This window comes from Myiozetetes cayanensis, unplaced genomic scaffold (assembly GCF_022539395.1).
Source record: "Myiozetetes cayanensis isolate MyiCay16 unplaced genomic scaffold, myiCay2020 scf1, whole genome shotgun sequence".
In the NCBI taxonomy this organism is placed as follows: domain Eukaryota; kingdom Metazoa; phylum Chordata; class Aves; order Passeriformes; family Tyrannidae; genus Myiozetetes; species Myiozetetes cayanensis.
This window is the reverse complement of record NW_026086604.1, coordinates 81,911,975-82,014,629: the sequence shown is the minus strand read 5'-3', so window position 1 is coordinate 82,014,629 and position 102,655 is coordinate 81,911,975. Positions and strand designations below refer to the sequence as shown.

At 43.0% G+C, this 102,655-nt stretch overlaps 1 protein-coding gene across 1 annotated transcript; it reads left to right on the top strand.

Annotated features, from left to right (window-relative positions):
• Positions 1-5,105: 5,105 nt before the first annotated feature.
• BCL2 (BCL2 apoptosis regulator) lies at positions 5,106-102,084 on the top strand. Its single transcript, XM_050319636.1, has 2 exons — positions 5,106-6,940; positions 97,279-102,084. Exons 1-2 carry the CDS (start codon positions 6,350-6,352, stop codon positions 97,411-97,413), a joined length of 726 nt encoding a protein of 241 aa, XP_050175593.1. The 5' UTR covers positions 5,106-6,349; the 3' UTR covers positions 97,414-102,084.
• The last annotated feature ends 571 nt before the right edge of the window (positions 102,085-102,655 follow it).

Sequence of the window (102,655 nt, the reverse complement as noted above, 5' to 3'; positions counted from 1 at the left end):
CCGGCAGGATGAAAGACAATCTCCTATTTCAGGAATGCAGTCTGGAGAAGCGAAGTTTGTTCAGGTAAACCTGCCACCATCCTGGTTAAAAATGAGGAAAATACACATCCAGGCTTCACAGGTGCTACCTTTCCCTATACTTTTACGTGCAGGAAACTCTTTTTTTCAAGCATTCTATACAACAGATGCTAGCTGCTGCCTAAGCAGCAATGTTGAGCAAACCCAAGTGAGACAGTCTGAGCAATGAATCAGGTGGCATGCAGTTTGATGGTAGAGAATTATATGCATGCATGCAAGTCTACAAGAGAATTGCTTTCAAGGCATTTCATCCAGCTTGACAGAGATACCATAGATCCATGGGTATTGTGGTCTCCTGGACAGAAACAAACGTGAAAGACCATGTGGTTGGTGGTTAGTCTTAGTCAGGGTGAGTCTTGCAGACACAAAGGCACACAGAGCAAATCCATGGAAACGAGCAGTACTGAATGCCTGGAACAGAGGGAAGCACGGCCATCGGTGGCACAGACAAATGCCTCACTGGACACACCATCAAAAAGCCTTTGGAGAGCCACTGGCTGTGTGAGAAGTGGCTTGCTAATTTGCATATGTGCAAATTCCTCACCCATGGGCACAGTCTTAGTGAACTCTTTCAATAAAACACTTATTTAAGCTGTGCAAGAACATCAAAAGGCAATGGACCTCTTTAGTCATCATAACTGTATTTAACCTGTATTGCTCTAAATACTACTTTTCAGTTACTCAAACTTAGTTTACTGTTGTTGGGTTTTTTGGTTGGTGGTGGTGGTGGTTTTGATTTTTTCTAGAATAAAAAAATCTCTGCAGATTTAAAAAAAAAAAAAAAACAAACCTGGGAATGTTCTTGTTCATTGTGAATGCAAACATACACCCTGCTTGTTTCATGCCTGCTCAGGCAGGGCTTTAAACAATTGTTTGCTTCTCTCCAACTTGCCTGTGCATGAGCCAAGGAAATAAAAGGGTGGGCAGGTCACCAGGAACCAGGGTTGCTGCTGAAAGCCTGTTGATGTTAACACAAAAGTACAGGGAAAAGGTGTCCGCTTTCAGATTGTTGGGAAGTTCAGTGTTGCCAGGCATTACAAACTTTCTAGATCATTTGTTAATAATACATCTACTGTACAGTGCGCATCTGGGAAGCCACTGAAGAAACAGCAGGCTTTGTAGGATCCTGTCTGGTCAGTTGCCCGAGCATGGATAAGAAAGGCATCCCAGAAAATAATCTGTCCTTTGCACTGCCAGATCTGACTAATGCCTATTGTCAATGCTCCTGCCTCTCTAATTGTCAAGGGAGTTTTTTCAGGTGAGCTGCTGCTTGTATTCCTAATCAGGTTCCAATTCTTCATACAGTTAATTCTTCTTATTCATCTGATTAACTTTGGTGGGTCAGCTCACATAAGGGTAAATGTGTGTGCGGAAGGATTTGCAGCATCAGATCTTGAGTAGTCAGCATGTTATTTTGGTACCCAAAAGCATCGTAATGATTTCTTAGCTGACTCCATGCACTGATTTCATGCTCCTTGGTAAATCCTGAGCCTCTCTTGCCATTTCTTCCATCTGCCCCCAAAACCATATTGCCTTTATTTTGGATGTCTTTTTAACTGTTGTTTTATCCTGCTGAGCTCAAATTAACAAGCAAGATGAAAAGCAGTATTGTGATGCAAACTTGTGACACTGTAATAGATGCTCATCATCCACTCAGGTAGCATGATAATTGCTTTTAAGATGCCTCTCCTTTCAATCAGAGCCATACAGGTCAGACGCAATGCATTTGACACTTAAATGTTAAGAACAAGACTGTTTAAATGTACATAATTTTGTTTTGTTTTTTTACAGAGTCACAATTTGCCATTCTTCAAGGCACAGTTTTTGTTTCCCAGGACTCATCCCTAATACCCTTGCTTAAAGCAAATAGTTCCTAGGATTTTCCCTTGTGTTTTTCTTTTTTTTTTTTTTTGGACAGTCTCAGCTGCATTTGGTATTAGCAAGATTTCTGGTGAACCATGACCACTGTTTTCCTATTAAACTTTTTAAAAAGCAGGGATCTATCATTCCTATGGCAAAGTACTGAATTTAGAGCTGGTGGGGAAAAAGCACTGTTAGTAAGTCCCTTCCAAACAGAGTATCTCATAAATTTTTGCTGTTCCTGTTTCTGTCAAAAATCAGTTACGAATTCTGAAACTATTTTATTTTTCTGATTAAATGTCCTTGGTACATTTGGTTGGTCTTACTTCCATTTCTGCATACAAAAACCTTTGAATATCATAAGCAAAATCAGTGATATTTTCAATTCCTCCTTACAAAAGCCCATTAATTTTATATGCCTTTTTTTTTTTTTTTTTTGCATCAGTCCCACACTAATTTATCCTCTGAACTTTAAAACCAATCTTGCTAGACGTTGTTGTGCAGTGCTGTGTTATTTAACACCTGTGTCTGATGTATTTTCAGTTGCAGGACCAACTGCGTTAGATTCAGTCACCAGCACAGTGACAGACTGAATCAGCAGCCTTGGTTGATTATGGCCGTTCTGATTTTCTGTATCACTTGTTTTCCCTAGCACGATACATGGGAATGTCAGGTTACTTTCTGTTTTCAGAGGAGACCTTTTTCCTTCGTTCTCTTTTTGTGCGAGAATATAAAAGTGTTGATGTTACCTGACCGACAAATCCCTTGACTACATTTCTGCCATCAGAAGCCATCCCTCAGCTCATTGCAAGCACCTTACTTTCTGGAGTCTTTCATATGGATGGAGATGAGGCATCTTCACGTTCCAGCACTGCCGTAAGTTACACGCATGCCCTGGTGGAGTACAGCCCTTAGTCCATGATTGCACAGAGCATCATCAGTCTTCTCCTGATGGACTTGATGATCTCGGAGGTCTCTTCCAACCCAGTTAATTCTTTGATTCTGTGATTCTCCTGACCTCATTTCACTTGCTGTCCTGCAACCTCTGTCGCTCTCAAACCCCGAGAACTCAACCAGCCCGCTGCACACATCAGCAGGCGGGAGCGCACACAGGACAGTTTCCCGGGCAGCTCTGAGGCGAACGAGCCCTTCGCTCCCGCCACTGCAGGGACGGGCGGAGGGTCGCGGCTGTCGCGGCCGGAGCCCCGAGCCTGGGGCGAGCGGCGGCCGCTGGGTGGCAACAGCCGCCCGCTGGAGAGAAAAGTGGAGAGGGGAGACAGGGGACAAGAGCGAGGAGAGAGAAGAGAGGAGAATGGAGAGAGAGGAGAGAGAGGAAAAAGGAGAGAGAGAATGGGAAGAAGAGAGAGAGAGGAGAGGATGCGGGCACTAGATATGGTGCCGAGTGCCTTCCTGTGCTCCGCTAAATAAAAGATATCAGAACCATTAAGCACCCTGAACGCCTCTTCAGGTACCTGGAAAGGCGCTGTTTTGTACACGTTAGAAACAAATTCCTCGGTGCGTCCTCGAAACAAATCCCTGGATCACCGAGGGCACAGGTGAGTTCCGTTTAGCGCATGGGGAATCCTTCCCGTTTGGATGCCGGAACCTCCCCTTCTTCTGGAGGGAGGGAAAATTGACCCTTCCCACATCAGTGCCAGTTGCTCAAGCAGGGGAGCTGCCAGCCTGGGAAATACGCGTGACAGGTCCGTGGGTGAAGGAAGCGTGACACTGAAAACAAGAGACTTGAAGGGGAGGGTGCAGTCATTCCGAGTGTCCCCTGTCCGAACAAACTCACGGTCAACGCTTTATTTATGCATTTTATTCCTTTTAGGTTCGGGGTAGTGTATAGGTGAGATTATCATCAGTAACCCTCAAATCGGCAGAATTTATCCATAGTCTCATCCCGCTCTTGTGTTAAGCAGAGAAAGGTGCCGAGAATGTCCTGCTCCCGTTCGCCTTGGCATTTCCCCGGGATGGCTCCCCCTTTCACCTGGGGCAGTCCCAACATCATACCGATGTCGCTGCTCGGGGTGGCTGGGGAGCTGAACCATCGCTATTTCACAGATCTGTGGGTTTAACCTACTTTGAAGGTTAGCTCTGCTTCTTTGGTCAAGCTCCAGATTCCCCTCATCTCCAAAAAGTTCGATAGCCCCTCTTCAATATATTAAAAAAAAAAAAAAAATTCTTCAGGCCGGGCGTAGGGACGAATCTGAGCCCCGTTTCTACATACAGTCCTTAAACACTACTGCCTGCCCACGGGCACGCCTGAAAGCCGGGCGGCCTGCGTGGAGCAGGTGTGCGGGACTCCCCACGGCCGGGAGCCGGGGGGCACCGGCCGAGCCGGGACAGGGGCTGGGGCCAGCGCTCCCCGCCCCAACGCAGCTCGCTCGGAGCCCTGCCGGCCTGCACCGGGCCACTTTTCTTTTGCAGAAGGGGGATTCGGGCTTTTTTTTTGGGTTTCTCGCCTTCACACCATCCCCCGCTACCATTTTTTTTTAAGTATTATTAATTTATTTGAACGAATCCGCGCGGGGCGGCAGAGACGCGGACCGGGGCGCGCTCCCCCGCTGAGGGCCGTAAGCCCGCAGCCCCTCGCCCCCGCCGCCCGCTTCCTCCGCACGGGCGGGGGCGGCGGGGCGGGCCGGCAGCACCGCCCGCGGCCCCAGGGCCGCCCCTCCGCCCCGCTCTGCTCCGCTCCGCACGGCTCCGCTCCGCGCCCCCGCCGCCCCGCCGCCGGCCCCAGGCCCGCGCCGCGATGGAGGGCGGGCCCGGGCCGCGGGGGGCTGCTCGCCTCCCCCGCCGCCTGTTTCTTTTGAGCGCCCCCCCTCCTCCCCATTTCCCCTTTTCTTGAATGAAGCGTGAGGCGGAGCTCTAGGAAACCACCGCGCCCGGCTGCGCCGCGGGCCGGAGCCGGAGCCTCCCTCGGTCTCCGCTCCTCCCCGCCTCTCCTCGCCCCCGCCGCTCCGCTCCGCTCCGCTCCCCCGCCGCCGCCGCCGCCGCCGGGAGAGCTCCCCGCCCGCGCCCGCCGCCGCTCGGAGCCGCCGCCGCCGCCCGGAGCCGCCGCCGCCGCCGCCGGCAGCAGCAGCGCGGAGCGCCCGGAGGAGCCGCCCGGAGCCGGCGGGTGCGCGGGGCTGCGCGGGCGGGCGGGCGGGCAGCGGCGCCGCGGCCGCGGTCCCCATCGGCACCAATCACACCGCACACACGCCCGTCCGCGCCCCTCCTCGGCAGCGCCAGGGGCTCTTCGTCCGCCGATACAAAGCTGCTCGGGAAATGGCAGCAGTCAAAAGCAATTTTCCTTCTTTATTTTTATTTTCATTTTTTAATTAATTTTTTTTTCCGCGGTCTCTTGTGCAAAAGAATTAATTTCCTAAATACATACAGGGTTTTATTTTTTTTTTTTTTAATTTTTTTTTTTTATGTGTGCGTGCGTGTGTGTGGAAGCACCGGGCTCCTGCGATCGGTGTCTGAATGAAACTACGTAAATGCATATGTCTGTACGTTGCACTGGAGGGAAAAACAGAGCACTTCTGCGAGAGCTTGGATTCAAATGTGGTTCATCTGGTCTCCAGGATTTTCCGTCTCTTTGGGGTTGTTCGCCTTCCCAGGCTGCAAGGCGTTATTTTCTGAGCTTTGACACATTTTTGGAGATGTCTGTTAAACAGGAGTCTGGGAAAAAACATTTGAAATCATAGAAATATTTTTTTTTTGTCCCTTTCCCATCCCCTTGGTGACTTGAAGCATCAAAGCGGCCAGAACTTAACCTTTCTGAAGACTTGTGATGTTTGGATTTTATTGTTGCTATTTTTCTTTTAGAGGAAACTTGACAGAGGAACATATTTATAGTCCAAGTAAGTACTTTACAGAGGAAATTTAGTTTGTGTAACTTAACAAAAAAACCCAAAACCTAGTGTTGAGGTTTCTAGCATAAAGTGTGTTGGATTAACGTCCATCCAAGGCTGCTTTGCAAATTGTGTTGAATTGCAGTTTTTACAGTGTGTGTTCATCCACTCCTTCATGTCTATGGTAGTCCAGCACCTGGGGAAAATGCACCTGATTTTGAGTCGGTATAATATCTTTTAAGATGTATTTCAACACCGAGGAGGAAATGGTCCTAAAGTAAATTTATAATAAGTAATAAATGTGCACCTGGAAGTAAAGTCTTTACAACATTTAAATCCCTATTTATGACGTGCATCTCAAACCGAGGAGGAAACTCTGAGAAGACAAAAGTACCTCCAAGACCCCGAGAACTCCCCCACAACAGCGTGAATGAAACCGTATCCAATACAGTAACTGGATTATAATTTTTGGTGTTATTAATTTTATTATTATTGGCTGCTTTACTTTTTTGGGTTCATCCTGCTCCTCTTCTTCCTCTCTCCCTTCCTCTTGCTGCTTCCTCTTGGGAATTATGGCTCATCCGGGGAGAAGAGGCTACGATAACCGGGAGATAGTGCTGAAGTACATCCACTATAAACTCTCGCAGAGGGGATACGACTGGGCTGCCGGTGAGGACCCGGCACCCTTGCCTCCAGGTCTCTCTCCTCCTGCTGCTGCTGCGGTTGCTGCTGCTGCTGCTGCTGGGACTTCCTCTGATCACACTGGGCTGGTGTCTCCGCACCCCGAGCCCCCTGGCTCGGCTGCTGTTAGCCACACACCCCTGGCCGAGGGGCTGCGCCCCGCACCCCAGGTCGTCCACCTCGTCCTGCGCCAGGCAGGGGATGAGTTTTCCCGCCGCTACCAGAGGGACTTTGCCCAAATGTCTGGCCAGCTGCACCTGACGCCCTTCACGGCCAGGAGCCGCTTCGTGGCGGTGGTGGAGGAGCTCTTCCGAGATGGGGTTAACTGGGGCAGAATTGTGGCCTTCTTCGAGTTCGGCGGCGTGATGTGTGTGGAGAGCGTCAACCGGGAGATGTCTCCCCTTGTAGACAGCATCGCTGCCTGGATGACTGAGTACCTGAACCGGCACCTGCACAACTGGATCCAGGACAACGGAGGCTGGGTACGTTCCCCAATTGCTCCCTTCCCCTCCGGGCTCTAGCCCATGGCTGGTGGGACCCTGCATTTGGGCAGTGCCTGAGAGGTTGTACTCACGTTGTGGGGAGCAAAAGGTTTGCCTAGCGGGTGTCTGCACTGGTGTGTGCGTGGGCCTTTTGCCAGTTGTTGAGTTTCATCTTATTGCAGGGTACAGTGGAGTGGTTTGAGATGGGGGAACAGCTACAGTTCAGGAGCGAAAAGGATGAGTGAGGCAATGTCTTCATAGCAGTCTCTGCTTTCCTGTCCTTTCAGTGTCACGCTTCCTTCACCCATGGACTTGTCCAGCCTTGGCTATGGGCAGAACCAAGGCAGGTTCCTGGCCAAGGCAGAGTCCTTGCAGGGGGGCAGCAGAGATGCCCATCCAGCTGCCAGGGAGAGGCCCATCGTGGTAGTCCCAGTTGCAGGGCAGCAGGGATCACCTATGTGTGTGTGTGCATGTAGGCATGTGAAGGGTGATGTGTCAGACTGGTGTGCAACAAATACTGGTGAGCAGGTGGCCATCAGTGACACTGTCCACAGGCTGTGGTGGCAACTGGAGTGGGGTTCTATGGTATAGGATATGTCTAACATGAAAACTCTTTGTCTTGAGATGAAACAAAGGTACTGGGAGCTGTGTCTGTGGGATTGTTCTGGAAAATGAGTATTTGTTGTGATCTGATGGGTGACTGTGTTTCTGGGGTTGAGATCACCTGTGTCTGGGATGGGCTTCAGCATCATCTAGAAAGGAAAGATTTCCACTTGTGGAAAATGAACAGCTTTTATACTGATAGTCAGTCAAAAGCCTTTTCTTTTTCTCTTTCCCTCTCTTTCCAAAATTAAGAACTGCATTGAAATTGAAGGGGTATTTCTTTCCTTCTTTCCTGTATTAATTGATATACTGGAACAAAACACGGTCCCAGCCGCTCTCCCACAAACCAAACCTGTTGTACATGTAGAACTTATGATATTAATGCCTTGGAGGAAGAAATGGCAAAAGTTATGCTTCAGAAGAAACCTTGTGTCTGGGCTGAGAGCTGGTGTAAAGACACCTAGAAATTGAGGTCAGCTAGGTAGGACACGTGCAATTTCAGGTCCAGTGCCATGTGAAATACAGAGAGCTGACTCAGTGGCACAGCACACCTTTAAAAGATGTGTGTAAAAGAAGATAAAATACAGTATATGTTTCCCAGTTAACATGTTTTGCAAGTCTGGTGTTTGTGAAGCATTGTCGCATGAAACTTTTAGTCCTGGGTCTCTTGCTAAGTCAGTGTTATGCTAAATAATGTGTTGCCTACATTAACCATCTCTGTCAAAAAATGAAGATGCTGCCTTCCCACTGTTGAATCCATCTGACGAAAGGGGATCCATGTTCAGGGATCCAGAGGACATCTACCTGCTGATGACAGGAGGAAGATGAGGGCATCTTCCTCCATAATGGAAGGCGCAAAGCTTTGGGGTCCTTTTCTCAGCAGGAATCCACACTGCACACCTTCCAGAGGAGTGCTGCTGATCTCTGGCTACAAGTCACATTGGAGGCAGGATTGTTCTCCTGCTCTCCTCTGCTTCCACCAACAAAAAAAAAAAAAATTCAAGATTCATGGGGCCAGAAGAGGGAGCAAAAAATGTGTGTCCGTGCACATGTGTGTCTGTGCATTTATATAAATATATATGTATATACAAATATACACACATATACAGACACACCCATATGTATGTGCACACATACACATAAAATTACTCCAGCGCTTAATGGTTGGGACCACACTTGGGATAGGGAGGTCTATGCCCTCATCCCCTGTTTCATGGATCACTACAGGGGGTTTGTTGGTGTAGTGTGGGGCTTTTTTCACAAAACAGATAACTGTGGGAAGAAAAAATCTGCAGACGTTTCAGGCTTTTGGAGACCCTGTCTGGTTAAAAGGCAAGCAGCTAAAGGGTTAGGGATTTTGTGATTGCACTTCTGGGCTGGGATGCCTAACTTGTGCGTAAGTCCCTCCTCAGGCTGGAAGCCGGTTTGCAGAGCTGGGGCTGAGTTTGCTCCAGAGCCAGTGAAGTCATTCTGTTGACTCCAGTGAGCTTTGGATCAAATCGTAAGCGTGCTGGAGATGTATTGTGCTGTGGTGTATTGTGTAAAGAGAAACGTAAATAATGAATAAAACCGAGAATGTGAAAGTACAGGTGTTACCAGGCGTGATTGGCCAGAGGAGATGAGTGCTGGAGCTGTTTCTTGACAGTTAGAAATACAAGAAACTTGGGACTGTAAACAATGTCTGCCTTTAAAAGGAAAGGACACTTCTTATCGATAACCATTTAGTTCTTTATTCAGGTTTGCTATCAACAAAAGCTTCAGAATTTGGATGCATGTGATACCGTTTACTGTCGTGTGTTATTTGTAATGTACACATGGGAGAAGATGTGCAAAATACTACTTGAAGGTGCTTTTGCCTGTCTGTCTGGTACATGGTTGTTACCTTTGAGTCATATTAAACACAGGCAAAACCTTCTAGCTGATTACAAAGAGCAAAAGACTAACATGAAGTTGCTAACACAGCTTTTGATATCATCTCTTCACACAGAAATCAAGGACAGAGTAGGGCACTGGATTTTTCTTCTTTTTCTTTCTTAGCTTTCAGGATCTGTCAGCTTAAAAGGATGCTTTAATGTATGCACTCAGTCTTCAACTTGCCTCTTACCCCATGTAAGAACGTTATTAAAACCTCATAGATGGCTCTTCTGAAGTAGCCTTGTAGGTGGTGATGCTTGGTAGGACTTCAGCACGGCTGCCTGTAAGATCTCCCTGTCATGCAGGTTGCTGCAACAAGCAGGAGCTCCAGCAGCTGTAGCCTTCTTCCCCTTTATGTTGTGGCTCCCTGGTATGCTGTCGAGTGGTAAGTTTATTAGAGGGTGCATATACTTACTAGAGAAGAGAGCATCACAGTCACGGGCGTATGTTACTCAGCAAGTAAGTTGGACAGCACGTGCCTTGTGTCTGTTGTATGGGCCTGTGTCTTACACTCGGGTCTGATGTTTGGTTGGCATGTTTTTCTTATTTATCTGTTAGGTTTGAATCGGTTCTATGAGTTGGCAGTGTGTTTTCAGGATATGAATTCTTTAGGTTACAAGAGAAACAAAGAAGGGAGAAGCGTATCAAAGGGCAGGTTGGAAGGGAGATAGAGCTGGTGGAGCATAAATTTTAGGCATTAGACATCACTGATAATGGTGTCTGGGGATTGTTAATACCCTTACAATACATGGCATCGTGGGTTTGTTCAAAACTTAGAAAAAGCAACAGATGGGGACTGCACGGAATCTGTATTATTAGCTTGTGGTTCTGGTGGCAAATAAATACCGCTTTCAAAGATTTTCACTTAGACCAGGATACCGCACTATTGTAGCTTGACCTGATAACATCTTAATTGTATTACTAAAGAAATAAGAGGAGAACGAGCTCATCTCTGCAATTTCGTGGTACTTGGTATGATGTGTGCTTTCTGATTAAGAACTTAATGGCTTCATTTTGATTTTCAGAGCGGCAGGAGTGGCTGTCGCACTTGGCAGCTTTTGGCATTGACGTGGGGAACGCTGAAGTGATGCAGTCGGTGTGGGGGAAATAACTGTGTTTGTCTTGCAGTGATGGGTTCCCTCTTTGGGCATACAACCTAACAGGCGTGGGAGCCATGCTTAGCTCTGGGCACTTCTAGTCCAACATATGGCTTCCTCCCCAAGCTGTTCAAGAAAAACCAATTGTGAGAACTACAGAAGGAGACACAGGCATCGTCATATTTACATAGAAAAGTGCATTTTTGATGTAAGGAATAAAGAAGGCCAGGTGAGATAAGCAGTGTTGTGTTGAAAATTCAGCTGGGAACACATAATTTTAAATTATAATATTTACAAATATTTACATTTGAACCAGGAATGCAAGGGTCATGTGTTTTCATCTGATTCTCTTCTTTTGTTGCAATTCTTTGTTCTATTTGAGAGTTAAGGCCAGAATACAGGAAAGGATTTAGGTGCCTGAATTGGACATTGGGTGGAACATTAGTGCTGACATCGTCCAGGTGCCTGCCTAGCCAGAACAGTGAGAGAAGTCCCTGACTTCTCGCTGTTCCTCACCCAAGCTAGTCAGAAGAGGGAGCCACTCAGCATGCTGTGGGAGACACTGTTCCCTAGAACCTCTATGTCCCAAAGCTGGCAGGCACCCTCTGGCCCACCTGCTCTCACTCAGGTGCGTGCGATCCTTGCATGCAAACACATTTGAGGAGAAACTCCCACTTTTCCTGGTGGCTCCTTAGTTAAGGCCACTCCCAAGCTTTGCCAACAAGACTTTCTCCAGCCTGGCAGGGGGTTGTACATCCGCATCTCCACTATCAGGAGGTTTCACCTACCAGATGGCTTCTGATTGTGCTGAGGTGTCATCCCCTTTGGCAACAGGGCTCCTCCTCCTCTCAGGGGTGAGATTTCATTTGGTGGAGGAGGAAGAACTGGGTTGTCTAATTCCAGCAGTCCAGTGTGTTTTCTCAGATGGCTGTCTACAGCCAGATGAATGAATGCTTCTTGGACCAGCAAGTAGACCCCAGGTTTCCCTTCTCCTGAGTTGACTGTCCTCGTCACTGAGCTTCCTCTTTTTTTTTTTTTCTTCATACCTAGTGAATCACTAACCTTTTTTGCTTGGTGGCATGCCTTGGAAAGGAAGCTTGGAGGGTCTCTGTACCCTGCAGTGGTCCATGGCCCTCTCATGAAGGTGATGGATGGCAGATACATCTGCCTCTGGGACAGAGCTAGGGGTTGTGGATAGCGGTGTGACACAGGACCCTTTGCGAGCTCATGTGTGGGGCACTGACTGAAATCCCATCCCTTTCAGGATCTGGAGCTGCTTTCCCAACAGCTCTGCGAGGCACCCACCTGCACAGAACATTGCTTCTCGTGCAAGTCCAAAGCAAAAGCCTCTTGCTCATTCACCATGGGACTTCACCTTGCCTGGAGTGGGATGCCATGTGCTGGAGCAGAGGCACTTTGACTTTTTTACCAGCAACATTCAGTCTTGTAACTACTCAGTCCCCAGTGGGGCTAACCCCAAGTCACTGTTTGACTGGTAAAAGGAAACTATGTGAAATCCACTCAGTTAAATAAATGAATTGGTAGTTTCAAGTGTTGCACCTTCTAGGTCCTTTGCCAGTTTTTGTGGCTTTGTGGGTTTATAATCGAATTCTTAAAATATTATCAAAATGTTTTTCTGTTGCAGAAGAGCAAGAAATTCATTCTATGGGGGATCTGTACAGAAGCAAAGAGGAAAAGAGCTAGGACAGAAAGAGAAAATGATTGCGGTTCGCCAGTCCTTTTCATTTATAATAGCTTTCTCTGTAAATTGCAACACCATTAGGCTGCATATTTTCTCAGAAGTCTGGCCGTTTTTTCTAAAAAAATAAAAAAAATATATTGACTGTGACCTTTAAAATTTCAGAACCAGGGGTCTCACTTGTGGAGATGATGTCATTTGCCTTGATCTTGCAAAGAACTGTAAAGTTCAAACAGCAATCCTATTAAAAAGTTTTACTTTACTTTCAGTATTGAGAAAGAAATTTGTTCTGTGCCTGCACTAACACAGGCCTCTCTCAAGCTGCTGTGTTAGCTCTGCTGGACAGTAAGGAGCTTAGTTTTTTGAGTATGTAGCTTGAAATTCAGATTCGGTAATCCATGAAGAAAATCCAGCTGAATTTTTCTGCCAAGGCACAAGCGTTTCTCCGATGGCAAAGCATGGCTCTAGCAGGAGAATCACAAGACCTATGCAATGATGTGTGAAATTGCATGTGGAGCAGAAGCATTTTCCCAGCGGCCAGATCCGAAGGCCTGGGCTCCCTAAGGCAGCACGGGAACTTCGTACTGCATCGCCAGCAAACATTAAGCCCTTGTGCTCGATACAGGCGTCCTTGATGAGAGGGTCATCTTTCGGTGGGTTAGACCTGGCATGGTGGTGGGAAGTATGTGTAGAAACAGGAGCAGCTCTCAGGTGTCACTGTGAAACCTCTGCTGTGGTTTCGGTCTTGTGTGATGGTTTGTGCCTGGAGCATGGAAAGCCAGCCTTTGCTCTGCTGTTGCCACCAAAGGATGCTGGGCTGGGGACTTGAGGCAAGCATGGCTGAAGTGGTGGTTCTCTGCATTGCCAGCGCCAGCTGCCAACAGTCACGCTGTGTTCTTGTCTCCTGTCTTGCTCTGCAGCTGCCTCATGACCTAGCCCAAAGCCTTTTAGCACCGCGGTCCTACCCCAGGGCTGCTGGAAAGGCAGTGGCCTGGGGTCTGCGTAGCCCCAAACTGGGTCAGCAGCCTGGGCGCTTGAGGAGCCATAACTTAAAAACAGTGCAAAAGGTCTGGTTGAATAATGACTCTCCTGTAGCAAAGGGAACTTTTACTTTTCAGCTATTGCATTTCCACCCCTTTTGGAGATCAGAGTTATGATGAGTGGTTCTGGTTCTTTGCCTGTTTTCTCTTTCTGCTTCATGGTGGGCTGGTAGTCCCCAGCTTTCTGAGTGCCCCTTTCCATCACTGCTGCTGGTGCTGGGCACTGGGTGCGAGCCAGGATTCTGGGTGCTGCCACACAGCCATGGGGCACCATGCCTGCCAGGTCTGGCCCTTCCCCTCCTCCATCCCTGTTTTATTTTCCTTCACACCCTTGGGAGGGTGGAGCCCAGCCCTGTTTGGTTTGTTGGTTTTTTAAAAATAATTTATTTATGAGCACCTCATGGCTGCTCTCCTGCTGATTTAGTAACAATAATAGCAACATTTGTTACGCAGTGGCAGCAAAATACTGATTATTTCTAAGGGCAGTACCGGCCTGTTTTATTTTCCATTTCATATATAATAATAGGACGGATGAAGGTGTGCGGTGCCATAAATCTTCTCTTCCACAGCAGGGTAACATCCAGGCCTTCTTGGCAAACATGAATGCTGATGAAAGATTTGAGGGATTTTTATTTTACTCTGGCTTTCAGTCTCATTAACAATCTGATGGCTTTTTTACTTTTTTAAAATTTTTTTTGCCCTTTTTTTTTTTTTGGCTCCCAAAGGACTATAAAACCAGGTAACTTTTCCAAATGCGTCTAAAAACCTGGAATTTATTTTCTGTTTTTTATCTTAATGCTAGTTTGCTGTCATAATTATTGTATATTAATATACTTTACTAAATTCCCCCTTGCTCAGTTCCTTGTGGGCTTCTGGATTTTACAGTTAATGAGTAAGAAATTTGGTATTAGAAAGTGTTGCCATTGACTTCAATAGAAACAGGAAGAGGCACTTAATTGGACAATTGTAGTTATATTTACTTTGTATATGCAGCAAGAAAAGTAAGATCAAATGAAAAGGCACAGATTTCCAGCTAATAGAAAAAACAGCCTTTTCTGCAACACAGATTAACCTTTGGGAGTTGTTTTCTTGGGAGAGCTGTGAGTGGAAGTACTCAGGAAAGGTTTAGGTGTTCATAAGGGTAAGGAAAACATCTATGCTTATTGTTTGAATCAGATTGTTTGAAAGGGTAGTCATACACCTTGGGCTAACTTTAACATCAACTGCTGAAATTAGGTCACCAAATGCTGAGGGTAGACCTTTCTCCAGGTAATGCTATTTCGAAATGATCTATTCCACTGCTTCTCCACCAGAGCACCTGGTGCAGGTCGGTGTCTGGGGATGCTGGGGTGCATGTGCTGCCAGCCTCATCCATCCAGGGAAAACTCCTCAGTCCTGCATATTTTTTGTAAAGGTAATTGTAAATGCACTTGCTGTGTTTCCAAGAGTACCCACATCACTGAATTTACTCCTTTGCTGTCTGGAAATCTATTATGAATTACCACACGAGTATCTAACTTCGCATTTAAAGTTGCAAGCCCGTCATCCTTGTATTTTGTCATCAAAGTTCTGTAAAAAGGAGAGGTACTGGGCTAATGGTTGGACTCAATGATCTTAAAGGTCTTTTCCAACCTAAATGACTCTATGATTCTATTATTTTGAGTTAGTTGAGAAAAATAGTCAGCATTCTTCAGTGCATACATAATTTTCTTGCTTTTTTTATTTAGGAAGCACAAAAAGAATGATTCCATTTTGTTGATTGAAAAAGCAAGTCAGTGGGTTTCGGGGTACTTCAGTGAGTAATTTATGTATGTGGGCCAGGTACAATCAAAAAGAAAAGGCTTCATTTTTCCCCCATAGTGATTGAAAGAGACTGTCACGCAGTTGTTCGAGAAAGCAACTAAGAGTAAAAACTTAACTTCCTCTTCTTGGCTGTAGTACTGGGTGCACAATAGGATGTGGAGCAAATTAATATCTCACTTTTTCAGTTAACTCAGTTAAGAAATAGGTATTCTTGCTAACTACACAGCATACCAAGTCTGCGAAATTTATTATTGTCCGCTGTGCTATCATGAGTTGGGCTGATATTCTATAATTAAAAAAAAGGAGTGATACAAGGTACAATATTGAACAAAATGTCCATCACAGTAATTTGGGGCTTAGAATAAAGTTCAAATCTGTAGCATTACATTTTGTCATTGCTGGAGCTTGCTAGCCTGGGAAAGAGCAAAGTGAGTCAGATTGTGAAACTATCTTGGGGTGAGATTTGAGTGGAGAGAGGAGGTAGAAGAAAGAAAAAATAAAACTTAAATGGAAATTAGGCTTAAACTTTTCAGCTCCACTGTTTGGATGTGTTTAGCAATGCTTGTGATGGAAACAGATTAAAGAGATCAGTTTCAGGTGTTGATTTCTAGTTTTTATTTAGGGAAAGAGTGAGCAGTGTGAGAAACAGCAACTGACAGTATTAGTGTTTTCCTTTATATATCAGCACAGTTCACTGAGTGTTTCAAGAAGGAATTTGTCTTTTCTGTTCCCACCATATGTAAGGGTTCTCTATGGCGCTTCAGGAAAGAAGCAGTATAGGTGTATCACATGCACCTGTAGGAAGTATCTTCATACAATTGTATTCCTTTTTTTCCATTCACAAGCTTCATTAAGTGTTCAGATGCAGGCAGAAAAAGCAATTTTAAAACATTTTAAAAAAATTAGTGGTAATCAAACCTTTTACCTTAATCGTGAGCTTGAAATTGATGGAATAACTATTGCCGGCTTTGTCTCTAAAGGAAAGTACTTGTTTCTTAAAAATATTCTTCACATATTCAAACTGTGAATTATAAAAGATATTAGAGGGCCCTATTTCTCATCTCTTATTTTTTATAGAGAAAAAAGAATCAGAAATAAATCAAAGACAAATACAATAGTAAATGAGTTGGCATTTCCATTAGCAGAATAAGGTGGTCAGTGTTGTAGGTCAATAAAACCTGTTGAAATTCTCAAGAATGTACACACAGCTTAAGGAAAAAAAAAAGACATTAAAAAACCTGAAGTAATTACTCCTTGTTCATAAGAGAATCAAATTCTATGTTGTGCTCAAAGTTTCTGCAAATTTTTGTTCATGCTAGACTTATCCAAAGCCCCTCTCCTGTAGTCATCTGGCACATCACAGTAAATCACACTGTCTAAATATCTAATCCCCAGTCTGCTGCTGGATGCTAAAGGTCCTGAATATAGCTGAGAAAGAGGCCTAATGCCCATGTTATTTACAGGTTCCAGCTTGACTTATTCCTTTCTCCGTTTTCCAGATCTGCAATAATTAGCAGCGCTTCCGTGAAGCTGGACTGGAGGAAAGGCTTTGCTCCTCTTTGGGCCAGAGTGCTGCAGCAGGGTTTCTCCCAGCAAGAGAGAAAATAAACCGGTGTCTTGAAATGTCAGGTGGCAATCAAGGCTGAAAGTAAATGAGCCAGCCTGGAGGCTGTTCAGGCTTCTGCAGGAGATCATGGCTGTCTGCAAAAAATTCCTGCAGTAGAAAATTCATGCATTTGGCTCTGGACTGAATGTATGAAAGCCTTGCCTGGCTGGAGTCAATAGCTATTTTTTTCAGTGTGGATGCTAAAACCAGTGATGTCTAGCCTCAAACAGCAGTAAGCACGTGGACAGATCCAGAAAGGGATCTATAAAGTGTTGTTGAACAAAGCCTTGGTTGTGGTGGGCACATCTGGGCAGTGGTGGAAAACTGGAGCAAGGTTGCCTTGGGTTTTGCCATGAGAGTGCTTCTCAGCCTCCCCAAGCAGGAAGCTAAACATGTCCTTCTGATTGTGCCTGTGGAATTATAGACCAGGAATTATAGTGTCCCTCCAGGACCCCAGCAGCTTTCTAGAAATTGGTCCTGTCCAACTCCAGCCAGTAAAACTGTGCCTGAACCCCAGGAGTGAGCTGGTGAGTCTCCCTGGTGCTTTAGGACCTTGATGGGGGGAGCTTCCCACTCTGCTCTCCAGCCTGGGTGGCACAAGTGGTGGGGAAACCTGCCATGGAATCCCTTTATACCTTTTCTCATATTTATTGTAGTTGATTGTTTCACAAGGGAATAGAGTATTTATTTTGCAAGCAATTGGAATTTTCCTGCCTTAAAAAAAATTATTTTTCCCTAACACAGTGAGAAGGATGCTTGTGACATGTAGCACATCCTGTAGGCTGGGACTTCTCTGGGAGTTTAATGGCAGCACTGGCACACTGTTAGGCTCTGTAAACTGGCCTAGGGTTTGTTTTAGAAAACTTACTTTTTTCTTCCCCCCCCTTCTCTCTGCTCCCTTCTCTTCCCTCCCTGCAGACAGAAATACATCATTCTTGCAAACACAACTGTTTAATTTTAATAACTGGCCTGGAGCTAAAACTGACAGTGGGAGAGGAACTGTTTGGTTTGCAGTTGCTGACAGCTGGAATAAACTACCTGTTCTTTTGGAAGGGATGGACAGGCAGCTTGTTTGGTTTTGAGGACACTTTGATCCCTAAAGAAACTCCTCTCAACAAAAGAAATGATGACTGAAACTGTGGCAGCTCAGTGTTACTGACTGCTCTTTATAAGTAAGGCTCCAAGTGTGATGGGGAAATGCTGTGTGCAGACATCCCATGTCTCCCTAGTTCAGATCGTTCTGCTGAGACCAACTCCTTGTCCTGAAAGGTCACTGTCACCAGTGCCTTGGGAGAGACCCAGAGTCCTGCTAAAATCAGTTTCCTGTGATCAAGGTCCCTATCAAGTTCGTTTGACAAGAGCTCTTTGGAATAGCTACATGGCTTAGCTTCTCAAAACCCTGCCTGAAAGCAATGTAGGCTGGATGATTAAGTTGGATATTAAATAATTTTGCAATGAATGGTTTTACCTCTGGCTCCTTAAGAAGGAGCCTTCTTATTTTGCCAGTTCTCAGAAGAAAATGGCAGCAGTCCCATTTCCTCTTCTCCTCCCTCAGGGCCTGCCACCCTTTTTATTTTTATTTTTTTCCTCCTAGGGCCATTAGACAACATGCAAATTATTGTTAATAGGGCAAGAACAATACTGCATTCCCAGTGGGATTGTTAGGGTCAAAACCGTCGCATGCCAGCCCTCAGTGTGATACTAATTTTGGCCATGTCTGCCACGGGGTTTGGAGGTCAAGCAGAAGGGGGTTGTGAAGCACAGACCTGTCCCTGCAGCCCCCTGCCCACATCAGGCTCTGGCCAGACTGTGCCAGGGGGCTCTCCTGACACCCATGGCAAGGCTGGAGTGCTGCAAGGCACAGGCTCCTTGCTCCACCTTTCCTGCAACCTCATCGGAGGTCCTTCAGAGGAGACAAGTCCTCCATTGCCCAGGGACCTTACCAACCTCTTTCCTCCCTCCCTTTCCCTGCTTCTCCACAGAGGTATCTTTGTGCTTGAGAGATAAGAAAGCACCACATGGCTTGCTTTGATGTGGGCTTCCACTTGAAATATGGGGATGCCTGGCAGCAAAAGGGGCTGTGGGGCTGGACTCAACAAAGGGCAGCCTGCAGCCCACATCCACTGTGAGGTTTGGTGCAGTCTCCAAAGGACAGGGACAGGTTGGGGGAGCTGGAGAGAGGATGCTGTACCCTCACTTCCATCTTCTCTATCCCAGACCCTTCCTTCCAGGAACCCTGAGAGTCCTTCCATGGAGGGACATGCTGGCAGTGAATGTTTTAACATTAGCTTTATAAACTATGTGGACTGTGTGCCACAGTTCAGAGGCAATGGAAGGGCAGCTGCCTCCAGGCCTCAGCCTAGGGCTAGTTTCTGTCTTTCCCCTTTGCTTTAAAGTCATAGGACTTTGTCACTGGAACTGTTGGGTGGGGGATTAGAGCATCTACAAGGCTCCTTTTGTAACACGTTTTACAGGGAAGTGGTTGTAACTATATTTAAAAGTGACTGTAGGGGACAAAAGAGAAATGTACTTCTGGCATCACTGACTGAAGTAAAAGTAGAGTACATTGGATATCTCAGTCAAGCCTGGGATTGTGAGTTCCCTTTGTCCTACGAGATTTGCTGAAATCCCTGCCTCAGTAACACTTTTGGAAATGGCAAGTCCTTGACATCATGTCTTCACCCTAGGTTTTGGTGGATGAACAAAATGAAAAAAGAACACTTTAGGTTTTATAAAGTACTTCAAGGAAAGGTTTGTCTGGGTTTCCCTCTCCCCCCGCCCCCTTTGACCTGGCCAGGGACTCCATGCACTCCCCAGTGCCTGCAGACTCAGAAGTGCTTACCTTGAAGAGGTAGCAGTGGACTTGCTCAAGTCTCTGACTTCCAGGGAAGCAGGATGAAAGGGCTGAAGCAGAAAGTGAAACTCTTGAAAAACAAAAATGCAACAGAACAGCCTTCTTTCATTTTCCCAAGTGAGCATAATGCAAAAAGTAAACAGTTGGCACAAATGACTAATGCAGGTTTGCCAGGAGGCTGATCAAAAACATACCAAATTCAGCAGTATGTTTTGCACGAAGTTCAATAGGCTTTTGGCATCAGACTTGTTGCAAGGTAGGCAAGAATATTTTTTGAAAGAAAAATGCCATTTGAAAAAATGTGGAAAATTCTCCTGCTCTACCTCCTACATGTTGCTATTGTCAAACAGTCACTGATCTTATTTTAGACTTGACCTTCGTGTTCTTTCCACAGCACACAGGCTGAATGACATGTTATTCAAGTTCTCAGACAATATTATGATATATCTGCTTTTATATTTAGCTGAAACTTTTATTCTCCTTATAAACAGACCCACCTAATGCAACCACCACCTATCTAGGGAAAGTATTTCCATTCCCCTTGGCTTAATTTGGACAAATTTGGCATGAAAACATTCAATAGTTCCATAATAACCTTTGCAACAGGATGCCTGCTGTGCTGACATGCAGGTCTAGAGCAACTTGTACCATGTGCCAGGAAATTGCATTCTTAAGAAAAATCTAGACATAAATTCTGAACAATCAACACTTAAATTTTAAGAAGTCTGGCAGCAAGCTGTTATCTGCCTCATGGGCTTTTGCTTTAATGACTTTTTACTTTCTGAGCTCTACTTCTCTGTCCTTTATTCAGGCTGTATGCCCCTGGCCCAAGTAAGCTGAACTCTGGAGAGGGGAGAGAGGGTACAATTAGTTTCTTCTCTCTTGTTCTTGTGTGCCTGTGTGCTCCAGCACTGCACCTTGACACAGCAGGAGAGTGATTTCTTACCTTAAGAAAGCAGAGCTAAGCTGGAAGTTAGTTACACAAATGGTCATTTAGCTCTCAGTGGGCATTCACACAATGGGCCTGCAAAGCAGTTCAGCCTTGCCTTCCAGACTGGTGAGCTGGAAGGAGGATGGGGAGAGACAGAAGTACCACCAGACCCAGCTATCCTAGATCAGCTGGGGACATCCTTACCCTGGGACAGGCCAGGTTCCTGAAATATGAGGTGACTAAAGACTAGACTGATTCCAGGGGGAGACAAAGTTTTTCCTGCCTTGTGGTCTTTGAGCACTTCATTCTTTTTGCTCCTCTCACTGGAAGTGGAGCAAGCAAACAATATCATATGGACGCTCATCTTCCAGAACTACTGCCAACTTGGACAAAGGCTCCATGACTCTCAAACCTTCCCCAAACCTCCCTTTTTTCCACTTAATGGAACAACAGCATGGCTGGAAGACCTGTAAGTGACACTCTGACAAGACCTCCTAGATGTGCATCAAATGTTACATCAACAAGAAAAGGGTGGTCGCAGATGGAAGCAACTGCATCCCTGAGTTTTACCACTAGGAGATTGCAAGAAAAACGCACACAGCTCCTTAGGAAAGAAAAAAACCACTGTTTTTTGTGATGAGTTCTGTAAAGCAGCAGGACAATTTAATTGACAAAACATTAAATGGGATTCTAGGAGGAGGCAGGGATGGGGAAGGGTGTTCAATGGATATGAACTCGAGGCAAAATGAAGGGCTGCAAAACCGTGTGAACTGAACCCCATCAGGGAAGGCTTACTAAAACTTGAGCCAGGAAAAATTATAGAGCTCTATAAATAGCTAAATTGAAAATTGAATGCATTTGTGTGTGTGGATGCGCACATCTATCTATGAGGTCATGTGTGTAAAAGAAATACAGTAGTACTTCATATGTTGGGTTGTTTTTTTTTTAAGTAGTGGAAAATGTTTTAATGACTTTTTGGATTTTTTTTTATTTTTTCCTAGAGACAGTACATTATGTTCTGTCCTTAGGGCCAAAAACACAAAGTGCCTATTTTCATGAGGAATCCTACAGAAGGAGGAAGGGAAAGTATTATGCAGTGTAGCAAGGGTATAGTAGCCATTCCACAGTGATTACACATCCAAGCAAAGCCTGCACTAGAAAACTCAAAAATACATTAGAAGCGGAAAACAAGATGTGTGAAGTGTTTCCTATTCCCTTCCCACACTTAATGACAACCAAGCAAGTAGGGAGGTGGTCATGGAGTTTAAATTTAACCCTTTGTATTTGATAATAAGACACTATTTCAGTGGCAGGCAGCAAGCATGTTATGTACACACTAGATTGAGGACTTCCTCTGCTTATTAATTTTGCTCTCTCAGAACTTTAAGTTATTTTCAGTATGTTAAAATAATCCAGACACAAACCAGAAGTGACTGGAAGCTCTAAATAATGCAGAAGACGTTCAAGAATTAGGGTAGTTGAAATGAATCCCAGCCTGAACAGCTCCTTAATCAAAATACAAACTGTTTTTAGTTTTATACCAATAACTTGTGATTCAAAGTCTGACCCCCCCATTACCTTTTAATACCTTTCATTCATCCTGTGATGGTCAAATGATGAATGAAATCAGTCTTTGGGAAAAAAAAGGGCTCTTTTTTCACATGGAATTCAAGTGAATTAAAGAATCTGTGCAGTTGTTCAATTTGATTTAAGAGCAAGATGCAGTCTGAAGTATAATGCCCTCATACCACGAGTCTCCTTTGCCGGCTTGTTTAATCGTTTATGATAACATCAGTAGCTTGGTAAATGATGTAATGGGAGTTAAATCAGGATGACCAACATAAACATCTGTCAGTGCATGTGAACATTTGATGTATGACCCCAGGGCCCAGTGCAGCAGTCAGTATCTTGGCAAACAGTCCTTGGACGTCAGTGTCACTCGAGGTTGCAGGATTGCACGCTGGAGAGGATTCATGCCGTCTACTCCGTGCTGTTAGCTGCTAGCAGGGTATGTGATCTGGCTGCTCCGTATCGGGTGTATCACTTGGCAGCAGGTCCCCTCCTCACTGTGGGCAGAACTCACCCCAGTGCTGAGGGTCAGGGCAAGGCATCAGCATCATGCTGCTTCTCCCAGTGAGCCTCAGCTGTCATTAGGTGATGAGTAGGCTTGTGCTGTTCCTCTGAAATGCGGGAAAGTTCTACAGAGGTAAGCTATGTCATTCTGGCTAGCCATGTAGACTGGGACTCACAGTACAATTAGTAACCAAGAAATCAGCCTTAGTGTTTTGTGAACATAATTTCAGAGGAATAATTTACTAGGCTTGGATTATACTGGTGTTATTTTCATTCAAAATCATCCTGTCATCGTGTTCTTGCATGGATTTGTAATTTTCTGAAACTAAGCTGGCTGGTATGTTCATGTTCCTCATTAATCTTTTTTTTTTTTAATTTGTTTTTTTTTAATGAGAGTCATGTGGAAAGCTAATAGTATCTACTACAGAAAAACATGTCAGTTATTTGACATACCCTCTGCAGAAATGGACAGAAAGGATCTGAAAAAAAAAAAGATGTGTTATGGAGGAAGCACAGAGCTAAGGGAACTCTGCCTGTTATATTTTGGGTTAAATTGTTCTTTGAAGGCAACGCCTTTGTTGCAAAGGTAACACAGGTGAGAAATGCCACAATGATGGGTTCAGTGGGGTGGATGGTTGTGGCTCCTTAGTCATCAGTGGGAACCTCAGTATAAGCCGTGACTGGACACAAAGCTGTGGTTGGTCCTATTTGCCCACCCACTCTGATAGCAGCTTTGCTTTAGCATCTGGAGATACAGGAAAACTCTTCCCATTCATGATATGCCCTTGCTGTTGCACATGTGGTTACTTTCACAAAAAAGGTAGTCATATTTAACTATTTTACTCCTTTTTAATCCCTTCAAGGTACTGAACACATAATTGACTTCAAAAGGAGTCTTTTATCCGTCATGAGTAAGTACATGAAGTTGTAGAACCTAGACTTCTTATTGCCATGACTTTTCAAAAGAGAGCTGGCAGCATCCCATAGCTTTTATTATGGATATAATATAGAGTCTGTTTGCAACAAGAAGGAATAAGTTATATATTCCATAGTTACTATGATTTTTTTAAAAGATGAAATGCAAACCATTCAGGAATGCAACTTAAGCTACATTACTTCAAAATAAAGTTATAGAAATAAATATAAATGCAAGCTAAAATATTTTATCTCTTCCAAGACCCACTACCAGCTTTAAAAAAAGATCATAATTAGCTGGATATGTTGAAAGTACTGGAACAGCACACAGTTATTCTAAATGAGGAGGAGAACTGGAGAAAGAAAGCACCCCTCCTCACCAGCAGTTCTGCACACATGCACCACACATGCCCAATTTGGTTTTTGCAGAGTATGCTATCAAGTGAATACTGTCATGTTCCCTGTTTAATCAGTTTCCTCTTCTATTTGTGCACTGTTGTATATAAAAGGAAATCTGCTTGTAAAGTCAGGCTTTTTAATAATTCATTCAAAAATGATTAGAGTTCAAGGGGAAAGTTGTTCTTTTAAATGACTGAACCAAACAGGAAAAACACATGTAACAGAGGTTGAAATTCACTCCTGCCTGGATTATATATGGTATATTTAAATTCTATGTTCAGATCTAAAAATGTGGCTTAAAATAGAATGTCAGTAGTTATCATCTTTATTTGGGTCCTCCTTTATCCCCCATTTGGGGAAATTTTGTTTGTTCTGAATCTTCAAAGGTGCTTTCTTAGGCAGTAAGATAAGAAAGAGGATTTTTTTCTTTGGTCTTAACATATACTGTGTCTTCCCAAAACAGGCTGAAAAATCCCAGTTGGAATTGGGTTTGCCAGTGGTAATTCTCATCTTCTCTTCAGACTGTGCTCTACACAGTAACCCAGCAACATCCCTGAGGAATGATCCTTATTCCAGGTTGGGTGCTGAGCTGGCAGGGGATGTGTAGGAGTGGAGGGATAGTGTAAGGGATTTGGTGGGTGGGGTGGCAGGACACAGGACCAGTCAGGCTTCAGCCCTTTGAGTTATTGTGCCTGTGCCCTGGGAAAGTGCTTGCAGTGGGTTTTTTTGTTAATGTTTTCCCTCCTTTTTCTTGTGCAACAAAACAACTACCAAGGGCCTGAATTCATGAATGTGTTTAGACCAGAAATTTCCCCTTTGAAATCCCTGTCAGCACTTTCCCAACCTTAGCTAAAGCAGTGAAACAACAGAGCGTGGGGACACTGAAGCAGAAATGAGAGCCTGTGCATTGTACTGACTGGTTTCCAGAACTGTCCACGTGGCCCCAGAAAGCCTCTTTTTATTAATGAGAATATTTCCTTCAATTGCTTTGCTTTCCAGAAGCAGCATAACCAGCTGCAACCCGTATTTCCATTCTTTGCTGGGGGCTGGTTTTATGAGTGCTGCTCAGAGAATGGTGAGACACAAACACTTTTCCATTTCAGGGAGGCTCAGCTGGGGTGGTCTGCACTTCCCCTGTGCAAATCTAGTATGTTTGTGTGTGGTTAGCATGACTACCAACCTTTGGGATGCTGCCATGCCTTGCACATGGTCTCTTGTCCTCCGGAAGCCACTCTTGAGCGAGTGGAGTAGTGGCATGCAAGTCACTCAAGGGTGATGATGCCACTTAGATGCAACTGAAGTCCAAAAGGTGATAGAGGTGTGAAGAGGAAGAGAGATAGCACTTGTCAGATAGCACTCTAGTCAGCAGAGCCAAGGATATTTATAGGTCAGTGTTGTACATCTGGTCAGGAACGCCTTGGTCATGGGAATACATCATCTCATTTCTTGAGCTGCAACAGCCTTAATCCAGTCCCTGGTATCATATAAGATGGTTCAAGTCTAAGCTTTAGATGTCTCATCATGGGAAGGAGTTTGGTAAGTTCCAAGAGTGTCGCTGAAATGGATCCACCATGTGAGAAAGGCTGTTGTTATTGACAGAGAGACTCTGGACCAGGTAGGGTCCATCATTTTCTTGGAGGAATGGGGCAAGTGGCAGCTGGCAGTGGCCCGCAGGCAAATAACTAGTTTGATGCTAGGTATGGCACCAGCAGATGGTGCTGAAGAATGGATAGCGCAGTTCCCAGGTTTTGCGAGGACCCTGTAAGACTTCTTGTTTGGGGGCACTTTGCTAGCTTCTGGCACACCGGTCTTCGTGTGGAGGTGGCATTGTCAGCTGGGTGCCTGAGGCCCTGAGGTCGGAACCAGACAGGTTATCGAGTATATCACAACTTTGGTTTCTCCTGCTATGTCGAAGATGTTGCATGATTCAAAATTGTGCATGTTGCTGGTATAACATTTCCTCTACTAAGCATGCTCTGAAACTGCTTACTCACTGGCGGTAAGACAACGTTATTTTAGTAACTTATCATAACACATAACACCCAACAGCTGCTCATTTTCATTGAAAGACCAATGTTTATTGTCCTCCTGCTGTTGCCTCTGCACTCTTCTGTCATGTACTGCTTTTGTCTCAGGAGATCTGCAATCCTTGCAGATCCCAGTCCCAGCAGGCTCTTACTTGACCTTGGTACAATTTGAGTCAGATTCGAAGCCGTCTTTTTTCACCTCGGGTTGTGTCCTACTTGCTACAGATAAGAAGTGCTGGAGTTCATAACTGAGTAGGTCATTGCTATAATGTTTTCCATTTGAAGTAGGAAACTTTCTGAATGAGGGAAAAAAAAAAGTAGAATTTCAGATTGTTTCATGAAAAATAGATTCTGTATTTTACAAGTTTAATTATGACTGATTTTCCAGTTTTAGTTTTATATTCTTTTAACGTTGAGTCTAAATTAGGACACGGGAAAAGGATGGTCTATCTTCAAAGAAACATTTAAGCTGATTGTGTTCTTCAGATTCACAGAAAACAGCTGTGGGTGTAACAGTAGCTCTCAAGATCTCTTCCATGCAAGCATACAAGATGTGGGTGCAAGCTGGATACTTCTGCTGTGTGGGAGTTTGGAGGAGAGGCTTGATAAAACTGGTTGGCAAAATCACCACCAAAGCTGTAGAGCAGTGAAGGTAGGACCTTTTAGAGTGCGTGAGCAAGGGGAAGTGGACAGGAGGAAATGTATCCCACATCCTCCTCATGCAACTATGAAGCCTCTGATTTTCATGGACCCAAACCACGTTGCACAGCTGCACGAATACATTCTTTTTCATTGATGCCTGCCCATTAGGAAAAGCTTCTCTAAGTACATAATTATCATTCCTTTGATTGAAACACAACACTGTACATGTATATATACCACCACAGATGGAAGGTCATAGCACAGGGATTGCTCCACAAAACCCCTTTGGGAAATGCATGGTGGTTCTGCCAGTAGAGACTTTGCTCTTTGATCTTTAAGGTTTTGTAGTGACTGTTCTGATTCCTTATGAACTTTTTGTATAGCTCATCCAGGAGAGTTAGCTAACCACCAGTGTTCATATTTGGTACCCAGTGACCTGTGCATAGGTAACTAACATATCTCACTAGTGTATAGCTTGGTATCTTTGATGATGTGGACTTCCCATGAGTTTTCTTCTCACATGTTACTCAGAAATATGTGTGGAGGAGCAGCTGTTCTGAAAGAGTCCATGAACCACTAGGTTTTTTGTTTTGGTTTGGTTTTTGTTTTGTTTGTTTATTTGTTTTTGAAAGAGGTCACATTGCTTCTGAGCAGTTTTTAGGGTATTGCAGCATTAATTTTGGCTAAAGAGGAACAGAGCACTCATTGCAGAGCAAAGAGTGGCAACTCAGAAATAGCTGCTCTTCAGTAATCCCACATGAAGCGAAACTCTATTCTCTGTGGATGTGCTGCAGGGCTTGTTTTGGGGCTGCTCAAGACCTGTCTTCACAGTTTATGTTACTTAGTGGTTGTCTGAATGGTGACTTCAGAAACATTTAGCTTGGCATGCAAACTGAACAACCTTTGTTTAATTAGCCAAACAGGTACAGAAGGCTGTTTGATGTCTGGAGTTGTTAGCAAATGATGTTGAATAGGTATTTTCAGCAAAATCTCTGTAGGTTTCCTATTACTTCAAAGTACAAATTCAGAGGTTGGGGTTGGTTTGAGAATATTGAAAGTACAGGGGTGCAAGTGCTGTTATATGAGGTGCTGCAGTTTTGTTTGGGCAGGCATCTGTTTGCTGGCTTGCCAATGGTAAAAGGAGCAATATCTGGGCCTTGCAAAAACATGTGTTTCTTTTCTGAGAAGCTCCAGCCCTTTCAGCAAATATAAAAAAATTAGAAAACATCCTTATTGTTTTGTTGTTACAGATTTTGTCGGCACCTGGACCAGGAATGCGGTTCATAATTTAAAACTCTCCAGTCTCCCTTCCAGCACAGGCTGGTTAGTGTTTCTGAAAGAGGCTCTCTTCATGTGGATATCTGGACAAGTCCTGCAGCCCATTTGCTTGTTTTAAAGTTGAAAAATACAAGAAGTCATTTTGAGGGGTATTCATTCTACCTAATTTTCATTATACCTTCCTTCCCCTCTGGCCACACTACAATGCCTTTGGTGATACACGAGACTAGGGAGTAACTACTGAGCGTCCCCGAAGCTGCTTGCCCTGGCCCTGGGCTGCAGCAATGGTCAGACCCTGTGGGCTACATTTCTGTCCCAAAAGCCAGGAGTATTTATGTGACTTTTTCTGCAGCAAATTATGGTATTTCAGTATGCTACTTGGAATTACTCTTTGTCCTATTGGGCTTGCAAGTTGCTGAGACGTAGGAAGATTTTTTGTTTATTGTCCCCTCCCTCACTTTCACATGACTTTTTATTGAAGACCCGAGCACTTCTTTAGCAGAGTGTTAGATTCAACATTCTTTTTAAATTAAATGTGCTGGGGTGACCTAATCAGATGGTAGCTGGTTGACCACAGGAATGGGAACCACTATACTCTGTAATCTAGTTTAACGTTTATTCACTCTTTGACCTTAGACAAACAACTTAGTTGCTGCAAAATGGAGATGATAATTCCTTTGAAATGTTGACAAAAAGCTGAGTAAATAAACAAGTTTTACTCTTTGTGGGTCAGGCAGTCTTATTTTCAAAGGGACTTCAGAGCTTCCATTCTTTCAAATTACTCTGAAGTAAAGGGGTGTAGCACAGGCATTTGGGTCACCAAGGACTTACCATGTTTTCCAGTGTGGATCCCCATACCTCAGCTTTCTGTTACATGTGTATGTGTGTGTGTGGTTTTGTTTCAGGATGTAGTGGGGAATTCATAGGGGTTGGGGTGGGTGATCTTGGACATCTTTTCTGACCTGAGATTCTACGACTCTGTGTCTTGCATCAGGTGGCCATGTCATTCACCATCTTATACCTTGTGGCATGCAGACACTAGATGGATGGATAGATGTATTACTTCCCCTTCAGGCAGAAATATGGCACTCAATTCCACACTGTTTTTAGTTTTGAAGTAGTGTATCTTTATACTAAATAATTACATTAATGAACTGAGCTCCATAGGGTTAAGAGCAGCAGTGGCTTCATTTGCCACTGGTGAGTTTGCCTCTGGTTTTGCCCGAAATTTCCTGTGAAGCCTGAAGCAGACTACTTGCTGTTTAACATCCTGGTGACAAAACACCTTGTGACAGCAGAACAACCTTTATGGTTTTTCATTTCTCAACTGCGTTTTTTAAACATTGAAGTGCCATTTCTTTTGACACCTGGTGTTTTTCAGGCCATGCTTTTATTTGGTGGGAATAGCATTAATGTGTATTAAAGGCAGAAAAGCCTGAGAAAATGGTTCTAAGTTATTCCCAGAATGTAAATAATTTCCTAAATTTTGAGCTCTACAAGTCTAATGTATTTTAAATGGCCTTCCAGAGTGCAAAATGAAACTCAGCGTGGCATTTAACCAACAGTTTACAGAGGTGCTAGTTATTCCACTTGGCTATATTTAGGAGTCCAGGAAACAACAATTTAAAAAAAAATAGTGAAACAGTCTTGCAAAAAAATTAAAGGAACAGTTTACACTATAAAACTGATGTCTACAGCAAAAAACCACAGCTGCTAAATGTTACCAAATCATAATAATCGTGACAGAGTTACATCCCAATCTTTCTTTAAGACATCTTCACCCGTGTGAAGGCCTCTTGATTTAAACAGGGCTCAGCGGCAGCAGGGAGGTTTGTGTTAGAGGATCCTGGTAAAATTGGACTGCTCATGTAAATCAAGGCTTATTTTTGCATTCCAAAGGGTGAAAAAGTCACATGAGGGGAGTGAGATGCGAGATGTGTGAAGAAACCTTTATGCAGTGACTCCACGCTGGGGAAGCCTCAGCTGGATGCTGTGCCCCACTTCAAACAAAAAAGGAGTTGACCGGTTTGAGAGGGAGTATAAGGGACTCCCCTGTGGCTCGGGGAGCATTGCCCTCAGGGAAAATCAGAACAAATCTGCTTGTTTGCTCTGTGAAAGACAACACAAGGCTAAAGGATGGTAGGGTAAGTCCTCAAATGAGTGAGAAGCAGACACAGAGCAAAGGCAATAGAGCAAAAGTGCCAAAAAACATACGGGTATAGCTGAGGAATCACCAGTGGCTTCATGAAACTTAGTAAAGATGAAATAGTACAACTAATGTGTGTTAAGTGGATGTAATTAGTCCCTCTCCAGCAAATAGAATAGGTAAAGTAACTTAAGCTGACATTTTGCACTCTGCCTTATGAAGTGATGTAACTTTTACCAACCTTTAAAATACTGATTGTGAATGAGTCAGTGTTTCTCAAGTGCTTTGGTCAGCTGTTCCCATTTACTGGTCTGGAATCTCACTTCTATCATCCAGTCTCTCTGAGCTTCCCCTCATGTGTTCAAAACCAAAGTTACTGTGATTATACCGTGATACTGTCATAGTACTGAGGTTGGAAATGCACTGTGATAGATGCTAATTAAATACAGGGGGAGCAGAGTTACCTGCTTTTGCAGGTCTGTGGTTGAATTGTTTTCCTGCTACATTTTGGTTCATTAGGGCTGTGATTTCTTGTCCATAGCACTTTTATAACCCTGGTATAAATGCAGATTTATCATCAAAGGGGTGGGGTTTGCTACAGGTAAGTGCTAGGGAGAATAGTGATGCAAGTTTCCTTCCTTAATCTTCACCCTTCCCCGGGATAAACGGCATTTACACCACCTGAGTTCACCCGTGTGATGAAGCTGCTGGTCAGCTATTCCTTGTGCAGACCTGGCCTCTGCATGGGCTGTTGTAAACATAGGAGGTGTTGCAGATTAGAGGGCACCCACTTTAGTAGGAGCATCAGTGGGCCTGGCCAGGCACCAACGTGGTATTGTTGGGAAGGGGAGGGAGCTCATCTCACACGGTTAGTTCCAACATCCTCTGGCATGCCAAAGGGAGAGCCTGGGAACAATTGTGTTAAAGAGTGGGTTGACATTTAGCTCCCCTGTTTCTCCTCTAAGAGTTTCACCACTATCCAGTGGTGATTACTCGATGGGCAAAACACCCACTGTGTCTCCTCTTGGGCAGGTAGCAAGTCATTTTATAAGCCAGCACCCTCTTTTGCGTGTCCTCCCTCCCAGCTCCGGCCCCTTGCTGTGAGCAGGTCAGCAGCAGTGGTCAGAGACATCCCTAATGAGGTCCCTAGCTGCTCGCTGGGCTGATTTGGTTGTAGTTTTTAATAATGTGAGGTTATTTTGTTAGCGGCTTTACTTTCCAAGTCTTTTCCCCCTTCTAGCACCCCTAGGTACAGCTCTACTGGATCAGTTACCATCTGCTCCAGTGTTTGCATTTAGCCTGCAGGGCCTGTGATCTCAGAAATATTTCCTGTAAATGGGATCTCTCATGCCAGGCCTGTCACACAATAGATATATAATTGGATAAAACCTAAACTGAAAACAACAAACAAAAAGAAGAAAACTACGTGTTGTGCCATACACAGTGCGTGAGCCTGTCCAGAATGGGATACGCTCCTTGTTTATGTCTGAAGCTGCTCTCGTATGTCTTTTTTAATTCCCTTTTGCTGTTTAACAGAATCAAATTAATGTAACAATTAAATTCCATGGTGCATTTTTTCCCCAGTTACTCTCTAACTCGAGCAGCTTGTTGTGTGCAAGCAGAACAGCATTAGTGCCACAGCAAATGCAGTTGCTGTGTTTTAAGTCTTGATCCCGGTGTTGCATACCAGGTTGAGCCCATATTGAGGTCACAAATCTTTCTCCTCCATGGGTTGGCTGTGTACAGCATTTCTTGATGGTTGGGAGGCAGGATGGTGCATGGCCTGGGAAAAAGGCAGGACCCCAGGGGAAACAGCGGACAAACCACAGGCAGCCAATCCCTGGTCAGTGAGAGCAAGGGTGAAGATGGCATCACTGATCCTTGCAAAGGAAAAAAGAAATTCAGCATTTCATTAAATTCTTTAAACCCATTTTGAAGGCCTCCTGAGCAGGAGTACAAGTTTGTGTAAGACACATGTTGCCCTCTGGCACAGCTTGCCTTTGGGACTTGCCAACCTTTCTTGAAGAAGGTGGAGGTGATGAAAAACATCTGATGCAATGAATCCACACCTAAACTAAAAAAATCCTCAAACTTATTAAATAAATCAGAAATTGATCACTGTGATTTTCCCCTTGCTCATACTGTGAATTTTCTTCATCATCTCTGCAAGAACAAACTGTGTAAGTTGTGTCTGTGCTGTTATTCTAGTAGTAATGAACTTACAGATATTTTTTCTGTTTTGTTGGAGGGACTGCAAATGCTGTACACTAGTCATAGCTTGCAAAAGCTGCTCCGAAGTGCACTGCAAAACATCACAAAAAGAATTGAATTCAACTTCAGTCAAGACCAGTAATTGGTTTTCATTTAAAAAAAAAAAAATCCCCAAGCAAAAGCTGTTCATCTGTCTCTGGAAGATAAAAAAAGCCCAGAGTTGGATTTGATTGCCCTCCCCTAAAGTAATAACAGTAATCCTAATAAATGGGGAGATTTGTAAATTTTTCCCAACAGACAGTGCCACGATGTTATACTAACTTTGGCTTATTTATGATAAATGTAGTCTAAAGCACCAGAAATATAAACCTTGAATCCTTTTTAATTCCAACATAAAAGGATTACATTTTATCAATATAGCTATCTCCTAGCACTCTGCTTTTTTTTCATGAACCCACAAAACATGTGTTTTGTCTTCCTTTCTGTTTTTGCTTTTTTTTTTAAACATAACCAGCAATTCCTAAATGAAGAATACAGTCCTAGTACTAGTGCCATTTTTGGCAATGGGCTATTTTATTGATTTCCAAAATTCTGGTATTTCTTCAATAACAGTAAAGTACAGGCCCATAAATTCACCCCTCCTAAAGGAAAGTGGCCTGATCTTTCATAGCAGCTTCCATTTGCCTTTGACCTGAACTGTAGGTTTAGTGGTTCAGAAAAAAAATCAGGTTTGATGAGCCCGAAAGAAACAAATAAACCAAGCCAGAAGCAATCAAAAGTACATGTGAGTTCATAAAAAGTGAGCCTTGGTTTCTTTGTCTAGAAGATTAACACTTCCTCAGGAGGGCTGTAATAGGATTGAGCCTTCCCCATGGTACTTCAAAGACATGTGCTCCTGAAGACTTTTACTGAGTAACTTACAGTATTATTGGAAGCTTTGCCTCTGCTTTCCTTCTGGTTTCTTTCAATACTTCGAGGAAGATCTGAACCGAGGATCATGTTACTCCTCCTTGTTTTTATCCCCCAAACATTTTCTGTCTTCTGTATGCAAATTTTTATTCTTAAAGAAAAGAATAATCTTAAGTTGCATAACACTTCGAGATTTTTAAACATAAATATCTCTTTCATGTTACTACTTCAGTACTTTCAGATGTCATATTCTTGCATTTAATGCTGTATAGTAAAATACTTTTTTTTTTTTAATTCAGAGAGACCCACAGCATGTATTTTTGCTGTGGGAGACATTCACAGCACTGTTGTTCTTTCTCCAGGAGAACACATAGTAATCTTTGATTTTCCAGAAACTTTATACAGAGTAGTGAATTCAGCTGTTGGTGTTCATCTTTGGTTGTAATGAGCCATCTCCTTTTCGAGCTGTTTTCCCCACCCTGGTTCAGATGGTTAGGCTACTTTCCATGGTAGTGGAAACCTTGAAAGCCATCAAACTGGAGGCAGAGAAAGCCACTCCCTAGGTGAGTGTTAGCTGCTGGCCTGGGGACAGCTACTTCCCTGTGTTTAGAGAAAGGAAAGGAGCTGTATTAGGTGGGAGAAGCCAATCCTGTGCATGGGTGGGAATGCCCTACTTGTTTGGCTCCATAGGTAATAAGTCCTACCTGTTTGGGTAGGGCAGCTTGAAAAAATTGGGGTGGCCTAGCAAGTTCACTGGCTCCAGGGCTATGCAGTGCTGAGTTGAGCACGCCGGTTCCCACTGTGGGTCTTACAGACACCCATGGAGCCTGTGTCCTGCTTAAATACCAATTAAATAGCAATTACCATTTCTGTATCTGACCAGGAGTTGATGTGCCTGGAGTCACACAGGGAGCAGAGAATGAGGCCCAGATATATGTAGTCTTTGGCCAGTTGACTGAATCACAGGATGAAAGTCCCTCTCTATGCCTGTAGGAGACATCAAGGAAAGAACCAGAAAGTCCCCAGGCACCGTGATAGTTTAGTTCTTGTTCTTTCTCTAGCAAGTTTTGCTCTCATACTGATAGCAATGAATGGGTTTAGACAGGGCACACCAGTTATGATTTAATTTTTCTCTTCAAATGTGCTGTCAACCTCTGTAATTCTATTGCCAGGATTTCTCATAAAGCATCTTGGTATGTTAGTTAATACATTTAAATCTGCTTAAAAAGCTTCTCTCTCTCAAGAGCAAATGGAGCCCTGCTTAACATTCCTTATTAGCTTGCTTAGGGGGAAAAAAACAGTTGTCTCTGTATTGGCTGGCAAAGGGAGTTGCGTTCTTACTCCATGTACTTTACTAATTTGTAATCTTTCACTCTTAACTAGCCTGTTTCCATTTTCTAGACATTCGGTTGTTTTAGTATCAGCCTTGACTAATAATGTGGTGCAACAGTGCAATTTCGATGACCACAAATAAGCAAGCAAAAGTTGTAGACTAATTCTGGTAGTCAGATGTACCCAAACAGAAGTTTCCTGCACACATTCATGTAAGCCCCAGTGGAGCAGTGCCTTCTGCCCAGCCTCTGGCCCTACTTGTCGCCTAAGCCATTACCAGGAAATATTAAACAAGACACGGAAAGTACCCTTGGCTGGCACTCGTCGTGTTACTAAGCAGTGCACAAGGGTTCCAGCTACGGCATGAATAATCCTGAAGTTTCCCAGTATGGCTACAGGGTGGTGGTGGGACTTGTCACTGGGAGGGCATTGAGGGCTTTTTGGAGCAACTGGGTGGGATGGGACGCTCCTCTGGTCTTTACCCAAGGGGAAGAGGGTGGTGGATACCTGGGGTGGCCCTGCTGTGGTCGGTACCCAGTGCTGCGGCTGGTGACATTGTCCAGGTGTGACCCAGCGTGCAGCTACGGCCTGTTTGGTGGAGGGGGAACGGACGGTGTGTTACTGACTTCTTTTAGGTCAGGATTCAGCTTCTGGCTTATTGCAGTTCTGTAAATTATGCCTTTGCTTGCTATAAATTAACCACCGTATTAAGTGCAAAGTCCAGAAATAAAAGGACATAAATAGTTGCATTTGAAAGCTGTATCATCGTCTGTGGATGTTTAAGTGGGGATTTTATCCGTTAGATTAGAAATACCACTTATCTCATCCTTCTGGATATTTTCACTACCCTTCTAACTTGGAGATAAATATCCCTTAATGGTTTTTTTATGTGTTTTATTTCTTTTTCCATGATGATCAGATCAGTTCTGACTGAAAACGAAGCCAATTATCAAGAACAATAAATAAAAAAGTGTGCGTTACTCCTTCTGCACTGAAAGAAAGAACAGTAAGTTGAGACAAAACAAATTTGGTTGCCAAGTCCAAGTACCAAAGGCAGCAAGGAGAACTCGGGCCCCATCCTAATTAAAGAGATCTAAACACAATGAAAACATATTGTACTGATGTCATATGTTAAAATATTTATAATTGCTCAAAAAGGAATTGCAGCCTATTGAAAACATTTACAGAGCTCACCATTTCTGCGAGCTACAGAGAAGAGGGACTAAAAAGGATAGTTTTGCTCAGCTGGGAAAGTTTTGCTCTTCAGGTTTTTCCTGTGAGGTCCAACATTACCTTGCCACTTCCTCTTATCAGTTGCTAAGATAAGCGAAGAGCACTGCTGGCATTATATCTGAAGACAGGAGATGGTATCTGTCAGGAATCGCTGTTTCCCCTGGGCATTGCATTGCAATTGCAATTGGCTCCACTGGAATAATTTCATCTGCCGGGAAATTGTTTGTAACACTGAGGCCCTTCATATTGATCCAGCGTGCCAGGTCATGTGTGGGAGGGCTGGGGGCTCCGAAAAGGAGAGGGGGTGGTGGAGGAGAGCAGGGCAGGCACTCTCCTCAGAGATGTTCACCAGACTCAAGATTGTATTTGACAAAAAGAAATACTTGTGCCTTCTGTGAGGGAAAACTGATGTGTAGGAAATCACGGTCCCTTTAAGCAAAACCAGAGAGGCACTAGGAAAAGCAACAGCCATATGTGTTGCTTGATCTTGAAAAGGCTGGAAGGTCAGGCTGAACCAGTTTTCCGTAGCTGTGTGTGGTGGGCATGGTGGGCAGAAGACACAGGTGGCTTGCGATGCCATGGAACCTGCTGTCTAAACGTGAATCCACCTGCGTGCGTTGTTGTAACAAGGTCCCCGGTATATGTTCCCACAGAAGCCTATTGCAGATGTGCTCACTTAAATGCTTTCTGTAGTATAAAAATAGGTTTTTGGCTGCACATCATGTACTCATTGGAGTAGGAACTTTTCAACTGTGGCTTAATTTAATATCTTCCTTGTTTGTGTTTATGTTTCTTGATATTGATTTTCATGTTTTTCTTCCTCAAATACTGGCAAGATCCTTATATAAATAAATAATACAGGCATCTTTGTAAGTTTCTCTTGTATTAAAGAGTTCTATGGCAGCAGATGGACATATCGAGACTTCTTACTGACATATTAAAGAAGAGCATTTATTAGTTAATAATTTTATTAGGAATTTATGTTGCATCAAAAAGGTGATTGGAACTTGAGATATTTAAAGCATCATTTTAGGGAAATAAGTGTATCTCTGTTTAGCTAGTTAATGTCTAGCTGTGGTATTTAATATGAAATGAAAAATCAGCTTGTCAGTCATACAACAGAGGAAAAATGTCATTACCTCTCTGGAATTATTAATGAACCAAGAAGTGCTATTGTGTTTCTGTGCAGCTTTGCTGTAGTTGGAAAAATTGACACTTTTTGTCAGAAAGAGATTGATAGCTCTGCAAGGGTTCAGGAAAGAACAAAAGCAGGTTAGTGGGGGAGTGCTAAAAGGACATATATGAGGAAAGATGCATTTTTTCTAATTGGCTGTGGGTCATGGTGCAAGAGTGCAGACATCCCTCCACTTGCCCAGGGCTACCTACCAAGCTTACCGACCAAGGGCAGTTTGAAGGTTAAGTCATTTCCAGTCCAAAATCTGTATATATGAGTGACTGTTCCCAAGGTAACACACTTGCTAGATAGCTGGAGACAGTGGCTGGAGCATGGTGCCACACTAAGGTGGCTGCATGGCTTTCCAGGGGTGTGGAGGCAGTTCAACCTGTGGGTGGCTGGAGCCACTGACTGTTGGTAATCAGGACTGATGTAATGAGGGCTGACAGTGAGAGTGCAGCAGGGGCAGGATGCCATTGAAAAAGCCAAAATTTAGCGTAAGTTAGGTTAAGAGCTTCCAGCATTTGCTGTTGCCTTCTCAAGGAAGCAAAAAGTGGCAAACAGTTTGCAAAACATGAATGTAGATTGCTCTCCTAAAGCCAGACCAAAAAGTGATGCCCAGGTGAGAAACCTTTAGAGGCAGGAGGAAGATGAATGATCTCTTAAGCCTTTGAAGAATATTCTCTTCACCCTTCAGGGTGGTGGTTCCGTGCCTGCACGGACATGGCAGTATTACCCCAGTCTGCATGAAGTAGCGCATGACCCTCTCATGGTCAGAAGCAGACACAAGGGGATACCTGATGGCTTTTGTCTTTTGATACCACTAGCAGCAGTGATGTGCAGCCAGAGCCACGAGATGGCCTGAGCCAGGTTTTCTAGCTGTGCTCCTGACAGGATGGTGCTGGTGTCTGCTTTCCAGGAGGCCGGCCCACTGCCCAAGCACGGCCCTTTGCTCGAGTAACGTGGCTGCTTGCCCTGCCCATTGAAGCAGACCTTAACTTGCCCTTCTGCTGCAGAAGTCTTGGGCTCTGTTCTCTATTTACTCCTACAACAACTCAATTAGTTTGATGGAAATGAGATGTCAAAATGCCCCGGGCTTCAGCGACTTACCCAATGTCACTCAGAAAGCTTTGGCGGAGGGCTGCCTCCTGAAATCTGCGTGCCCTCCAGCAACGGGCCATTTCTCCTCCTCACCTTCAGAGACAGCTAGGGTGAGGGGAAGTCTGATGCATGCAAAGGACAATTAAAAAAAAAAAATCTGTTTATTTAACTTTCTAACAATTTAATCAACATCCTATTATTCTTAGGAAGTTTAGATAATACGGCTCCATTTTTTTTTCTTTTCCTTAATTCAGCTTGTCATGTGCACTCCTGGGTCGGTCTTTTTACACAAAACTTCGACCTTGGCAAGATAAATCTAGACTAACAGAGAAGAAACATATTTATATAATTTGTTTAATAGTGCATGGACATATTCCTGCAATTCAGTGTTTGGCAATTAAGGTTTACTATGAATGTAATTTGGCTATAGGGCAAAATCCCCCTGACTTTCCTTCAAATACTACATATGAGACCTGCCTAGCTGACAGATTACAGAGCAGGTTTTAAAGTGGACATGAAAAGAATGCCAAATTCAGCTTTCCTGGCAATAATTGCCATGGAAAGAAGCTGGATTAGAGCAGCTGGAATAAAAAGTCAAGCACTAAAAGAAAAATGCTAATTACTGGTTTCTCTAATCATGTAAAATGAATGTTTTATGACATTTTAATATGATGCTTTTAGCCTTTCCTACTCTGTCAGTGCCAGCATCCTCTGAACAGCTCATGGATGCTATAATTATGTGCTCTAAGCGATCAGCTGCATTGTGCCTTACCTGGCTGATTCAAACTGAGCTGCAGACATGATATTCTGACTCAGTACTGTGCAAACCACTGCTCATTGGGAGGCAGAAATGAGGACACCAAAACAGAAACTCTGAACACTTACTGTAAGCTTTTGGAAGGGGATTTTTTATGGAAATCGAGATGGGATCTACAGATAAGCAGATGTTTTTAGCTGCTCTTTGTATCTGAGGTGTTTCAACTTGATAAATTATCTGAATGCAGGCTCTTGATATAGCTTATTAAAAATATATGGGCTAGTTACAATGTCTAAATGTGAATTTAGACCTCCACAAAGTTTAGGAGCATTTGGATTCCAGTTTTGGGACCAACCCTGCCCCTTCAGTGAGATGAAAACTCTTTAGATATTTACTCAATTAAATTTGCCTGCCACCAGCCCTTAACCATCTTTGTTTTTGAGAGGGTTGGTTATAGATTTATATTTGAAAAGGGAACATTTGTCTACCCTTTCCTTTTCTTAAGGCACAAAATTTTCCTAAGGTCGGCATTAATTCTTTATTGATGCCTAATTTAGGTGGTTAGATTGGCTTATTTACTGGCTGACTTGGGTGTATTACTATTGAAATTAAATCTGCAGTTTCATTTCCCTCCTAATATGTTTCTTCATCAGAGAGAATTGTTATTTCTTGGTAATACTCTGTGGGAGGAGAAGGCTGCTGTTTCTGTTTCAGCACTGCACCTCAGAGGTATACCGCACGATTTGGACTTAATGCATCCCAGTGAATTGCTAAGTTCCTGTATTTATTCAGGTATATGATTTTTAATAGTATGAGAAAGTAAGGGGAAAATACTCTCATTTCAAGTGGATGGTGCAGGCAGTATACAACTGTTTTCCACCCTACCCCCATCAGGACGTGAAACAGCTGGTATGTCTCTTCAGAGACTAATGTACTGACTCTAGCTCCATTTTGCCTTCATAAGCCTCAGGCATTACTCTGTAAGTGCACTCCAGGAATTAAATTAATTTACAAACAGAGGAATATGCTGTTTCTCCTTACTTACAGGTCTCAGGCAGGACTGCTGCTGCATGGTTGGGAGGATAATGCACACACTGCTGTTGAGACTAACTAGCGTCTTCCCAGGGCAGTCGTCACATTGGGCGGGACAAAGGCATCCTTGCAGCCTGCACCGCTGTCTGCCCATGTCATTTCTGTCCCAGTAATGTTCGTTCAACAGTGAGGTTATCAAGAGATAGGTCAGATAAGCTGTGCCTCCCCTTGTCTTAGCCTTTATCTTTACCATGCACAAGTTTTTTGATATGCCAGTTGGGTTCTTCTAAATCATGTCTGTCCATACTTAAAAGCAAATAGTTTTAAACTGTCTCCCTGGAAAATGACAGCTTTTTGGCCCTAGTTTGTGTTTTCCTGCATAGAAACTGCATTCAGTATCTGTCTTTGAACTAGTTCAATCTCCAACTTCAAATATGCACTAGATACCATAACCACTTAATGAGAGCAGTCCAAAATGGATCATGTTTTTTTGTTCATGTCCATAGTAGCCATGTCATTTGTAGTTGCTGCAGGAGCTCGATGTTTTCACCCTTCTTCCCCTTTGCCCAAGACCCCGCTGCCAGGGTGTATGTTTAGGTGTGCTGCTGCAGTACTTCATTCCTGACATCCCTGTCATCCTTGTCTGCCTTCCTGGACTGAGGTTCATCAACATACGCATTTAGTGCCCACTCTCATTGGTACTGAAGTAAATCAGAACTTTGCTCCTGCTTTCAGCCAGGACAGGATTCGTCTTTGCAGTGAGACCACAGTAAAATCTGGTCTTCAAAGCTCTACCGAGGGTCTGCACGTAGGAGTAATTGGAAAGTGGGGAAGTATCTTGCTTCATACTGTATTAATTCTATTAAAATAAGAATTTTTGACACAGTTGGGTCCTTATGTTTCTAAGTGCTTGGTACCTTTAATCTGGCTGGCATCCTCCATTGGCGGGCTCAGCTGTCTTCCTATTGCTTTCCATCATGCAACCAGCCCAGCAACTTGTGTAATCAATTGTATGTGGTACATCTAAAGTTTATTTTTCTGTTTCTGTGTTTGTTGCTAGGGAGATCTGCTCTACCTTGCCTTACATCCCTTCCAGTGAAACGCAACTCACAGATGGGTTGTGCCTTATAAGCCAAAGCTGTAACACCTACACAGGGAGCAAGGGCCCTGATCCTGCCCCTGCTGCACACTGCTGTTAGAAACCCAGCGGTCAAACAGCAGCATTCGAATTAGAAAAACAGTTTTTAAACTGCTGCAGAGCATAATTCATGTCATGGTGCAGGAATGCTGCAGGCTTTTTGATCTTTGTCGTCATGGACCTAAAGGTGAAAGGCTTTTTTTTTTTTTGGGGGGAGGGGGGGTGGTTCTTAAATCCCCTGAGAAAAGGTAACTATAACAATAAGGCAGCAGATGTGTGGGAGTAAATGCAGCTGTAACTGAATCCAGACGCTCTTCTGTATGTAGGGACATGAAGGGAATGTTCCAATAAAATTCACGTAATAAAAATCTGAGCCCCCTTTTTTTTTTCCTTCCTTAAAGTTGGATTCACATGTGTAGAATTCCTGTGGACTTTGATGTGGATTGACATTAGCACTGTACAAAACTGGGCTGGGAGAAAGATTTTTAACAGGCGTAGGGTACTGGAAGGTAAATGATCTATGGAGACCTGCAAATTTCAATAGAAAAACACTTGCCCAATTAAAAAGAGTTTAGCAAACCAGATATTTAAGTGATGCAATCACCCTAGTAGGATGAACTAGCTGGTCTAGTAAAGAGTTTCTCCAACTTTCTGAGAGTGGGACTGCCTTTTGTCTTACCTGGTTTTGTGCCACCCTGAAAGCCATGCAGCTGCAGTTCAGCTTCTTGGGGAGATCAGGGGGAAGGTGAGCTGTGGTCGCTGGCTGTGCCTCCTCCCAGCCCAGAAAGTGGAACTGCTGCCAGTGCCTAAGGGAGGTGAGTGGTGCCCTGCTGAAGGTAAAGGCTCCCTGTTTGTAGCTGCTCCCTGCTAACTCTCCTCTGCTCTCTAAACTCCAAGTTTAAACTGAAACTCAACTAAATGAAGTTTCTCATGGTTGTTGCTGTGCTCTGACATTTGCTGTCCTTACACCTTTCTTTGAGTTGCCCAGGTTCATGATCAGCAGTGTGAGCAGCTCTCTTTCTTCTAAGAAAAAAGGAACGGGCAGAGTGGCAGGGCAAGCCATTCACTCCTCCTTGTTTTCCTGTAGTTCAGATAGCTCTGTGCTGAATTAATTTTTTACCAGACAACTTACATAGCACAGTAGTGTATTTAGCTCTTGCCCCATGCATGCTTCCGAACACAGGCAGTACCAGACATTTCAGCGCGGCCAAAAGCGCCTTCCATCTGCCTCACAGCAGCTGAAATCCTCTTTGTGTACAAAAACAATTTCATTGAATGCACACAAACCACGTTTGCGCTCGGGATGTAGCAGGAACACTGTGGCGTTGTCCCGGCGGGACATCTGTAGTGCTTCGCTTCTTCCTTCACGTGATGTCCTTCCCCATGTCCCCTGCACCCGTCTGCCTCCCGCACCGGGGAGGACAGCCGCCTTAGACCACAAAACTTTGCTGGCTGTTTCTAATTAGCCTACGCGGTCATTACTCGCGACATGTGGGCTTGTGAGGGTGCCAGCGGTCACGTATTGTCTGCAGGGCACGGCATCAGTCGAGCCGGCAGGACTGGGAGTGTTTGCTGGGATGCTGGGTACCCATATAAGGCTCTTCTATGAGTCTGACTCTGATATGAGAATACTGAGCTAGTCCAAACTCCATCAAGCATCAGTTTGCATAACGATTTATCAGAGAGTGCTACATGAAGAAAATGGTGAGCTCTCTGAAGCACTGTGTTTTTGTAGGTTTTCTGAGAGAGGTATACATATTTCCATTCCATAGAGCTGAATGTTTATGTTATTGTTGTTATTATTATTATTTTAAAGGAATAACTTTGGGCTTACTCAGGTCTTGTTTTACAGCTGTTCTTAATGGGCGATACCAGGAACAGAGAGAAATATGGTCATTGCTGACTTATTTGCAATTGTTTGGCCTTCTAACCATTTAAATATTTAGTTTTTAAACTACTTGCAGAGGGAAGTTCCAGTTCTTGTCCAAACCTATTTTGGAAGTGTATGTACATTGATTATCTCCCTGGTGTCCTAGTTGTAAATATGTAGCTATATGTATCAACTGTAGCTGGGAAAATTTTTCTGAAAGACATTTCCTGTAGCAGACTGCAACTTATTTTTTTCCTTTCTTTGGAAGATGTCAACTGAAGTTGCTGCCATGTCATGATGCTCCTCTGCTTCTGTGTTGGTGTGTCAAGTATGCTTGGTGCCCCTCATTACTCTGTGACAGGGAGATACATACATCCAGTGGAAACACACAAGTGGAAGGACACACCAAAGGCTGTTTTGCATAGAACTGCTACATTCAACATCGTTCTGCCCAACACATCCCCCCAGGAGCACCTGTAGGGATGCCCTGCAGTGCTGAGCATCCTCTTCTTAGTCACCGGTGCTTTAGCTGATGATGGTCTAAAACTTGGCATTCAAAGATGCTCTGAACACGTGTCCCTCTGCTCTATACACCAGGCTAGAAAATCCATGTCTTTCTACTGTGTCTTTTGATCACAGACTTTCCCGCTTTTAGGAAATTTGGACTTGTTCATTTCACTTTGTACAGCCCAATTATGCCATCGAAAATTTACTCAGTGTGGTTGGTAGAAATGTCGACGCTTTGTTAGGCAGACAATGCCAGCTCTTACCCAGCAGGGGCTGGCACATGCCCACAGCCAGGCTCCTTCTCCCCTGCACCCAGCACACAAAGGCTGCAATTGAGCTGCCTCCCGAAGTGCAGACATGGCTTTTATGTACCTAAGGAGGCCCAGGAACCCAGAACGATTCAAATCCCGCAGTTCAATGTCTAGCTGGCAAGGGGTGAAGTTGTTTTACATGCACTTTGCACAGATGGAAATAAGTATGGACTTGGTAGGAGAGTGCCAAGGGGAAAGCAGTAGACACAGTATGTGAGTCTCTCTTCTTTTATGTCTCCAACCTTAGTGTGGCTACAGCTTTACACAGGAAACAAATCAACCCTAGGAATGATTTTCAAAATCCTCTCCACCCATTGCTCCTTTTAAGGACTGGGTCATTTGCCAGATACCCGAGGGAATCATGGTAACCCCATCTCTGTCTGCATCCTGGGGTGGGGACATCACCGCCCTGCTGTTGAGCGCAACAGCACGTTGGTGGCAGCAAAACTGTGGTTCCTACATGCCCAATGGGTACTGGCAGGCAGGGAGATGCAGTTGTCATCTCAGGGGCCTTCAGGAAGCAGCCACCCACCTCAGTGGCCAGTATCGCACCAGAGGGGACAATGCCAATGGGTCAAAGAGAGAGTGGGCTCCCCCACCAGTGTCCCCCACAAGCACCTTGTGACCTCATGAGCTGTCAATGCTGCAGCCTGAGCAGTGTAAAAAAAAAAAACAAAAGCAAAAACGAAAAACAACAAAAAAATGTCCAGAGATCAGCTGTAGAACTGTAGATGTTCTTGTGCCCTCCATGGTCTGTACGGAAAAAAAGGAAATGTTTTTGTTTTTTTAATGAAACAAAAGGGGAAGATTGGACTATTGAAATCTAATCTGTGCAAAATTTATTTAATAATAACGATATCATTCATTATGGTTTTATAGCCTTAGTGAGTAACGAAGGGTGACAGGAAAGCATCGTGATTGCATCAGGATTTCCTTGCTAACTGACCTTGCTGCACCTGAGACAGAAAAAAGCTGAATGCCGAGGGGGGAGAGAAGGAACAGGGAGAAAAGGAAAAAGGGGAGAAAGCAGGAAGTAAAGGGAGGATAAAGCATGAGATAAAGGCACTGAGAAAGAGACAAGATTAGTACCATGGTCTGTACCAACAAAACTTTAGCAATGTTTCCACAGCTCTGTGTTTTAGCAATATAAAGTCAGACAGTTTAGTTTTTTGGTTTAGTGTTTGTAGCCACAAGAATGTGTATTATTTCCTTCTTACCCACAGTGTACTCAGAGTCATCCATCCAATACAGAAGTTAATCCCAAATAATCTTGTCACCCAGAATAGGGAAAGTGCCTTCAGTTTTACCACCCTTTACTCACTTTTTATGTACATACATACCTCAGTAGAACTTGTGTTACAATGTTTTTGAGTTTATAACACTGTCCTTGCTGCATTTTTAGAGAAATATCTTCCTTAGCAGTTTGCTATGGTTACTGATATTTTTGTGTGCTGTGGCATAGTTCACAAACCTGGCATTGAATGGACATGCTAAGAAGGAGTTAGTTCGTGGTAAGGTAAAATGTAATATAATCTCTTTCCTGGACTTCAGGACTTAAATAGAGGAAGATTCAGGAGCCTTCGTATTTTTGTCAGCTATTCATATAGAGAAGATATTACAAGATTAGGGGTTGGTGGAAAGGTGTACAGCTATATTCAGGCTCACCTATAACTGCTGGCTCTGCCCTTGCACCTGTGGAGGGAGTTGTTCCATAAATATTATCAACAAAGCAATAATTTGATTCTGTTATCATTAAAGTTGTCCATACAGCTCAACAGGAGTAGTTCCCAGAGCTTTGATCTTTTTCTGATGGTGTGCTGGTAGGCTCGAGACTGTTAGTGTCACATCAGGTCACATTCAGAAGCTTTGCTTTGTGACTGAACAATGTGAGAGCTGACTGAACTGCTTGAAGTGGGGAAACTGCACTTTGGGGTAAGGGGAGAAGTCTCTCTGGACCTCTGCATATCCACTAAGTCCCTTTATGCTGAGAGGTTTTAAAATATGTATTTTTAGAGAAATGGGTTTAAGAAAGAAAACCAACTCTGTTCCTTCTGCCTATGAAATCAAAGAACAAGTGGTGCAGTTGTGGGAGTGCACTAATTACGTGCAGCTTCATGAACAGGAGGTCATCATTTCCCAGTCACTAACCCTAAAACCCTGAAATTTTCTATGGCAAAGCAGTAACATATGGTGCAGAATGCCCAAGCTTTCAGTTTTAGTCACTGTGTTTTTCATCATGTAGGTTTTAAAACACTTGAAGAAAAATCCCCAAGCTGTGCAGAACCTCCCTAAAACCTGTTGGTAGCAGTTTGGCATGAAACAGGGAGAATTTTTTTACTGTGGGGATTGCCCACAAGAGTGAAATCACTCATGAAATAGAGATTCATCAGTTTGAATTCAAGGCAATCTATCTGTTGGCTTGTCTAAGACACTTGTCACTGTGGGAGCAGAGATACCTTTTATCTGTCTGTAGGTCTGCTCAGATAGGCCTCTTGGCTTTCAGAGGCCTTTCAGGCTGCCGTGTACATTGGCAGCATTGCCAAGGCTTACAGGGCTGAGTCTCACCCTGACTGATGTTCTTAAGGCCTCCACTTCTGGAGATGGTTGCCAAGAAGCTTCCCGGTTGTGGAGAAGTCTTCTGGAAACTCAGCACCAGTGCAGTCTTAAAGAGTCAAAACCAGAGGCTTCTCAAACCCCTCAGAATTACATTTTTTCCAAAACCCAACATGTTATTTTTAAGCTGATGGCTTGGAAGGGATTTGGTCACATGGGAATTCACTGGGGAGTTTTCCTCAGAGGGGAAGCTCACTGTCATCTCTGCAATTAATTCCTGCAACTAGATGATCCATCATCTTCTTTGGGACTGGACATTAAAAGTAGAGTGATCAACAGAAGCAGCAGAGACTTGTGTCCAGCTGTAACATCAAAGTGGGCTTGCCCCAGGAGCAATCTGTCGTTCAGGCAAAATTGGGTCTCACAACAGTGAGCATTTGAGAAGGAACCCATCTGGTAGATGACTGGCAAGAAAACACAAATGTAACTTCAGCCCCTCCTAAAACATAAGTGCAAAGCTAGAACTACACGAGAAGGCATGTTGGCTGCAAAGTTTGATTTTGTGTTTGCGTTCTCTTCCTCACCATCTCAACTGAGAGACTTTATTTCAGTTATGTGGTGTGCCTGACAAAGTAATAGTTTCTTGAAGCATTTTCTCTTGAAACATAGAGGCTCTTTTGTCTGTTTTCTGTCAGGAGAAATTGTTGAGATTATGAAAATTAAACATTCCCTATTTTTGTAATTACTGTCAAAGAATACCAGATAAAACTCTTACATTACTAGCCTTAAATAGATGCATTATAGAGTTTAATTATTTAGTAGAGATGATTGTTCTTTTCTGCTTAGGGTGGATTTGGGATAGCTAAAAATTAGGCATCCAGCAAGAGGATGCTTTCAGAAGGTGATTCATCTGGTCCTAAAATAGGTGGTGCGAAATGAGATGATTCATCCAGGGAAAAAAATCTACATGACAGCTTTGTTTAGACTCGCATTTTTAAGGCAACTCAAGCTAGGTAAAATGCATCCCACCCTACTTTCCTTAACTTCTCTGAGTGGCTTCATAGTTCAAGCAGGGACCTGACTGCAAGGGCTCAGCTGGTGGTCATGCTTTATCACTGACACAACCATGTTTATCCTTGCCTGCAAAATGGGCCCAGTGCTGTTTTCATAACCAGCAGATGACGTATGAGTGACAGAACTCACAAGTACTTAAAAAATATCTTCAAATCCTTGGGCTAAATAGATAGTATAAAAAGCCAAAGAGGATTACCATGACCTGGAAGACAACCCGTTTATCTAATGACAACAAAAATTATAATGATGGCATTTTTCATCTCTTTCTTCATTGTGGGAGAGGAGGGCTGTAAGATTTTCCTATTTCTCATTCCACTGCTATATTTAAGAATAATTAAAGCTGTTCTGGCTAAGGGTGATATAATACATATATTCAGAAACAGGCTTTCAGTTTAATTTTTCCAGCTGGTGGGCCTGTTAGCCCATTCATTTGACTGTTCTTCACACGTTGACTGAAACAGGTAATTGCTCTGTTCCCCCTGAGATTTCGCTTCCATTTTTTTCAGGCATGAAAGATATTAGGCTGTGTGTATTTTAAATTCAAATACACTGTAGGATAGATTTATGTCCTTAAACGCTGTGCAGATCTAGCAATAATTCATTTCATATAGAACTGGAAAATGGATTAAAACAAGAGTGCTAGACAAGAAAATCCAGAGTCTTATCTGATGAGACTAGAGTCCTTTAATCCTTACTCCTTGAAGTGACAGCAGTATCTCCCTTCATTTTATGTTCATTTCACATTTTTATCTAAACGGGAATGCAGGGTCAATTTGTTTGTTTGTTCTTAATTTTTTCAGTGTTTCTTTAATGGATTGATGTGGGATCATGGATAAGATACTGAAAGGTTGTAAATCAGAGTGTGACTGCTGAACCTGGTGGTGTTGTATTAGACCTCATAAGTCCAGCAGTCGGCCTAGTGGAATGGGTTGTGCAGACCCTCACCTCAAAATGAGCAGGCACCAAGTATTTTTAATAGTCGAAGGCTGTGGACTGGTTGTATTGAGAGCTGGACCTGTGCCAGTGAAACATTGCTAGAGGAAAGAAGCAGCAAGAGTTTTAAGGTCCAATAGCTCATAAATCACCAGGGATAGAAACACATGCTGTATCCCACGGGAATGTGGGATTATACTATTGCACCAGTATCCAAACAATGTTCTAGCTCCATACTATCTGAGGATACTAACCTTATATAAATAAAAGACTTTATAGTTGCCATCTTAATTCAAATTTCAACATGCTTTTGCTGTCCATTGTGTCAGGAACTATTAGACATGACAACCCCCTTCTTCATACAGTCCAGAAATGTGGTATTCATATGGTGCAAAACAGGGGTGGCTAGTCTGAGGAAATTTTAGCTATTGGGCTGCTAAAATCATTTGGGATTTAAACAGCAGACAGGAGATGGGAGGATAGGATTCAAGGTACTATTTAGTATCAAACGTGACTGAAATACATTATTTTTTCAGATAAAACTCCTGCTTCCAGGATGTGTTAGTTTCCTGAAATGAAATTGAAGAAAGGGGGTGATGTGGCAAGAATTTCTGAATTGGTATGCAGGCATTTTCCTAGGTTTATTTGGTTTTCACCAGCTGTTCTTGGATTATAATGTTGTATTTTTCAGTTCCTAACAAGAGAATGGCATTTTCAGGTAAAAGGAAATGTTAATGCCCAAGTATTGCATAGTGTATAACCTAAACGTGTGTGTTTGCCCAAGGCAAGTTTAATGTATTCTCCGTTTTTGACAAGCTGCAAACCCCATGAATTCTCTCTCAGTTTATTCTGGTGGAACATAGTTTTCTGGGTAATAAAATAGAGCTGCACTTACATTAAGTCCTTTGTTACAGATTATTTATCTTGAACTTTGGAAATGATTGAACTAAACCCAAGTCTTTGAGCTACCTTTAAACGTGTGGGTGTTGCTCTGAAACCTATTTCTTATTATTACTGCTTAGGTATTTTGCTCTGTTATTAGCAAAAATAAGATCCAGAAGAGTGGTATGTCCCAGGGTATTACAGTTTTCTTTCAAAAGCACCTTAAAATTGCTTGATATTTTGTAGCTTTTTGAGGAACTGGGTTAGAGTTTTCTTACCTATTTGCAGCTGCAAAAACCCCATTTTGGCTTCTTGCTGTTTGGGAAAACATTCTAATATGTCACCATCTGTGAAAAGCATGAAATGCTGGCTGAGGCCTGGAACCCATTGATTTCATAGATATCTTGTCCTCCAAATATTTTTCCCATAAACATGAAGTTGCATCACATTTTCTGTTTTTAACTCCTCCTCCATCCCCCTCTCCTCCCACCCAAACATTTGCAACAGAGCAATGGAAAGAAAAACTTAATTAAACCTCCTTCTCCCACAGACACTTTGTGTTACAGAGTTTGATTGGAGTATTTTCTTATCTTTTGAGGCCACTATTGTCATTGATAATGAGCAGATAAAATACATACGAGAAATTATGAACTACATCTTTTTCAGTGCACTTAATAGTATAGGTTGTCTTAATCCCGTACCCTTCTAGGGTAAGACTTTAGAACTTAATACCAAGAGAAATCATAATCCACAATTTAATATGGCTATTATCTGGTTTTAGCTGTCTGTGAAGAAGATTAAATTCCAGATGGTAGAAGTTATAATCCAAGCCTGTTATGAGCACCAAAATGAACCAAATAACCAAATGCAAAATGGTCTCACCAGAATTATTTGTTCAGAAGCTTATCTACTTCTGAAGATGAAGCCACCATAAGATATGCAAAATAGCAGAAGTATATTGTAAAGGATTTGGACACTGGTGACCCTCAGCAAAAAGGGATTTGTTGTCAGGCAATATACTGGATATGATGAAAGCCTATTTCCTAGGTCATCACTTCAGACCAGCTTTTCAATCACCTTTCTGCTATCTGTGAGCCATATGTTCCCTCCTCTTGTACATCAGCCTTTGGAGAGGAGGAGGGAAGGAATGACGAGAGCAGTACGGGAGAGGATGGGAAATAAATGCTTGTGAAGAAGTGCCCTGCTGTGGTGCTTACCTGATCACACTTAAAGAACATGTTACTTAATGGTCAGGTTGCACTGGAGCCTCCCAAGAAAACACCAGAAGCAGAATGAGAGTTCTATGGCAGTTTCCAGCCCTGGTGACGTATGGGGCTCATCTGGCTGCATCACCATGAGAACAGAGTGAGGATGGTCAAAATACCATCCATACCCATAGGCGGCCTTGGTCTCCATCCCAAAGGCCTTGCAGTCACATAGGGATTTGGCAGAGGTGCTAAGATCCAAGGCTTAAAAAAATCTACCATCTAAATCAGTGGTTCGTGCCTGCTTCCCTAGAAAATTGGACTGTGACTTCCCTCTGAAATTGCATGGGTCAATTGTGAAAAGTACGTAAGAGGAGCAGTTTACATTTTAATGGGCACTACCAGCAGAATTCATGCTGAATTATTCATTTGGTAATGACATATGAAATGGGTAATGTAACACACTTCTTTGGGGTCATTCAGGGAAAGATTTCTTATAGCGTTGCTCAGAAGCTGCATTTTAGAGAGATGTTAAAAACGGTGCAGCATGGGTACTCATATATGTGTCAAATACATGATGATTCCTCCCATTAGCAGTGGCTTCCCTGCATAGAAAAAAGCACTGCGTGTCTTCATGCAGATAAGCAGACCTATTTCCATTTTTATTGAGGAAGAAATTGAGTTGCACGGAGGCAAAACGACTTATCTATGGTTGGTCTTAATGGGAACTGGACAGGGCACAGAAACAGGTTCCCCTCTTCCCAGCTTGTCTCCTACGTGCCCCAGTTCCTCCAGTCATTCCAAAACACTGCCTCCCAGTCAGCTGCAGAGATTTCCCAGTAAACAAAGTTACTTCATGTAGTCACATGCAGGATCCCTAAAGGATTTATTTTTTTAAAGGCTACAATTTATAATAGCCCCTTTTCAAAGACTAGCTGTGCTTAGGTGAGGTTAAATCAACGATTATTCCGAAGTCCTGTTTTCAGTGCAGGCTCTGCGGATGGTTGCTGATTTTGTTCCATTTAAAGCATTTTGTGGCATGAACTCACTTTGTTTCTGCCCACATCACTGCATTCCTGGGATGTTTTTCACAGGCCTTAGCAAGATCATCTGACAGCAACTAGTGAGGTCAATGAACTTTATACACAATTAAACACTTGAAGCTAGGAGAATTAATTGTTATTTTTTTTTCCCCTGCAAAGTTAGGGAAGGATACACGGTACGTTATAGTCTGTAACAGAGTCAATGTTATGTGTGGTAATCAAGCTAGTTTCACATGATTTAATGCTGAACAGAGTCAGAAAATGATTGCATCCTTTACATGGGCCTCACAGAGCAGTCACCACCCACACTGTTTATTCAGACTCGGAGCTCTGCCATTCACTGTTTAAGCCAGAGGAGGAAAAAAATCCCTTCGTGAATGCTCTTGAAGCCATGTATTCTAAGTGCAAAGTGGAGCTGGGGGGAGGAATCCAAATAAGGTCCTTTCAACTGCCACAGTCGTACAGAGGTGAGATTTTCTTCAATCCTCCAGCGGCACAGTAAAGAAAGGATGGATTATTTGGAGCTGGGGGTATTGGGGAGAATCAAACCAAGGATTTGTTGATGCCACTAAAATTTCCAGAGACAGCTGGCTATCTTTCCTCCTCCCAGCTTTCCCATCTGTTAGTACCTGAACAAAGAGGTAAAGTTACCTCCTCTTCTCTGTGCAAAACTGGTATGGTTTCCTAAAAAGGCTTGTGGTGGTGTGGATTTTGTTCAGCTTGCTTCTTGCAAGAGTGAAAAGTTTTTCGTCTTTCTTATGCCTTAACTTTTTTGGTAACAGAAGTTTTGGAGAGCCACTTTGCTCCCTCATGACTACCCATCTGTAAGAAAGAAGTTCTAACCAGAAAAGGTTGTGAGTGAGTATGCAAGACATCTACAACAGCCTAGTAAAACTTTATATGCATCCAGTGATAGTTCTTTTACTCCTTCTATAGCTAAACTGATCTCAGCAGGAAGGCTTTTGCTACTCTTCCATTTATATTTTCCCTTTTACAGTTCTTCATATTTCTTCTGTCTAATCCTCTTCCTTTTAAAAGGGGATTCTTCACTTCCCCAGGCACTTACATTTTAAAGTTTCTACAGATCTAAGCCACTCTTTTAAATTTTTATCTGCAAGTTTCTGAGGTTATAGAAATGCCAAAAACATATCATCAGTTAGTCTCAAGACATAAACTAGAACAACACCACCCCCACCCCATTAATTTTATGCAGCATTTAAACTTTTCATGTTAGGTGCCGGCTAATCTGCGTGGCAAGCGTTCAGTTCCTCATATGAGACTGGTCCTGTGCTGTGCTCTATCCAACACACCATTTTGGGTCCATGAGTGGGAGATTTTGTTAGTCCTCTCCGCATCCTTTACCTGCTCATCTCTTTGGTGGCTTTTCATTCCATTCTAATTTGCTTTGAATAAATGAAACAAGGACTCCCTTGCTCAGTGAACTCCTTCTTATTATAATTGTGTGATATATAGTGATGTAGTGTTAGAATGGTACCTTCATGTTTTCTTACTGCCTTGAAATGTTTCAAGACCCACTCAGTTTGTGTATTCCCTTGACTGGAACAGTTTTATTCCAGGCTCAGGTATCTCATCCATTTTTCCATTTAAGAAATGATCATGAGATGTGCAATAGCTATGTTCACATGCTTTTGTTCTTCATGCCAGACGCTTGCTTCATAAATTAGAGCTGAGCCACGGTAAACCCAGGGATCTGGAGTGTCCTCCAGGTTGCTGTCTAAAAATACCTAGGGCATTTTTCCAGTCAACCAATATCTAATAAGGTGGATTTGTTTCATGCTCATTGTAGTTAAATATTATGAGTGAAATTCTTCTTGGAGGAGCATAAGCGAGGCTCTCACTGACTTGAGTTGGTGTGGATCAGAGAATAAAACTTGTCCAAAGTTTCTTTCATTAGGAAGTTATGGGCACATAAACTTACAGAACACAGTGACTATTTTAGTCATTGTTTTCCTTGTTATTCAAAGCACTTACATAAGGCAGTGCCTGGAGGGAAAGAAAGATAATTATCCCCAAACAGAAACCCCTTTAGATATAGTAAGGGTTATTGAAACAGTATTTATATTTCCAGCACAAGGCTGCTTTCCCACTTGCCTTTGAGATGTGACAGAAATGTTCCTCTCCTCCCGCCAGTGAATACGTTGTTAATACAGAATTCACTGGTACCAGAATTATATTTCTGTTTCCACACTGGGTGATTTGAGTAGTTTTAACCCACATTTGCCTCATTTCTCAGCAGCCTGGAGATTGCAGTATGTAATATTTTGGCGTGGTCAGCCTCGGTCAAACAGCCAATTGTACCTTCATTCAAGTCCCACGTGCTTTGACTCTGATAACAGGTGCCCCTCCAAATCAGCTGGCTTAAGAAGAGGAAAATTATTATTTGCTTTCTGAAATGAGTGAACTTGATGGAGGAGTCTCAGTGGGATTAACTGTCTTTATAGATACAAAATAGTCATGTTTGATATGGAAAAGTGAGTCACCCAATGGTTTAGTTTTTTCCTAGTCATTGCTGGAGTCCTTCCACTTTCTTCCCAGAGATGTCAGCATTATGGGGTCAGAGAGGGGTGCATGAAATTTTTTCCCAACTTAAACCAATGAGAGTAGTAATTAGTAACTACTCAGTTTAGTGGTGTCCAGAGCTTGTTTAGATCGTGGTACAAACTACCACAGAGCTCCTCAGGGCTGTGCCTTGAACCAGCTCTGCCCATGGGCCATGGGCACGCACTGCCAGGCTGAGCTTGGACATCCTGCTTTCACACAGCCCCTGTCCTGCCTATAACCTAACCACGTTTTAATTTCTGTCCTCTCTGATCACAACTCTGTTAACTCTCATGAGGGCTCAGGGAGCTGGGAAACTGATCTTTCTGTTGCTCATTGCTTTTTACAGGCCCTGATACACTGGCATTTTCATGCCCTGTGTTACTCTGTACCATTAAGATGCAGGCAGTTGTCATTTTACATCAAATACTGCCCAAAATTGCAAATAAATTCAAAGAAAATCTCAGCAATTGCTCTGAGGCTTTGGTATAGCCAGTGGTTATGTTACTTTGTGAAGAGTATCTTAGTTATGACTGTAGAAGTATTGAGACAGCTTTCAGTTCTGCTGGGTTTATTGCTGAATCCTGACACTCACCTAATAGTGAAGGCCAGAAACTGTCCAGCTTTGGTCACCTGGAGCCTCTTATGCCGGATAGGGTTAATTTTACTTCCTTTTGTCAACTAGAGAACAAAGTCCTTGCAAGCTTGGATTGAGTGTGGGGCTTGTTCGTGGTACTGGGCAGCCCCTTGACTCTTGAGAAGCTCTGTCCTTAAGTGTTTCATTGAAGGGTACTCTTTTCCCTTCAATTGCATGACAGCAGGATTAAACCTAGGCTGAAGAGAAGTCTTTCAAGTCACCTAGAAAGCTTTGTGTTGCTCTTAAAATGCCACAGTGTGCTAACAGAGCCTCAGGTGGGTCTCTCTACTTTCTAACTCCCACCTTCAAGCAGATGCTTCAGTGATGATGGAAGGCTGTGCTGGGACAAGACCCATGTGCTGTTTACCTCCTACCCCTGGTTTTCTTTGGAAGGAGATAGACATGTGTGAGCCTGGAGGAGTGCAGGATGTACCTTACAAGTCTCTCCTGAGGATGATCTGTGTTTTTGGAGCCCAGATTTGGGTTGCACTAGACAGATGCAGCACTGTAAACTCCTATTTCTTTTTGACTACTTGAATCAGTGAAAAAAACTCCACAAAAGAAATGTTGATGGCAGTTTGTCACATAAAATCACAGAGTGTTAAGGACTTGGAATGGACCTTAAAAATCATCTAGTCCCAACCCCCACTGCCATGGGCAGGGAGACATCTGACTAGACCAGGTTGCTCAAGGCCTTACCCAACTTGACTTTGAGCACTGCCAGGGTTGGGGCATCCACAGCCTCCCTGGGCAACCTATTCAGTGACTAACCACCCTCACAGTAAAAAATTTCTTCCTAATATCTAGCCTAAATTTTCCTTCTTTCAGTTTGTACCCATTACTCCTGTCGCTATAGTTACTGACGAAGAGTGCCCCTCCAGTTTCCCTGTAGGCCCCCCCAGATACTGGAAGGTTGCTGTGAGGTCTCTATTCAACCTTCTCTTCTCTAGGCTAAACAGCCCCAACTTTCTCAGCCAGTCTTCCTAGGGGAGGTGTTGCAGTCCTTTTATCAGCTTTGTGGCCGTCGTCTGGACTTGATCCAGCAGTTCCATGTCCTTATGTTGGGGGCACCAGAACTAAACACAGTATTCCAGGTGGGGTCTCACAAGTGCTGAGTAGAGGGGAAGAATCACCTCCTTCAACCTGCTGGCTCCTTTTGATGTAGCCCAGGATCCAGTTTGGCTTTCTGGGCTGTGAGCACGCACTGCTGGCCAGGTGGAGTTTTTTGTCAACCACCACCCCCAAGTCCTTCTTGCCAGGGCTGCTCTCAATCACTTTTCCACCCAACCTTTGCATTTGACATGTCAGTTGCTCTGCCCCATCCACCGATGCTATAGCCACGTCATGTAGGTCATCAACTTTGTCAGGCGTGATTTCACCTTTGTAAAAACCATGTTGGCTGTTATCAGTCTCCTCTTTGTTTTCCGTGTGCCTTAGTGTAGTTTCCAGGAGAATCTGCTCCATGATCAGGCCATGTTCAGGCATAGGAAAATATCTCCATGGTCTGTTTTGTTATCCCATTCCGTGAGCCTTACCCTCCTCTCCCTCAGGACAGAAGCTGCTTTGCCAAATACTTTTTGTAGCTGCACAGCTATGGATACCAGCTTTGGATACCAGCACACTGTAAAGGCTGTTTGTGCTTCTCCACTGGAAAAATCAAGTGAGCCTGAGGTGTCCCTGCCAACCTGGCAGTGCTGGTGGGAGCACTGGTTGAGCCTGGGACATACAATGAAGTCCAGGCAAGCAGTAGCTTGTGGAGTTCACTAGTCCCACATGTCCCTGCCAAGGGTTAAGTGTGGGCATTTTTTAACTGTGTTTCTGAATCGGGATGCTTGCTTGTTTTGGAGACTGATTTATTTCCTCCTGTACGTGTTTGGGATCAGAGCACTTGTTTCCTGTGACTTCTGGTGTCTCTGTGGTCTCTTTGGGCTGCAGTTCTGTAAGGGAGGGACTCTTAGTTTGCTGAGAAGCTGGCATAGTAGGGTTTCTTGGCATCACCATAACCCAGAAGATCAATAATAAGAGACAGTGGAGACATTTCAGATGCCTTAAATCAAACAGTCATATGGAAAAAGAGTTTGTGTTCCCCATGGCTATAATGTGGATACCTAATAGTGTGGGTCAGGAGATTGTGTTAGGAGTCAAAAGGCTAGATGTGCATCTGAAAATCCTTGCTTTTGTATGGCAGAAGCTGGGGAGTGGGGGTGGAGGTGGGATTTAAGCCCCTTAATTCAATATAAATATAGCTTTGTGGTTTAATGTGCACAGCAGTAGCTCTGTGGTTTATCATTTACTGAGAACTATGCTTTTCTAAGAAAATGCTCTCTTCCTGGTGCATATCTAAGCCAAGGCCTCCGCTGTCATTTCGTTAACTGTAAGGATTACTCTTTAAAATAGATGTTTGGTAGTAATAAGGCCAAACAATTGCGTGATTCACGCTGCAGGTGAGTTTAACAGAAATCATATTGACTAAAGCTACTCTTAGGAAAGACAGCAGTGTTGCATTTGAGTATTTGCCAAGAAAAACCTGCGAGTTCCTAAAACTGGCTACAAGGACAAGGGATTAGCCTGTCCTTCCAAGTCTGTAAATAAGGTCCTCAGACACTTTTTCCACTTGGGAACATGAACACTGTTTATGTTTTTTAAAGAAAAAATTGAAAAATCCCATGATTTTGCAGATAGCAAAGAGTCAGCTTTGCAGTTGCTCAGCTACCAGCATGTGGGTAGTTTGATGTTCTTTTCTAATCAGGAATGCATTGTGAAACTGCTGTTCCTTGCAGTAAAAGGTCACTGGATTTTTAATTTCTATTCACTGTTTGTATTTTTCTAATAAATCACACCCTCTGATAAACCAAATTACTGGAACCACGGAGCAAATGAAACTTAGAAACAAACCCTTTCCTGTGGCACATATATGGATCCTAGAGCTTGCCTGAATGTCCAAAAAAAAGTACCTTTTTAATGAAGTAGTGGGAGGCAGGCTAGATTAAGAAAATAAAGGGTGTGCATTCTGTATAGCTCTGTGAGTTCGGGCTGCCTGAGTATTTTGTGGTGCTTGTTTGTAAGCACGAATATTTAGTTTCAGAATTAGTATAGGGCCGGAGTAGTTGACAACCCGAGCTGTTATGACTACATCCACAGTGCAGAAATACATACGAGTAGAAGTTCCAAAAAGTATAGCTTGATATTTATGATGCTGATAAAAAGCATCATCTGCACTATCTGTTCAGGAAAGACCAAAACCACCGCTTTGTTGCTGGGTTTTGTGCAGTGCGACTCCCATGAAATGCCTCCATGTAATGGATTATCGGTAGACGGTCCTTTATTCTCTTCTCTTTCCTCTTTCTCTTCCTTAAAAAGAAAAGCAATCTGACTTTTGTAGCTAAAGGCTTGCTTGTTTTCAAATAATGGGTGTTGAACTGGTATAAAACTGGAACAAGGTGATACTGAAGCAGACTTGCAGCTTCGTTCTGTCCCTGCTGGGTCCCGCACTGGGATGGAGCTTGGGTGCGGGAGGGACGGCAGCCAGGCTGGAGCTCCCTGACTCGGAGCTGCTTGGCTTTGCCTTTCTGTCACTCCCCTGCTGCTTAAGAAAATATTTCCATTTGTTCTCTCCAGGTACTTTATGGCAGTGCAATGTGGCCAGAGAATGCAGTCCTCCCTCCATGAGAGGGGCAGGACGTGTGTCCTTTATTTCAATCACTCACTGCATCTGGTGTTGAGAGGCAGTCTCAGTTCTGGCATCACTGATCTTTCGAGTATTTGCCTTTGCAAGTTTAGGGTTTGGTTGGCTGGAGAGGTTTTTTTTGGTTGTCCTGTTGATATAACTTATGGATTATTTTTTTCCCTTAATGAGAAGAAGAGGGAAAGAGAAGGCATACGCTTTGTTTTGCAGATTAAGCTGAGACACAAAGGGTGAGTTGTTCTGACCCTCCCAGCATGCTGGTAAATTTTTTATATTGGCAAAAAGGAGCTGGATCTCAGAAGTCCTGAACGCTTCTGGTTTTCCATGCAAGGGCTGAGGCCTGCAGAATGAGCCAGCACGTAGTCTGGGAGCTGCGGCCGGCAGAGCGAGCACAAGCTGGCAGCCTGCAGGACAGAGAATTTTCTGGAGTGCCAGGGGAGCTTCCCAGCATTGCTTCCCCTCTCCACTGAACACTGCTGCTTGTTAGGCATTGGATAGAGTTCTGTAGGAAATATTTTAGGCTCTGCAAGTGCTATTCGCAGGCATCTGACTTTTCCCTGCAGTACTCTGTGTACCCTCAGCAAGCTCTCTGATTCACCTCACGTGCTGCAGTACCAAGCATGATGCTGCTGAGCTCTGGCTCTGAAGTTGTCAGGAAAATGCCTGGCTCTGATTTAGTATCCTGGATCCCATGCATATTTCCCAAGCGAGTTTATGAGTTGGTGGGAAGCCTGCCTTTTGGCCAGGATTGGGGTAGCTTTGGGGTGTTCCATCACGTCCAGGGGGATCCAAGCAGCTGTGCATAGCTGTTCTCAGGGTGATGGGGGTTGAGCTGCTTCACAGCATTGACCCTCAGCTAATAAGGCCTAAGACAGGAGGGTTGGACAAAGGCAGTCCAAACACTATGTTCATTTCCTCCTTGCAGTTGTTTTCTGGCAGCCAAAATGATTCCCTGAAGCAAGAGGTGTCCTTTAAAACAGGGCAAGGGTGAGTGCACGGCTGTATCTCTTGAGTTCAGAGGCAGCCTCCTACATCTGATGGGCAAAAGAGATTGTAACTGCGATTCACTCACAGAAGGGAAGGGCCCCATCCTCGCTTGTAGGGTTTGTTTCCTTGCTGGGGAAGCGTCTGGTTAGGCTGCTGCCTTGCACTTCACCTATTCTTCAAGGTTTCAGAGGGAAGAAAACCTCTTCACAGAAGATGTGCAGCAGAGCTTGCTAGTGTTTAACCCTGTGTGTCAGCCAGGTATCGCAAGAGAAGAGTAAAGGATATACTTTACTTCCTCTGATGGGGTGTTTTTGTACACTGTGTGCTTGTTCAGAGGAACAATTTGCTTTTTAGTTTTGTGTGGAACTAATTTTTACCATGAAATGTTTCACCTACATCCTTCCTCCCTTCCTCTGGGGTACACCCCTGCATACCCGGGATTAGGGCTTTGGCTTTTTGGCCTGGTACCTGCCTTGTCGCTGGTTTCTGCAGGTGCCTTTGAGAGGAGAGCCCCATTTTTGCCTCCCGTGGGAAATGCTGGCAGGGGCATTGCAGCTAGCAGGGCTGGGGATACCCCTCCCTACCAACAAGGGCCAGTGCGATTCATTGTCCCTTCCCATTTCCCTAGGAGGGATGACACAGGCTGGGATGCTTCTGGTCTTTTCCTTCCCCATCTCAGTGGGGGGCAGAGCACGAACCCAAACAGAGGTATCTCCGTCAAGGCACAGGGCGCCGCTGAGAGCCTGGTAAGGGCCAGGGCGGAGGTAACCATAGATGGCTCTGATTCATTTGGCTTCCTGTCTCTCTCTAAGAAAAGGATGTAAATAGCCAAAAGCCGGGGATTCCAGTGAAAAGAGCAGGCGGGTGTCGTGCGGTGCTGTGCTGTGCCAGCTGCGGCACTTGGCCTCACGGAAAGCCGGTAGTGGTGAAAGCTGGGGTTCTCAGAAGTGGGGGAGGCGCGGGCTGCTGCTGCGCCGCATCACCCCATCACATCAGAGAGGCTTCCTGCAGACGGAGGAGATCGTGGAAGGAAGAACCTCGGCAGCAGTGGTGACCTTGCCCCTGACTGCAGAAGGGTGCGCCCTTGCCTCTGCGCCCCAAGCAGTGGTGGTGCTGCTGGTGCCCTCAGAGCCAGGCAGGCATCCCTATGTTGTGGCTGGCCCCTGGAGCAGGGGAGGTCCCAAAGGATTGAGGGCTGGAGCTGCGGTGATATTTTTTAATAGGAACTTCATGTCTTGAGGCCACTGGCAGTGTAATGTGGGCAAGCTTTGTGTCCGTATGTGGTGCTCATACCTGTGCCCATGGGTGTTGAACAGCTGCCTCCTTATAGAAATACAGACTGGCACCACCCGTGTTTTACATGTTCCCAACACAACAGCAAATTACAATGATCCTACAGAGGCTCACACACAAGCATTCTGCTACCATAACAAGGCCAGTGTCACTCTGGTCTCTCCCTATCCTGAGGGCATTGACTGGGTGGTATCCTGAGACCAGCTGTGCTGGAGACACTTGACAGTGAGGCCGTGAGTTCCATCTGCCCAGCTCATCTCACACATCACCCTCACAGTCATCAGGTGGCTAAAGACACGCCACCAGTAGTGGGTGAACCCATCTGGCTCCATAGCCCTTCTACCTCTTGCTGTTTCCATGCACTCTAAAGGGGAGTGCTGAGGAGGCAATCCCAGCAAAGATGGCACAAAGGGGTTTCAGTTTTGTACTACCAGCAAGTGTGTGCCTGTAATTGGAATTAACACTGTCAAGGAACTTGAGGGGTGTCAGACACCAACTGCCCACTGGCAGCCAAGAGACATGGGTGTTCACCTACCTTGCAGAGAGACTCTGATGGCAGTCTCTCTATAAATCCAACACCCCAGTACTGTTTGGATGAGGAAGCAGGGAAGATGTCTCACAACATATTGCTGGAATTGCCCATTTGATGTCCACCTCCATACCCCAGCGTCGGGGAAAGCACAACCTCTTTAATCAGTTGTCTTTAAGGCTGTTTGTTACATATATGTTCCTCTTCCCGGTCAGGGCCACTCCCAGGCAGGTGGAGCTCGTTAGCCCTTAAAAAGGCAACCCATCTACGTCCTAAGGACCTCGCTGCCACCGTCCAAGCTTGCTTGGCCCCGGCAGATGAACCTTAGGATTAAAGGGTGGGCTCAGTTCCGCGCACACTGTGTCTCACCTAAAAAATCCAATGCGCAGGCTGGAAGGTGTAAAGACCTTCCCTGGATCTTCACTCGCAAAGACTGGCCATTATTATTAGTATTATATGTTCCTCTTCTGTGAAGACAGGCTGAGAGAGTTGGGCTTGTTCCAACTGTTCTGGAGAAGAGAAGGCTCCAAGGAGACCTTATAGCAACGTTCCAGTACCTAGAGGGGGCCTGCAAAAGAGCTGGAGAGAGACTTTTTGCATTCACATGTAGGGGTAAGTCAAGGGGGAATGGCTTTAGGCTGAAAGAGGGCAGGTTTACGTTAAATATGAGGAAGAAATTCTGTGAGGGTGGTAAGGCATTGGCACAGGTTGCCCAGAGAAGTTGTGGATGCTCCGTCCCTGGAAGAGTTCTAAGCCAGGTTGGATGTGGCTTTGAGCAACCTGATCTAGTGGAAGGTATCCCTGCCTGTGGCAGTGGGGTTGGAACTAGGTGATCTTTAACGTCTCTTGCAACCCAAACTATGGTATGATTCTGTGATTCCATGTGTAAAAGATGCAAAAATTACAAGAGCTGGGGACAGAACTGAGGCCCAAGGCAGTAATCTGGAGTGCAGTTTGAGATCTTTTTCGGAGTGCAGCTTTCTGAGATGAGGTTGCAGTGACAAAGTTTGTGGCACTTTTTGAACCAGAGTGTGGTTGATATGGGGCAGATTTGTTAAGACAGCTCTTCTTATTTAGAGGTAGCTGCATATATAAGTGGAACTCAGAGAACTCATTGCTTTTCTATTTTCTATAGCATGTCTAAAAATTTTCTTTGTGAAGTTGCAGGCAGGAGAAGGTGGAAAATAAAATGCTTTTAGCAGGGAGCAGCAACCTAATACAAAATACATTCAAAGCACATTAAAAAACAGGGCTGGGTAAGGATGAGCGGGCTTTATCTTTTAAGTGAAAGCTATGGGGATGCTTGATAAAACATTCACCCATAATGAAATAATCAATGCAACAGATACTAGCAAAACCCACCCAAAATTTCACATACAGATCGATTATTTAGGAATATATTTGCTAGTAGCAGGCAAAGTTAATCTACTCTGGAAGAAATACTTTATTGCAGAGATGATCTCCTTTCCCCACCATCTTATCTTCACCTCCCTGCCAAAGCACTCCTTTCCCTTTCAAACTGCTCAAAATGGATTCTGCTGTCTTCCTGTAAGAAATTCAAGCTCCACCTGTGTTTAATTAGATATTGGATAACCTGGGTTGTTGTATTACGAACATCTAGGGCAAGATTCTAAAAAAACTAATCAGTCCTAGGTCAAAGAGCAATAGTTCCAATTTTAAGCCAAGTGAAGTAATAGGAGGTATAAAGCAAGACACCTAACAAATCCAGAGCAATTGTTTTAAAAAAAAAAATTAAGTAAACCCTGTTGTTTCTATCTACTGGCTTGTAATGTGTTTGTAATTGCATAAAGCAACGAACATATAAAATGATCTTTCTCAAAGACACATGAAAACTAATAAATTTTGCAAGATCATTTCAAACTCTGTAATTCCTTTACATTCCCTTCTTAGCTGTCCTACAGGAAATTTTAGCTACACACAGTAAACACTACTTCCAAAAGCAAAGGATAAAGGAATTATTTTCCTTGAAATGCTCCTGCTGATATTTGAATGAAAGGAGGAAAGCACAGTGTGCACACCTCTAAAGGGACTGCTCTAGTGATAAGATAGCATTTCTATGGCCTAAGGTACCACGTGGGGAGTGTGGAGATCTGCAGTTTGCTGCTTCCCCCAGTGACTGGTAATGGAGAACCAGGGTTTGCAAGCAGCAGTGCTGTCTTTATAATGTTCCTGCTCTACTGGATGGTGGCAGGGAACAGATGCACTTTTGGGCATACAACTGTTCTTTGTTGTCATATGTGCTGGATCTCAGTTTTTCCTGGGTGAGGGCATCTGTTGTTCCATCACAGGGATTGTTCCTCCCCCCATCTCAATAAATTAGCTGTGAGCTCTGAAAACACTACAGCAGGAGGGGCTTGCCACATTTTCTCCTCAGGATAAGCCACAAAGTTGGGTGTGAAACAAAGGGAAATAGTGGGCCACAATCCCTTTGGGCTAGGAGAGGAATGATCCCAGGTCTTCCCATATCCCTGCAGAGTGGGGTGAGCCCGGACCCCCCTGGATTAGATCAGAGAAGTAATTTTGGAAGGAAGAGGAATGTACAGGCCTCTGGGTTACATTTTTTCTTTGAAGGAAAGTAAGTGCTTCCAAATGTAAGTGTCTGAACTCCCTAAGGATGGAGGCATTGCTCTGCAATCCTGAGTTAACCCACATTTTGGCCTTGGGGTGAGGGCATGGTTTGTCTCCCACATTTTCTCTGGGTTAGCTCATCACTCAGCTGATTTCCACTAAGTCCTTTCTTAAATGTTTAAAACTCCCTCTGCTCCAAGCAGGGAAGCCCCAGTACCACATGTGGGTTTGGCTGGACTCAACCCTAAAGGCGAGCTGCTTGCAAGACTTGAGACTGTCATGGGTAAGGTTCTCCCAAGGCAAGGTGGGTAGGCATATGCAGTGCTAGGGGCTGATTAGAAAGCCTGTGGCTTTAGCACCCTCTGCTTGGATATCTGAAGATGTCCTTAGCTGGAAGAAATATTTCTCAAGATCCCCATGCCACAGGTTTTTCTTTTTCTATCTGGAGGCCCAGTGCATGCCTTGTCTACAGATGGTGAACCTCTGAGTTTATTGCAAAACCTTCCAGCCTTCAGATACTAAAATACATGACTCTTTCCCCCTTCCCACCCTAAGATTACAGCAACCCAGTGGGAGTACCCTTCCTCCTGATCGCCCCTATTAGGTTTTTCCTCCTCCTTGGAGAACTGTCACTCTTGACAGTCAATGACTGAACTGTCTCACCCTTGATTTTTTTACTTTGGGTGGAAAGGGGCTCAGCTCTAATGACAGAAACTCTGACGGTTATAAACATCCTCATCAGCTGTCGCAAGAGCTTGCCTGCCACGCGTACGCTGCTCCTTAAGAACTTGTGGTCTCCTTTCACTACAAAGGCTCAGTGAGTCAGCAAAGCCTTGGAGTGCTCATGTGCCTTCACAAAGAGCTTTGTAAATACTGAACTTTGTTTTTGCAAAACATCCAAGTAAAAGTTATCTGTTTATAATAGGATACCTGCAGTTGTATCTAAATACCTTCCAGCTTGCCTTTATTAGGGCTGGCGCAGTTCCTCTGCCACAGGACCAGCCATGGTTCAGCTTTGCATGCCTTCTGCTTTGAGCTGAAGAGCGGGTCTTGGGTTGCCACCTGCAACCCGACAGGGAGAGAGCTTGCCGGAGGGTGGTTAAACTTATTTCTGATCTGTGGGAAAGACTAAGATTCTCCTTAGGTTTGTAGAGGTTAGGGACACAGTGACTTTGAACTCAGCTAGCCTACTTGCCCATGTGTCACGCATAAGTTTCACCCATGTGTTCATCTGCTAAGCTTGAAAGATTTTATATTGCAGTGTTTGGAGCCACGAAGGGAAGGGAAAATGAAGCATCACCCAATGGGCCCAGAAATGTAGTCCAGATGATTGGAGCAGGGGATAGATCACAGTGGTAGGCTTGTCTCCTGTATAATTTTTGATTCTCTCTTGAGTTTTCCCATGTGTCTCCGAACTGTGGAACCTTTCCAAACCATGCCTTGCCACTACTGTGTGGGGCAGTGATGTGAAGGCTCCAAGCTAGCTGTGGGTCTGGAAACACAAGAGCAAATTGGGACAGAGACAAACACAATATTGCACCATGCTGTGTTACCCCCAACAGTCTCATGTGTGTCTCCCAAAGGTTGTGCTTCCCCCTGGATAAGCCTTATGCACCTTTCACTGCTTTGGGAACATGGAAAAAGGCATTTGGCTTTTCATACCAGGTTCCTGCGGTGATTTCTAAATCTCTTACTAACTGAGTATATGTCTGTTTGGTTTTCCCCCATCTTTTGTCCTCGTATGTGTTATCATTGCTTCTGTATGTTTTTAGAGGAAATGTTTTCCTATCTAGACTAATAGTTTTAGACTTTTTTGTCACGAACTTGCCTGTGGAGTTGTGGATGTTGATTATTTCTGTTGTTAATTTTTTTTGCCCCTCAGTACTGCTAATACGTCGAGTTTGGGGATACTGGCGCATTTAAATTTCTGTCATACGTTTCCTTGGTTGATGTTTTATTCTACTTGATCCTAATATGGTCATCATTACGCACAGCCATCTGCTAATTCTTCAATCCATAAACTATTTTTTATTTTTTGTCTGTCTGAATGAGGTCAGTACTCATCTCAAGTGTGCTGAGTGCATGACCGTCTAAGGTATTTTTTGAATGACCATATGAGATCTCCAGCAAATATCTCTGAGGCTGAAGTCACCAACGATGGTAATTCCTCTCTCTACACATTACAAACAGATGGTTGAGGAGATGTTCCATTCACTGGTAAAATTTGTTCTGTAACAGATGCCTGCCAGCTGCCATTCCCTGCCCTGCTGCATGATTTTATAGAGCTAACAAGATTAAGAAACTGTTTAAATTGATTTTTACTTCTAAATACAGCAGATCTGATTCTGAAAATGCATGGAGGGCTCTGTCTCAGGTGGTGCAAGCTGGCACAACTCCAGTGAAAAGTCAGCGGAGCTGAGCCACTTCACATGAGCCACGGTGCTGCCTTGAAGAGCAGCTCTCTTAAATGAAAGCGTAGGCATTAAGAAACCAACAACACAAAGAAGTTTCCAGAGCAGAACAACAGCACAAAAGTGGGAAGAGGGGAGAGTTTAGGACAGTTTGAAAAACTACCCTTCACTCATACCAGCAGTTCAAAACTGCTGATGCATCTTGAAAAATGCCTTTCGTTGGAAACTCCGGTACATGAGATAGCTCATTGCTCAGCCTCAGTGCCATGGCAGGAGGTTGTTTTGCAGCCTTCAAACTTGCTCGCTCATGAATCAACACTTCCCACCTGTAGCCACTGGGGTTGAAGCCATGAAACCTCCCAGGCTGAAATCCTTCTTCTGATAAAATCTAGAATGAACTCGGCATGAAGCTGTGGAAGAATGCAGATGTGTATTTTGAGAATCCATGGTCAGACTTTGAACAATCAGATGAGTATTAAGAGAAAAAAAGTGCAGTAGTTTAAAAATAACAGATCTACTGCATGGCAGCCATAAAAGGAGATTTTAAGGAAAGGAACAGAAAATCATGCCAGACAAATGCATTAGGAACAGCAGTTGATGTGGCATGTACTAATGACAACATATGTATCCCCTTTCTTCCCAAAATACATATAAGAACCTTACAGGAGCAGCCAGAGCACTCTGTTTAAACCCTGTTAGTGCAACATTCACCACATCTTCTTATTACTGTAGGCTTTTGCTTAATACTGCTGCTGTTGCTTAAGTCTCCAGTCAAAATTTAAACTCAGGTCAAAACTTTAAGCACTGCTTAATTGAGCAATCCAGCTTCGAGCATTGTAGGCTATTTGAAAGCATCTGTGACCTGATAGATTTGAATAGTGAAAAACATGACATTCAGAATGACCTTTCCTTCAGCGCTGTTCTCACAGCTTCTTTCTTCTCAGTAGATGTCTGAATCTCTACTGCCTTGCTAGTCTTAGTGCCTGATACACTTAGCCTGATTCATCCATCCATCCATCTATCCATCCATCCATCCATCCATTCATCCCACTAGGACCACTAGCTGCAGGATCATTTATTCCCTCTCCTCTGTTTTGTAAAGGGATGAGAAGGCATCATCAGGTCTCGGAAGCATCCCCCAGCAAGCCAGACACCATCATGGGCTTCCCAAACACCCTCGTCCCCAGAGAGCAGAGCTCTGAGGTCTGTCATGGTTTGAGCTAATTGGCAAAAGAGTCCAGGCCTGCCGCAAATGTCCCCTGCCATCACCATGCTGCAAACCCAGCCCATCTTAAATCGCTGTCTGCTGCCTACATCAAAAGTCCTTTGTGAAGAGCACAGTTGCTCCTCTGTAACTGATCTACATGGAGCAGGTCATTGGCTGCTTATGAGCTTTCCTTTTGTTTTTCAGGTTTTTTTCCTTAAAAAACCCCACAGTATGAAGTAATGTTAGAAATAAATAGTCTCATCCTTCTCCCTTAATTATAGAATGAGGAGCCTTGTTAGGCTACATGTGATTTTCAGTGTCAGCTCCTCATCTGAGAGTTTGAGTGATTTTCCTACAAGTTACAGCCATTTGATTCAGCAAAACTTGAAACAAAATGCTTTATTTTCTGCAAATTCAGAGGATGATCTTTGAATTACTGAGCTTTTCCTCAAGGTGACTTTGAAAACCATCTTCCTTGCCCCAGCGATGAGACCTCTGTGCTCTGTGCGTGGCATACAGCTGTGGTGGTCCCTGGAGAGTTTTGTCTGAGCCAAGAAATTAAGAGCCTCCTCTAATGGGGTCACCGGATGCTAATGAAGTTGCATGTTCATAAACTACAGCTACAGCCCTCAAGGGAAACTCCCTGTCATCCCTGCTTCAGGAGACGCAGTTTGACTGTGTCATAGGAGCTCATAGGACCTGTGAGGGCTGCTGGAGGCAATCTGCTGTGTGGACTTCATTTTTTAACCCGACCCCCCAACCCCTGAGCAGGTTCTTCTTTCATTCCCAAATTGAATTGAGCAGAGTTTTAATTTCGGTGCCTGTGTCAATTTGTCAGAGGTAGGCAAATGAGATGGGAGTTATTCAGGTTTTTTCCTCCTGTGGAGGATCAAACAACAAATCTGTATGAGGAATTCCTGATGGAGAAGCCTAAAAGGAAGATTATGAATTTTCAAAGCTGAGGTCTTGTAAACCAAGTGTCTCTGCAGACATCATGGAACAAGAGCTCATTAGGAATAATTATCTAAAACCTGACTGAAATCTCTGTAGCTTTTCTGACTTACACCAGATGAAGATCTGATCTGTTCAACTAGTTTTAAGTCCAGACACACAGTCATGTGGTGCAGACTTAATTTCCTCTGCATGCTGTAATCATTGCTCTGCACTATGACAAGTAAATGTTTATTGGGCTTTGTATGGCTCAACAAGAAATTATAGTGCACTTCTTTATGGAATTTATTTTGCTATACATGCTGTATCTTTTGGTGGGTTTACTGGTGCTTTATTTGACGCTCAAGATCAATCATTTCTGAAGCACAAGTGTGACATTCTTGGGAAAAATGACTTCCACTTGCTCAGTACTAATCTATCATGTTGACTTTATTTCCGTCACAGCATACCAAGAGCAAACAACTTCCTACTACTCTGTGCTTTTCAGCTAAATGCCTTTTCCAAAAGGTTAGGGAAACGTTTGTGTCATGGAAAAAACAGAATCCAGCTACGCAGAAAATAAAGAGATGCAGTGAATCAGGCTTAATGGAGCACTTAACAGGTTCAGACTAGCCTGAGCTTACATTAGCTGAACCACTGAACCCATCCAAGCCGAACAGATGTAGAGCATTTTGGCTATCCAGTTAAGACACACTTTAGTGTGCTATTCTTTATTTGCAAGTAGTAACACATGACCACCTGGGCAGCTCCACTGGAAGTGGCTCTGCAGCGTGGGCAGGGGAGAGGGGCATTTTGCCCCTGCACAAGGCATGCTGCTCTTGGGGTCTCTACACGGGTTATCCCCCTCTGCCTCTGAAGATGCAGCTAAGGTTGCTCCCAGGTTCTTGTTGTTTGTGGGGTTTTTTTTCTTTTTTTTTTTTTCTCAAGGGATTGTCCTGGGAAACAGGTGTTGGGGGATATTCTAAGGATTTCAAGTGGCTCGGAGGCAGAGGGGCCAGCGGATGACTTTGTCCTTTCTACAAGACCATCGCTCTTTCATGTCTCTGACATCTCGCTAGTGTGATGCTACTTTTTCCTAAGGAGCTGGTATCTCAGTCACTGTGGGAATTGCCCCACAGATCTCCACCTCAGTGGAAACAGGGCTTCTCAAGCTGAGAGTCTTTACTGACTAGACAGTGTTGCAACCACTCCTGTCACAGCTGTTGGTCATTCTACAGTACTTTCTGCTAGACTTTCTTTTTGACCTGGGGGAAAAAAAAACCAACCCTGTGCACACTGTTAACTCAGACAGGTGATAATGTGCCTGTCTTAGGTGATTACAAGACAACTGGTTTCTTCATTATGTCTGCAGATAATTTAGGATTCTTTAAAGTAAATGTTTAGGGGGGGAAAGTGCATGATTGCAATTTAACATCGTGGTTATTACAGCATCCCTGGCTCTAGCAGGCAAATCAGGAACATTGTAGCTCAGCATTTTCTGGATTGTAGGGATCTATCTGTTGGCTTAGACTTTGCAGAAATGTAAGTGGTATTTACAATTGCACTTGGCAATGAGCTGCTTCTTTCTCATACAAGTCCAAATGCTAGGGTTATAATTACTGTGAACTTTGCATCCTGCAATCTGGAAGCATAAGCAACACGTATTGGTCTGGTCTTCACAAAGAAATTGTTGAGGGCTGCAGTGGCCATTCCTGAGGAATCTTCTCATGGCCCTGAATTATGTAGTAAGCTCTCATCTGTGTCATCTCCTCTTGATACTGTTTTGTTTTGCCTGCAATAACACCATGACAGACTGACTCTGCAGACTCATGCTGGCTCAGACATAAGATGTGGGATTCATCATCTTACAGGGACTAATGTGAAATACTTGAAGCAAAATTGAAGACTCACAACAGGGGAGAGACACACTTGAAAATGGGTGCTTTTTTATAGAATAGTCTTGTAGGTCATCTTATAGTCCTCGTAGTGAGCAAGGGAGGGAACAAACCTTGATTCTCCCAAAAAGGGAAGTAGTAGCACAAGGATTACACAAATCCTTTTTTTGTAAGGCCTGATCTTGACAATGATCTCAGTGATCTGTGTAGATGCACACCAGATCAAGCCAGAGCAAAGTCAGATAGGCAACCAACACCTAGAGACCTAAAAAATATTACATCAATGCTCGCAGTGGCTGAGAGGGTTTGCCTAAATTTGGGACTGACATGCATAAGATGACAGCTTAAGTTATGAATCACTTTGTAGGCCTGCCTGTATGCTATTGGCACTGAAGGGTTCCTCATTGCTATCTACCAAGCAATAATCTTTCCTAAGGGGTGGACAACAGACACCTCACAGGCCAACACAGCAGTTGAAATCTACTGGACTCAGTGGATAAAAACTGAAGCTAAAACCACAGCTGAAACTTTGGGCCAGGCTATAAATAAAGTACCTGAGTAAACTGAGGAGAAATTGTTTTTAAAGGAATGGAGCAGAGGGAGAGACCTATCCACATGCCTTGCACTTCAGTGTTAGGATGCAGCTTGGTTGAGTTTTTTCCTGGTAGGTAATAACAGTGTGTGCTTACAAAAAATACATTTGGACAAACACAGATGTGTTAATGTTAATTAACACAATGTTAATGGAGGGGGAGATTTCCCATAAGCAATTTGATACGTTTTTCTGTAAAATTTGATTATCAACAGTGTGTGTAATTGGTGAATTTTCTATGCCAAACACCTTGTCCTGCAAACATATGGTCAAAGAAGGTTAAGAGAGTCTTACACAAGAGGCAGGTAAGCTCATAGTCTTAATTTTTTTTATATGGAAAAAAATCCCCTGAAAACTAAAGAGGTCTCAAAATACTCTTCTCTAGATTTTGGTTTTGCAGTGTATTCTGAATTTGACACAGCAGAAAAATTTTCAGCTAAAGATAGAGGGGATTTCATACAGACAGTCTTGCTCTTTCTGTCCTGTGTATGTCTACATATATATTTATATATATATATATATATATAGTTTGGAGAAGAAAAAGATGAACTATACCTTCTTCAGCTTTGCAATAAACTCAAACTAAAGCTGAAGCCAGAGGCAGACTTGGGCTATGTGCTCAGCCTCTGCAGGTACAGTCTCATTTCCAGTTTGTTCTATAAACAGACTCTTTTCTTCCATTATTTAAAACTGCTCAGCTGCTTCTCTGCAAGAAAACAGCAAAGGCAATTAATACAGTCTTGGTCACGTAAGTGGCTCTTGTCTCAAAGGCTAGTTCATATTCAGTGCTGTCCTAGTTTTTCTTTTCTCAATCCCATAAAGGTTCTTTTCAGAGTTGAAGAAATTCCAATTAATGAGCACTGGAATCAGTGTGTGAGCAAAAAAAATACAGTATATAATATACTGCTATAAAATTACAGATAAATATTTACAGACACTGTAATGTCACTTCAGATTCTGTTAAGCTGTTGGGGTTTTTTTTGCAGCTTTTCTCTAATCTTCATTTGACCATTTCAAGCATGACTAACATATTTCGAATTATTTTTACACTTCCAACATCTTCTCTGTAAAAACAGTGAACGTGAAGGTGCAGGTGGCTGAGCTGAGTTCAAAAGATTCATTTGCCGAGAAGAACTAGGACTTTCCGACTGTCTTTCTGTGCTTGAGTTTCTTAATAAAGCCACTGTGTTATCCTGAACTTAGGCTGACTCCATGGTTACGGTGGTGTCGATTAACCATAGTGTCAAAGAATAATTCAGCCTGAAGCAGCCAATGCAGGGATTTTTATTTTCCTCTCCCCTTTATCCAAGCATGGAAAAAGGGGCAGGTTGCTACGTATTCTTGTTTCGCCTTATCTAAATATATTGATCACTTCCTCCAGACTCTTATCTGTTTGCTCTGCAGTGCTGTGTTTCATTCACACGAGGATTGCAGGGAAGCTGAATGGATACGGCCGTGTGAAAGGTAGCGGTGGGCTGGTTCAATCCGGGTCACACTGGGCCTGGCTTCTCTTTTGTTTCTTCTGGCTGGTTGTTTGACATCCGCCAGCCTCTCTGTTCATTAAGGCGGCGTGATGAATGGAAGGCAGTGAGTGTAATTTGGGCAGTTAGGGCCACCTGGTCAATAAATATAACAAACATCCACTAGTGCATCTCTTTCAGCGCCGCATGAGTCAGTGAAGTGCAAACTGGATGATAGTGAATGGAAATCTTAAATTGATGTGCAGATTCTAGCAGTTTCCAGAGTCGCACTGTCTTCTCTTCCCCCAGCCTTTTTAAGCCCCATAAAATAACATTTTCAAAGGTGGAGTTCCCCCAGTAACAGAGATCACATTCATGTAGCATTATTTTTTGTGCATAAGACATAGGGTTCTGCTAGTTTTTACACTGGCATAACTTTATTAGAGTAGATCCTGCACTGTCCCAGGGGTAGGTGTACCCAGCCGTATGGCATTGGGCTGGGGGTTGGCACACTGGTTTCTGTGCCATCCATGCTCCACCTGTGTTCCACAGGCAATCTGCTGGGGAAGGCAGGAGGAGGGGTCTTTTGCACCACTGGTAGTGTCCTTGTGCAGAGAGGGGAGGAAGTTCAGCCCACGGGAGCCCAGAAACCAGCTGATTTAAACACCGACTTCATACTTAACACTCCCAGCCTATGCCTTTTCCTGAGCTGAACTCTGCCAGACCTGACTTCAGCAGTGCTACAGTGGGCAGAGATGAGGAGCAGTCTCAAGCTGGAACCATGAACATACCATTTGTGCACATGTTGGATAACACTGACTCGTAGATGTGACCTTAGGCTCAGTACTGATCGGTGAAGGCAATGCTCACAGCATATAGAAACAGCCTCACACTGGCCAGTGAGTTTAATGTCTTTAGCAGACTTTACGTTGTGAAGTGGTTAATGAATTCTTTCGTACTGAAAGGCTGGATTCAATAAAAAGTTTCTGGGGCAAGTTACCATAGCCTGCCATACTACAGTGCGTCAGGCAGACCCTTTTTTTTCCCTTTTCATTTATTTTTGATTGCCCTTTTAATTTTAAATTGAGTGCAGCTGACTGCCTCCCATGCTGTTAACAATGGCACTTCTTTCCCTGGGACAATGTAACATTTAAAACAGATAAAAGCCCATGTGGGGCTAATAAAAGTTTGCCCCCATCCTCATTCCTGTAGGGCAAGTTTCCTCATCATTAACATTTTAAGTAGCAGGCGCTATGAATATGAATGTAATTGACTTTTACACACTATTACTCATCAGCGGGTAACTCCAAACAGGCGTCACTGGAGGGATGTGCTGAATCTCAAAGAAACTTTCCGTGGCCCAGCAGCAGAGGAGCAATGTGGAGCTATGTGAGATGCATCCTCAGCGGGGACTGGGAATTCAGCGGGGAAATAACTGTGGGACCCAGAGAGCTGGACGTGGCAGCCCGGTCCAACAAGAGTAGGAAATGGGGAGATGCACAAATGAGACTCAGCATTTTGCACCAGTAAGACTCCTGTATGCTCCTTCTGGTGGCTGATGGAGAGAGAGAACAACTGGGTGGGTTCTGGATTTTCCCTCTGAATTGTTTTTACAGATTGTGTTAGGGGTCCAGATGAAACCCTCTGAGTGTCGGTCTTTTGTCCGTATCAGGGAGAAGGAGAGGCTTGCATACCTTCTTGGGGGGAAAGTATTTACTGAATCCTAGCAAAAATCCTTATAAACAACATTATGATTTTGAAGGCACTATAGAAGTGTTAGGTTTCATAAATGCACTTTGAGGTGACTTCTTTCCTGAGCAGTTTCTACACAGTATATTTGTGCTTTTACACAGTCAGTCTAAAAACTCCTTCAGTCAGCAAACTGACTAGTTTTAAAGTAGCCTCTGCATGGCAGAGGCATGTTTTTTGACACTCCTCCCTGCAGAGCTCTGTCCAGAACATCCATGACTGGAATCTGCCTTTGCCTTCAGTGATCTTTGGATTAGGCTCCATGTTCCTTTGCATATCCATGCATCTCTGTGAGGGGGATTGAATTTGTTTGTTTGTTTGTTTATTAAAAATTGTTTTAAAGCCTTATATAGGAAGGTGCCTCTGTTCCTCTCCTCCACCTCCTCCTGGTCTCCTTGTTGCTGGAGGCTTCTTGGTCCCCCTGCCAGCTACAGCCAGGTGGCTGTAGCTACCAAACCTGCCCCACTGTGGGGGCTGAGCCCCTGCCCTTCCCACAGAAAACTCACAACAGCAACAGGACCAAATAGTTGGTGGCGTATGGACTGTTTATGTTTACAAATTTAGAAATATCATTGCTCCGCACCAGTGTTTACCAACTATATATTCCAGCCAAAGCACAAATGAGTCAGTTTTACATTGCTCATAGAAAATTAAAAAAGGCTTAAACACCCACAAAATTTGCTTACTCTTCAGGTGTAGCCCCCGGAAGGGTGAGGACAGCTTCCGCTGTGTTCTGATTGGAAACATCACTGACATGACTATTGGGAAATCGAACTGTCCCTACCAGTGATAGGTGATGTGCAAAAAAAAACCAAGGAAAAGGCCATAGGGCCACATCCTAAGAACAATTTTAAAAAGAGGCTGGGATGCCTTTTCATGGCACGTTGCCTGATGATGCTACATGGTCTTTGTAGAGTTAAGCTGGATCTTATCCACACAGATACGAAGTTAGGTCTTTTGATGCAATAGTGGCTGTCAACAAACTGATACAGATGGTCGTTTTGTTCAGAACAACATGCACAAAAGTATCCCAGAAGTGCAGCTCAAAATACCCACATTGCTCTCATGTGTCACTCCCTCTCTTCCCAGTAATTCAAAATGACTCACAGTCTTGAAAAGGCAAACATTGATCAAAAGACCGAAGAGTGATTTACTGGTGCGGGATGGGACAAGATGTTGTTCTAGCCCAACAAACAGTAACTGCATTTAGAGGTATTGCCAAGGGAGTCCGAGGCGGTGCTTGCTTACTAAATTGGGTAAAATGCAGGGATTTCACCAAATGCAAATGACAATGAACAATATGTATGACTCAATATATCCGCTATGCTTTCAATGTGCAGTCAGAAGGTGGTATAGCTGACCTTTTAAAGTGATGCTTTTCAAACCACATTGTTATGATTATCAAAGTGTTCATTTTAGAATACAATCTTTGGACCCACTCCTGCTAATATTCTCATGTATCGTTTGGAGGCTGTTTACTCCGCTTTTTATAAGAAAGCACTTCCAGGCAGCCCCTGGAGTGTCATACATTTATTTCTATGTCTAATCAGGGAGTGAAATTTGCCATCAGTTCTCCGAGCCTTGACACACATCTCTGGAGTACTTCAAGTCACGTATGGAATTAGCTAAAATAAGTTTGATGGTGATTTTGTGAGACCTTCCTGTGTTCCAGAAATAGTCCTCAAGAACAATGTAGGGCGAGAAATATTCTCTGATCTTTAGCCTCAGCTTCCTCCTATCTAAAATCTGTTGGTGGCATCTCTGGCAGCACAGAGCAGATCCCAGCATGGCTGTGGGGTAATTCCAGCTTTGCAGTACTGTAAGAGAAAGAAAAAAAAATCTGTCATCAAATTTGTAAATTTAAGTGTAAAAAAGACTAAAAAAAATAAATTAAAACAATCACAGCACACAGTCAGCCCAAGGCCAGCAAGCAGACTGGAACAAGGCCCCTGCAACTCCAAGAGAGGCAGTTTTGCTGGGATGCATTTCCTCTCCATCCTCCATCAGCCAAGCCAAAAAACTTAGCAGGAAAAAAATAAAAAGGAAACTGTACAAAGCAATTTGGCTGCGCAATTGGCTGTACTCATTACAGATAAATAGCCCGGCTTCTCCATGGTGTGGGGACTCAGTGCGGTGCTCGAGGGCCAGGCGAGACGCTGCCACTGTGACCAGCGATGGCCACCGCCCTGGTTCCCACAGCACTGCTCACCCCTGCCCAGTCACCCCTCCCCAGTCACCCCTCTGGCCTGCCAGGCGTCTGGCACAGGCTGGGCCGACCACACTTAAAGCACAACTTCCCTGAAGCACGAGCTGCGATGGTCAGATACCCCATCGGGGAAGAGTTAAGTACTAAAAAATAGCAGAATCTTCTGTCGGGTTGAAGATGCCTTATTTTGATCATGGAGGTCAGACACAGACGTGGGAATTCCCCCAAGCTGGTTTATTTGCAGATTTGTTCAGACAGTTTCTTTTTCTTTTTTTTTTTTTTGACAAATCAGCCTGTTTTTTATAATAATCTCATCTTGAAACTTGAGAGGAAGGGAATGTATGGGTGAGCAGCTAATATCAGTGAGTTCTGGAAACTCCCTTTTTATGGTCGCTCTTGTTTAGCAGCTGTACTGTTATGATACTTTCATTGCATTAAAAACTTACTTGACAAGACTGACAATAAAGTAACTTCATCTGTTTCAGTAAAAATTAGCTTCAGATCACAGTTAAGTTTGAGAAAAGCACTACTACATAATATTAATATACCAACAACAGGGCTTTGATCTAATGTATCGTAAAAAAGAAAAACACCAGAGGTGTTACGATCAGGGAAGGCAAAGCTATTTTCCCTCTTTACTGATTATTCTGTAATTCAAATATTATTTTAAGAGTCTATATGTAGGATCTAGTGACTCATAGATGCAAACATTGGTTTAAAATTAATTTTAAAATATCTCTTTATACAAAGCAATATATTTACTGATTTAAATCATACCCATCTGGACATGTTTATCAAAATCAATCCTTGTCTACTATAAGCCATTTGCTGCCATTGCCACCCACTGGCCAGGGACAAATAACCATTCTGTTACTGACCCAGATCAACAAATATCCTGATTAAACAGACACATCTTGCTACACATCCAACTGCTTCCTATACAGCATCTTGCCTTTAATACCAAATCTGCCCAGCTTTGTACAAAATTTATTTACTGATTTTATCTTCAAAACATAAGTCATAGTCTGGGAAAAGGCGGGGGGGGGGGGGAGCCTGTTCTGCAGACCGTGAACTCTGATCTGGTAGTTTCATCCTTCTGCCATCTCTTTAAACGTACTATCTGAAAACTGAAGGATCTTATCCTTTTTATGTTTTTGTAGGACAAGACACAGTTTTGGCACTATGTAGTAAAATAATGAAACTGAATTACAGACTGTAGGGAGCCATTTTTCTCACATGGGTTCAGGATACATAGTAATACTTTGGATTAAGGATGAAATTGCTACAGGACCGTAATAACTAACCTTGTTAATCTCTTCTCATTTTCTTAAGAGTATCTTAAAAAGAAATATTACAGCAATCACAGCTTAACATTGGAATCCTTCTCTCCTTTAATCACAGTCCTTTATGTACTGTGATTTTGTGTGTTATTTTGTCCTAATATTAGTAACAATTTTATTAATGACATCTATTGTTGGTTGGTTTGCTACTTTCCTTCACAAATGATTTTAGGACCCAATATTTGTGCCTTTGAAAAGGTGGTATAAAAATTATTGCTTTTAGAGGAACTGCTCTTTGTTTAGGTACCCGTAAACAAAAGCTAAACCAGGGCCTTAGACTTCCCTTCTCTGCACCTTTCAGTACCATACCAGGTTCATACCACCAATGCTGAGATAACCTTCTCTGCAAATGGTTTATCAGAGGCAAAGAAAGGCAGTAATGTTTTGTTCTCTGCATCATTAGTGAGGGGGAACGAGAAGAACTTAGCAGAACAACTGCATCTTTTGTTTTTAAGTTCTTTGGAACAATTCTGCCAGGCAGCGCGTTTTCCCTCTGTTTTCATTTGTCTTTGTTATTTTCCTATCTAATTAAAATTCTGCAATGTCGTCATGAAATTGTTGTCCGTTTAAGGTCACAAACAGCTTCTGTCCTAATGAAATATGAATTGCATTAGTTAATTGAATTGTGCACTTATTGTGTGTTGTGAATGGACTGAGCACACTTATATTCTTAATATATACTGAGCGTTTTATCAGTTTAGGCAATGTGTGGACATAGAAAATGCTGCTATCGTTCTTTGCATCACAATAGGGAGATTTAATTGGCAATAGATGGGACTAAGAAGTATTTGTGAAGGACAAGAACTCTGAGATCTCACACAGGCATCTGCTAGCTGGAGATCGGCTCTTCAGTTGTCTGGGGTCAGGTCACAGTCCCGAGCGGAAAGCTCGAATAAACCCTTATTATGCACGGTGTCTCTGTGATGTCTGTCAAGATAGGAAGAACCAAGGAAGAGTAACGAAACATATGTGGCCTTCTGCTGCAGCAGGCTTTCTGGGTTAAATGAACCTTGTAATTGAAACCCTCAGTGCAGGGTCCAAACCGCTCTCTTCCAGGATCTGCCTGGTCTCTGAGCCGATACTACCCTCATGCCCCTGGTAAAACAACAAGCTGAGCTCTGGGGTCCTTTTTGCAGTTGGGATGTTCTTTCTTTGAACTGTGAGAAGGTTCAGTTTAGGATACCGAGAACCTGATTGAAGTCAAATGAAAACATGGGAACTCTTTCTGCTGACCTCAAGGCTGTGGATGAAACTGCTGCTTATGGGAAGTGCAGGCTCTAAACACTCAACCTTTCCAGTGTCTAAGATGGATGCATTGCATCTGTAACCACTCAGTGGTGGACTCTGCTAATGAACTGGACTGTTTTAGGGAATGGTTATTAGCTGGAAAAACAGTAACAGAATACAAACAGAATTTAATTTCTTTACATGGATCTTGATTTTTTGCTCAGTTGTTCAGACCATCCAGCATTGTAAGTACACATGTGGTGTTGTATGCATACACATATATGTAATATACATATGCATATATGTCTTTCTCCAATATTTAGCCTTTAGATTAATTTACAGAGAGAAGTATCTTTGGATTCTGCATAATACTTCTGTAAGATAATAGATCTGAATATAGTACCTTCCAGCTACTCTTTAACTTGACAGGCGTGGAGAGGTATCTATTGTTCTGTCAAATAGTGCCTCCCTTAGCTCAAAATTATACTTCATTCAATAGTCGGCTGAAAGAAAAGATAAGCAATGTTCAGGTTGAAGAGTTGTTGAGAAATTTCTTCTTCTTCTTGTTACCATTTTCCATTCAAAAACGGAGGAAATATGCAAATGGCAAATTTTTTTATCACAGCAAACTAATGCAGGAATATAAAACCACTTAAGATAAACACAGCTAAAAATTGACTTGCCATGATACACAATTCCCAGAGGGAAATACTGTGACCCATTTTACAAGAGAAACAGAGAGAAGAGTATGTGTGTTTGATATCAGCAGGCATGGACAACCTCTTCGTGGGGACTTCCCAGCTCTGTGCACGTGCAGAGCCACTTGTCATTTCCCACCATGGGTGATCCTCCGCAGCTGCTGTAGCACTCACCTTCCAGGAACACTCCTCTGTGTGCCCCAGACACGTACTCGGTTACCACCATCCACACATGATGCACTCAGATACAGAGATTAAATGAGGGATTCTGGTTTAGGTAGGCAGGCAAGGACTTTCCCTATATGCTCAACAGAAGGGGAGAAAGGTATTTTCAGGGGGCAACGTGGGGGTAGCCACATTAGGTGTCTGCTTCTCTGAGTCACCTGGAAGAGTTTCTTTCTCAATCATTGTATTTACTGAACTTAAGGCGACCTGCCTCTGGGTGTAGTTGTTGCATTGCAGAAGTGCTTCAAGCTGATGAGTTTCCTGCACTCCCCAACTCCTCTGAGACACTCATACCTGCTAAAACTTCTGACTGAGGAATTTCCCACCTGTATTACCAAGTAATACTGCCCGTATTACTTGGTTGTCTCCTCTCTCTCTCTCTCTCTCTCTCTCTGAATTTTCTGTATTTACCACAATTCCGAGAGCTCTAGCTGAGCTACTGTTGAGTGTCCCTGCCCGCATGAAAGGCTTCAGGAGGTGAGTAATAAGGGGTGGGTGTCTGTAATGGTTTGGTGAGGTGCGTCCTGACAGAGTCACAGGGCAGTGGGCAAATGACTGAGAGCGAAAGTGGTGGGATGGGGCGTGAAGGGTGATTGACAGTGGTTGCTTAGTGGTCTGAAAAGAGGTGAGTGAAAGTACTTTGGTGGGGGGGAGGGGAATTTGGGAAGCACAGCTCACTGTGAGAAAGACAGTACTACATTGCCCCGTGGCACACTACAGGTGTATAAGCTGTATTCTCTTCTGTGAATCAGTTTTAAAAGACTTGATGTAATTAAAAATGATCACGTAGTTCTATCTAAAATTATATAATGTAGTGCTGCATAATTAAGGAGGGGAGGAAATGAAAGAGATTCAAGGAAGGCTGAAAAACAAAAATAAACCAAGGAGTCCTCTAGGGAGAGTAGAGAAGAAGCAAAGACTAATAGAGTCTTGCAGACTGATGTGGCTTTGCTGTCTTCTGTAGCACAACCATGTGCAGGGAGACAGTCTGGTCCCAGCTCCTACGGGTGGCCTTCCATGAGAACACCTGGACTCAGGCTGCCCCTCTGCCTCTGGCTGCAGCCACAGGATACGGTTCCCTGTCTGAGGCATGGTGAAGCCTCATCTGCCCCAGCACCATCAGCCATACCTCTGTGGCCTCAATCACTCCAGCCTCAAACAGGGCAGGAGTGCAGGGATGGTCCTCAGAGCAGCCTGGGAGAGCCTGCTTCCCCGCTGTGATTAATTCAGTCAAAAAACCATGACTTAACTGTCACCTGTAGCTGGACAAAGGAGTGAAGGCGGCCCTGCATAAACAGTAACATTTTATACCCTGGCACATAGTTAAATTCGATGATGTTAGCAGGTTGTTTAGCTTTACTTTCAGTTAAGTAAGGAACACAGCTATCTTTTTTTTTTTTTTTAATACAGCCTCTTCTCTTTATGCTGCTGTCATTATATGTTTATTTACTATTCATTCCATTTGGATAAAGCACATACACTAAACCTAATTTTTGTTCTCTTTACTTTGTAGTTTTCATTAAATATTTTATGAAAATGTGCCTTTAAAGAACTTGCCCATTTTAAAAATCTGTCTTGAATTTCTTTCCTTAACCTTTTGACTACCATTTAACTTACAGCTTTTTTTTAATACTAAGTAGTCCCATTAGTATTACAGATAAAAAGGCATACTGTTGTTTTTTTTTCTTAAGTTGAAGGTACTGTTATTAATTTTTTTTTAATTTTCTACACAAATCTTATTTTAGGAATCCATGGTTTTGTCTCAAAGTCTTTTTGTTAGATGAACATGAAAAAAGGTAGAAGGAGATCTTTATAAACACTGAAGGACAGAAAACTGCCCTGCTCAGCTAAACACAATTACTAAAAATTGCCCTTCTTTATCAAAATCATGATGCATCCAGCACAGACTGTGTCTGTGTCTGTGCTGAGCACCACCTGCTTTAGATGAAGACAAAGAGATACCACAAGAGGTGGATTTAGGATAATCTCGTCTCCCGTCCTTCCCCCTGTCTTGCATAGTCCCTTTGAAGACCTCACACTAATCCCAAAAATCAGATTGATTTAATTCTTCAAACAAAAGCCTTCCATTATTGTTATTATCATTGTTATTACTGTTATTATTGTTATTACTATTATTATTGCCACCATTATTATTACTACTACTATTACTATTATTTTGGACTAATTGGTAATGGCTTTTGTTTACTGTAGAGATATTTAATTATTCTTTGAAGCTCACCAAAACCCACTTCTCAGTGTTCTGTAGCAATTATCTAATTTAAATACTTTATATAATAAAATGGTCTAATTGAGGATGGCATGCAAAAGTATGTCCTCTTACCAGCTTTCAATTTCCTGTCTTTCCTTATGTAATTGAAAGCCCTCTATTTCTTGCATTATGAGGACCAGGAGCACTGAATCTCCACCTGTACATCCTCTTGCCCTGTCACTTACTCACTCCTTGTTCAATTAATTGGTTACATCCTCACATGGCTTGTTCCAGCGCCCTCTCTACTGAAAAGTTTTCTCTGTTCTTATAGTCTCATTCTCTACTCTGATCCATGTATAATAAATAGTGCAGAAAATTAAAACACAATTTTCAGAAAAGATTTCTTAAATCCAAAAAACTTTAATTAAATTTTTATCAATGCAATGATTATAAATGCATAGTATTAAAATTTTAGAAATGGGATCAGAAATTTAACTGCTTTCTTCTGTCCCTATTCAAACTGTAGCTTTGTAATGTATTTCTTGACCCAAGATTTTCAATACTTGGCAGCTGCCTAACTTCAGACAACAAAGACAGGAGGTCCCCACTGTGAAGCTCAGTCTCCTCACTGAGGTGTCTACTCATGTGTTTATGAATCTAACCTGAAAGCATATTTTTTGAAGACTTAGAGAAATGGGGTACATTACAGTGACAATGAGAAAGGACTCTCTTGGGCAATACAGGACTGACACTTATTTGCCCAGCTGAAAGTCCAGTATCTTATTAACATTTAAGCAAGTAGATAAAAACACAATAACTACTATTTTGACTGTGGAACTGGTTAAAATATCTTACCTTTTGCTAAGGACCCTTGATCTGACACAGCTTCTGCTTCCTTACTTTCAAATGTTCTAAGTCCCACAAATGGCTGTGACAAATTGAGGAAGCTGAGAAGCTGAAAGGTCATCTGGGAGGGGAAGGGTGACTCTCAGGCACGAGCTGGCCAGTGCTTTATTTTAAGAAGCCATCCTTCTGATCGAAGAGAAGCTTGGCTACAGAGTGGAGGGTAAGATCACCCTTCTCTGGCAGACAGTGTGATTCTTCGCAACCAAAGATACCTTTTGCCACCAGTCAGAATGAGACTGGCAAGACAAACTCCCCCTGTTGTGCCCAGGAATGCGGTCGGAGGAACGTGAGCTCAGCAACCTTCTTAATTTCAGCCGAAAGAGTGGATATCATGAAACACTGGATGAGCTTTTCTTACCAGTAAGTAAGAGAGACTGGGAAGGAACATTGTTTGGCTAGATAGAAAACTCTGCGTCTTGAGACAGGGCAAATGGCTTTGACTCAGCTGTTCCCAGTTTCATATGCAAGTCTGATGAGGCAGCGAGATTCGTGCCAGTTTTCAGTGTGGCCAGAACAGACTGTGCGAGAAGGCTTTTTAGTTTGTTAGTCAGAGAGTACGGTAACCTTCCGAGGAAAGGAGAGCCTAGAAAATGGAGAGCACCAGAACAGAAGTAGATCCTGCAAATAAGGCAGAAGTTACGAGGATCTGGGGAACATATTAGTCAGATATGTCTATTAAAGACATCTGTATATATGGCAGAATCTTGTGAATTCAGAGAACACGATGCCAATTATGACCATCAGAGAGTCGTAATTTTGGTAAATGCATAAACGGGGAATTCAGTAAAACCGGGAAGGTATCAGAAAAAGGAGTTGAATAAGCGTAACTATTTAGACAAATGGAACAACCTTAAAAGCAACAGAACAATCAGAGTATTTTGCCGTGGAGGATGATTTCAATAGCAGTGGGTGGTAGGGAAATATAGTGGAACAACATAATTATCTACCTACAAAGTGCTCAGGAAAGAAGGACTGGGCCACAGTGGCAGAGGAAATACTGCTGTACAGAGGGATAACGTGAACATTATTTAACTGAACTTTAAGTGGGAAGGACTATGCAACTGAATCTCTGAAGAGAAATAAATAAATGCTAAACTAGGAATTCCAAAGCATTTCAACAACCTTTGGAAAGTAAAGACATTAGCAGGTCTTTGTTGCTAATATCCAGCTTAAGAAAGGGATACAGAGTGAGCATTGTTGAACTCAAAGGAATTGTTAACAAAATTGTGGTAATAGGGACTTGGGCTACTCCCCTAAGCTTGGCCAAGTAGATCAGGAGGCACACAAGTTAGAAGAGCGATTTTCTGAACACTTGACGCAACAGTATCTTGGAAAAGTGACAGGCAGAAGGAAGAAACTAGTCTTAACCAGGGTATTAGTCATATACTGACTGTAGGTGAACTCACTAAGTACTAAGGTTTAGGTGGACCAGAAGGCTAATTCAGTGTAGCAGCTCCTATGTTCAGGGATCAAACTTTCATCTCTTCGATGTGATGCTCTTTTGTCCTCTTTAAAAACTGTGACATAAGTATATTTTAGAATCTAGAAAGTTCAACAAAGAGCAACTTCATTTTCCCCCTCCTAAATCTGCTCTTAAAATTTAGCCAGAGGTGAAATAATAAACACAGCTTTATGAGCTGCCCCTCCTCCCGGGAGTTTGAAAGCCTTCAGAGAGCTTCTCATATGGCTCAGGGGCTACCAGCTTCTTGATAAAACATACAAGGTGTCTGCTTCACCTTCCACATGTTAGGTTTCACTGAGCAGGGCTGGTCTGCAGCTGTACAGTGCACAGGTAGGTATCCCCACTCCCTGAGCATGGTTTTGTGTTGGCTTCATAGCAAACCAGACACCACTGGTGTTTGTTCTAAGCCTTGTGTCAAACATTCCTACCTAACCTGCTTGCTTCTGGAGGAACACCACCTCAGCTTAGGTTTATATTGAGATGCAAACTGGGTGCTGGACTATCACTGAGTACTAGGCAGGGCTAGTCTTCTCTGCGAGCTACCGCTGTGTCACAACACAACCTTGAAGAGTCTCTTTGGCACAATGCCTGCAGTGACTTGGCAGTTACATCCACCTAGGCTCCACTCAGCGTTGTGGCAGCCAGCTGCAGTTAAAACCTGCTGGGACCACAGCTCAAGCATGATTAGCTGGCATGATGACAATCCTGTATTTGTCTCCACTAACTTCAGCTCCATAGGCAGGAATAAGCAATACACCATCAAGGAAAGGCATAACTTGTGTACGGACAAATGCTTTGCAGAAACTGTGCAAGGCAGTTCTGAATGCCTGAAAATCAATAGTGAAAACAGAAGTGATGAAGGAAGGAAAGCTACACAGCCATAGGAAGAAGGAATCACTTAAGAAATAGCTGAAGAAATGTGCACCAGAAGGAAAGTGAGTACAGGAACAAAGCATGAAAAAGAAAACCCAATGAAGGAAGGAAGTGCAAGTTAGGAGGTACGATTTGGGAGTGAATACAGATGATAAAATTAGGTTGAAACCAACATACAGGGTCAGGTAAGCATGAAAAGGGACTGTCTGATCCTCATATGGTTATTACATACATAGAAAGGCCATTTAGATGGGACAGAAAAGGTTGGGCAAAAGGGATGCAAAGAAGCAGTGTATTTTTTTCCAATCAAAAGCCATCTGTAACTTGTACTGAAAATGTCTTTTTTCTTTACCTCAAGCATATTAACAGTTTAATATATGATAGTATTACTGGTGACAGTGAGAACACTGGCCTTTAATGAATCAATAGATTTCTTTCATCTTTAACTAATTTGAACCTTTAATCCTCTTGCTTGTACAAATTCTTCTTCCTTCAGGTCAAAGTATTAAATAGGCTCAAGAAGTAAATAAGGAAATAAATACCAGAAACCTCATGGGGAACATTGAAATTAAAGTTTTCTAATAGCCAAATCAACTTAATGCCGTGATTACCTGCTCAGTTAGCTTCTTTCCCTCCCCCCCCAGCTCTATAGCTAAAGCTGTGGGAATGAAAGGAAGGTGCTTTGGCTTTCTTTTAGTTTCTTGATGTTTGTGTTGCTCTAGACTGTTGAGGATCTTTGTATTTTAACTGCTCTCATTATAGACACACAGGAACCTTTGCAACACAGATTTGTAAGGTAGCCCAAAAAATTGTTCTGCAAATTTCACCCCATGCTTCATGCCTTGTTTGCAATCTATGTAGGCCCATGTTGGTTATGCATCTGACTTTCTTTATGGATATAAATTATACCGGTGCAAACCCTTCTGTAGACAAAATCTTGCTGATATAACCGTCATCCACCAGCACAACGTATTTCAGTTAATGAGTCAGAATACACTTTGATATCACTATAAATGGTTCCTCCTGGGGGGAGGATTGCTTCATTACTGTTAAAAGGGTAGATAAGCTCTTAACTTTTTTCTTCCCTTACTTGTTCTTAAATCAATCAAACCCATAAAAGTATTTCTCATGCAGAAATAATACAGCTTCTTTTCATCTCGTTTTTGACTGCTGGTCCCTGTCTGTGTTCTTGCTTCAATTGTACGGTCATCAGAAAAGGTTATATCTAAAATCTTCTTGAAAGCAGAAGTTCTGTTTCAAGTGACAGTAACCGCAGGATCAAACACCTCCAATCTTAAAAAGAAACAAAACCTACTCAAAAGTTTGAAGCTAACAAATGGTTTGTAGCTGGCTGATAATATTGAGGATGCAATGCCTTTCTGGTCTCTAGTGGAGCATCTCTGAAGCAAGACAGACAGGCACACAACAAAATGAGGTCTTAATGCCAAGAACGCCTTGAGAACGCTACAATAACATTCTGGCAGGCTGGGCTCCCTTGGCTCATGTACTCACTGTAATTTGAATGTCTAGTGTGATGCTTGGCAAATTTCCCAACCTTACATTATCTGGAAAAGGAAGACAGGAGAAGCTGGTACATTCAGGGAATCTATGAAGAAGCTGCTTTGCAGTTTGCTTATAGCAAAAGAGTTGGCTGCTTATAGAAGTGTCAGGACTGAAGCTTAGGCTGCTGACTTGAAAAGGGTTTAACTGAATTGCATCCAGGCACCAAGATGCTCAGATACCACAGCAATGTGTGTGGTATATGAACCTAGATAGAAGAAGATTAGATAGCAAATCAGACAGAATTTTGCATGTGATTTCCTGGGTTTGTCTAAACTTATAGCAGCAACAGTTAATTATAGTAGGTTCTGAAGGCAGCTCCTGGGTGGCTTTTGTCACTTATATGTTAGATTCCAGCCATAAATTGCCAGCTGAGAGTTACAACTGTGGCAGGAAGCCCTTATTGTTGCAAAGCTGATGGAAACCATCCTTGTGCCTTCCCACTTAGGGGTAGAAGCAGCAAAGTATCAGTGATGGAAGATCTAGGGGGAGAAGAAGCCCTTTGACAGCAATGGCAGAACTCCAAGGAGAAGAGCATCAAGATGTGCACAGGTCATCACCCAAAAAGGCACAGATGTGGGAGGTGTTTGCACACAGGAGTTTTGTGTGATCACCCTCTAGGTGATTGCTGTACGTACTTCCAGATCTAGTGCCTCTCTTTCTACCACACGTGAATTCCTCAGCTCATGTAATCGCTTCCCCTGGCTCTTAAGCAAGGGCAGCTCTTTAATTGCAGATTAATGTGCCAATGAAATATTTGAGGGTACTTTGAAGTGACTGGGCAAAAGAGACTAGCCTTTCAGCAGCAGCTGCTGGTACAGGAGTCACAGCTCACATTGCCATACAGGGAAGGCAGTGCCGTGGAGCTCTCTGTGCGCAGCAGGAGCAGGATCCGTCATTTTTTTCTCCGGTAGTGCCTCAGGGCACATCTACACAGCAGAGCGCAGCTCTGCACAGGGATTCTGGAGCTGCCTCTGAACAGTGGTTATACTAGTTTCACAGTAGGAGTAGTAAGCCTTCCTGGAGTATAATTCTAATATATCTATAGTGGTTGCACACCTATACTGCCCCCGGGGTGGCTTGATCGGTGCAAGGTCAGCTCTCTCTTTCTCTCTGTAGAACTGTGCTCTGCTGTGTGCACCCACCTGCACTTAGAAGTATCAGAAAAAAAAAAAAAGATATTATGTTTATGAAGGGTCTTACATAAATTTTGATCTGCAGTTTCTGATCTGTGGGGTATTATTTGTTTTAGAAAGTAGGGAAGCTTTCAAGAATGATTTCATAGGTAATGCTTTTTTTTTGGTCCTTGGCTGACAGGCCTGATTTTGGTTTTTATTCTTTCCTTTGAAATTTTGAGTGAAATTTCTACTCACTTGGAAACAGCAACACATGAAGTAATTAGCGATCTTTCCTGCCTAAGTTAACAGCCTTCTCCTTCCTTGTGCTCTTAGTTCAAGGTCACAAGGATAGATCTAAATCCTTCATGAATTTTCGTCTGACTTGCTGTCCGCAGAAATTGTTGATTAAAAGATCCAATTTCCATTGGCATTCTCCCTTTTGAAGGATGTCAACAGGAAGTGTAAATGTGCAGCCCTTTCTGAATGATCTGCAAGGACATGCAGGCTTATGAAAAAAAAAAAAGGCAGCAGTTAGGCAAATCCTTTAGTTTCTGTTTTGAATGACTGGCCATAGGAATGCAGGCTAAGCTGTATTTCAGCTGTTCCCAAGGATGTGTATGTGTAACTTGTTGACAGTGATAGGTACATCAGGCTCCAGTGACAGCTATGTGACCGCTCCGATGATCACTGTCCTGTAGCAGAACCAGCCCCTGCCTCCTCTCAAGAACACCAGGCATGAAAGAAAACAAAGAGGGATCTGTTTATTCCGAGGACTGGCACTTGTACCTCCTGCTTTCTCCTGAGAAAAGAGAGATGCTAGGTCATTTCAGCTCTCACCCTATGCTCCCAGCAGCCATTAGGTTGTAAGGAACTGCATGACTTGCTCTAGCAATTGATGTGAATTTCTGATTCCGGGGAGAGCTGAGACTTTTGCCTTACAGGACCTGTAGGAGATCTGATTAATAGGAACAAAACTCCATACCCAGAACACCGTCTTACTTCATGGGAACTACCCATTACCAACCAAAAGGAAAGACAAGCCCACCACAGCCCTAAAGTTTCAGCATTATGTTTTTAAAATCTTACCAATGTCCAAGGTATATGTCTTTCACAGTAAAATCTACTTGGAGTGTGCTGTGAATGCACAGACACAGATCAGTGCTGAACATCTGGTTAAAATAAATTACAGTCTTATTTTGCAAATAAAAGTTCCTAGGGTCTACATGACAAAGTCTGGCCAGCATAACTATCTCATGGGGAAAAAATCACATCCCTAGCCTACAAAGATAACTATTTTGGCCTCATTCCCTTCACCATTATGTAGACTTGTACTAGAGAGGAGTGCTTTTGCCAGTATAACTCACGTTGTTTGGGAGGTACTTCAGCCATGCTGGCAGACTCCTACAGCTGGTATAAGCGATGTTTCCATTGAGGAATATGGCCAGAACAGTGACACCAGCAAAGCCCCTGAAGTACAGAATAACCCTTTTTCTCCTGCTACTAGTGCCTAACATTTTTCAGTTTTAAAGCTTGCTCCTAAAAAAAAACACAGAGAATTTGTGCCCTTCCTTGTATCATCAAGACATTTTTTCTTGTTACAGAAGAATTAAAATATATATATATAGGTAGGAGGTGTATCGCTTTCCCACATCCCAGTGGTACTTGCTGTTGGATGGGAGAAAATCCCAGTTTTCCTGTAGGATTGTTTTGGTGTTGGCCTGTTGTTTGTTTTGGTGTTGGTTTTGGAGGTGGATGGGCAGAGGTAGTTTGCCTTTTATTGGGTCTTCATATTTTGGTTTTGTGGGGTGGCATTTGAATAAATCTAGTGGTCATAGTTAATGAATTACAACTGTGTATGCAAATGAATTTGAGCTGTTTTGAATAACAAAACAAAGTCCTTTATTTTAGTCTGTTTGTGAATTGTATTCTTACTCTCTTACTGTTCCTTGTTTTTTCATATGGTCCCTGTTAGGTCTTGCCTGATAACATTTGCCAAAGCACTTTCTGGATGAACCCAAAAATTGAAGATTTACCAGCCAACCTTAAGCTATGAGCCCCCCCTCCCTAAGGCAAGGCAATGAGTAAAGCTATCTTGGCTTAAAAGGAAGGTTCAGCTCTTTTGACAACAGACAGTTTTCACCTACCCTATTTAGACAGTTCATTTTGTTTAAATTTCTACTTGCCTCAGTCTACACAGACTCCATTCATTTCCCTTCTCCTTCACCCTCCATTTGTCTCCCAGGTCTTGTGCTTCTGCACAAATGGCGAATAGGACAGAAAAGACAAAAAGGAGGAGGGGAGAACCCAACCAAAACTAGTCTCTTCTGAGCAGATGCAGACCTGGAACTTCCCCTTATTTTAATTTCCCATTATCACTTAGATGTGAAATGATGAGAACATGGAACAAGCCACCAAGGGGCCTCCATTCTCACGTGCACCATGTTGGAAGGGGAGCACTTGCAACTCGTTCCATCAGATTGCATGACTACCAAGTCCTGTGTGTCTCCTCCACAGTACCTGGTGGGAGGGCTAGTTTAGGAAATGGCAAGGGACAACAATGACAAAAAAATGCTGCCTCTTCTCTGTCTCAAATGAGGCTTTTACAGGTGAGCAGAAATGGTCTGAGCCGCTAATAAGCACTAGGCTGCCAAAGAAAACACATGGACAAATTCATATTTTCCAGGTGGCTGATGGTAGAAATGTAACTGCCCATTGAAATCTACAACATAGGCTTTTTTTGCACTTATTAATTAAATTGTAGATTTATTGTGAGGTTACCTTATCGTAGTGTTAGCTGTGTTGTCTCACTGGCCCTGTAAATCACTTGCTTGTCACAAGATTTAGAAAAAAAAACAAGTGCCTGCTTGAAGTCACATGAGGAACAGGTGGCACTTCTGCAGAAGGTGCTGGTGGTTTCACATGGCCTGGAGCACCATGAAGCACCAAGGAACGCCCAGGCCACCACTCCAGCCCTGTGCTACTCTTGCTTAATGCTGAGTGTGAGCTAGTCAAGCCAAAGGGGTTTGGATCAGAACTGAGTGTTGAGACAACAAACACGGGATGGAGCGTGTCCCTGAGGGATGTTAAAACAAGCAGCAGAGAAATGCGTGACTGGTCCCTCGTGGTGCAGTCGATGGGACAGCCTGCTCAGACTGGTTCGATGTCACCCATCTGGTTCACACGAGCACTTGGCCTTTTCTGGCCAAGGCCCTCCTGAGCCAGAGTCCCTCACCAGGCTGACAGCCTCGCTGCCTTGCTTTCCCCTCTCTGCTTCTGCTCATACCTGTGCCTTGAGCCCAGCACCGCGGGATGCGCTTGTTAAAATGAAACCCTCCGTGGCCTTGATGACAAGCACTGTGCCACAGTCCTTCCAGCACTTCTACAAGCAGCCACTTTCGTTTCCCATTTCCCAGGCGGTTACATGATTTAACTCTTCTGTGGCAGCCCAGGAGCGGCACAGGCAGCTGGAGCAGGCAGGAAAATAGCGGGGGATGTGTTCATGTTTCCCTCTACTGTCAATGCAGCAGCTGCTGCAGACAAATCTTCAGAGTTGGCCTTTTAAATTAGGTAGGCTATTTGCAGTGTAAGAGCACTCATATTGAGAACGAGTTACACGCAAGACAGAGAATTTAAGTTAGATTTAGAGAAAAATAGGCCTGAGTTGTCATTCAAGCCCATTTTGTCATTTTTATTTTAAAGTAATTCTGAAGATTGTCAGGGGTCCTAATATACATCTGGCCTTCTTTCCAGAGGAAGCAAGCCGTAAGAGTGATACTGTGGGATGAGGTGAGTCTCCCCAGCAGCTCTGTGACATTTACTCTCTCCTTCAAAGTGATTAACAAATCCCCAAATGGGTGTTGCTAAATTTACTGTTGTATGTGAATGTAAACTCTCTAGAACAGGTTTGATAAATGGGAGAAAATGTGGCCTAAAACTGAATGGGTCTCAGTGCAACTGAAATTCATATACAGGGACACTTTTTTTTCTGGGTACAAGTTGCACACAGTTCCTAGCACTCTACCTAATCAGAAAATTAAACTAAATAAAACAGCAGATTATTTCAATAGGATTATCAACCCACAAAAGATCTGAAAAGAAAATTGTGAAGGATCAAGTAGAGCAGCTTTGACCATGTCAGTTGAACACAGAGTATTTTGTCCAGAAGGCCTTCTCACCTTCTTTTTCTCATAATTGCTAATAGTGCTCCCTCCGAAGTGGCACCCATTAAATACCACCAGCTAGCTGCTGTAGTGACATTACAGCTGTTAAGCTGATGCCAGAAATACCTCATTTTATAGTGTGGGCCTTTCCAGGAATAGGAGAATGATGCAGCCTCCACTAGGTCTGGGCTTTTGCAGAGCCACATCTAACTGAATTAAGTAGAGATGCCAAGACTAAATTACTGATTTCTCATGCTGACTTGGTTTAACAAGAATGTGGCCTAGTCTGAATATGGGATGGGTTTCCATCCAAGTTGAACGATCAACACCTTACAAATCCTGCATTTAAAGAGGTGACTTGACCATTCCTAAAAGCCTGGGTTTATTCTTCATCTCTCAGGGGTCTGGAGGAAATCTGCCTTCCAGCAGGGTCTCTTGCTATGAGCATGGACAGGAGGACTAATTATCTTCTTTACTATAACCGCTCTTATTTATATATTTCTAAGCATATGCATCACTTTTTATAAGAAAACCTAACCACAACCACCTTGCTACTTAGATGTTTCTATCTGAGTGCCACGTTTAGCCAGTCTTATGCAAATAATATTTCCACTGATTTCAGTTTACACAACTTTACAGCCTGGCAAGACTAGGACCTGGAAGACACATCCCCAAGATCACAGGCTCACCGATGCAAGAATTTATACAAATAGATAGCAAGGACAAGGAACAAAGAAGTTAGGTAAGACTACAGTGATGAAAAACAGTTTTGTCCAAAGTCAGAAACCTCAGGGACCACTGGAGAAACAAAAGGGTATGCAGCCAGCAATTAACACATCAGCTGCAGACCTAAGAGTATGTCAGCCATTGTGGAAACAGAGGATTCAAAATAGAATCATGAAATCATAGAAGATTGGAAAAGACCTCTAACATCATCGAGTCCAACCACTAACTTGGCACCGCCATATTTATCACTAAACCATGTCCCCAAAATAGACCCGTTTCTACCACAGGCAAAGGTGAAGGGGGAAAAGAAAAAAACCCAGATGGGAATTTGTTCAGGGGTTCAAGTGCCAAAGCCACTCCCCTGGCAGGTTCTTTTTCCGTGATCAGCAGGGCTCGTGTGGTGATACCTTCTTTTCCTTCCCATTATAATTTGATAATGTGCACCTGGCAGGACTACCAGCATGTTGGCACTCCCAGGTGTAAAAAGATATCAGCATCTCTAAAGATACTGACCTTGTGAAACGCCACACCTTGGCACAACACAGCCGAAGTCTGAGCTGTCCTTATTTGCATGTACTCACCACATAGGCTTGCGTAAAAGACCCATAAACTCTTCAGGAAAAGAACAGCTACACATTTGTCTATTATTTGTGTTCCAAGAACTTTTCTCGTTAGCTTCAAGATGACATTTTAATGAGGTTTCACTGCATAGAAAACATGGGACGATTTAACCAGCTTTGTCCACCCCCTCCCTCCCCAAACTCTTTCTGAAATGAGTTGCCATGCGGGAATGAAAGCTTTTATGAGAATTTATGTCATTCGTTTGGAGGCAGGGGTGAGGGAAAAGTCATCTAGCTGCTAAACCTTGGCATCAAAGCATATGCCATTCCCTCTCCTGCCCCATAGTGTGTGGCAAAGCTGCCTTGTTCAGACCTGTGCAAGTTTCTTCAAAAGCCAGAGCTAATGTGTTTTTGTTTGTTTGTTTTGGAGTCACAGAGAGGGCAGCGTAAAATAGCCACAAGGCAATTCCCGTTCAGTAAAATGGAAGTCTCACAGGCTCTTCATTCAATACAATGTGGCTCAAGAGGATATCCTGCCAGCCCAATGATAACGAGGGAAATAAAGTCACTTCCTCACCAGCTGTTTGATTCAGGTAGAAAAAGGAAGCCTTTACTTCCTCATGTTTGCTCTCCCCACCGCCCCCTCGGTCAGAAATGCCGGGCAGAAACTGCCTTCTCCCTCTGCATTTACAGTAAGGAGCCGTCGGATCCGTAATGCTTCTCCGGGCTCAGCCTATGGGCAGTATGTCCTTCTCTGCGGCCGAGAAGCTGTGCTTTGCCTCTCAGGCCAGAGTGAAGGCTGAGCTGTAAAAGGACCGAGGCTGAACAAACTCGACTCATTCCGCAAGCAAAGAATGCCCATGTAATTAAAGATGACATTTGTTTCTTGGATCAGAACTGCCGAATTTGGGCCAGCGGAAGAGTGGGATAGTGCGATCTCTTTGTTTTGAGACTGCCCTGACTCAGTGCACTATTACGCCTCCTAATCCTCCCGGGGTGACAAACTCCACTTCTGTCCTGGGCTCCCTGCAAATGCCAGGAACTTCGGCCAGGGATATGCTCTGTCCTCCCTGTGTATAGTCCAGCAGGCAAGAGGGCAGCAAGGGGTGCTCTCGGGGCAATCTTCCTGGCCTGCCAATCAAGCCCTGGTAGGTTGTAGCAGGCATCTCAGGTGCTTTTGTGCGTAAGAGGAGCTTAGGAAGAGCATCTTTCCCTTCCCCACCACCACCTTTCTCACTTCACAGAAACGGTCAGCGTGAAGTTGCATAGTAAACCAGCAACAGACTGATTTGACTTAATAGAAGCTTCTTAAGAAATGACTTCGTAGAAACTGACAGAGCTGAATGAAGAGTTCTTTTCCATATAATCTTTAACTGCCCTGATATAATTTTACATCCAGGATATAGCTTCCTATTAAATTTTGAAGGTCTTAAAAGCAAGGCCTGCAATGATTTTCTTTCCAATCGTGTTAGACTTCCAGAAAGGTTGACCAAGCCAGAACTTGCCTCAGTCTATTTGCCAAGGGGACCCTTGCTTTCATTAAAAAGAGTGCTTTTCAAAGGACATCAAGTGTTTCAAACAATTTTCCTAATCTTATTTATTTTAGCTGAGATTCTCTTATTTTAAACAGAGCAGTTTAGGTGACAGAAATCCAGTGACAGATATGTGGGTTTACAGGAGACAAACCTTATGAGAAAGTTAAGGTTCTGTTTACGGTCCTCTTTGTGCTAAAATAGTTTTCAGCAACGGGTCATATGTCCCTCCCCCCACCTCCCTTGTTTTAGTACATAAAATGGACATGTGTTTATTTAAAACAGGTTTGAAACTTAAACAAATAGTGACAGGCTGTTCAAACAAGCTTCGGAAATAGGCCTAATCAGGATGTTTGAGAAGGGGAGGGGGAACGATCATAAAGAGCTACTTGTAATATATAGTGCAGACACCATTAGGTTGGGTTTGTGTTATTGTTATAATAATCTCGGACAAAAAAGTACTGCATGCTGCACATTTTTGAGCCATAGGTTATGCCATACTTTTGCCTTGCGTCCAAGTTTTACTGTTACCATCTATTTTCATACCAATACCAGGAGCTCTGCTGAAACACTGGAAATGGTCACACATTAAAACTGGGAGGAACGTTCCCAAACAGGGAATTGAAGAGAGGCACAAATTATACTCATTTCAGTATTGATACTGTGTATGCATCGACTGTCACGAATATACAGAAGTGAGACCTTCCCCACAGGCAGAGAGCATGAAAACCTTCATGTTAAAATCTTTTCACAGGACTTGCATTTCCATGCGGGGTTTTTTTGGTGGTTTTTTTTTTTTCATTTCCTCCCTGTTTCACCCATAATAATATCACCAAGTGTTGAACTTTACCCTTGTATTTTTATAAGGCCCGATCTTGAACTCCCTATACAGACAAGGCTCCCATGGAAGTCAGTGAGTCTGTACTGGCGACAACAGGATTTAGCCCAGTCTGTAACATTTTAGGATATTGTGTTACTTCATAGCCTTAAGGAGAAATAAAAGCAGCTTTCCAAAGAACTACACAGCAAACTGAGTGTGCTTTTTCAGCTCTGCAACAGCACAGCAGAATATTAAGGCCAGAGTTTGCGAATGTCGATGTCAAAAAACAGGCAGCTAAGCAAAACTTGCCAATTTCTCTCTGGAATGAAGAGCTTGCATTAAAACATTCCATCCTCCCTGCAAAAGGTTAAGCTGCTTTCACTTAAGAATATACCTTTGGAAACCCAAATTGGAAAATCATTGCCTAGAGGAATAAGCATTGAGAAATAGCAAGAGGCAGACGTGCTGTCATGTCACTCCTTTGGCCAAAGCCTATGGCTGTTCTGTTACCACATCTTACCTATTTACATCCACTCTGACCTACAACATGCACCAGTATTACTTAATGTAATAACATATTTTGGAAGTGAATATCTACCATTTATTTGAATCTCGCTCAGTGTCTAGTGAATAGGAGTCAAAATATTAAAAAACCTTACACGCCCTCTTGTGGTGAAACCACAAACACTGACAATAACCTAGAGATAGCTAATTGGGGAAGCTAATTTAACTACATAATTTGCAGAAAATTAACTTGGATGGAAGGTTTAGATTAATAATGGAGACCCTTCTCTCATCAATTTCTGCTGTAAACCATAACATATATGCATTTTTAGAAGGCAGGTTATGTCCTAGCATAGTAACACTGCAAAACAGTTAAACGTGCTGTAACATTGTTAGAGAATGTTAACTTCCACCAAAATTGGGAAAGTCCAGAGTAATAAAAGTAGAGACAGAAACGCCCATGTTAGATAGCCCATCTTTCACAGGTTTATCTCAATAGTTTGGGAGTGGACCTTAGCTGGCTGCACAGTAAAAGAGTTGCCATAAATGATGTTATCAGGTTTGTCACATATTTAAAGTCATTCAGCTCGGTTATTTACTGCTTTTGTGCCATACAGTGTGATTTGTCTGTCTCTCAGGAATGCTCTGAAGCTTCATGCTTGTTAGGAATTGCAGCCTGAAAGAAAGGCATTACGTGCAGAACATCACCAGTCCAATCACTAGCCCAGTCAAATCCCGTTGTATTTATGAGTCACAAAAACTTTATTTTTTCTGCTTAAACAGCCTTTCCATTTGGTGCCTACATGCCACCAGATTTTCCTGGAGCACAGGACCATGGCATCACCCTTGGTGACAGTTGTGAAAGACCATCATAGGTGTAACACAACTTTAATTGCTTCAGTTCATATGGAAGAAACATCTGTGGCTACTACACAAAGTCTTCTGAACCATCCCAAGGGAACCAAACAAGTACTGCCTTATTTTCAGTGAAGTCGACCAGCACTGTAGGTGCCCCAAGTCCAGTGGAAATGAAAGATTTGGAGAATGAAGGTTCAGTTACTTCCTTTGAGTATGTTTGTATAGACAACATTCAGGACCCAAAATAGTGGTAACTTGCTCCTGTATTTTCTATTAGACTGGGCATGCCTAAAGCAGAAGTCACGGCTGTAAGCAATTACAGCAATATTTGTAAAGAAATAGGCAGGAGAACTTTTTGTTAAGCACTGCACAAAAAAAAGAGCTCCCAAATCACTATTTTAATAGGTTTGTGTGGGTTTCTTGCGCCGGCGGGATTGTTGGATGACCATTGAGGGTGAACAAGTTGTTTCCCCCAACCTACCCCCCCGAAAAAGTTACTGCAGTTCTGACATTCCCTCTCTGATTGCTTTCCTTTCTAGGATGCCTTTGTGGAGTTGTATGGCAACAGTATGAGGCCTTTGTTCGATTTCTCCTGGATCTCTCTGAAGACTATCCTGAGTCTGGTTCTGGTGGGAGCTTGCATCACTCTTGGCGCTTATCTCGGACATAAGTAGAGTCACCCAGTTTATTGTGGATTACAAAAGTCTTTCAAAACAACAAAATAATATTTTTTTTTCTCTAGCACAATGATATTTTATGAGCAAAGCAACTTCCCAGTGAAAGATTAAATCAGCTATTACTGCCAAAGGAAATATCATTTATTTTTACATTGCCGGAAAATTATTTATTAAAAGATATTTACATTTTTACCTGCTATTTTCAGAACCTCAGCAAGTTGTATCTGTCATCCCATCGTATTGTTATTCTTAATTTTAATGAGCCCCAGAGTATTTTAGGTTTTGTTGGGTTTTTTTTAATTAATGCCGCTGGCTGGATTATTTTATCTCTGAAGAGCAAATATACTGACAAAGACCTACCTGCTTACACTTACGAGGGCAGTTACTTGAGCTGCTAAAGCCTGCGAAATTGTGTTGATTTTCCTTGCATTTTCCGGGAGGGATCTGAAAGACAAGGTCAGCATGAACAAAGTTCTCACCCTGTCCTGCTGGCAAGAACTGATGTAGTAAACAATTCAACATGGTACATATGTGGAGTCAAGATGGAAAGGACCACTTGAAGGACCACTCGGCTATCCCTACAGGACAACAGTTGGAAATATGGTTGCCTATGCCTTTTAAACATGTGTTTTCCAGTTACCAGTTGTGCCATCACATCATAATCATAATACCCACACAATACATGTCAACCTTTTCTTAAATAAGTGTTTTAATAAGTGTGAAGTTAAATCTTTGGGGCTTGCAGGAAATTGCTGTTCCAATGATTTTCTCAGCAGTAAAATGTTTTTTGTGGCTACTGACACAGAAACATCAGGAGACCTTAAGTGCCTGCTTCAACAGAGCAGAGCTGGAGTCTGAAGACCTGACCTGTGTCCCACTTTAGTGGGCTCATATCTGCAACTAATCCTGCTTACTTACAGAGTTCCTCCGGGGGTTTGAAACCAATTAGATGTGGTCTCTAAATCCCTGAAAGTTGAAAAAGATCTTAATTTTATTTGGCAAGAAGCAGACCTCAGCTAAGTTACAGATTAGCTCTGACTATCCTTGTTTATCAAACTGGACACCAAAATCAAGTTCATTTTCATAACAGGAAAAGAAAGTGAGATTTTTCATCGCACCCCTCGCCCTCAAATTTATTTCATGCCAATAATTTCCTAAGACTGTCTGCAGAAGAAAAGATAATAAAGAAACTCAAAATCCTCTTTCTGGACAGAGACTCTTTGACACCTCGATCAGGCAGGTGCCTACTGTCATCTCAAGTGAAAATAGGGTGAAGGAAAAGGGGGAGTGGGAGGTGTGAAGTCATCTGCTCATGTTACAAAAATGCAACGCAAGTAAAATTAATGCAGAGTACATAATACAGTTTTATAAACAGACCTGTATTCTGAAACCAGATGTGTCAATGCCTTTTAAAGCAGGGCTTTCTGTGAGCTCAAAGGGGCCAGGAGTCCCCTGGAAACTGAAGACTCTGAAGTGTGTCCCAGGGGCTGCTCTGAAGCATGGAAATGTCCAGCTTCAAATGTTTTAAGTCCTGCGCTTCTATTTTTTTTGTATGAAACTTTTGAAATCTGGGTTTTTTGGGTAAATGAACATCCAGATATAAAAGGAGAGATTGCAAAGCTCTGGATAAAATGTACCATACGGTACATAAGTGCTCAAAAGGTGAAAAACATACAGTGAATAAACTGTAGCTCCAACCTCAAGATTTCAGTTGAATAACTTTGTGGCATTATATGCAAAATATCTCCTGTAACTCGGGAATGTAATATGTTCAATGTTAAGGCTGTAGTTGATGTTGAGTCTTCAAAGCTGCTTTTATGTTTGGTTGTTTTTTTTAAGAGTTGTACATCTCAGCATTTTTACTGCTATATAGTCATGGCACCAACACTTTGTATGAGCAAAGATAAGATGGAGCAAGCTTACATTTCAAATTTGAAATTACTTAATTTTATAGAAACTTAGAAAAGAAATATTTCTAAGAACACAAAAATGTGAACTATGCTTGATTAAAGAAAAAGGAAAAATCTGACCATCAAACAAAAAGTACCTGCAATGCTTTCAGAGTGCTTCTGTCAGAAGTGGGGATGCTCATGTAGGATTTATATGAAAAATATTTGAAATCAGAAGGATTGAATATTGTGGATTGAGTGTGGGCTTTGTTTTTTCTTTCAGCTTCCAAGCTGAATTTGTCTGCAGCCAATTGCACAACTGGAATTGGCTGGTATCAAGCTAATGTTTCATTTCACAATCTAGTCTTTGTTTCGATTTGTGCCCATATGCCCATTAAAGTTTATTAACTATTAGACCTCAAATTGCTTCAATATTGTTTATTTTATTAAAGGTTTACATTGTCAAAAGTAGTAAAAGTATCAATTCCAGTGCTGCTATACTGCCAGGATAATTTGAATGGGTTTTAGTTTTTAATACCTTCCAATGGCTAAAGTTTTTTTAAAGCTGCTTTAGAAATAATATGAAGACGACACGTGATACACATTTAAATAAATACTGAGGATTCTGTGTTCTGTTGTGTCTACTCACTGGACTTCCCAGTGTATCAGTTAATACCTGGCAAAAAGAAGAGTCACGATGACTGTTGATGATTTTATTTTATTAAAGAGCCAATGGAGTTTTCCCATCCTGACTGCAGAATAGTACAGTATTGTGGCTGCATTAGGTATGATGATAGTTGATAATACATTTATTAAGGAACATATTAGAAACATTGAATGTATATAAAAGCTTGAACTTCTTAAATAAAATCCTCTCTTTTCACTCTTGCATTTCTTTTGCAATCATTCTTGTCTCTCCTACTCTTCATTACACTTTCATGTAAGATTTTTTTCCCCACAAAATGCCTTATAGACTTCCATGCTCAACGACTATGCTTCAGTGAAAATCCATCCTCTGCCACTATGTATGCATAGATAGCTGACCCCTTCTGGCACATCCAGATTGTAAAAGCAAAAAAAAAAAAAAAGGAGGGGACATTTCTGAAGTGAAAAGGGGACATTTCTGAAGTGGTTAGATGTGGAAGATCAGAGAGGACAACAAAGGAATAGGTCAAGAAGTGGAGGGAAACAGAGAGATCACTGAAAAACCTCCTTGGTTAAAGATGATTGCTAGTTGGAAGTTTATCTTTTATCCTTTCCATTGAAAAAGGATGATATAAGGGCAGAGAAAAAGCTTACAGAGGCCCCACAAGTCTCTACAGAACTTTGTTAATGCTGAAGAGAGTCTTTTGTAAAACAGCAAATCCATACCATTGAGGAGAAATACTTGATTTTACTGTGTTCAGCTTATGTGTCCTTAATTCTTTTTCACTCCATTTATTAAGAAAATCCTGAAGAAAATATTTTGCTTCTGAAAAGAATAATCTATAAGATCACCTAAGATCTGTTATAGATCAGTAACTTAGGAACAGATGGAAAAACAAGAAAAAATATTCTGCAAGCAAAGCATTCTTAAATCAGAGCTGACACAGAGTGCATTTCTTAATGGAACAAGCACTGGATCCACCAAAGGACTAATGGGGCTGTTGAGGTAACAGAGAATATACAGATTAGGACGGGGGCTGGAAGATATGGCAAATGACATGGGTATGTAAGAGAATCTTTAGTTTCATATGTTGCAGGAGTTCACCCAGGATGGTCTGAAAATTATTTATAACTAAAAGCAGCTACAAATGTGTGCACTACAGGGCTACAGTTACTAAAAATTTTCAATTACAAAATCATTTGAAAATTATTATAAAATTATCCTGTCTATAAAAGTTCATCCATCTGCTGTTGTGATTGGGGATTATGTAGCCTGAGTAGGTTTGCACTTATAAGGAACAGTTATGATAAAATAGTCCGAAACCAGATGTGCAAAGGCAACATGAAGGTGATGCAGTTCAAAGAACACGGATCCAGTACCCCTAATCTTTGCATGCACACAGTCTCCCCAGCTGAGGCAGTGAGTCTGGACTGCATGCTTTGACCCTGAGGCACGACACTGCTTAGCTGTTCACCTGCATTCCACTTGACAAACCTAGAGGTCCTGTTGATTAAAAGTATAGTAAAGTAGCACGTTTAAAGCATTTCTTCTTTATCCTCTCTATCTCTGAACAAACTAGGAAAACGATTCATTTGTATAACGAGTTTATGGTTCAGTACTATATGAAAATTTATACATCTTTTAATTTATGAATATAAAAATTATTTCTCATTGCAAAAGCCTAGCTTTGTTTTTCATCCCTATCTCTCTTTCCATCAAGGCTAAATACAAGGAAGAAATAAGAGCTAATTTAATCTGTATTTGGTTTAAATCACACTTCTATACTAAGTTAATGCAGCTTCATGACACAACAAAATTATCTTCAAAAAGTAATACAGCATTAAGAGTTCCACACAAAAACTGTATATTTTTATAATTTAAATAGCATATTTTTTTCTTTTTTTCTGAATATTTGAATTTTAATTATCACCAGCATAAATGTACATAAGCAGATATTGTTTATCCAGTATCTTTGGAGATGTATGTATGGTAATGTAGTTTGTCAGTTTATCATCATTCAATACGATTATGTTGTTCTTTGTCTTTCAAATGTTATCAGAACATGCTGCCATTAAACTTTCCATGTCTGTCTAGTTTATATTGTGAAAAATAATAAAAGCACACTGTGAGATACTTGTTTTGCATTTGCATTGTTTAGGATTTGTGGATTAAAAAACTGCTCAAGCATTTGACTGCAATTCCATAAATGAAACATAATGTTTCCCTCCAGATGGTTCAGTTCACATATACTGCTCAGTAGTGGCCAGCATTCATCAGCTTTCTTCAAAAGAGCTCTGTGCACCAAGGTGCAATAACCCAGGCTTGATTAGCTGCTGCTGTGTGAAATACAGTCCATAGGTGTACCCTGTGCTTTGGGACCCAAGCACAGTGTCACCCTTTTTCCTCTCCTGTACATTTGATGTCTTGTGGAAAGTGCAGCAAGGCTTTTCTGCTCATTAGCTAAAATTCCTTTCCATTCTTGTAGACAGGAGCTGGAAATGCACATTAGCAAATTTCAACAGGAGAAAAGAACTATTTTTGTTACTGCTGAAAGTTTCCTACAATTACAATTGGTTTCCAGCAAGTGCTGAGGTATTTTGCTTCTTCAAGGCTCATGGTAACTGGCCCTTGAGTCACATCGGTTGCCTCTTCTGTGGCTTTAATTCGGGTAGAACATAGCTAAATGCACTCAGGTAAGGAGTAT

Bases quoted from the DNA above. Each gene is read 5' to 3' on its own strand.
- BCL2 (XM_050319636.1), top strand. From the start codon at position 6,350: ATGGCTCATCCGGGGAGAAGAGGCTACGATAACCGGGAGATAGTGCTG. The intron at 6,941-97,278 runs GTACGTTCCCCA...TTTCCTTTCTAG, and splicing joins TCCAGGACAACGGAGGCTGG to GATGCCTTTGTGGAGTTGTA.